The sequence below is a fragment of the Myotis daubentonii genome, chromosome 10, assembly GCF_963259705.1.
Source record: "Myotis daubentonii chromosome 10, mMyoDau2.1, whole genome shotgun sequence".
Classification (NCBI taxonomy): Eukaryota; Metazoa; Chordata; class Mammalia; order Chiroptera; family Vespertilionidae; genus Myotis; species Myotis daubentonii.
The window spans coordinates 61795875-61899408 of NC_081849.1; the positions used below are offsets into that span (position 1 = coordinate 61795875).

The 103534-nt window shown below is 39.0% G+C and overlaps 1 protein-coding gene, 1 non-coding gene and 1 pseudogene across 6 annotated transcripts; 2 read left to right on the forward strand and 1 right to left on the reverse strand.

Moving 5' to 3' along the window:
- The first annotated feature begins 5404 nt into the window (after positions 1-5404).
- LOC132211657 (U6 spliceosomal RNA) lies at positions 5405-5511 on the forward strand. The gene has a single exon (XR_009447542.1). It is a non-coding gene; the product is annotated as a U6 spliceosomal RNA (small nuclear RNA).
- Positions 5512-32057: 26546 nt separating this feature from the next.
- On the reverse strand, positions 32058-97726 carry HYCC1 (hyccin PI4KA lipid kinase complex subunit 1). 5 transcript variants are annotated; one of them, XM_059712547.1, is made up of 12 exons: positions 97500-97722; positions 80792-80870; positions 68929-69030; positions 62817-62996; positions 61595-61675; positions 60770-60885; positions 60293-60388; positions 53585-53701; positions 49537-49624; positions 48863-49022; positions 37624-37919; positions 36648-36788 (listed from the first exon to the last, which is right to left on the reverse strand). In XM_059712547.1, exons 2-11 carry the CDS (start codon positions 80840-80842, stop codon positions 37651-37653), a joined length of 1260 nt encoding a protein of 419 aa, XP_059568530.1. In that variant the 5' UTR covers positions 80843-80870; positions 97500-97722; the 3' UTR covers positions 36648-36788; positions 37624-37650. The 5 variants fall into 5 exon arrangements, with proteins under 5 accessions (XP_059568527.1, XP_059568529.1, XP_059568528.1 ...); XM_059712544.1 differs by lacking the exon at positions 37624-37919 and having other exon boundaries at positions 32058-36788; positions 97500-97724; XM_059712548.1 differs by lacking the exon at positions 36648-36788 and having other exon boundaries at positions 37623-37919; positions 97500-97723.
- A 4902-nt stretch (positions 97727-102628) lies between these two features.
- Positions 102629-103174, forward strand: LOC132211508 (large ribosomal subunit protein eL24-like; annotated as a pseudogene).
- The last annotated feature ends 360 nt before the right edge of the window (positions 103175-103534 follow it).

The window sequence follows — 103534 nt, forward strand, 5'->3', positions numbered from 1 at the left end:
TTACACAGCAATGCTCATGGAAACGCTGAACCTGCAGCCAAAACATAGGAATGATGATGATGACTAAAGAGGAGAGTTAATATCCATGTTTAACAAGTAGCCCCTGGGACCACACTGCCCACAGGAATTATTTAGTGCATCACCAGGACCTCCCTGACAGGTGGGCACCATCACTACTATGCCATCCCTGAGAAGGACCCAGCCCACGGAGAGCGTAGGCACCTCGCCAGCATCAGCAGGCGTTGCCTGGCTCCACGTCCGGAGCTGTCTCCCTCTTAAGCGTCCAGAGTGTCCTGTGCCTCTGGATCCTTTCCAAGGGTCAGCAAAACAAACAAACAAAAAACCCCACTATTGCAATAGAGAAAAGCCTAAAGTTTCTCTCATACTGAATGCTTTTCCCAATTGCAGGCATTGATGATGAAATCTCACATTTTCCAAATACGATCATTTCCTTTGTGTCAGGGAGACAAGAGTCCCTGGTGGACTTATTTTTCTTTCTTTTGAACTAAATACTTGAGTATCATAATATAATGCGAATTGTATAAATCTTAAAATCGCTAATCTGTTCTCAGTTGTTCATACAATTAAGAGCTGAAAGTGCAAGCCAAATACCCCAATAAAGATGATCCACCCACTTAAAAATACTGATAAGGTCAGGCAATCTCCATATGAAAGTACAGGTTTCTAACTCAGCTATTTGGGATTAAGAACACAGTTTCTGCCCTAGCCAGTTTGTCTCAGTGGATAGAGTGTCAGTCCTCTTACTGAAGGGTCCCAGGTTTGATTCCAGTCAAGGGCATGTACCTTGGTTGCAGGCTCATATTCCCTGCATGTGCAGGAGGCAACCAACCAATGTGTCTCTGTCACATCAATGTTTCCCCCCCTCTCCCTTCCACTCTCTAAAATTTCTTATGCATCCGTATTATATCAGAGAAATAAGGTTCCCAGGTTAGCCCATGATTTTATAACCTCTTAAATTAGACCTACAAAACTTGCATTTTCCTTCCCGATATTCCAAAGCTCCTGTGGACTAAGGGGCTCTGGTCTCCACGGAGAAATCAGAAACGTATCACCCAAACCTATGCTCCCACGAGTGTGGCCGCAGAGGTGGGAAGGTGAAGCTCCGAGCCCCCAGAGGGAAGGGGCTTGCTGAAGCCTGGTGCCTGGAGCAGTGGTGAGGCATGCCGGGGCAGTACGCAGGATGCCTGCTGAATGAGTGAGGAAGACATCCTTGGTTCTTGATCCACTCCTTCCACCATCACCACATTTCCCACTCCACCCATTTCTTTTTTTTTTTTTAATTGATTTCAGAGAGGAATGGAGGGGAGAGAGAGAGAGAGAGAGAGAGAGAGAGAGAGAGAGAGAGAGATCAATGATGAGAGAGGATCATTGATTGGCTGCCTCCAGCACACCCCCTACTGGAGATTGAGCCTGTAACCCAGGCATGTGCCCTTGACCAGAATCAAACCTGGGACCCTTTAGTTCACAGGCCAATGCTCTATCCACTGAGTCAAGCCAGCTAGGGCCAAAGTTTTAGGTTTTTTTAAGAATCCATCAGTGGCTTCCCAAGGGTCCATTTCACCTAAGATAAAATCCAAATAAATTTTATGTCAGTGCCCTGCCCAAACACCCTCAGCTCATTCCTACCCCCATCTGCTTCTTTATTGGACAAGTCCTGTGTGCATCAATGGCTTCCTCTCCCGGGCACCAGGGTCTCTGCCAGAGGGCCTCTCTCCAGCCACAGGGACATAAGGGCAGGCTGAACGTGCACAGAGGTCAATGTCCCTATGAACAACCTTCGACTGATGAGTGACAAGACTCGGTGGAGAAACACCCCAGTTTCCTTGGCGCCTGGTGAGAGAATTCGGAGGTATGCCCAACAGAGTCTCTGAGAGGGCCCCTGGGGGCTGCACCCACCATCAGTAGTAACACATACATCAATGCACCTTTTTTTACAAAAAAAAAATTAATGTGTTTTTTCTCCAGTTGAGATTATGCTCAGACACAGCACTGGAAAGAAGACACAGAACACTGATATAAAGGAGAGAAAAAACAAAAGCCGTCTCTGAGTTTGAATTACCTTGAATGTCCACAGCCTCCTGTTGCCTTTCTAGGAAGGCCCCCCAGCCTGTTGCTGGGATTTTACAGCCAGCTGGGGAACTCGCTGGTAAACCCTGGACAGAAACAGGAACTCTACAAGAAGGGAAACCAAGTTCCATCCAAAAACGAAACCACCACCGATCACAGGAGATGCCCATGTCAACACCTGGCCCACGGACAGGGGAGCAAATATATTGATGATCTGGTCCAGCCGCCGGACCGCCTCCCTTGGCCCTGTACGTGAGAGGAAGGAAACATTGCGAGCCACTGGATTGCCATCCTTCCTCCTGGGAAAAAATGCCGTGCATTTGCTGGCTTAGTGACCCATGCACTGGGTGAACAATGGCGGAAACAAGAAAGGTTCCTTTCAGTCTAACTATAGATTAATCAGTCAGAGGATTTTTCAACCTGGAAAAGGCCTTAGGATCAGTTGTGGGAACCTGAACAATTAAAAATGGGTAAACTGAGGATTGGAGACACTAGGTTTGGTGGAGCTAATTACTTCAACTCCTGTCTCAGCACTCTTTCCTATCACACCGTGCTGTCTTAACAACTACAATAATATCAATAGACATTATTATGACCAGCATGTTGACAGAATGGAGATAAAGGACAGAATTGGCTGAATACTTACTCTGCCAGGCACAGAGTTCTAAGCCTCCTACATGTATTTGTCCCACTTAATCCTCACAACTCTCAGAAGTTGATGGTATCTCCCTTTTACAGGTTAGGAAATTGAGGCACAAAGAGATGAAGTTATTTGCTTAAGGTCACAGAGACGGGAAAAGGAGAAGCTGAGATTTCAACCCAGGCAGTCTGACTCCAAAGCTTTTGCTCTTAACTCTTCTACCTTCATTGAAGAATATATGTACAAGATCATTTTTAAAATTATAATGAACCTCAAACCGGAATCTGTGCTGTATTTTAGACTTCTTTAAGATGAATTATCAGAGACTAGAAAGATTTTCTTTTCCCCAGAAACCGAGGATACTTTCAACGCCGCGTCACCCGGCTCTTACCACAGAGCCGTTTATTTTGGATGGTGTTATTTAAGCCACACGACAGCCAAAGAAGTGCAATTTAAAAGAAAGCATGATTATAAGGGGCTTTGTAAGAAGTATATTTTAATAGACTCCCCCACAATAGCTTCCTTTATCTTGGCTCTCAGCGCTCACGAACATTTTCTAGCGGAGGGGACCAACTGCACAAACGCAGGGTGGGCCACGAGCTCCCGCTTTAAGTTGGCAATTTGAACACATCGCAGCGTGAAAGATCCAAGTTTCATAAACGAAGGAAAAAGAAAGAAGATGCCAGATTCTTCCATTTAGCTCCATTACTGAAAAAAATTCTGCCTCTCACTGTCACATAAGTGAAGATCCACCGTCACATTTGGGGTTGAATTTGGGGGTGGGGGATGTGGAAGCGTACCACTGGCCAGAATTTGAAAATGCTGTTAGTGCACTGCTTTTCTAGCTCTAAAATGGCCAAGCAACTTCTGTGATGTATTTTGAGGGGCTTGGTTCCTCAAAGTACCATTTATTTATCCCTTTGATAACAACAATATCATCCCTTTCTTAAGTGCTTCCTGTGAGCAAATATAGTGCCAGGCGCTTTACCAACCCCAAGCTGGGCTGGCGGAAGCGGGAAGGGAGTGGTCATTATTCCTCCCACTGTAGAGATGAGGAAAGTGAAGTCTGGACAAGTTAAGTGACTCGCAGCTGGTACGAGCCATAGCTGGTTTTAGCTGGATTCAAATCTAGGCCTGTTGGACTCCAAGTGCCCTCTCTTCTTTGCTGCCTCGCTCAGAGACCTGATTGGCTGGCTCATCAACCGTGTTCCCTGAGCCAGGCCTACTTCTTGGACCCGAGGACCCGCGATGCCCAGGGCGGCACAGCTCACCAGCCAGCTGGCCTCTGTTGTCGGCTGTGAGGCTCACCATCCAGCCCCGCTGGATGGCGATGGTCAGCACTGCCGGCCCGGTTTGCCAGAGTGCCAGGGTACTTCCTCGGCCCATGTGGTACATACAGTTACTTATCTGACAGCCCGAGGGCGGGCGAGCTAAACGAACACAAAAACCTTTGAGAGAAAGAGGTTCAATGTAGGTTTGGAGCCCGGCGTTATTGTGTTGATTCTAAGCGTTTTCTTCTCCCCACCCCGTCGGCACCAGATCCGATGCTAATTTGCACTTTGCAGACAGAGACTTTGCTGTTCTATTGACTTCATGTCTGTGGAATTTGGGCTCTGATTCACAAATTAGGGGTGAGGAGAACAGTGGCAAAGACTAGCCAGATCCGAAACCAGCGAGCAGGGCGGTGCAGAGCTGACTCACTGACGGGCACTCAGGCCTCACCTCCGACATCCACTCTGGTGGAGCCAGGGGGATGTGGGGACACTCACAGCGAACCAGAAGCAGCCGTGCCAGGTCTGCGTCGTCTCCCCTCAGTAGGAGAATACCAGCATCAGCACAACACAGCCAGCGGCTACGGAGGCATTCAGAGTGAAGAGCGAGGCATGAGCAACTGCGGATGGAAACACTATTTACTCTTGGTTTTCAGATTCAGGTTGCAGCCACCTCATTGTTTGATGCAGAGTAACTGCATTGACCCAAATTGCTGTGCCAACCGTGGTCTTGCTTCTATCAGCAACTGCAGGCTTGAGCAGGAGGCACAGACCAGGCTCATGGGCTCACTGGAGGCAAAGCCTTTGCAACGAAAACAGGAAAAAAAACTGGGCTTTGCAAGTAAACGAAAACAGACTTTGAGAGAAAGACGACACAAAAAGCAGGATACCAGAAAAGTGAAAGGACTTAAAATTTCCTACTGCTATATCACACGCTTCTCGAGTTGATTTGTGATTGAAGTTATCAATACGGCCTAAGAACCAATACTCCAGAGTCTAAGTCAATTATCCTTCTGAAGAGTGTGGCTCCAGAGAATGCCTTTCCAAGCCTTCTCGGTGGACAGAGAACAATCAGGTTGACTAGTCATCAGAAGAGAAGGGAAAACATGGGAAATTTTACATTCTCACTGGAGAAAGGAGGGTTTCAAAGATAGTAGAGCCAAGAGCTAAAGGGAGATCTACATTTGAACAAATAAGTCTCCAGATATTAATCCCTAGTCTAGACAGATTACTTGGTACAAAGATATCTCGGACACCTAGAAATTGCCTTTAAGAAAAATGACACGAGAGTATCTTGTACATAGGTAATACCAGAATTCTTTTAAAATAAGGAATTTGATATTAAAAATCTGCGATGGGAAAGAACCTACACACTACATTAAAATATTTAAAATGTAGTACCAGAGTGCTCGCTTCAGCAGCACATACACTAAAATTGGAACAATACAGAGAAGATTAGCATGGCCCCTGTGCAAGGATGACACGCAAATTCGTGAAGTGTTCCATATTTTAAAAAAATAAAAATAAAAATAAGAAATAAAAATAAAATGTAGTACCAGAGAGTGACACGAAGATGAATAAGTCTATTTCCAGTTTTTAAAAGCTGTACTCTGTTGCTCTTATGTTCAGATCTGTGTTTCATTTCACTAAATAAACCAAAAGAGCAAGTGAGATCATAATTCACCACATTGTTGTATATGCCATAGATAAGAGTATTATCTCTATTTCTTGGTTTCCTGTCAATCTAATCACCAATTAAAACCCCAGATATTAGTAAAAATCCAGCCACCACAAGGCCAAACCCTGCTGGTAGGAGAACACAGTGTCCATATGATTCTGTCAGGGACACAGACATGGCAAAGTGCCACGTCCAGTCTTCCTGCAAGGCGGCAGAAGCAAAGCGTGTGTTAGTCACTGACCTAAAAAAGCGGAACAAGAGAAACCAAGATGGCGGCGTAGGTTAACGCAGGAGATCGCTGCCTCAAACAACCACTTCAGAGATATAACTAAAGGACAGAACGGACATCATCCAAAACCACAGGAAGGCTGGCTAAGTGGAAATTCTACAACTAGGAGGAAAGAGAATATCATACCCAGACTCAGAGGAGGCGCAGTGCTGAAGTGAAATACTCAGGTGCGGAGTGCGCGCGCAAGCGGGCTGGCGGAGGAGGGCGCAGTTGTTGTTTTCAATCGGGAGGGAGTTTCAGACTCTGAGCTCCAGATCCGAGCGAGTCTCTGGGGAGCAAGACTCAAACGGGAGAAGCGGGACTGTCTGGCTTCGGTTGGAACTCGAAGGCAGCTTTCTCTCCGAGGTTTGCAGCCATTGCTGGGACTCTGAGAGGCAGAGCCCCTGGGGAAGGAACTGAGAGCAGCCATAACTGCTCGCTCCGGCCAGCCCTGTAGATCCCCTGGGACCCGCCCCGCCCAAGCCCTGCGCAGAACCATTTGCTGGATAGCCTCAGGCAAACGCTAGATTAGCACCGCCTTAGAGATCCAGCACAGAAGCCCTCCCACTGCAGACCCAGCAGACTCTCATAGCCAGTTAGCCTGGAGGTCAACTCACCCCCGGTATTGCCGACATCAATCAAGGCTTAAAGGCAACAAGACTGTGCACAAAGACCACTAGGGGGTGCACCAAGAAAGCATAAAAAATGCGGAGACAAAGAAACAGGACAAAACTGTCAATGGAGGATATTGAGTTCAGAACCACACTTTTAAGGTCTCTTAAGAACTGTCTAGAAGCTGCCGATAAACTTAGTAAGGCCCTCGAAAAGACTGGTGAGACCGCCGATAAATGTTGTGAGATCCTCAAGAAATCTAATGAGACCCTCGATGTTATATTGGGGAACCAACTAGAAATTAAGCATACACGGACTGAAATAACGAATATTATACAGACTCCCGACAGCAGACCAGAGGAGCGCAAGAATCAAGTCAATGATTTGAAATGCGAGGAAGCAAAAAACACCCAACCGAAAAAGCAAAATGAAAAAAGAATCCAAAAATGCGAGGATAGTGTAAGGAGCCTCTGGGACAGCTTCAAGCGTACCAACATCAGAATTATAGGGGTGCCAGAAGATGAGAGAGACCAAGATATTGAAAACCTATTTGAAGAAATAATGACAGAAAACTTCCCCCACCTGGTGAAAGAAATGGACTTACAGGTCCAAGAAGCGCGGAGAACCCCAAACAAAAGGAATCCAAAGAGGACCACACCAAGACACATCATAATTAAAATGCCAAGAGCAAAGACAAAGAGAGAATCTTAAAAGCAGCAAGAGAAAGAAACCCACTTACCTACAAGGGAATACCCATACGACTGTCAGCTGATTTCTCAACAGAAACTTTGCAGGCCAGAAGGGAATGGCAAGAAATATTCAAAGTGATGAATACCAAGAACCTACAACCACGATTACTTTATCCAGCAAAGCTATCATTCAGAATTGAAGGTCAGATAAAGAGCTTCACAGATAAGGAAAAGCTAAAGAAGTTCATCACCACCAAACCAGAATTATATGAAATACTGAAAGGTATCCTTTAAGAAGAGGAAGAGGAAGAAAAAGGTAAAGATACAAATTATGAACAACAAATATGCATCTATCAACAAGTGAATCTAAGAATCAAGTGAATAAATAATCTGATGAACAGAATGAACTGGTGATTATAATAGAATCAGGGACATAGAAAGGGAATGGACTGACTATTCTTGGGGGGGAAAGGGGTGTGGTAGATTCGGGAAGAGACTGGACAAAAATCGTGCACCTATGGATGAGGACAGTGGGTGGGGAGTGAGGGCGGAGGGTGGGGCGGGAACTGAGAGGAGGGGAGTTATGGGGGGGGGGGGAAAGAGGAACAAATGTAATAATCTGAACAATAAAGATTAAAAAATATATAAAAAAAAAAAAAGGCGGAACAAAGTTAAAAACCAGAAAGATGCATTTCACCCAAAGGACATGTAATGGGCAGGACTTAAAGCCAGAACACCAAAATTATACTTTCCTGTAGTGCAGCTGTAACATTTTTAAATATAATATAATGTACTTATACTTTTAAAAGCTGGACAGAATATATTTAAAATCTTGTAAGCATCAAAGAGCCAATAAGCCCGTGAGAAAATGTCAGATGGATACGTGTGAGAACACGAGAACCCCACGAAGTCAGCCCAAGTTACCTGGGATACCTGCTGATTCAGAAGAAACAGCGATGAAACAAAACTGCAGTTTGGTGGCCTCAGAAAGTCAGACACTAGAAGTCCATGCCCACCAAAAATGGGGGCAGAGATAGAGCAGTTTCCGCTTTAAGCTGAGATCCCATATAAGTCCACCCGCCTGGTACGTAAGGGTAAACTTCAGGTGAGCCACCCTCACCTGGACTTGTAGTCCAGCTTTCCCTCAGCTAGATGGGCCAGGAAATCTCAAGCTTTGAACTTGGATTAAACTGGTCCCAATGGCCAGTGCCCACTATGCATGCATCTGGTAGAAGAAGCCAGTTGAGATCCCCTCTAAAGGAAAACACTATAGTCTTAGGCTTCAAAGTACTCCTACAATGATTTGAAAATACAATCCCCAGCACCCAAAGATAACCAGTCACACAAGGAAATGAAGCACCATGCGTAAGCGCTATAATAAATAACAGACAATAGAACAGACCTGTGAGGTGTCAGATATTTCGATGATCAGCCACGGGCTGCAAAACAATAGTGCTTACTAGATTTAAGGAAACAAATGCCAAGTCTGACCATCTGAGCAGGGAATTGATGTAGGAAGTTTAAAAGAGAATTAAATAAAAATTCTAGGACTGAAAAATAAAGCAATAGAAGTCAAAATTTAAAATTCCATTGATAAGTTCAATAGAGATTATAACTGAAGAAATATCAGTTACCTATAGATATGTCTAAAAAAAAAACCCCACAACAAAACACAGAAAAACAAGTTGAGAGAAAAGATGGTAAGGAAGATGAAAAGGAAGAAAAAATATATATGATGAGCCAGAAAATAGAAAACACAAAATAATATGGTAGGTTTAGCTTAAATATCTCATTAACTATCATTACATATAAATGAACTAAATGTTCCTATTAAAGTATAAATATTGACAAGCTGGATTTAAAAATACAACTAATATTTGGTCCTAAGAGACACATTAAAATAAAAGAATAAGAAAGGTTGAAAGTAAAAGGAAGGAATGATAAACTATGAAAATACTAACCAGAAAGAACCTGTGTCACTGGTATCAAATGGCAAAAAAAAAGCATCCCTTGAAATAAAGAGGGTCATTTCATAATGATAAAGGCTCAATTCATCAGAAAGATATAAAAATTCCTACTTTGTATATACCTAATAAGTGAAAATATATGACTCAAAATGTGTAGAATTAAAAGAAGAAATGAACAATCATTGGGGGAGATTTTAATGTACCACCTCCCTCTTAGTAATTGAACAAGCAAAAAATATTAATATATATTAAATTTATATACAGGGTATACCAAAAAATGTATAAATACACTTTAAATAATTATAAAAGCAGTGTTTATTAAACTCCATTTCATTTTCAAAATTGAGCTATCAGCTGTTAAAGTGTATACACATTTTTTGAGACAGCCTGTATTTATATATATTTTACATATTATATGTATATATATGTGTGTGTGTGTGTGTGTGTATGTGTGTATTCCAACTAAATGTTACACATTTTTTAAAAAAGTGTAGCAAACAACTTCAAAATACACATACTTTTAAGTCACAGGAAACATTTGTAGAAATTGACCAGATAATGGATCACAGAGCAAATCTTAATTTCAAAATATTGAGCCATAATGGTTTTGGTTCATGTTGACCTCTGACTTCAAGGCAATTAAGCTAGAAGTCAATTAGAAAAAATTCAGAAATCCCTTATATGTTTGTAAATTAAGGAATACATTTCTAAACAATTCAGAGGTCAAACTGTCAATCATAATGGAAATGATAAAACGTATTTAGCAAAGCATATCAACACTTGTCAGATACAGCTAAAGTACTGCTTAAAGAGAAATTTATAGTCTTAAATATGTATTTTAGAAAAGAAAGTCCAAATCCATAAAGATAGGAGCTGAGTGTCTATATGGAGAAGTTAGAAAAGGAACAGCAAATTAAACCCAAAGGAAACAGAAGAAAAGCAATAATAACAGTAAGAGCAGAAATAAATGAACTAGAAAAATGAAGGTGCAATAGAAAGGATTAATAAAGCCAAAATCTGGCTCTTTGGGAAAACTAATAAAATCAATGGTGGCATATTATACAATGAAATACTGTACAGCAACAGAAAGTATGAAACCAGAGCTGCAACAACAGGGGAATTACCAACACAATGTTGAGTAAAAGAAGCAAGATGATAGAATATGGAAGTTTGGACTTCATTTCTAGAAAGCTCATACCAAACTTGGACTCAGTGAAACTAAATTATATCATTCAGGGATGCTACCCCACTGGCAGCACTGTAAAGAAAAGCAAGGATGTGGATGCCGTAAGAGTGAGGCTCATGGCTCCTCGTCTTTGCTGAGGAAGGGTGTGATGGAGAAAGGGGTCCATGAGGGACTTCCTGGGTGCTGGCTACATCCTAGCTTCTGACTTGAGTGGTGGTTGCATGGTATTCACTTAGAATTGTTTGTTACAATTGTTTCTTATACATATTTGTTGTATGCACTTTTTTCCTATTTGTGCTATAATTGGTAATTCAAAAACACTTCTAACAAAAATACACACACATTTTTGCATCAGTTATTTTGAGGCATTCTAATTGCCTATTACACTTCTCCTAACGATCCAAAATACATCACTTTCATTTTGATTCATCTTACCCATATGGAGAAGGCACAGCTTACACAAATCAAAAATCTTGGGCTCATGAGGTAGATCAAAGTTGCTCCTAAAACACATATATACAAATGATAAATGTTATTAAATAGCAGAAGTAAGTATATATAAAAAGCAAAATTTACCAGATAACTCAAGAGAAAGTACAATCCCTTTAAGAGGCTTTCTGGAACCCAAAAGGCAGAATAAGACACAGAGGAAGACATCAAAGTTGGACATACCATCTCCTGACCCAGGAGCACTACCCAGCCTCCTACCCCAGAGCTGGAAGACCAGTGTCGTGGGTCTTTCACACCTAGAGAGGTCACCAACCCTGTGACCCCTCTCCAGGGGCACCCCGTCCTTTACCATCTCAGCAATGCCTGAGGCATCAGGGGTTTGCAGCCTGCATCACACCCTAGTACTGGACAATTCGTCCAGTGGCAGGCACTGCACTGGAGAGCAGGGTGTCTGGCTGGCATCATAGCCTGATCTGGGCCAGTACCCCTGGCTCTCAGTTGGTATTAAGAACTTATTGGGAGCTGGCCTCTCACATCAGGAATTCCCTGGAATGTTTCCCAATCTTCCATCTGGACTAGCCAGGGCAGAGGGTCTCGCCAGCGGTATATTACCCCCTTCCCGCCCCCAAGTCCCCAGCTGATCTCACTTCAAAGTCACTCACTACCTTTTAGGCTACATCTGCTTCCCCGACTGCAATTTTTATAATAATAACTTTCCCATTATCCTGACTTCTCTCCTGAAATCTTTCTCACTGTTGTGCTGACCTGACGGCCTTGTTTCCTGTGTCACTAAAGAGATATGAAAGCAGTGGGAGAGGATTTTTTTTGAGTTCCCATCACAGCACCTGCCTACCTGCCCACACCTATGCTCGGCCTTCCTTCCTGTTCTTATGGGTGCCTGTCCACACTCCCTGCAAAGCCAACTCCTCACCATCTCTCTTTCCCTTCCCCTAGGACATCGACCCTTTTGAAAAAGAAAAAAAGAAAAAGTAATGTATCCTTATTAAAGTTAAATCAAAAGGAAATGTTTCATATAAAACATTGGAGGAATTATTTAAAAAATACTTATCCTAAGGTTAACTCTATTTTTGGAGACAGAATAGTCACCTGGTTTCTATCAGCGATAGGACAGCTTCAAGGGGTCATTGAAGGGAGATAGGCCACAGGTGCAGCCCCAATAAGACACTTGAGTCAGGGAGCCTGGTGGTCCTTTTTGACACAGAAGAGCAGGGGGCTCTTGGACCTGTCCCAAGCCAGTCCTGCAGCTAATCCTCCATGTAGTGATCAGTGTCATAACCAGTTACATCCCAGAGGATACTCAGAAATGGAGCAGCTAGCCATGATATATTTGAGCACAATGCCAGCCATCACACCAAATGCTAAGGCATTGGGCAAACGGGCCGTTGGGGTGGGGAGGGACTTCTGGACACTCAAAGACCTTCTGAGACCAGGCCATGCAGTTCTGTGCCTTCCAAGAACATGTGACTATGGCTCCCAGTGATGTTTAGGCAGCTATTACTGGTTTGGGAATTCATTTCACTACAATGAGTGTGCGGCATCTTTCTAAAGGAAAGTCTACTCTTGGATCAAAGGTTAGGGAAGGGGACACAATCAGAGGAAACTCTAGTTATGGCTATTACCTGCCATGATCAATAATTAGCTTTCATTTAAAGAACCCAGATATTGAGAATATCCAATTATTTGGCCTCACACAGGTTGGGGAGAACGTAGAAATTAAAACAGTTGCTGAAAGCTTTTCATATTCTCATTCTTTATTAAGACCAATGACTCAGACTGAATTGGGGATATTTGTGACAGCCAGGCACATTTTTCTTGCATCAACGAGAGAACATGTCACTCACCTTGCATAGAGAGGATACTCCATCAACGGTGGCTAATCCTACAATGAGTACTGGTATATACTCTGTTCTGCTGCATAATGTCCAGCACAACCAGAACCATCTTTAAAAGTAAACTGTTTTTTAGCATGTATTACCAAACTTGAAAGTGAAACAAAAGATAGTTTTCATGGGTGGGTAAAGTTTCTATTTCATTGGGCTAAAGAGATCATGGGCAGGAAGACAAGAAAGCTAGTCCCTTTGGGCCACCATTTAGCTTCCTGTTAAACAGTCTCATGATAAATATAGTATGGGATGAGTTTTAGTTTCATTTAAAATCATTTCTGCTGGCTAGTTAAAAACAAACAAACAAAAAACAGAACAATTCCCTTCCAGAGAAAAAAGGGCATCTGTTTAGCCAATGGAAAGTCGCTACCATTTTGCCTTTTTCTGGTTAACAGAACATCAGTTTTGTTCAGAGTCAGTGCACCCACAGCCCAAGGGGATGAATCACATCTGACACCATTGCCCAGACTTCCTGTGGCTGGAACTGGCCTCTGACCGTTCTAACCACTGAGGTATAAGCAAAAGTCTCCTGAGGCTTCTGGGAAAGATTCTGCTTTCTGAGAAAAGAGGCAAGTGGGAGAGGACAGCACTTGGCTGTGGCCCACCCACCCCCTTGCCTTTGACTGTGGCCGTGATGCCCAGAGCCAGAGCAGCTGCCTCACACTCATGAATTGACAGCTTCAGAGGCCAATTAGCTGAGGGGGACAAGGCAGATGGGCAGAATTAGCCAGGGTCTTGATGGCATCCCTGGGCTGCTGAACCAACCCTGACTTGACGCCTTCTGGACTTCTTGTTTGGTAAGTAATGGATGTTTAAAGTTCAGCCCTTGTCTTTTACTTGCAGCCAGAAACATTTCCAAGGTATGACTGCTCATATACCCACTATGTGAATTTGCCTATTGCTAATATTTAACACATTAGCTCTATGTCTATATTTCTATATGTATATTTTCAATCTGTGTAGGAAATAAGTTGTAGACATCATAATACTTTACCCCTTCAGTACATAGCTCATAAAATAAGCATGTTTTCCCCCATGATCACAATGGCATTATCCCTCATAAAAATATCACTCTTTCACCCTGCTAGTATGGCTCAGTGGTCATTTGACCTATGAATCAGGAGGTCACCGTTTGATTCCCAGTCAGAGCTGGGGTTTCAGGCTCGATCCCCAGAGGGGGTGTGCAGGAAGCAGCCAACCAATGTTTTTTTTCTCAACATTGATGTTTTCATCTCCCTCTCCCTTCCTCTTTGAAATCAATAAAAAATATATTAAAAAATATTACTCATTCTCTGACATCTGAGAGCTAGTCCTTATTCAGTTTCCCCTATTATCTCCCAAATGTCCTTTTGTGGTTGGAGAAAACTTCCATTTAAATGGTGCAAATGGGATTTGGGATTTTGTTTCACTTTTTCTTCTTCATTTAATAAGAAAAAAAAAGTATCCATCATTTCCTCTTCTTATAATAACAAAATGTCATTCGCCAGCCCATTATGGCTTCAGAGCCCAGGACAGCCCCTCAGAAGATTATATGAATAGAGCTGCAGAGTTAAGATTGTACCAAATCACCAAGGAGCCTCAGCCACACATTTCAGAAAGCATTGTAAGAATCCCCCCAGGGAACTTCCTGGGGACCGAGCTCCTGGTGTAGGAATGCTCTTCTCAATTAGATGGGGAGGCAAAGGGCTGAGAACACTTCGTGTGGCCTAAAGCTTCTCTAGTTTGGGAGCCTAACCATATCCCTTCCCCCCAAAAAAGGCTCTATATATCCCACTCCGCAATTTACATGTAACAGTCTGAAAAGAAAAAAAAATAGAAGATGACACCTTTTACCCACAGTTGTGGTCATGATAACACTAACGATGTATTTGAAATTGCCAACACTCTTTATAAATGTACCTGGGAAAAAATGAAGATGCACCTACACTCTGGAAGAAAGAGACAGGAAAACAAAGCTCATTGTTTTATGACATTCAAATTAGTGACATCAATTGAAATTTTTGTTAAACCTTGTTATGTAAAAGGACAACTGTTGATTGCCTTTGATTTTTTGAAAACCTCCTGTTTAATTTAATAAAAACCACGCAGCTCAGAGGAGCCGTGCAATGCCAGGCTGCTGATGTGGGCGCAGTAGCAGTGTGCCCCTCGCCAAGCAGAGCTGCTTAATGTCTGGCCAGAGACTCACCTAAAGGACCCTTCTCTCTCCTCATTCGCCAGGCACTTGCGGTTCCTCTCTGCTTTTTCTCATTTCCAAAAATTGCGGTGTCATTTAATTCTCCCACCATTACTACCTGCTAGGAGAAAAATATTTCAAGTAATAAAAAATGCAATTATACTACTGTAGTATGGCCATAAACTGGAGGGACGCAGAGTGTGTTAACTTACTTCCCATTGGACTCCTCTAAACACATTAACATTTTATTTATTTCAACTGCAGAACGTTAATTGTGTCGCCTATTATTAGGGCTTTAGTGCATTTGAATGAAGTCCTAGCAATTGCTGTTGACAGACAGAGGCCTAGCATTAATGCTCAAAGCCCATTATTTGGGGGAAACATTCACCAGCTCTAATCAGAGACACACATTTTTCACACAAAAATTGGCTCAAGATATGTTTTGACTAAATTATCTGTGTTGCCCTACCTGGTTTGGCTCAGTGGATAAAGCTCAGCCTGCGGGCGGAAGGGTCCCAGGTTTGATTCCGGTCAAGGGCATGTACCTTGGTTGCGGGCACATCCCCAGTAGGGAATGTGCAGGAGGCAGCTGATTGATGTTTCTCATCGATGTTTCTAACTCTCTATCCCTCTCCCTTCCTCTCTGTAAAAAATCAATAAAATATATTAAAAAAATAAAAATAAAAAATAAATTATCTGTGTTGCTGTTCAACCCAGGAACAATGGTGTAAGTCATTTGTCCTTCTTTAACGTGTTACTTTTCCCACTTTAATTGTTCTAAAGGGCAGATGTGTTACGCTTGGTATAACGCATGCCCATCATAAATAAAAGCTTCGTCATGCTTTCACAAACATATATCCCCGAGAAGCAGCGAATGCTCGCTTCTGCTAGTGGCTATGAAATGTCTCAAACTGGAACATTGTGCTTACCGAACGCAGACAGCGGGGAGGGCTGGGTCTCCCACTGCACTTGGGCCGTGCAGATGGATGAATCACAGAGCAGTGCAGCCACCATGGGCCACTTTGTGCAAACGTGCTGGAGGTGCAATGTTGCCTGTGGGCTGGAGAGAGAGGGACCAGCGTTTTCTGCCACCCATGACCGGACGTTGCCACACTGGGAGAAGTAGACACATCACCTCTCTTGTCTCAGCTGGACAAGGATGAGAGATGCCCAAAACATCCCAGGGTGGGTGGGTGGGAGGAATCAAACAAAGACCTTAAATGCATATATGCAGAGCCTATGAACACAGACCATAGGGTAGTGAAAGCCTGGGGTGGAGGGTGGGGAGCAGGGGCAGGGGACAGGAGTAGGCCAGAAGGGGTCAATGGGGGAAAAGGGGGACATATATAATACTTTCAACAATAAAGATTTTTTTTTAAAAAATGGTCTTCTCTGGGCCTAAAAAAAAAAAAAAAAAAATCCGTCTCAAAAACGTAGGCCATGTGTCGAAAGACTTCTAAGGTTCTTAGAGAAGAGAGTTTTATTTTGAGCTTTGCAATATGTCAGAAATCACCGAGGCAAACAAGCGCTGGCCCTCTTCAGAGTTAGGAGGCAACAGGTCCCCAGGTTGTCTTCATACTCACTGCGTCCCCGTAGGGCCCTGGCTCCCAGGCCTGCCCAGGGCAGGGCTGCCCGGCATCCTCCTCTTCCTCCCTGCAGGCTTTGAAGCACTGATGCTCATCCTCGCTGCCTCGCTGCCTTAGGAACCCAGCTGCCCAGCCCCTGAGCAGATGACTCCCTACTGAAGGTTACGGCCAAGCACAAGTTCAGAGCTGGGCCTCTTAGGTTGATTGGCCTCCTCTCCAGGAGCAAGGCAGCCTGCCCAAAAGGATTCATCCTCTATGGAAATTTCAGGAATCAGTATTTTCCCTATTGAGTGGAGGAGGGCGGGGTTGAGGACATTCCCAGTCCTTTAGTTCATGACATAAACATAACGGATAACATTTAGTGGCAGCTGTGGCCCAGCACAACCTGTATGTGTGTGTTTTTCTGTCACAAAACCTTAGAGCTTTGAGTGAAAAATCCTCGAGGCCCTGATCTGCTCAGTGATGACCTAAAACATTTCTTACAAACCGGCACAGAATCTTGAGACAGCTTCGGTGCTTAGTCCATACTTCCTGTTGCAGTTCCTGGTGACACAGCTAAGATAAAAGGTTTTCATTTGGTAAATGTTCTACCAAAGTAAGCCAGAAAGCCATCCTCAAAGCATTCCACTCGACACATCCCAGATACATCATGTAAGTTTAGCTGCAAATGCTTCAGCCTAAAATAGATGGCTTTGTTTGCAGAAATGTGTTTGGTACCACACATTTGTCACAGCTCCTCATCCACCTGGAGATGCTGCCGTCCTGAAACAGGGAGCCCGGCAGAGTCCTGCAGGCTGGGAGGGTGCAACGTCACCCCAGGAGGGCAGGGCTCACATCGGCTATATTCCCACTTATCTCAGGCCCCAGGCACAGGGCTGGGCACAGAGCAGGCAGGCAAGACATAAGCCCATTGGCTGTATGTGTAAGTGTGAAAATAGAGCAATAGCAGGGGGCCCTGAGCTTGGGGCTCAAAGAATGACAAGGACATGTCCTCCACCTTCGAAGCACACACGTGTGACACCACGTGGAGAGAAAAGGGTGCAGGTGCTGTTTTTTTTCAAAAGGAAAATATTCACAAAGTATATGGAAATATTAACACAACTTTGAGACTGCAGGTGGCTTCCCTAACCAGGATTTGGCAGAAGTCAAAAAAGCGAATTTAGTGCTCAAGGCAGAAACTCAATGGTACTTGAGAACGGGAAAAGAATGTTACAGTTCTTCCTCCAACAGTACACACACACAGTCACACACATACATACACACAGAGATTACATTGTATTAGAGATGTACATAAACACATAAATATACTGTATAGACATAGCAAATGCATACATATATACATAAGTATATGTACATATAGTTAAACACACCTTCTGTGATATATCACAGGTGCTTTGGTCATGAATAGAGAAATAATGAAATAATTCCCAATCTTTGGACAGAAGTGGGGGTGGAAAGAAAACTTTATTTGGCTTAAGACAATCAGTTTCCTAAAAAGCACTTTACATCAACTGTAAAAACGACTTCAAAATTTACCACTTTATCTTTCCATACCTGTAAGGAACAAAACTGACAGATACAAATATTCAGTATTCAAAGAAAAGGAATCATTTGTCACTGGCCTCTGGGAAGCCAGCCCATCTATCTCTCTTTTAAAAGAGGTTTCTCGTTGTTATTCTAAGCAGGAGGAACTGGTAACTGGGAAACTGTTGCAAGGCTTGAACATGATGGTAGCTGGGTTCTTCCCTCACTGCGCATCTCCTGATAGAATTCTGTACTTGACTGAGTAGCCCCGCGGCAACTGAAACCTTAAGCAAGCAGGCTCAGAGTGCCACAAGGAGGCAGCGACGGCGAGCCAGCTCACACAGAAGGTCTCTCCAAGGCATGCATGTTCTAGTTTAGACCAGTTGTGGGCTGGATGCACTCCTCCCACAGATACTGGTGGACAGTGTTCTTCCAAGCACAGGAAATGCTCACCCCTATCTGTGCCCAAGCCCAGACTCGCTCAAATAGCCTGGGTTCAGATCCACACTCTACTCACCAGACATGTGGCGGCAGTCAGGTTCTCATTGATTTCTTCCAGCCTCAGTCTCTCACCTCTAAAATGGGGACAATCCCAGCACTTACCTCACAGAGTGGTTATGAAGTTTAAACCATGATAATGCAGGAAGGTGCTTAGAAGAGAGTCAGGAGCAGAGTTAGTGCTCAAAAGAGCATAGCTATTATCATTTATGGTTAGCGGTATTTGCATATTTCATTATTATCATCATTATTATTATTATCATTATTATATTCAAGGATTTGGCCTGACTTGAGGTAAAAGTTTGAAACAACCATTATCATGAGGGAGAAGGCAGTGAGCAAAATGTGGGAAAGATAAAATTACACCCACAAACACACTCTTCCCTTTCCCTCCATGCCAGACTCTTGCCCTGAAAGCTTTGGGATTAATGTAGGCATTCCCCTGGGATTAAGCTAACAAACTGAGTCCCTCTGAATATGATCCACAGAAATGAGCAAAGCCATCAGAGGGACACAGAGGACAAGGAAAAAAATTTAGTTTTACTCCTTTTAAATTAATTCTTAAATAATTAATGCATAAATAGATTATCCTCGTAAAAATTAATACAAATAAAGACAAACTTTCCCTCGACCATTCTTGCCAATTCTAGAGCCCTCCCCGGAGGTATGGACTGCTACCATGGTGCAATGCATCCTCCAGACCTTGTCCATAGGAAATATACACTGTTCATTTTGGTTCAACAGTGTCTGGAGATGTTTCCCTGTTAGTATATGTAGATAGTTCTCCCTCATTCATTCTTTTTTTTTTGTTTTTCAAATATATTTTATTGATTTTTTTACAGAGAGGAAGGGAGTGGGATAGAGAGTTAGAAACATCGATGAGAGAGAAACATCGATCAGCTGCCTCCTGCACACCCCCTACTGGGGATGTGCCCGCAACCAAGGTACATGCCCTTGACCGGAATCGAACCTGGGACCCTTGAATCCGTAGGCCGATGCTCTATCCACTGAGCCACACCGGTTAGGGCGAGTTCTCCCTCATTCATTCTTTTCCACGTGTATCTATTCCTACTAACTGAATGGATTGCTTTAATAGGTCTGACGAGAGTCCCTCTCTTGACGCTCTGTTGGGTCCAGAAGCAGTGACTTTGTGGGGAAACGTTGCTGGCTTGAGAGTCTGCAGATGTGTGCTTTGGTCCCAGCCCTTCTAATTAGAAGTGAGATCTTGAGATAATCATGAAGGCACTCAACTCCAGTTCCCCTCTCGAGTTAATGAGAGAATTGGGTTACATGGTTTCTAAGCTCCGATGCAGCTACAGTAACCAGTGTTCAGCTATTGGAACAGGGAAAGCCGTGAGTGGGCAGGAGCTGATGACTCCTCAGGAGGCTCTTCCCGTGAATAAGTATCTGCTTCCCACAAAGGTAGGTCCGTTCATGACCTATAGTCTGGCTCATTCTTTTAATGCGTGTATAGTATTTAATAGGAAGTGGACTTTATTTAAGTCAAGATTTATTTATTAGTCGCAGGTACACAAATTTGTCTGGTAGAAGTTAGTTGAAAATAACTGCCACTGGGCTGTTTATTGGGGATGGAGGTAGGGTGTTAGCAGATTTGGGGAAGTGAGAGCTAAAAGAGGGGGATCTGAGTGCTCTAAAACGGTTCATTTCATCATTTGTTCAACACTTCCTGAATGACCACTCTGTCTACTGGTGAGGATATTAAAGAACCAAGGCCATTAGTCTGTGTACTTCCACTGACTTAGCCATTGCCCGTTCTCCACCCAAAGGGTGTCGGCATGATGGTGAGACCTGTTGCTCCCCATCCATCACCACGCTACCTGTGGAGGAGAGTCCAGCACGCCTTTTTAAAAACGCTTCCCTTCAACCCCACCACTCATGCTGTATTCAGTGGGGGGGGGGGGGGGGGGTGGCGGCTGACAATAACCACTTTCTCTTATCAGTATTTCTGAAATATATTTTTAAAATTGTTACTGACACCAAAAAGAAATATTCTTTCAACAGAAAACTGGGACCTATTACGGTGTCAATGAGCAGTGATAAAATCTGGAGTGTGCAGGGAGGTTAAAGGCGAAGGTCGCAGTGATGGATGGGAGGAGACCCAGCAAGTCCCACCTACCTTCTCCCCTTTACCTTCTGAACTACAGTGGGTTGTAAAGACTTGGGGAGTCTGTAGCATGACTGCCCTACACCCCCTGGCGCTAAGCCCTTGGGGAAGCTAAGTTCTACTCCTTTGCCCCACATTCTGTTGGACCACTTCACATCCCCAACCATGTTCCCACTATTCCCCAGATACAGTCCCAGCGCTCTAAGGTTTAGGGGCTCTCAAACTCATTTCTCACTTTACTCCCAGGATCAGCCTTGTCTGTGCAGTTAGAGTTACAAGCACAGAACCTCCCAGCCCCATCCGACTCTCTAGTCAACTAAGGAAGTCCCTTAGCCTCCAGCCCTTAGCCTCCTTGCCTGCTCGCATTAACAGTGACAGTCAAGCGGGCGCTGGAATCAGCCCTAGGTTTCTTTTATAGAATGCTAAACGCAAGTCCACCGAGGGCCAAGCAAATCTCCCGGCCCCATCGCCTGCCACCTGCCTCCAGCCTCTCCACACTCATCACAACTTTAGCGCCTGCTGGGATCAGGCTAGTGGTCTTCAGCAGAACTGTAAGGTAGTCCCATTGCTTGTTGTTTTGTTTGCTGGTTGGTTTGCAGCCCCCTTTTCCTACAATGACTTCCTCCTGTGCCCTCCCACTGCCCCTGGATGCCAAGGATCCTGATTCCAGGGCTCCTCAGTGTAGGAGAGCCCTCCCAGCTCACCATCCTCAGTGTCCCTTCCAGGATCCTTGTGAACGGTCTGAACCACAAAGACGATGATGGGATAAACGCGCGCATCCTCATCTCCGGCCCTGGGAAGAGCGGCCTGCTCTGTACCTTTCCAAGGAGTGATGCTAAGAGGGTCCCTGGAGGCAACAATGCTGTTAAATCTTTGTCTTTAATGGTATATTCAAACTCTACTGGGTGAAAGGAGTTGAAGTTTTTTCTGAAGCAGCTCATACCTCCCCACATTGGCCTGCTAATAATGGAAATTCATTATTCTGTGAGTTTCCCGAATGCCCCTTTTCATCCTCAAAACTTGAGGGCTGCGAACAGAGAATAAAATTGCCACATGTCTACACTCAGCAAGACAGGGCAGACTACAAGCTATCAATTAACAATTATGTAAGCTGAAGAATAAGCTGGCATGTTCTTGACAATTTCCCTTTTAAGTGAAAATATTTGAATTATCAAAAACTTTCATTTTAGCTAGAGTTAAAAATGCATGTGCATACTGTGTTTAATAAAGTAATTTCTTTAGAATTATAATTCATTTCCGCTGTATTTAGGAACATTCTGGACACAGAATGGTGGAAAGATAAATATGTAAAATTGAATAAAAGGTCTAATATTCCTTCTTCCCTTTCATTCATTTGTATCCCTTTCTACACCAAGTTCTGTTAAACTTAGTTCTACTTGAGGCATTTATGTGCAAATGTTATCTTGCAGAAAACATCAGCAGAGATACAGGCAGAAATGTAAAAGCTATGTAAGTAGTAAAAGGAGACCTAACAAGCACTAAAGCTGTTGGGTGGGCCATCCCCCGAGGAGCCCAGACCCCTGAATCCCTCAGGATGTGTCCCACCTCAGGGGACCAGCCTTCCCTACCCTACCCTTTTCTCCCGGTGAGCTGCACTTTTCTCCTAACTTCTATGAGATGTTAGGCATTCTTATCATTTTTCCCCTCGCATAAACCTTATTCTGCCCCCGATAGGGAGGCAAACAACCCTGAACATTTTTAAAAGCATCACTTCCACATTACAAGTCATCATATTTCACCTATCGACATCCATTCATTGCTTCTTAGCTAGTTATCATCATTTAATTTTCCACCACTTAGATAGATCCCTTGTGTACAGTACTATTTCTCTAAGCAACCACATGCAGGAAATGGTGTAGGGCAAAGATAGCACCAAACCTCAGCAGGGCAAAGAGGCTGTTTTTATTATTGTGGTTTCCTTATATTGTACACACTGTGATATCCAGCTAGCTGAGCTCTGTGGCTAATATCGTATTTGAAATGAAAATGATTCCACGTTCTTCAAAATCTGCATTCTCAAAAGCTGTCTTCTTGAATTTCTATATGTTAAAAACAATCTTCTAGAAATTAAGGTCGTTTTTAAATCGGCTTTGCAAATTCCAGCAAGAGACTGAGTCCATATCGCTCGAGGGTCTACTCTGTCGAGCTCCCTTGTTTCCCCCTAGCCAAAAAGATAAGCCATTTAAAAACATTGTATAATTACTTTTTAAAAATAAGTTTTAAGTATTCAACATACAGCTAGCCAGGCTCCCTGGGAGTTATGGTGCAGAGAGAGCAAGGGATAAAGGGACACATGGCAAGAACTGGACGAGGAAAATTAATAAACTGAATAGGACTCTAAAGCAATGGAACAAAGCGAACATTATTGGGCGGACTGCAATTCTGGTTGAGCTATTTCTGAAGTAATCCTGAATTAATTTGTTCAGTTTGACCCCTGCAGAGCTGGTTGAAGGGCACGCAGTTCACAGTTGCATGAATTCCTTTCATATGGCAATTAAGCAGCAAGGCTAAAGCGGCTGCTGCCTAGCAAAACGAAGAGCCCAGGAGGAGACCTGGGCTCTGATCCTAGTTTAGCTGCAGACTACTGACTTAATGAAGTCTCTGAAAGTGTCTGCACCTTAGTTTTGCCTTTTGTTCAATTCTCTTTGGTTATTGCATGGACCTTTTTTGGGGAGAGTGGGGGTGTTATGGATCTTAAAAAGGTCCACTGAGCCTTCCCTGGCAGAGCGAAGCAAGGCCTGGTTCTGTGCCCATCTCCCACCCTAAGCTTCTCTGTCATCGATTTTTTTCCAAAGAGGAGTCTTCTCTGACATCTGGGAGTCTAGAGTGCAAACCCACCCCTTGTTAGCTCTGAACGCTGGGCAAATGACTTACCTTCTCTAAGCCACTTGCACTCAACAGATACTGAGTTACTACTATATGCCAAGCAGTTTTCTAGGGGGTGAACAAGACAGAGCCCACACTTCCCAAGCTCCCAATCTTATGAAGTGAGAAACAATGAGCAGGAGGATGAAGAGGCATTTGGTATACCGACAGGTAACCCTAAGGGCTGGGAGGAAGGTAAAGCAGGTGGCAGAAAGAGTGAAGGGAGGCTGTTTTAGATGGAGCCTCAGGAACGGACTCTCTGGGTGTGAGGCTGGGTCAGAGACTAAAGGAAGCAAGGGACTGAGCCATACCTGCGGGGAGAACAGTGACTGCAGATGGGAACAGCTCACCTGCACAGAGAATGGCCAGGAGCCAGCGTGGCTGGAGCGAGGTCAGTGTGAGGCAGAGCAGGAGATGAGGTCAGGGAGGTCCGAGGGGCCCGTGCCTGGGTGCCTGTGGGCCTTGTGGGCCTTTAGATTCCATTCAGGGACAGGAAGTAGTTGGGGAATTTTAACAGAGAAGTGATGTCATGTTATAAAGCTCAGGCTGATTTATGGAGAATGGACTATCTGGGGGTCACCATGGAAGCAGAAAGGAAGTTATAGTAATGACTGTGGCAAGGGATGCTGGTAGTTCACTAATCTATACCATGAGGATAATGTTAACAACAACTGCTTAGCGCTGGTGTGAGAATTAAATGAGATCATGTAAGTAAGTGGCTTACCATAGTGCCCAATACATAGCAATAACTCAACGGGAGCATTACTATTGCTATCATGGACTGTTTGGGGGCAAGTCTTCTACCCCAACTGGTAGCACCTTTTCTGAGCTTTGGCACTCCCCTTGCTCAAGGGACTCCAAATACTCATTACTCCTAAAGCAGTCCGACATCCAATATGTGTTTGGTCACAGATGTTCCAAAGGTTTTCTCAACACTATTTTTGCTGATTGTGGTAGTAAGCCCTGCCATGGATGACAGTAGAGAGGCAGCACGGTGGAGAGCGACTGGTTCAGCAGCCCTTCCGGGGGCATCTGGTCATGGGGGGCAGGGTGGATTTCTGAGTGTCACAATGACAGGGGTCAGTGCTGGTGCTTAGTGGGTGAGAGGTCCAGGGATACTAAATGGGACAGCCCCACACAATCGCTTCCAACTCAAACTGCTCCTGCTGTCCCTCTGGGAAACAGGTAGGTGGCAGGAGAGTCTGCCTCCATGCAGGTGTACACGGCCCACCTCCAGGGAAGTTGTGCAGTGGGGCAGGGAGACCTGGAGATGCTGGTGTAGAGGAAAGAGCATTGGATAGAGGGTCAGGTCTCAGTCTCAACTCTAACAATACAAGTCATGTGACTTTAGATATTTCATTCATCCAGCTTCCTATCCATAAAAATGGGAGCCCGGCTGGTGGGGCTCAGTGGTTGAGTGCCAACCCATGCACCAAGAGGTCGCCAGTTCCATTCCCAGTCAGGGCACATGCCCATGTTTCTGGCTCAATCCCCAGCAGGGGGCGTGCAGGAGGCAGCCAATAGATGTTCCTATCTCATCGATGTTTCTGTCTCTCTATCCCTCTCCCTTCCTCTCTCTTAAAATCAATAAAAACATTTTATAAATGTTTTTAAAAAACAGGAGAATTTTCCTTAAATACCTTTGGAAGGTTAGGGAAATTCACTGAGATAATTCCCGAGTGGGCATTTATTAAAATATAAGTAATCACAAGGCCAAACCGCCTGTTTCTCTGTACACACAAGTCGCTAATGGGATAGAAAAGCTAGTCTCTGCCCTAGAGAAATTATAATTCAATCATCATTAACAAAGAGCTGCAAGCTCCCATTAGAGAAGAAAGTAGGAAGTGTGCTTTCAAAATCACAGGCCTCGCTTCCGCAAGCCCAACATTTTATATTTAATTAAAGTTTGCAAATGCCAATTATTTTTCCCCAAATTAAGCATATTTTCCCAAGTATATTCATATTGTACTAAAACATATTAAATAAAAGACACTCAAAATGCTATTTGGGCTTTTAAAAACAAAATTACAAGGAAAATTGTTTATGACACACAACTTCTTTTTAAAATAGAAAAGGAAACAATCCAAGGGCAACAGATTAAGCTTTTTCTGTTTTGCCTTGTTTTTGTTTCAATTATGAGTATCTCCTTTATGGCAAAATAGTGTTGTTGGGAGAAATTCTGATCTGCTAGAATAAAATTAAACTAATCTCTTATAAAAAAATATTTTTTTTAGTCAGTAAATAGCCACTTTGATGCATTCATTCATTATTCATTAATTCACTAACAGATCATAATTATCTACCACAGGCCAGTTTTGCACAAACTTTCAAATTTTATTCTAAAGAGCACTCCTAGTCCAAATAAACGACAGAACAGGAATAGGAGGTAGAGGAGCAACAAACACTAAAAGTTAAACTTTGTGTAATTCTTTGAAAGGGATGGCTTTCTTTAGTTAGTAAAATAAGTTATTAATAACAAAAATAATTGTGTTTAAATATACTGAGGTTAAAATTTTAGCAAATTAAGTATACTAACTAAGATTAATTACTTTGGCAGACACTGATTACCCTATATTCACCCCTTCTTTGCTACTAACACTAAATTATTCAGGCAGCATCAGAAATCTATCTCAGCATTAGTTGAATTTTGCCTCCATTTCCAGAATAAAAATCTTTTTTTTTTCTTCAATAACTTTATTCTTTAAAAATATATAAATAAATAAGACAGTTCCATTTCTTAGTATGACATTCAAGACGACGACATTTCTATCACCTAAACTACTAGAATGCCTCAATCTCCTGTTCCTTCACCTTTCAATCTAGTGGCAAAACTAAAACAGAATTGAAATTAAGTTGGACTGCGACATAATCGCCAGGCGTAGACACATGAAGTAACAGCCGAGGAATGCGGGGCCCGGAAAAGTGACAGGTGACTACTGCATCTTGCACTCGGGCAGGTCCTTTTCTGAGAAGGCCTGACAAGCACCTGACTGAGGATCCACATTCTCCCCTCCAGCAGCTGGCTCTTCTGGGCAAAGGCCTAAACCTGAGTTATCAAAATAGCGAACTGGATGGGGTACTGGAAAGGACTTCGACCGGCTGTCAAAAAACCGAGATTTTGGTGATTCCTTTGGCACAGGATCTTGTAAACAGAATAAAAATCTTAATTTGTCAAACCCAGTCACTCTACCTGTATACAATGATTGCTATGAAGGTGGTGCTAAGAGCCAGTTTTAGCCAATGAGATGTCAATAGACATCTGCTAGGTAGGCTTCCAATATAGCTCTTAATTCACTGTGTTAAAAAGACAGGCTCTGATTAGGGATGTAAATTTTAATTCCTAGAGCAACCATTAAAAAAAATAACACAAAGAGGCATAGCTAAAATGCCAACAGATAAATTAAAATGGAATACTAAGAAAAAAAAATTTAAATAAAACATTGGGAACAGAAGAACAAAAAACAGAGGGTACAAATGAGGAGATGATGAAATGATAAACCGAAATTCAACTGAATCAATAATTACATCTGGTTGATGTTCTAAACACATCATTTAAAAGGCTACAGAAGACATACTTGAAACAAAAAGATACAAATAGGTTTGAAAGAAGTGGAATTTTTTAAATGCTATGAATTCTAAAACAATGTTTAAGCAACACAGATGAAGGCAGAAAAAAGGAAAACAAATAAAAACAGGGAACTAGCATGATCATGAGCATATTTCTTAGCAAAAGCATTATGAAGTAATCAAGCTCCCTATCTGATTGCATAAGATATACTAAAAAGAGAAACTCTAACGATACTGAAATGATATGTCCCAAGCTATACAGCAACAAAAAACATGAACTAGAAAGTGCCAGAAATGCAAAAAGAAATGGGACTATAAATATAATTTAAAATCTTAACAATCCATTATCAGAATATGGCAAAACATACACACAGACACTTTTTTTCTTAAAAGTTGAATAAAATAAACAATGTAGTAATAACTCCATTAAAAACTTAACAGTAAGGAAGAAAATATATATTCTTTTCAAGTTATCATGAATTTTTCACAAAAAGTAACCATATTTGGGGAAACAATGATGTGACTGGGAGATGCACTAAGGCAGAAATTCTACACGCAGTGCACACGGACCACAACAAAGTTATATATGACAGAACTTAAAAGTGTCCAAATAGACGTATATTTCTATATGCTTTCCAAATGCTTAGCTAAATTACAAAATAACACAACATGCAAATACATTATGTCAACATTTATGGGATACTACAAGGTCAAGCTTGCAAGCAGGCTTTCTAAGGATAGTGTCTTACGCCTGCTATTAACTCTTTTCTGCAGGCCTTCTCTCTAGGATTTTGGCTCGGGGGTCCTAGTTGCCTAAAAGTTTTCCAATGACTTCAGAGTTTTGAAAAAGTTTATCCAATGTTGAAAGGAGGAGGAGCTACACAGTATCTTCTATGCTGCCACCCATTTCCCGGATTGGATTAGTAGTCTATCTAGTAAAACAGATCTTTATTCACCATCATGTGTTAGGTATCATACTAACTTCCACAGTGCAAGGGGTTCAGTGAGGGAGACAAATATGTGAAAAGATAACCCCAGTACAATGTGATGAGGATTATATTAGAGCACTTAACAAGTGTGAACCAAGTGTTACACTTGGTTCAAGAAGCTTTAGGAAAAAATCTTTGAGATCATCAGTAGAAGCCCAAGTCACAAAAGACATACCAATATGCTGTATCTGTAATACTGACCTATAATCTTTGAAAAGGGAGAGATAAACAGAGCTGAAACCATCAGTGTTGATATGGCTTAGATAAAACTGTAGTCCACCTATCAGCATGATTTAGTTGCTTATTCCAGAAAATTTTTGCCCAGGAAAGATAAAATTGTAAGCAAAACAAACAGAAACCATCTCTAATTTTTTGTTTGCATAAGGAAATTCCCATAGGATGAAGACAATAATCTGCTTACCTGAGCAAACTGCCAGCTTCTGAAACAGGTTATCAAGACTCTTGAAGACCCTTGCTTGCGGTTTCCACCCATCCTAAACCAGTGGTCGGCAAACTGCGGCCCCTTGAGTGTGGCTCTTCCACAAAATACCACGTGCGGGCGCGCACGAACAGTGTGATTGAAACTTCGTGGCCACACCCAAAGGGCCAAAGAGCCGCATGTGGCTCATGAGTCGCAGTTTGCCGACCACTGTCCTAAACCATTTCATTAACGTTGCCAAAGCCAGTCAGTTCCCCGTTTTCACAGACGTGCCTTAAAGCATTTGGGCACAGATCCCAAAACTCTACAAATATCCAATTTCCAGGTTCTAAGATACAGCTAAGTTATCAAAGTGGTGCTCTCTTACTGGTTTTAGTGCTTAGTTTTACTTTATTAACAGATTGTCCGATGATCTGTGGGAGAGTTCAACAATGACGTGTTGTTGTTTTTTTTTTTTAAGGATTGCTCATTTAATTGGTGTGTACTATACAGAAGATCATTTTTCTGTCAGGCCAATTCACCTTTCACTAACAGATCTATGTTGCTGTTAATCAATGTTAATTGGCTTTATGGTAGGGAGGCCGCATTTGGAATACAAGATCTCTTCAAAAATTTGTCCTTTTTAAAACAACCTAAGTGTCCATGAGTGGATGAATGAATAAAGAAAGTGTGGGCTGTTATTCAGTCTTAAAATGGGATATTCAGCCTTAAAAAAGGAAATCTTGCCATTTGTGGCAACATGGGTGGACCCTGAGGACATTATACTAAGTAATGTAAGTTAGAGGCAGGCGTGGGAGTGGGCAAAATGGGTAAGAAGGTTAGAAGGAACAAAATTCCAGTTATAAAATAAATACGTTATCTTAAAAGTCTCAACACAAGAGAAAAAAAACCTTTTTATCTCTGTATAATGATATTAAGTAGACTTATTGTGATCATTTCACAATATATACATTGAATCATTATGTTGTACACCTGGAACTAATATAACCTTACATGTCAAGTATACCCACATAATTTAAAAAGGAGGTAAAATCCTTTGTAACTACACACCACCACCAGAGACACGAAGATTCATTGTCATCTACTCAGCTAAGTTTATATAAGAGTCAACCGAGGAACTCGTTAGAAATACAGGTTTCCATGCTTTACTCAAAGTGATTCTGATTCAGGGGGATTAGCAGAAGGCCCAGGAATCTACTTTTAAAAGCACCAGTTTTTCCTTAATTCAGGTTGTCTTTAGATCACACTTAAGATATATATATATCCATATTAAATGTTCCACATAGTTCTTAGGAAAATGGGGTTATATTCTTTCTATATATTGTTCGAGGATATGCTTTTTTTCAGGAAATATGTTATATAATCTTTTTGAATAATCACAAATCCATATTGTTTTTAATGGCTACATTATATTCCACTATATGCATGTCCCATATGTTATGTAGTCCCCTATTAATGATCATTTAGTTTTTTTGTGTGTTTTTTGTTTGGTTGGTTTTTTTGCTACTACAAGCAATACTGCAATGAATACCGTTACACATTTTGTGCTAACATTTCTGTCAAATATAGAGAGTGGAATAACCATAGAAGAGTAGAATTACTAGATCAGATGGTATGTGCACTTTATTTTTTTTTAAATATATTTTTTGATTTTTTACAGAGAGGAAAGGAGAGAGATAGAGAGTCAGAAACATCAATGAGAGAGAAACATCGACCAGCTGCCTCCTGCACACCTCCCACTGGGGATGTGCACGCAACCAAGGTACATGCCCTTGACCGGAATCGAACCTGGGACTCTTCAGTCCACAGGCTGACGCTCTATCCACTGAGCCAAACCGGTCTTGGCAGATGGTATGTGCACTTTAAAGTTTGATGGATCCTGCTGAATTGCTCACCAATTTAGTTGTACTGATTTACAGTGCTGCCAATAGTCTGAGACTAATGCTGTCAATGCCAGGATCAATCCTTTTCATATTTATCTAACTGAAGAGGTAAAATATAAGTAAAATCTTAATTTGCATTTTACCATGTTTTTAATATCAGAATAATCAGCATTCACCGTACCACTGAAACGAAATTATCTAAAATTCTATAAAATATACAATTTATTTTTGGAAAACTGTTATTTTTAACTTAAAACTTAAGTCTATCACTTATAAGATAAATGGGGTGGATTTCCAAATATATGTCCATTACATACTATTTGTTAGTTTTGCCAAGTGATAAAAAAGAAAAGTGAGCCATGACCGGTTTGGTTCAGTGGATAGAGCATTGGCCTGTGGACTGAAGGGTCCCAGGTTCGATTCTGGTCAGGGGCATGTACCTTGGTTTCGGGCACTTCCCCAGTGGGGAGTGTGCAGGAGGCAGCTGATCGATGTTTCTCTCTCGTCGATGTTTCTAACTCTCTATCCCTTTCCCTTCCTCTCTGTATAAAAATCAATAAAATATATTTTAAAAAAGGAAAGGGAGAGTCATCAGTCTCGTGTTCAAGCCCTAGCTCTGCCATTCAGCAGCTAGGTGACCTCGGCAAGTCGCTTGCTCTATTGAGAGCTTCAGTTTCCTCTTTTGTAAATGGAGATTATACTCATTTTATTGTTTCTGAAGGTTAAATGAGATTTTAATTACAAATATTACAAACACCACAATAACAATTGCAAGGAAAATTACCAAATGACTAGATTTGTATAAGTCTTCCTTAATAATTATAAAATAATTATGTTGGTATTACCAAAGACAGATTCTATTAGATGAGTCAACAATTAATTGGGATTAATAAAGTTACCAGGAGGGTGTATTTTCCACAAAGCTAACATACTGCTTACAAAATCACTGCTCTGGTTGTTCTGGTTCTCTACGAATACTGCTCCAAATATTTCCTAAATTATGTAGTTTCTTAGATTAAATGGAATTACCCAAATATGCAATCAACTACTCATCAAGATTTTTATTTCAAGTTTCTAAGAGGATCCTGTTTCTAAGCACACAGTATACAATTCAAGTAATGCCACAGAGATTTCCTAGAGCCAATAAATAAAATTCTAAAATTTTACTGTACTACATTGGACACTATATCCTTGATTCTTTCCCAAAACTAACACCAACCTAACTCATTCTTTCATTAAATGTCTCAATACCTAACATGCACCAAGTCCTATGCTAGGTACGTTGGGCATATAACCTGCACTCAAGAGATAAAGACTCGTATTCAAAATAAAAGGGCAAAGCATTACCTAAATGTGCTTGTGCCTTTGAAATGACAAATAACCAGCCAAAGGTAGGTGACCCATGAAACTCACCTTTTGGATGGACACTGATGGATATGTCACATTTCTCACCCCTCAGCCATGTAAAACATAAAGCAAGAAATGAGATGCCATTGCCTTATGACTTACTTCCAAAAAGCTCTCTCAATGGCTCAGCTTATCTAAGTCTTCCTCCTTTATTTTCTTCTTCCACATCATGATTTTTACTAAGTTTTATGACAATTTTCTTAATGAGTGAAATTATCTGGAAAAAATATTTTTTCAATTTTTATTTTAATAAAAGTCAACACTGCTGTATAAAGTATTGCCTATGAAGACCATTTACACAAATATACACAACTTCAAAAAACTAAACTCCAGTTTATTTCCATAGTGTTAAAAAGTTCGAGAACACATAAAAATATCCAAAATCAGTTTATTCTTTAGGAATGTAAACTCTGGGAATACAATTAGAAACAGGTATACTTAGTATAAAAATATTAGTATCACTACATAATTAGAAGTAAAGGTAAGAGGTACACAATAAACTTCATTTAAGAGAAAATAACTGTGTGTGAAACAGGATCTTGAATTTACTAGTAGAAACTTCATAGACACAAGTAGATACTCTAGAACTCTACTATAAAAAAACCACAAAAACATCTTCCAAATGTTCACTGCTAATCTCTTTAGATATGCACAAGGTACAAAGTATAGAAGACAACACATTTATGTTCTCTGATGAAGAATATAACAATACTAAACATAAATCTGAATAACTCAAAGTATTGAGTAAAATTTTACTAAGCAACAAATCTAAAAGTATAAATTCATGCTAATTAAAGGATTAGAGAGGTTTTTTTTTCCATCCAAAGATTGGGTAAACACTATTATACATTAATTTCTATCTACAATGCTTAGTTTAAGTGTCCATCAAATTATTCCTACTTTTTAAGACTTTTAAGAAAATATTTTTCAGTTACATTATTTAACATACATATTTCCTTGAAGTGCATCCCTGTAATAAACTATACATTTATTGTGCCTATAGACTCAAATTTTAACAAACCTCTTTAAATATTTATTTAAAATTGTCTGAGGGTACATTTTTTCCATAATTTAAATTTAAAGATTTTAACACTTTTATTCTTCCAAAATGGGCAAAATCCTTAAAACTGAAATTCTTTTTACCTATTTTCATTTAAAAAGTATTTTTCCTTTAATTCAATTTTTTGTTTTTAAATGAGTAATGTTTGCTAAGAAGTTACATCACAATTGAAAAGGGCAATAAAGTATTGCTTTTTCAAAATGAACTTTGTCATTATTTAAGGACTGAGAATTTCTACTCTGCAAGTCTACAGAGGTCCTTAAAAAGTTCACTAGTGGTGTTCAAAGGACTCCAGGTGCTCACTTGCCCTGGGTCCTCAGGGAAAGTCTTCATTGTTTCTCTCCCCACTTAGATTCCAAAAGGCAAATGCTGGGAACTCAGTTTCAATAGAAGACCACAGGTATCTGGGTATTTGAAGAGTGAGAGGTTTAAAATGTGGAATGGAGCTACAATTTCTGCTCAGATCCTCTGAGCGATGGGGGTGTAAGGCTCCAATCTTGTGCAGAATTCTTCTCATGATTAAAAAATATATATTATTCTAGATATGTAGGAATGATGTGACCAAATGGTCATATCAGCATCTTCATGAGAAAATGACCTACAAAAGCCACCCAACTTTCAAATTTGGAAAGATGAGTGGGAAGAGGATAGTAGGGATAATTACAATCATTATCATAGTATTATCCAATATTTATAATAGCTATAAAAATTTTTAGTGTATAATCATTATTTAAAATAGTACCAAAGGTACTGTGAAAGAATTTTACTGTTAATATATACTCCAGAAAACTAACTGGTGGAAATTACTTGGAGCAAAAATTCAGGACCACCCCACTGAGTAAGACTTCAGAGTTTTCAAAAGAATGTACACGTGTAGATTTGTTGTGCATTGTATAAAAGTGTGGTACTCCTCTGACACTTAAAATTACAGACATCTACAGCTGATTCCATTTGTGGTTAGTAAGAAAAATATAAAATGTTACATTTTTATTGTAAAATAAATAAGAATCATTAAAATGTAGAATGAGAGGACTTTAAAAGTCCTGTCATTGACACTATTAAACAATTAATTTACCATTAAAACAATGATTATAATGAGCTAGTATCTAACATATTTGATCTAGGGTTGTGAGACCACTGAGACCTCTAAATGTTAGATAAGTGATTTGTTTGCACTTGATATCCTCCTCTCAAACTTTATCGTATATAAAAATCACTCGAGGCTCTCGCTAAAATGCAGATTATGATTCAGTAGATCTGGGATGACCTGAAATGCTGCATTTTTAACAAGATGCCAGGTGATGTCAATGCTACTATGCTTATAGTCCTCAGACCACATGAGTGGCAATGATCTAGAATAATACCAAAATGAATTTTCATTATAACAGTTGAACATTAAAATCTCATCTCTCATTTTGCCAACTAATGTCTCCACAAACTTCATCTGCAATATTTCCTAAACATTTTAACTTGCTTAAACTGCTGATCTTTTAAATTAGTTCTTAAGATTATTAATACTGTTAGTAGCTATGCCTAGGGGAAATTCTTTGTTAAAGAATTACAAAAAGACAGCAGGAAATTCACAGTGACATTTTAAATTGTACATAGGATTCCTATTAAATTAATACTACAGCAACTTCCACTGTCCGGTTGCCTTACTTTTTTTTTTTTTTTTTAACTACAAGTTATACCAATAGATTACAACAATCAAATTATGCTAAAAACCATATTCTATTCAGAGTTAATAAATGAAAATGAGTTCATGCCTTTTGAATAATTAGATTTAAAATGATAGCCAAAGCAGTTATGGTCAGAACTGCATTTATATCATAAATGTGTTAGCACTCAGTACACACATTTTTCACATATTTGAGCTCTGCATAAGCAGGTATAAGAAAAAGACTAGTATTTTCTCTGTGTGACCACAGCGAGGGACCATGAATAAGGAGACCACTGTGTACTAACAGTGAAAGAGAACAAGCGGATAGCTCTCTAGGCCTTCTTTCCCAGTCAGCTTACTCTCAGCCTTAGCCTTGCTTTCTCTCTTACTCTGAATTATTACTTATTCTTGATTCATAGGCACCCTCAACCATAGCTGAAATGACCATCACTAGCAAACACGAAACGTTTATTTCCATTTAGAAGTCACACAGCTCTCTACAGCCACACACAAGTTTGCTTAACTTCCATTCTATTGCATTTTTTATATTTGTTTTTTCATTGAGGGTAACTACATTGATTATTCTTTATATTATAACAAAAACATTAAAAATAGGCCTGTTCATAAAATAAAAAACACATGTAATTTTATTCATATTTTGTAACTTTAAGAATACAAACATAAATAACCCTAAATTAGTTAATAAATATCCTATCTTAATTTTTTCATATTTTACAGATAAAAATTTACCTAATTTCCTTCATTTGCAGACAAACAATATGGCTGACACTGGCATCTTGAGAGCTGTGTTGCAAGATTTATACAATTTCCAGGCTGCCTTCAATGATGTATGCTTTGAATTATAGGAATCCAAACTAACTAGGATTTTCGAAGTCAAGCGGCATGGTAAGTCAGCCTTATGGCCTATCTTAGAAACTGAAAGGGGTTTGTACCTGCTCAGCCCAGATCAACACTTCAAAACAATACATCTGCTAGCAACATGATTTTTGACATACAAACGTTCCCAAGATAACAATAGAAATTCCTCTGTCCATCCACTGGAATCATATAATAGTCTGTGTACTAAGCCACCAAGCACTTTCCAGTGCTTTATATAAATTCTTCTTCTAATCTTAAAGATGGTCTGGTTACAAACATTCTTATCAGGCACTTTTCACATCATTTTTGTTTTTTCACATGCTCGTTTTTCCAAACTGACTTGCTGACTTCCAAACAGCCAGATGTAGAATTCCCGGAGTTGTACCTCTGTTCCATCCTTTAAAAAAAGTTCCCATACATGGAGGTTTCCTTTTATTCTGAAGGCCAAACTTACATCTACCAAAATAGGAGTTATTAGGGGGAAAAAACAACTCACATCCTCACATGAGACGTAACCAATCTGATCAGACCACCTGCCAAAATGTATTGTCACAGTGACAATCTTAGGGCAACAGAAACAAACAGGAGAAAAAAATAAACACAGCCAAGAAATAACAAAACCATATTTCAACTTTACTGCAACCTAGACATTATTCCCTTCATAAAGCCTTCAGAACTTAAGACATCAGGGCTCTGTCAGGAGCAGGGATGAAAGACCCTGGCACTTTCATAAAGAAGCAAAGCCATAATTCCAGACTCGGTCACATGAGAAAACTCTTACAAATTAATCTGTGGACAATGTAATGCTAATACTAGGAGGTCTCTGCTGACCTGACTGGTGCTTCAATGGAAGTTCAGTCCTTTCAGAAACATAAATAAGCTTTTCTTCTTGGAGACTACAAGCGGAAAACCTGTTGGCATCTGTCCCTGTCCCACAGCCAACAACAGCTGATGGGTTATGTGGGGCTGTGACACCACTGACTTGCTCAAAGGATTTACTAAATACAGTCGCAGCAGTCTTAGCCAAACCATGGCTGTTAGGTTTAGGCAGGGACTGGCTGGTTGTTAACGTAAGTCTCTTCAAAGAGAGAAGCTCAAGATTCTCACTTTGGGCTCTCTGAGTTTGTTTTCGAGCAAAGTGATCTTTGCATGACTCCCCTGTGGTTTCTTTTTCTTTTCCTCCAGTTTTGTTTCCTCCTGACCGTCTCTGAGTCTTTCCTACACTTGTCTTGTTACTAGAATTGTGACTATTGTTTAATAAGCCTGACTGGCTGGTACTAGATGCAGCCCTGGAATAAAATCCCTCGTCAACTTCAGATATATCCATCAGTTCTTCTTGATCTGTTAATTCTGTATTTCCTAAACAAAGAAATAACAAAGATTAATTAACATCAAGTATTTTCAATAATTCTTTTTTCATGATTAATACCAAATCAATTACTTTAAATAATTAAACTTTAGCATAATTAGGTAAAGCAAAAGATTATAGACTAAAATCAAAGAATAAATCAAAACATTCTATAAAATGCCAAAAATAGTTCATTGTAATTAAATAACACTAATTTAGAGTATATTAAACAAAGAGCATGCCATAAACCACACCCCACTGTGTTTTTAGAAAGAATTTTCTTACTATCCATGCAAAGAATCAGAAACAATTAGGAAAAATACCACACAGTAAAGCTAGGGGCAAGCTCTCCTACAGTAACAAAGCAGTAGAAAAATCAAAGTTCTTACCAAAGAACTTAAAAAAAAAATTTATTAAAATATTTTCAAAAAAACGTTCAAGATTGTATATTATATTGTAGATTATTTTATAAAGATAAAACTATAGACTATAAGTATCACAAGCTCAAACTTGTTAAAATTATATATATATATATATATATATATATATATATATATATATATATATTAACCTTCATATCAATGATGGCAAAAATACAATGAACTAAATAACTTCGATCTCAAAACATAAGCAGAAAATTATTTTGGAAGCAATTTTCTGCCTCAGTTTTCATAACAATTTAACTCAGAGAATATATAGGTATAACCATTCCAAAGAGCATTAAGAGTCATTGAGAAATTATGGTGCATAATTCATGCATTTTGATTATTAGATGACATGCAAAATTGTTGTGACTGTACAACTGTTGCTTAAAACATGCAGCAGTGGCCCTTTTCCATGAGATACCTTGGAGTGCAGCTATAAAGTGCTGTGCTAAAACTGCACTCTGCCAGGTGAGTTTATTCCATCCTCCATCAGTTTTCTTACAGATTTTTGCCTCCTGATCTCTGGCAAGCCTTTGCTTTCAGTTCTAGGATCTGTGGCTGTTTCCTGCACACCCTGTATATGCTGAGCATCAATCTCTCCTAGTGTTCTGCCTTTTTCCCCATTCCCGGTTCTCTCTCCGGCCACATTTGTGACACTAATCTCAGGAATGACAAGGATGCCCAATTCAGTAGTATCATTATTGTTGTCAGGTTGCTCTAGAATTGAAGATGATAAGACAAAATGATGGCTGAAAACAAAACAAAATAAAAATGCAAAACAAGAAAAACAAAAGATCCAAAACAAAAACTGGACAACTGAATGTTACAAATCAAGTCAAATATTTGCACTGCAGAAATTTCCATAATTTACAATACTGATGGCACTGGAGACAATAAGTTCATATTGTTTTAAATGACAATGAAGAAACTCACAAAGCATCAATACATGTTCTGCATTTTTTCACACACATATTTGACATGGACTATGAAACAGAAATTTTTTATAAATCAAACGGGATTTCTATTGTTTTAAGATAATAGTGTGACCACTTGAACCTATTTATAAAGCCTTAGGCAAATATTCAAGGATATACAGCCAAAACTCTAGCTTTTGTCAACAAAAGAAACCAAGCCACTTAGGAATTCCTTTTTGTACACTTAAAATTCCATTTTTTATTAGATTACATTAAAGCTGACTTCATAAATCACAATATTGGAAAAATGCTCATTCACTTATGATATCATGGTTAATAACACTACAGGTATAGTTTTTGTCTCACATACCAATCATCTTTTATATTAGTAAATATTAATGCAGCTGTGATATAACATTCCACAAATTTAGGCCATCTTGTAACAGTTCATTACTAAGCTGGAAAAAAGTAAAAATGGATTTGGAAAAACAAATTGTGTGTTGGTCCTTTATTCTTGAAAATGGCCATTGCAATCAAAACAAAGAAATGAACCTCCTAACTAGTTTATACTTGTAGACATTTTATTCTTTTTGTCTTAAATCACAAAGGCATGATTTTATTTAAAGTAGTCAAGGAAATGCCTCTAAGAAATAGAAAAAAAGTAGCCTATGTCTACCATGGGCCAGTAATGAAAATTAAAGTTCAAAACAACATAAAACTATGTAAAACATTTTATACTCTTTTTTTTAAAAAATATATTTTATTGATTTTTTACAGAGAGGAAGGGAGAGAGATAGAGAGTTAGAAACATCGATGAGAAAGAAACATCGATCAGCTGCCTCCTGCACATCTCCTACTGGGGATGTGCCCGCAACCCAGGTACATGCCCTTGACCGGAATCGAACCTGAGACCTTTCAGTCCGCAGGCCGACGCTCTATCCACTGAGCCAAACCGGTTTCGGCCATTTTATACTCTTAAAAAAAAATGCAGACCACAAATCTGCTTGAGAGACATTACGTATTACTTTCAAATGCTTTTTATGATAAGATCATAATGTTTCCACTGATGGTGCTAAAGCATGTGAAACAGTAACAGGTAGTAAAAAAATGGAGGCCAGAGCCACATATTCCTAACCTTTGGATCCTGACCTTTATGGCACGTTGGTATCAGCTGGGCATCTTGAAGAACTACCGATGTCTGGCTCTCACATGAGACATTCTTATTTAATTAGTATAAGCTATGATCTGGGCACTGGGATTTTTAAAAGCTCCCAGGTAACTAATGTGCAGGAAAGTTTGGAAACCACCGTTCTATTCTGATCTTTCACATTTTGAAAACTTAAAAGTTATAGATGCCCTGGGTAGCCCATACCCAGCACGATATGCACTTCTGGAGTGCCTCAAACCTTCATGTTGCCCTGGGCTGGCTAGCCAGTGTGCTGGTATAATTTCCCATTACCTAGTGCCTCAGAAAAATTTGACTGAAGGTTCTCTAAGTGAAATTTTTATTTCCTGAACAGACCAAAGCATGTTAGTAAGGTAGCATCACACTGCAGCTTCTGGGTGTCCCTACAACACAGGTTTAATGAGAAGAGAAAGTTCCAACCAAGCCTATCCCCCATTACTAACAGCTGTGTTCAAGTCAGGGCAAGTAAAATCTTAGTGAGGTGAATGCCAGAGGCCCCTACAACTGAGAGTAAAATCACAACGACACTGTTGGGAGACAACCAAGACTTATCTATTTACAATGTAGAAGCAGTTTCACAGATATATTAAAGGGACCATCAATCCAAAATATCATAAACTATGGAAATTATCCAGACATAACAAAGCCAATACATATTAACACAACAAAATTTTTAAAAATAAGCATAGGTGGCCTAACAGAATAGAAAATACTACTATTTGCATCAAATGGCACTAAATCATTTTTTGAGAGTGTTCACACAATATTATTCAATTATATTCTCAAAACAATGTGTTCTAGTGAGCCTCTGAAGTAGGCAATTTACTTCAAACTCCGATTTGCAGACAAGAAAACTGAAGTTCAGAAAGAGCCACAAAACTATTCGGTGGGGAGCTAAACAGCAAAATCTTTTGACCTCAAATACTATAAATTCTAACTCTTTAATTCATTAAAATCAAATCAAGTTAAATGTTCTCTGACATCCTTCAATTAAGTTTAACTTATTTGCTAGATTCCTAGTCATTTCATAGAAAGCAACTGTGGTGAAAATTTAGAATTCTGCAAGCAAAACTATAAAATGACAAGAATAATATAAAGCAGCACTAGGCAACTGGATTGCTAATCGCATTTCCTGTGATAGTGGTGAAGGCCTGCAGCCCAAGAAGCATAATATTAAAAATTTTTAAACATGAAATTAGGTGGCAAGTAGAAAACATAAAACATGATTTTTCTCAAGCACAAATCTTTAATTAATATATGCATATTATCTGGTAAAAATGGAAAAATTTTAACTGCTTAGTAAATTCATAAAAAGAAAAACAGAAAACTATAAAGAGCCAGAAACAACAGAAATATAATTCTCAGGAACATTACAGAAAAAGATAATTATGCAATTCCAATAAACATTTGTTACATGATATTGCTCTCCATTATTTTTCCAAGATCTTCTACAAAGCTTTGTGACCCATTCTCCCTACACACACCTTCTTACTGCTCTCATTGTTCCCTAAGCCTGGAATGCTCCTCGTTTGACCATCCCATCAATATTCCCCATATTTCATATACCCTTCTCCCTACTTCTTAGCACTTTATCACTCTCTAACCTATAATTATTTATCTTGTCTACTAGATGTAAGTTCTATGAGGGCAAGGATTTTTGCCTGGTCAGTGCTGTATATACTCAGCACCTGGGAAAGTAGTTTGCATATAGTAGGTGCCCAATAAATATTTGTTTGATGGACTGAAAAAATTTCCTGTTATAAGGTAACAATATTAGAATAAAACATGCAGAACACATGAGAAAAGTAGGCTAGGAATGTGTTACTTAAATTTGGAAAAGGAAAAATAATATACAGCTGATATTAGTAAGAATTTTTTAGCTGACAGAGAAAGGCAAAGGCTCTTTGCTTTGGAAAAGTGAAGTCGCCATCTCTAAATGTAAGTTTAGTAAAATACACAGATAATAGGGGGGCAAGGGCATGTGCCGGGGGGTGGGAGGTGGTGATGGCCAGGGAGATGTCAATGGGGAGAAAGGAGACATATGTAATACTATATGTAAATCTTTAAACAAAAACAAAACAAACAAAAAACCTGGAGGGGAAATAAGATTTTTAAAAATCTGTAGTTCATTTATTATGTCATCCATAGGATAACATACATACCTAAAAAGAGGCAGTTAATCCTTTCTTTAAGAAAATTATAGATATGTTTTAAGGGAATATAAATGCATATGAAAACAGAATCTGTTTAAAAACCCAGAACTTAAAAATCTATGCAAAAGGTATCATGATTGTTCTATAACTATAAAAGCAATACTTACATTTGACTTCAAATAATTCGAAAAGTTCAAAAAAGGTCCAAAGAGAAACTTCTCAGAGAATATTTTATTTGTATACTCTCTATAAATAGGTAACCTTCTCTCCATATACAGAAATGAGGAGAGTTAAAGAATACTTTTAGTGGACATTTCCAAATTGGATCTCAAAGGCACTCAAATAATTTCTCCCTACAAAATTTCTTCTGGCTTTGAGGGGGGGAAAGGTGAAACAGATTGCAAACATTATTAAAACTGATCACGAAAAGCTGTGATTTCTCCCCTGTGTAATGTTATAATCCCAAATATCAACTTCATTATATAACTCATGAAACTCTTTATCCCAACTTTAGCTTTTATATTTTAAAGGCTGCCCTATTTACTAAAAGTAATCATTTAAATTAAGGAACAATATATTTCTTCATAGAATTCACACAGCTTTGTACTCACACTGCTTTATGAATCTAAAGTAATTTGGTTATAACCAAAGGCACTTACAAAATTTATCAGCAAAAACAATAAAATAAGCTGAAGCTTAAAAAAATTAATCCCCAACTTAACTGTCTACATCGTACAATTTTGACATTAATTATTAAAAGTATTTTAGAGTAAGCCCCAAAGAAATTCATATACATTTATTTATAATTTATAGGATATAAATATTTAAAATGCCATAAAATATCTAAACAACTTCATAACCCTTAGTCCAATCAGTTTAAGTTTATAATTTATCTTATTCAATGGAATAAAACGCTATTTATATTCATTAAGTTATTCATTGCAGTGTTATCTATAATAGCAAAAAATTAGAAACAAATCATTTAACAAATTAAGGGAATAGTTAAGTAAATGATGGAATATCAACTCTATGTGGTATTATGTAGCCATTAAAATAATTGGAGCTATTAGGAGGACTTGGGAAAATTTTTTGTTAACTAAGCAAAAGCAAATTTTTTAAAAATAATATTTTTAAATTTTAAAAGAGCACAATTATGAAAAATATATACACATATGAAAAAAATTAAAAGTATAACTCTTTAAATACTGGAATTATAAGTGAATACCCTTCTACCCAGTTTACTATCATGTTGTTATACTGTTTTTCAATACAATGAGAAAAGAAGGAATAAATTGCTCAGTCTATATTACAAATTTATCATTCATTCACTTATTCATGCATTCAACTACTATTATTGAGCACCTACTATGTGCCAAACATTGTTTTAGCCTCTGGGGACACAATGGTCAACCAGATAAAGACACTGCCTTCACAGAGTTTACACGGTAGAGTGGGAATTAAGTAAACAAGACTATTTTAGATAATGGAAGTAGCATAGCAATAAAGAAAATGAGAATAATGGGAGAGTAAGCAGAGTGCTAGGGGAGAAAGTCTACTTTAGATGGGTGACCTGGGAAACTCTCTTTAAGGGATATTTGAGTTGATATCTGAATGATGATATACAAAACAATATGAAGTGTGCAATCTGGCACTTTTTCATCATTTAAATTTCAGCTCAAATATCCCAAATGGCTAATAAAATGCCCCTAAGGCAGAAATGGCTTAGTATGTTGAAGGGTTAGAAGGAAGGGTGACAGTAGTCTACAAATGAGGTCAAAGCAGTGGTAGGTAAGACATATCACTAGGGCTACCTGTGACATAGTACAGAGCTTAGATATCTTTCAGATTACAAAGGGCAGACATCTACAGGTACACAGATAAACTATTTGGATACTTTATTGGCATTTTTTAAACAGCAGAAGTCACATTTGTGTAACGCAAAATAATGAGGATGAAGTGTGTCTTAGCTTAGAAAGAACAACACCATAACAATTCACAGCCTGGGCCAGTAATTTGCAAGGCATGTTAAAGGAAAGTGAATCTGCCATAGAAACACAGAATTAAGTCCTGGCAGTTAAAGGACTACACTATGAGCAAGTACACAAAGACTAAGAAATCTGGCTCTTGAAGCCAAAGGTAGACTTTCCAAATACGAAAGGAGCAGTACACAGAAAAATGCCATCTAAATGATTTGTTTGTAGACACATTGGTTAGGAGCTATACCAGTTTCCTTAATAAAGAAGAGTCAAGTCTTTTTTTTTTTTTTTTTTTTTTTTATTCATCTTAGAGAAAGGAAGGAAGTGGGATGGGGGAGAGAGAGAGAGAGACATTGATGTGATAGAAAAACATCTATCAATTGCCTCCCGCACATGCCCCGACCAGGGATAGAACCCACAACCTGGGTATATGCCCTGAACCAGAATCAAACCTGCAACCTTTTGGTGTATGGGACGACGTTCCAACCAACTGAGTCACACAGGCCAGTGCAAGAGTCAAGTCTTTAGTTTTTGTTGCATATATAGTAAATGATACAATTCTCCTTCCTGAGGTAGATTCAGTCACTCTCAATAATTTTTGTCATCTTTATTAAGTCTCAAGTTTTAAAAAAAAAATCCCTTCAAGAATTGCAACATGGATGCTGCTGGACCAGGTGAATTCTTCGTGATGATTAAAGATCCTCATAACCAGACAGATCAAAAACAGGTAAGCAACATCTATTGTAAAACTATCTATAAAAGCTTATTTCATCTTCTGTGTGCAGTGTGCAACAAATGCTCCTAAAAGGGGGGTTGGGAGGATGGTGTAGTGCTCAATAATAAGAAACAATAAATAACTTCATTAATCATGGCAAGAATTACATATGACCTCTTTAGTAAAAAATATAAATCAATAATTTACAAACGAGTGTGTTTGCCTAAAACCAATATCTATAAAATATTTCACTTATCTGTATAGACAATTATTTTACTTTTACCTAGACATAGCCTAAAAGTTTTTTTGTTTTCTTCTAAAGTTGGCTAAGCCAGAATTCTTTCCTCTTTAAACCTAATGTTCATATGAGGAAACTGTACCACCATGATATTTAGCTCTTTGGTCAATAGGTCCCTTTTCTTTTAGTCATCTAATAGTTCCTAATATTTTATTTTGTCCTTCATGAGTATAAAGTTCCATATCAAGAATGCCAGTTAAAATTCATGCAATGCTATCTTTGGCCATAAGGAAATGCTTATTTTTGGTCTAAATGTTTTATCATCTATATTGGGAAAGGAAAATTTGTTCCTCAAATAGCATTTTAGCATCTGACAATAATGGGGCTTCTCAAAATTATACTAAAATATTTAAACCTTTTTTAAAACTGCTAGTTTTCCTAAATTTTATTAATAAGTATAGACAACTTTTAAGTTAAAAACATAAGCTTCATACATTTCTAATTGCAGATGTAAAATTCCAATCGCCAATTCTTTAAAGTTTGCTACTTAGTGGTTTAAAATGATCATTTCTACATTTTTCAAAATGCTTTTATAACTATTAGCAACTTTGTTTCCACTAAATGATTTTCTCATAAAGTCATAAAATCATATTTACAAAATAAATGTAGTTTCTATAGTCCTGAAGTACAGTATTCCATTATCTCACATTTATGTTACCATTAAATCAGGATTTTTTAGAATGTTATTTTAATACTTGTTTTCTCGATTAATCCCCACTTATCATGAAAATAGGAGAGATTCACCTTGTATATCTCATTTATGCAAACAGGTAGGTATCAATAATAAAAAGAAATAATAAACCAGATCCTTTCCATTTTTTAAAAAAGAAAAAGTGAAACATTTACAATGGTATATTATTCAGCCATAAAAAAAAGAAAGAAATCCTATATGACAACATAGATATACCTTGAGGGAATTATGCCAAGTGAAATAAGGTGTCAGACACAGAAAGATAACTCCCATATGATCTTACTTAGATGTGAAATCTAAACAAAGAAAAAACCAAATTCATAGATACAGTGAACAGATTGGTGGTTGGGGAGCACCGGGGGGTATGGGTGAAAGTGGTCCACTGGTCAATAGGTTATATATATATCCATCCTATATAATAAAAGGGTAATATGCAAATTGACCCTAACAGCGGAATGACCAGTCGCTATGACGCACACTAACCACCAGGGGGCAGATGCTCAATGCAGGAGCTGCCCCCTGGTGGTCAGTGTGCTCCCACAGGGGGAGCTCCGCTCAGCCACAAGCAGGCTCCTGGGCTGCCAGAGGGATGTCTGACTGCCAGCTTAGGCCCAGTCCTCCAGGGAGCAGGACTAAGCAGGCAGGTGGACATCCTCCAAGGGGTCCCAGACTGTGAGAGGGTGCAGGCCAGGCTGAGTTCACGAATTTTCGTGCACTGGGTCTCTAGTCTATATATAAAGAAAGTCCTAGGGATGTAATGCACATGTACAACATGGCATCTATATTAATAAAACTGTATTTTATATTTGAAAGTTGCTACAAGAGTAGATCTGAAAATTCTCATCACAAGAAAAAAACATTTGTAACTATGTGCGGCAATGGATGTTCACTCGGTATGTTGTGGTGACCATTTTGCATATATACAAATATTGAATCGTGTTGTGAACCTGGAACTAATATAATTTTACATATCAATTATATCTCAATTAAAAAAATAAATAAAAGAAAAAAAGATTAAAAAGGGGTAAGAAACTCAAGGAAAGGGGATTAAAGGAGTCAACTGCTTTCTTCTTTCCCAGCAGTAACAAAGAAAGAGGCAAGGAGAAAAAGAAAAAGACTCTTCCTTAAAGTTTATACTTCTCCTCCCTTCTTCTTCCCCAATCCTAATCTCGTAGGTTTACAGTTGGATATTCCATGTCCCTACTGTGTGATACAGTTCAGAGTCTGGGAAGATATCCCTCTTCCTGGGAGGTTTGGTGTGGTAAGGGAGTAGTATGGATATAAGTGAAATAGGAAATGCATTAGAGTTCCATCAAATAAACTCTAAATGTGTTTTCACACAGTCATAAACTAAACCTACAGTCTGTAGTACTCTGCTTCAGAAACATTAAGGGATGAAAAGCATTGTTTCTGCAAAAAATAATGTATAAATAAATCAAATGTGATTGTAATTCATATATGTAATTTATATATGAATGTAATATAATAAATATAATTTATACATACATAAATTTAAGTATCCATTTATAACTTGAGAATTATTTATATATGTAAGAACTAGAGCAAAGATATTTTATCTTCCCCATAAGAAGCCAGTGTCAGGTAAAGAGCCCAGAATAATAAGGTGTTCAAGCAGGAATCAGGACTACAAAAATGGAAAACAGAAAAGTTTTTAATTCAGCAAAACAAGGTAACAATGAAAAATATTGCTGTAAAAAGGAAAGCCAAGGCTACACTAAAAAACAAGAGAATGCAACCTACCTGTAGAGATAAATAAGGACCTTAGACTAGGAATACTTTAGAGTCCACTGGAAAACGGGAACTCACACTACAGAAGTGGAAAACAAGACAGAGCTATATTCTGTATCTGCTCCATTCACCTGACTTCTTTTTATAGTTCATTCTCTTACTAAATCCTCATCTGTGACTTTTTTGTTACCATAAACAGGAGTGTTAGAGTTGTGAAGGTTGAATAAGTATAAGGGAATAGATGATAAGGAAGGTTATTTTAATGAAGCTGTAGCCCTAAGTGCCAACTACCCAAGTGGAGGCCAAAATGTAATCTGGAAAATATGTAAGTACCTAATAGATACAATATACCTCAAACACTCTTTTCTCTTGTTTTGGTAATTTATTCTTTTAAAATTATTTCTGGAAAAATGCCTTCTATTTTATTGCACGGTGCACATCTTTTTCTGTTAAATGCATGCATGGACACATTCATGCACCTTCTCTTTCTCTCATACACACACACACACACACAAATACAATTGAGCTTAACTATTTTACATTTTTAACTGAAGGACCCATATTTTTCTTCCTAATTCCCAATATGCCCACTTAAATAGCAAGAAAGGAAAGTAAACAAAGGAATTAAAATTCATTCTTACATTTCCTAAAGTGGTATTTTGGGAGCCATTATGTCCACAATGACCCATATGACCTGGTTCATTGCCTCTGTGCCTGTATTCACCTATTTATGCCCAAACAGAACACTGATCTCTAAGGTACTACCATATCTAATTAAATGACTTTATACCTATAATCTAGTTCCATTCAATAACATAATTTTCACTGAAGAAACTGAAGTATCTGCTTGTTTTAAATAGTAACGATTTGCCTTGCTAATGGCAAACATTACCATCATTTTAATGCTTTCCTAAAGGACTTCAAGAACTGTCACTCTACTTTTAAAGAGAAAAAGATTCATAGTGATCATTGATTAAGCTGGAAATTTTCATCATTATTCTTTATTTGACATACTATCTCCTAGTTTCCCTGAGAAAGAACAATGACAACTTTTCTTATCATCAACTTTCTATTTCACCATAAATAATCTCATTCTTCTCACATTTGCATTTCTCTAGAGAGACCCTAGAGACAAATATAACTAAATATACCAAAAGGAGCTAACATTTTCATCAATTTATAGGAAGAAGAAAATAGAGAACTGATTTTGCTTTACTCCTAATCAATGTTTTGCTTAGGGCAAAGAAGTGCTTTTTGCTTCCCACTCTATTATTACCTTCTGAGAAAGGTGACACTGATATTTACACAGATATTTGCCACTACAATAACTTCTAGGTAGAAGGGAAGTTATAAAAAGGATAAGAAATTAAATAAGAAATAATTAATTATAAGAGAAGAGAAATAGAAAGCATTGAGAAGGCCATGGTGAATAAAATGAACTTCCAATAGAATTTTCAAATAATAAAACGAAACGGTCAAGGAGGAATATTAAACAGACAATCTTTGAAGAAAATTAACTTCCAGAAAACAGAAATGTCTAGAGTTGCATCAATACTATGGCATCCTTTACAGGAAATCCAGAAGAAAATGTTAGTCGTTCTACTTCAATATGCAAGTGTAACTGCTAGAAAGTTGAGAAATCAGAAACATTAAGAAATATTTGCAAGTAATTGTGAATAGAAACTCAAAATGTATGAATAATTTTTAAATGTATTTTTCTACTTTTCTCTCTATGGAAATATAATTTTAAAACCAATAACAATATTTAAATAAATTTTCATTCATGAATGTAACAAAAGGGGCTCTATTTTCCTTATTGCCTGTCACTCATGGACAATAAATTAGAAATTAAAAGTGACCCAATAACTCTTTCTTCCATGCCACTATGATACTGTTTACTAAAGCCAGGAGTTACAGTACAGAGAAAAATGTGATAGACTCAACAATCCTCTAATGTGTAGAGTTTTTTATTTCTTACCATGTCTTTTCCACCGATGACCTCTTATTGACATGCTGGTTACTGCATTTCTTGATATTCTAGAGGAAGTTGGTGTGATTTCAACTTGAATACACCTTGTACCCTCCTTACTAGATTTCATGGCACCATGAGGCAACGAAGCTTTTATTGCATTAGCAACCTAAGAAGGAAACATATAGTTTAAGATTGGTATTAAAAAATAAAAATGTATTATTACACCTTAGATAAAACAAGATGTTAAATTTTAACACGTTTTTAAAAAGAATACTTTCGCCAAGGTATTTCCTATAAGAAAATATATAAATCCTCTGGAATAAAGAGTAAGAGCTCAGAAGAAAACTTATAGTTAAATATGATATGTAAGTGATGAAATTTCAAAAGATTAAATTATATTTCCAAATACCTAATGCTAACTAATAAGTGTAGTTCTAGCATGTTAAAGAGAATATTCTTATAAATTAAAAAAGACTATTTATCAGGTATCCAAGAAGTTAGCCAAATGAAATGGTCAAATTTTATTATATGTGTACCTTTTCAAATAAAAAATTTTCCTAGTATAACAGAAGCATGAATCACTGAGTATTAATGACATATGAATGGCTACTCTTCAATTTATAGTTCTAATTTGAGAATTTTTAAATTTAAAAAATTGCATAAATAAATGAGGCACTTACCAGCAATGGCTCTGGATATAATTCTAACTGGGCTCTGTAAATAATATCATCCAATGCTTTTTCAGCTAGATCCCATTCTCCATTATAACTATAAAATTAAATAAATAAAATATAATTATTTTAAATTAATTCTATATACTTGAACAAAATATAATGAGAAACTATCTTTACTGAGGAAAATAACTGGTCAGATTAGTACATTGCTTAGCATTATACTCTCCTTAAATACATATTTTTAAATCTTTGAATTCCTTTCAATTGTATCTGAAAACCAATTAATAGAAAAGAATATTTTATAGATGTACTTTTCTTCTCTAAAGATATTTCCATTGGGAGAAACTAAGATGGCGGCATAGGGAAACTCCGAGATTGCTGCCTCCTACAACAACTTCGAAACACAATAAAGGGACAGAACAGACATTGTCCAGAACTTACAGGAGGGCTGGCGGAGTGGAAATTCTACAACTAGAAGGAAAGAGAAAAGCACATTGAGGGTCAGGAGCTGTGGAAGTAAAGTGCAAAGGTACGGAGGCTCGAGCGCATGCGCGGAAAGGGGCTGGTACCTGAGGACGCGCTGTCTTTTTGAATCGGGAGGGAGTCACAAGCTCCCAACTGCTCTGAACTCCGGTTCCAGGAAGTCTCTGGGGACCCAGGACTCGTTCGGGGAGAGACTGGACTGTCTGGCAGAGGGCAGAACTCGGAACTCGGGGGCGGCTTTCCCTCAGAGGTGCTTGCAGCAATTATCGGGACACTGAGACTCGGGCGGCCCCTTAGGGCAGGGCTGAGAATCCGCCATAGTTCCTTGCTCCGCCCTTTGATTCCCTGAGACCCCGCCCCACCCAGGCTGCGGCAGAGGCTTTTGCATATGAATGCCCTGGCCCTTTGCAACCTGAAAATTAACTAACAAACTGCAGCTGGGCCACAGACCCAGAACTTCCAAGAGAAGGCCCAAGGCCCCACAGCAGCTTGCATTGCTTCACAGCTGGGCCTCGTCAGGGCACCTCCAAACTCCAAAAAAGGAAGGGGAATCTGCAGTTCTCTTCATAGCTCCTGCTGGGTAACCTCCAAGAGCCAGTGTACCCAGTGGTCAGAGGGGAACCATCCGGATTACAATGCCTCAGATCCATAAGGGACACACGAGGGGGCAGACTCAGTGAGCACCAAAGCCCCACTGAAGCAAGTCTTGCCCCAGAAGGGTGTCTTCAGCACAGAAGTTCTCCCACTGCAGACACAGCCGATTCTCACTGCCAATTGGCCTGGAGGTCAACTCCTCCCAGTGATCCTACAACAATCAAGGCATAACTACAACAAGACTGTGCACAAAACCCACAAGGGGGTGCACCAAGAGTGTCCACCTCAGGTAACGGGGGAGGCTGAGCCACTGGGCCCTACAGGACACCTAGCACACAAAACCACTCTACCAACACAGGGAAGCATAAAAAAATGCGGTGACAAAGAAACAGGTCACAAAGGACAGACATGGAGGAAAGCAAACAACTGGATATAGAGTTCAAGGCCATGTTTATAAGGTTTTTCAAGAATTTCATGGAAACCACCGATAAATTTAGTGAGACCCTCAAGAAATCTAGTGAGACCCTCGAGGATATGAAAAAGGACCAACTAGAAATTAAGCATACACTGACTGAAATAAAGAATAATATACAGAGATCCAACAGCAGACAAGAGGATCCCAAGAATCAAGTCAAAGATTTGAAATACAAAGAAACAAAAAATACCCAACCGAAAAAGAAAAAAGAAAAAAGATTCCAAAAATATGAAGATAGTGTAAGGAGCCTCTGGGGCAACTTCAAGCGTACCAACATCAGAATTATAGGGATACCAGAAGAAGAGAGAGGGCAAGATATTGAAAACCTATTTGAAGAAATAATGACAGAAAACTTCCCCTACCTGGTGAAAGAAATAGACTTACAAGTCCAGGAAGCGCAGAGAACCCCAAACAAAAGGAACCCAAAGAGGACCACACCAAGACACATCATAATTAAAATGCCAAGAGCAAAAGACAAAGAGAGAATCTTAAAAGCAGCAAGAGAAAGAAACTCTGTTACCTACAAGGGAGTACCCATACGACTGTCAGCTGATTTCTCAACAGAAACCATGCAGGCCAGAAGAGAGTGGCAAGAAATATTCAAAGTGATGAATAGCAAGAACCTACAACCAAGATTACTTTATCCAGCAAAGCTATCATTCAGAATAGAAGGTCAGATAAAGAGCTTCACAGATAAGAAAAAGCTAAAGGAGTTCATTACCACAAACCAGCAGTATATGAAATGCTGAAAGGTATTCTTTAAGAAGAGGAAGAAGAAAAAGGAACTCTTACCATTTGCCACAGCATGGATGGAACTGGAGAGCAGATAAATACCACATGATCTCACTCATTTGTGGAATATAATGAACAACATAAACTGATGAACAAGGACTGATCCAGAGACGGAGAGGCATTGATTGGACTGTTGGGCCTTGGAGGGAAGGTAGGGGAGGGTGGGGGTAAGGGGGAAAGATCAACCAAAGGACTTATATGCAAGCATATAGGCCTAACCAATGGACACAGACAACGGGGGTGGGGGGGGGGGTGGGGGGTGAGGGCATGAGTGGGGGGGGGTGGTAGGGGGTAACGTAGGGATAAGGACACATATGTAATATCTTTTTTTTTTCATATGTAATATCTTAAGCAATAAAAAATATATTTTAAAAAAAAGATATTTCCATTTGTGAAACAGATATAAAAATAAGCCAGGCAACCTCAAAGCATTTTACACTTTCAAAGCAAATCAGAACATAGTAAATTATATACCTTAGACTAATGTTCAGAACACTTTATGGTTAAATTATTCTGTTAACTCCCACGGTTTTTAAAAATATTTTTAATCCTCACCCGAGGATATTTTTTCCATTGATTTTCAGAGAGAGTGGAAGACAGAGGGGAAGACAGAGAGAAACATCAATGTGAGAGAAACACATCGATTGGTTGCCTCCTGCATGCACCCTGACCAGGGCCTGGACCGGGGAGGAGCCTGCAACCAAGGTACATGCCCTTGACCGTAATCAAACCTGGGACCCTTCGGTCCCCAGTCCAAAGCTCTTATCCACTGAGTCAAACCGTGGCTAGGGCTCCCATGGTTTTTAATGAGAATCTACAACTACTGTGGCTTGCAATATCCTATGTAGTTACTTCTTTGTATTTTGGTAGTCATGTAGAAGTGTACGTGATGTATGTTGCAAATATTAGCAATATATCAGGAAACAAGTGTGTGTGAGTATAATGGGACAATATTAAAGGTCTAACCCAGGGGTTAACTTTTTCTTAAAGGACTAGATAATGAATATTTTTGGCTTGTGGCCCATACAGTCTCTACTCAATTCTGTCACTATAGCACAAAAGCAGCCATAGATAACACACACACACACAAATTTTTTTGAAGCAGGCAGCAGTCCAGATTTGGCCCAAAGATCATAAATTCTGCCTCATTCATGAGGTTTATAATCTACTTCTACTAGGGAAAGTTAAAGTACCAACTGAATATAATAAAAAATATAGTAAGATATGTGTAATAAGAGAATTACCAAGTAAAAGATAAGGTTCAAAGAAAAATACTAATATATAAGGCATTAAGGCTGAGCATCAATATTAGAAACTAATGATATATTATTTGTGATCAAAGAGGCTTTAAAATGTTTTTTAAGAGTTAAAATTTCTAGAATGGAAAAAGATATTCATTGGGGGGAAAAAGCTATTTGAAAATTACAGCAAAAAGAGTAATGAAAAAAGGAACTGTGCATATATTTAGGTGTTGCTAATTTTCATTCTGTTCTTAAATTTAAAAAAATGAAGTGTTTTAGTTGGATGCAAATTCTTCAGAACATTAAAAGACATTTGAAATACAACTATTATCAAGATCTTGATTGATATTCTTTCACAAATATATGCCAATTATTTATCTATTGAGATAAGTATATAATAACAATAAAACAACAACCTATAATTTTCCAAAAAGATAAAATGTTTACTTTGTATATGAAATAAACTTACAAAGCAAAATAAATCCCTGTTAACATCTGCACCATGAATTCTGAAGAAACTGGTATCCTGCTACTTACACCTTTGTATTTTCTTACATGTTGTCTGGGATATCCACAAACACAGATTCTAGAAAGACCAAAATAAAAATATTTGTAAAATTGGTAAAATTTTAGGTAATTTATTTTTTAACATTTACAAGCCAACAGTATACTGGGTATGCTCACTTCTCTAAACAAAAGAATCTTTCCAAACAGAATATTGGTCTATAACATTTTCCTAAGCCAATTAGATTGGGGGGAAAATGCATAAAGCTAGAGGGGTGTTAATATGTAGTAAGTGAACCATATTCTCAGAGTTGATTTACTAATTTTGATCAATTATTAATAATTTTTAGTCACTGTAAAACCTAGTACATGGACTCAGCACTATATATATATATATATATATATATATATATATATATATATATATATGTATATATATATATATATATATATATGAGAGAAATATGCTAATTAACCAGGACACCGTAAAAGGTCGACTGGACAGGAGGAGGTTGCGCGTCAGGGGCGGGGTGGCAGGGGCCTCCGCACCTGCGCTGGGGGAGGGCCTGATCAGCAATGGCTGTGGCTGCTTCAAGGGCCGGAGAGGGAGTGGGCAGCACCGTGTAATTTCAAATCGCGCGCTGGGCTCCTAGTTTATCATAAAAAAATTCTTTTATTTTAATATATTTTTATTGATATCAGGGAGGACGGGAGAAGGAGAGAGAGACAGAAACATCAATGACGAGAGAGAATCATTGATTGCCTGCTACACGCCCCCGACTGGGGATCCAGCCCACAACTCGGGCATGTGCCCTGACCAGGAATCAAACCATGGCCTCCTGGTTCATAGGTGACACTCAACCACTGAGCCACGCCATCTGGGCACTGACAAAATTCTTGACACAAACTGCAGGCTTAAAAAAAATACTCTAAAATGACATTCAAACAACATACAGTACATACCTTAATAAACTAAAGATAGATTGTTACAAACCATAAGAGAAATAAAATAAGCAAATAGTTACATATTCTTTGAATGCCTAAATATGACAACAAAGGTAGATTCCTAGAGAAAGATCAATATATTTTTACCAAAAATTGTTAAAGGAATAAAAGTAGGTATTTATTTATTTATTTTGGTTCTTTACTTTTTTTTTTATCTTTAATTTCTTTATTGGTTAAGGTATTATATATGTGTCCTCATCCCCCCATTAACTGCTGCCCCTCCCCCCCGGAAGTATTTATTATAGTGAAGAATATTTAAGGTGTACTAAAGTTAAGGAGTACTTATTGTAATGAATAGAAAGCCACCTAAAGTCCAATACAGCGGACCAATAATAAATCATTCAGACAATACTATGAAACAATTAAACATGACGTGTGGTTTTTTTTGGCATGCGTGTATTTTTTTAGTGAAAGCAGTTTTATTACAGAAAAGCTCCCTGCTACAGGGAGGGGACCCAAGCAGGTTGCCCTGATGTTTTGAAAGTCTACTTAAATAACAGGAAAAAATTGTACAAAACCATGCATGTATCCTAATCTGTATAAAAAGATCATATACTAAGTCTTAGAGTTATCTCTGGGCTGTGGTATTATAGATGTACTTTCTTTCCTTTTTTTTTTTTTTTTTAAATCCTCACCCAAGGATGCGTTAGTTTTTTTAAATTGATTTTTTTTTTTGAGAGAGAGAGAGAGAGAGAGAAACATCAATGTGAGAGAAAAAGAGCAGATGCCTCCACTGCACCGCAACCAGGGATCAAACCCAAAACCTTTTTGGTATATAGTATGATACTCCAACCAACTGAGCCACCCAACCAGGGTAATGTACTTTCTTTTTGATTTATTGTAGAGGCCTGGTGCACAAAAATTAATGCACTTGGGGGGGGGGGTTGTCCCTCAGCCTGGCCTGTGCCCTCTCAGTCTGGGATCCCTCAGGGGATGTCCATCTGCCGGCTTAGGCCCGCTCCCCAGGAGATTGGGCCTAAGCTGGCAGTCAGACATCCCTCTCAGTCCTGGAGCCCTCAAGGGATGTCCAACTGGGCGGGCCTAAACTGGCAATTGGACATCCTTAGTGCTGCCGCTGAGACAGGAGAGGCTCCCGCCACTGCCACTGTGCCCGCCAACCATGAGCCCAGCTTCTGGCTGAGCATGCTCCCCCTGTGGAAGCGCACTGACTACCAGGGGCAGCTCCTGCATTGAGCGTCTGCCCCATGGTGGTCAGTGCACATCATTAGCAACCGGTCATTTTACAGTTCAGTCTATTTACATATTAGCCTTTTATTATATAGAATGTATTTTCTAAATTTTCTATAATCAGCATGCACTGATTTTTTTTAAAAAATTAAGTTTTCATTTTCTTTTTTTTATTGATTTTTGAGAGGAAGGGGGAGGGAGAGAAAGAGAGACATCAATGATGAGAGAGAATCATTGATCAGCTGCCTCCTGCAAGCCCCCTACTAGAGATCAAGCTTGCAACCTAGGCATGTGCCCTTGACTGGAATTGAACTCAGGACCCTTCAGTCCGCAGGCTGATGCTCTATCCACTAAGCCAAACCAGCGAGGGCTTTATTTTCAATAAAACAGAAAAGAACTGTTTTCTCATAATGTGCTGTGGTTGATATAATACAACCATTACTTAATATAGTACCAATCAATAAATTGTAATGACTTACTCCCTTCCCCAATGCAATTACTACCTGGAACTTAATATTTCCTCCACTCCAGGAATCTAAACTTTTACTTAAATATGCTCAAGTATACCACAGACCATTTCAAAAATATACTCACGAGGGTATCATTAATTCAAAGCAACTTTAAAGAGTAAGTATACATTCATTTGATATTGAGAGGAACTTAAAATTCTTTAGAACCATGGGTAAAAGGGAGCAGCGATACTTATGGACTGAATGTTTGTGTTCCCCTCAAATTCATGTTGAAGCCCTAATCCCCCAATATGGTAATATTTGGAGATAGGGCCCTTGGGAGTAACTAGGTTTAGATAAAGTTATGGAAGTGAGGCACCCACCATAGGATTAGTGCCCTTAGCAGAAGAGGAAGAAAGACCAGAGGTCTCTTCCATGTGAAGGCACAGTGAGAAGGCAGTAGCCTGCAAGCCAGCAAGATGGCCTTCGCCAGGAACCAAATCTACTGGCACCTTGACCTTTAATCTGCCAGACTCCACAACTGTGAGAAATAAATGTCTATAAATGCCACTCAGTCTATAATATTTTGTTTCAGCGGCCTGAGATGACTAAGACAGAAACTGAAAAAATTTAGCTGGACATGAAATAAAACCAACTTAAATGTTGTTAGTATTTTGTTTCAGCAGCCTGAGATGACTAAGACAGAAACTGAAAAAATTTAGCTGGACATGAAATAAAACCAACTTAAATGTTGTTTGCTGTTACAAAAACTTACATCCAAACTAAAATAGACTCCTCTAACTCTTATTATCTAAAAAAACAAACTTAGAACCATCTTACTTTTTATACCTTACACTTTTATGGTACATGTGGAAGTAAATAACAGAGAAGCAATATATGAAAGATAGAATTTTTTCAATTTATTTATTCATTCAGTAAATACTTATCAAGGTTTGTATTGTGTCATACACTAGGGATATAGATGAAATCTGTAGCACCCACAGGGAGTCACAATTTAACCATGGAGACTGTGTAGTAAACAAATATTTCAATGAGTAAGTTACAGAAATAAAAGGAGAGAGTGGCCGAAACCGGTTTGGCTCAGTGGATAGAGCGTCGGCCTGCGGACTGAAAGGTCCCAGGTTCGATTCCGGTCAAGGGCATGTACCTGGGTTGCGGGCATATCCCCAGTAGGAGATGTGCAGGAGGCAGCTGATCGATGTTTCTCTCTCATCGATGTTTCTAACTCTCTATCTCTCTCCCTTCCTCTCTGTAAAAAAAATCAATAAAAATATATTTAAAAAAAAAAAAAAGGAGAGAGTGGAAAACTCTAGTGGAAGAAGTAGAAAGTCAGAGGTTTCCCAGAAAGCTATTCCTTTGGTCTACCATAATTTATTTAACCAATCTAGTGGCTCATATTAACTTATTTAACTTTTTTTTTTCTTTTTTAATCCTCACCCAAAGACTACCATAATTTATTTAACCAACCTAGAGTCTTGAAGAAAAAAGGATGAAATAGCATGACATCAAGTAAACTGGGGAAATTTTAGTAGGATAGAATGCTAGGACGCTAGAAAATAACAGAAAAGCTAAATAGGGGTCAGATCACAGAGTATCTTATACCCTGCTAGGCTTTATCATGTAGGCAATGAGAAGCAACTAAAGGTCTTGTTTTAAGCAAGGAAGTGACATGATCAGCTTGGTCTTTCAATTATATCACATAGGTTGTATTGGAAGAGTTCACTGAAACAGGAGAAGAGAGTGTCAAAATATCCCACAAGTGAGATAAAGTGAGCCAAACTAAAGGAGTAAGTGTGGCGTCACATCTGAGAAGTAAAATTGAATAGGAGTATATGATTATTTCTACACTAGTGTGGATAGCAGTCTGGATGGTAGTGTCATTAAATGAACTTGGACAAAAAAGACATACTGTTTTAGAAGATGCTAAGTTTCGGATATATGGTATAGATGTCTTTATCTATATCTGTAGCTGCATTCCTGAGCCCTACTATCTAAGACACTGCTCCAGAGTAGAAGCTGGGCTTTGTAGTCTGTTTTAAGGTCTAAAGGTGAAAGTTGCTGCATCAAGTCATTCCTTAAACTAGTTTTTCTGAAGTGTTGGTCCTTATTCTCATTTTAGTCCATAACAAAGTTTTACTAGACCATAGTGAAATGAGAAACAAAGAAAGCTAAACATCCCGTTTTTAATTTATAAATTATTGTCCTTCCCTTCCACTCTCCCTGCTTTTTGATATTAAAATAGTCTCAGTTTTGTAAAATAATGTTGACGGTAGATATTTATAATATCACTTGGAAAGATAAAAAGTTGGCAACACTATGTAGATATTCTACCCACTCCATCTTTGTTAAAAATTTTACAGATCTTGTAAAATTCAGAAGTCTGGGCACCTGTGACTTTAAAGGATTTAAAACAAGAAACATATTAGAAAAACTCAGTAAGTAAGAAAGATGGCACATTGGTATCATTTTTCAACGTCTAGGAAATATAATTATGCTAATTTAGGAATCATCTGACTCTCCAATTCTCTTATCTTCTCTTACAAGCCTCTTGCTTTATTACCAACCTTCTCCCTCTGGTCCTGTACAGTTTTATATCTTATTCAGTATCAATTTCTGATTTTCTGTTTGGTTCGTTTTGATTTGATTTCTAAGTATTGCTCTATGCACCCTCCCTTTTATTAATTTTCAAAGTTACATTTTCTAAATAAGTCCCCCAAATTTAAATTATTCTACAAGTTTCTTAATTCTCTATTATCTCTATTTACTTGAATTACCAAAGGCATTTTGTATATCTTTTTGTTTTGGTTTGTTGTTTATTTGTTTTTTAAAGGTAACATGTTCATCACAGCACAGCAAATTTAGAAAAGGACAGAAAATCATATAGGAAAACATTAAAATAAACCATAATTCTACCAATCAGAAATAACTATTATATTTTAAATCAATGCTAGAATCATAGCATATACAATATATCAGTAAATACCTTTTAAAATCACAATTTTAAAATGTTTGCATAGTATACCAAGGACTACCATAATTTATTTAAACAACCTAGTGGCTCAATTTTTTTTAAACAAGGAATGCTTAAAAACTGTATCTCTTACTTATTTCTTGGTACCAAATTAGAGCACAACAGAAATAAAAAAATAATTTTCTTAAAACAAACAAAACAGAAACAACCACATGCCAAATACTGAAAGATTATAATAGCTCCATCCTTTTAATTATATAATATATTTTTTTTCTGGTGAAATATTGCATTGAATTGCTATTCAACATTAGCTTCTTTGTTGTATTTTTTGTGACTATAATAACTTTCCATGTGTTGGCTAGGCTGAACTTCATATTAACTTATTTTTCCCATTTTTAATCCTCACCCAAGGATATTTTTCCATTGATTTTCAGAGAGAGTGGAAGAGAGAGGGAAAGACAAATAGAAACTTTGATGTGAGAGAGGCACATCGATTGGTTGCCTCCTACACATACCCCAACCAGGGCCCAGGCCAAGGAGAAGCCTGCAACTGAGATATGTTCCCTTGGCCGGAATCAAACCTGAGCCCCTTTGGTCCGCAGGCTGACGCTCTATCTACTGAGCCAAACCAGCTAGGGTATCTTATTTAACATTTTAAATACCCCTAACTGGTGTGGCTCAGTTGGTTGGAGCGTCATCTGTACACCAAAATGTGGTGGGTTCAATTCCCTGTCAGGGCACATACCAAGGTTGCCAGTTTGATCCCTGGTTGGGGCGCATGTGGGAGGCAACTGATTAATGTTCAATTCCTTCATGGCACATACCGAGGTTGCAGCTTTGATCCCTGGTTGAGAGGCAACTGATCAATGTTTCTTTCTCACATTGATGTTTCTCTTTCTCTCTCTCCCCTACCTTCTCTCTCAAATCAATAAAAAAAGTTTTAAACAAATAATAAAACAAAAATAACTTAGATATATAACAAACTAGCAACCCTAGATTCATATATTTCAATATTAAAAACATTTAAATTTTAATTTACCTTGAACAAATCTGACACAATGATTGAAGAGAAACACTGGGCATATAGGTTAAGGCAGCATTGTAACACAACAAAAGGAATGTCAACACTTCAAACCTAAAGATAAACCAAAAGAATATTTACAAATCTTTAAAATTTTAAGTCAACCATAATTAAATTAAGCAGGCATTGGGGAGAGGTATGTTACAGAATAAACCTATACAAAATAATCACAACAATAATAATACAGAATTCCAAAAAGAAAAAAGAAGACTTCCCAAGTAACAGTCACATGAAAATTATCTTAAAATTCGATGTTTCCAATGACATCTAAAGCAAAGTATAAGTGGCAAATCGGGACTATGTTTTTTCTCTTGTACAATGACTCTATTTTTAAAAAATTGTTATACACAACTCATTAAACATTATTTATAAGCCTACTGAAATAATGTTTTTAATCAGTGCAGTAGTAGTGTAGGTTATGTCTCTACAGCATACCTATTCTGTGCTGTCAGCATCTCCCTTTGGGGGTGAGGTCCACTGTATACAACTTTTGACAAACCATGCTGGGATAGTGCACTCTCAGTCAGAGCCATGGACCCAATGCTGGAAGGCTAAAAAAAGGACATTTGAATAAAGAAGAAATAAAAACCCTTCTGTTAAAAATGTGATACTTAGAATACATATACCACTAAGAATAATTGCCATGAAATCAAAAATCTTAAAAATATTCACACTGTCTACTAAATTTTCTGCTTAAAGAATAACTAACAACTGCCCTAACCAATTTGGCTCAGTGGATAGAGCATCAGCCTGAGGACTCAAGGGTCCCAGGTTTGATTCCGGTCAAGGGCATGTGCCTTGGTTGCGGGCACATCCCCAGCGGGGAGTGTGCAGGAGGCAGCTGATCGATGTTTCTAACTCTCTATCCCTCTCCCTTCCTCTCTGTAAAAAATCAATAAAATATTTTTTTTTTTTTTAAAAAAAAGAATAACTAACAACCAAACTACAAATAGAAATAATAGTTATTCAAAAATTCTGCCATGAGAATACATAATTGCTACCAAAAAATAGACTAGTCTTATCCATTGGAAGAAGAGAAAAATATTTCAAAATGAATACTTTAGATTTCTTAAGAATCAGATTTTAGAGTTTAATGATTTTGAGTTCTTATTTCAAATTTGAAAACAGCAAATACTTTAGTGTTTTATACTTACAGTACTAATAAATTGATCAAAAATTTTGTCTCAATAACCAGACCCCAATTTATAGCAACTTCAAATCTTAGCAATAATAAGCATACTTTGATAAAATGTCACTTACTTCATGATATACAGATGGCTTCGATAAAGATGGAATCGTAAAACTCAATACTTTACTATGTCCCTGTTTGTCAACTATTTCCTACAAAAGTAAAAGAAAGTATATTAAAATATTTATGTTTCGCACATAAATTTAAAAGTTAAATTTAAATTGTTATTCTAAAGTATGACTTGGAAAGAATTTTAAAGTCAACTGAAATCTTAAATTATGATAATCCATCATAAATTATTCAGAAATACTTGGAGTTAACCTTCCACTTTTGAAATATAGTAATATAATACTCTGGTTTCTCTTCAGATCGCATAAATCTTTCTCCTTTTAAAATATAAGTAACATAAAAAAAATTATATATAAGTAACATAATTTTAAGGATGGCTAACATATAAATATAGTTTTAATAGTCATTAATTTTTTTCATGTAAAAAGTTACATTTTCTAAATCAATTGACGCAGTTATGAAATATGTCAAAAAAAAGTTCTTACTTTTTTTTCCATTTTAAAAAGTAGAAACCTTAAGTATCTAGAATGTCATACTAATTAATATAAAAACACTACTAGTAATTCAAACTGTATGTTAAATCAATGTTATAAACTCTGGAAACAGTCCAAATTTTACAGAACTATTAGTGGTAGATGTTAGACTAAATTTTTTCTCCTAAGCTTTTTGTGAAGGTCACAATTTATAGACAATGGGTTTTAAGTTTAAAAACTTTTAAATTCAATAATGATATTTTCAGATATCTCTACAAAAGAAATGGTCTTATTTTCAGTCTTCAGTCAATCCCAAAAGAGTTATTTACATAACTAGAGGCCCGGTGCACAATATTCATGCACAGGTAGGGTCCCTAGGCCTGGTGGTCAGCGTACGTCATAGCAAGCGATTGAACTCCTGATGGAACTCCCGCAGGGACACTTTGCATATTAGCCTTTTATATACACACACACACATACATATATATGTATATACATACATACATACATACATATATACGTGTGTGTGTGTGTGTGTGTGTGTGTGTATTTATTTATTTATTATATGTATGCCCATATAGACCTCAACCTCATAAAGTTATGTTTGGAAGAATGAGCTGAATCATTTGTTGTACAAAAAAACAAATATTAGCTTTACAAACATGAAAAGTAGTTGCTATTTGCTTTTGCTGAAAATGTTATGCATTTGCTTTTGCCAAAAAACATTTTGTTAACCACATTAAATACAAACCAAATTGTAAACCCCTAGAAGAAGAGCTTCAATGCATCCACTGCTGTGCACATTTCTGCTGGCTGAGACGGCAAGGTAGCACCAAATCAGTTCTGGAAGAAACTGCAGTGTAAATCGAAGTAACTGCTCCTCTCCACTGCGATAGAATTCAAAGAGCTGGTGACAGACAGGTTCTAGCAACTGGAAGAGGGCAAAATGTTAATTCAAAGATTGGATTGTATTTGAAAGACACTGATATATAAAATATAAAAGTTTTTCCTTGATTGTAACTGCTGAAATATATAAAAGTGTTTCCCATTTTTTGGGGGGAGGGAGGAGAACTACTCATTGCTAAACTATTTAGTAAAACTTTGAACTCTAGTGGAAGGCTAAAGCAAAGCAAGTGTATATAGAAGTACTTCATAAACTTTAAAATATTTTATAACTAAGGTAGCATTGTTAGTAAAACCATATCTTTTTAATTTCTTAAAATACCTAGGATGTAAATAGTTTCTCCTTAATATCTTTAATGCCCTTTCTTTCTAATTAAAAATAAAAATGCCAATATATAAATAATTGGCTACAGGGTTGGAGAAATTCAAGTGGGAATCCTACGTAGTTACTGTTATCTCCTGAGTTTAGAATTAGGCAGCATTTGTCAATGACTGGTGTGTGAAATGGCTGAATAATTACAGAGCCCTTAGATCTACATCCCTATTGAAACCATGGTTAATTGCCACCGGATAATCTAAACATTGTGGTCATTTTGTTTTAAACATGATTTGGAAATTATCTATATAATCTTTCCTCTCCCACCACAACCTCTGTATAATAGACATTTTTAAAAACAGAAAGTCAAGATAAGAGACCCTTGTAGGTATTATTATAAAGCATATTCAGTGATCACACAGAGTCATAAACAAATATTTGAAGAGATTCAGAGTAGTCATTTTTCACACCATCAGGCTATAAATATAAGTCAAGTTACTAAACAGATTTTCTACTACCAATAATTATAATGAACAGAAACTAATTTATAATGGATGTTTATATATATACTAGAGCAGTGATGGCGAACCTTTTGAGCTCGGTGTGTCAGCATTTTGAAAAACCCTAACTTAACTCTAGTGCCATGTCACATATAGAAATTTTTTGATATTTGCAACCATAGTAAAACAAAGACTTATATTTTTGATATTTATTTTATATATTTAAATGCCATTTAACAAAGAAAAATCAACCAAAAAATGAGTTCGCGTGTCACCTCTGACACGCATGTCATAGGTTCGCCATCACTGTACTAGAGGCTCAGTGCACAAATTTGTGCACCAGTGGGGTCCTTTGGCCTGGCCTGTGGGATTGGGCCAAAACCGGCTCTCAGATATCCACCAAGGGGTCCTGGATTGTGAGAGGGCACAGGCCAGGCTGAAGGACCACCAGTGCACGATCAGGGCAGGGAGAGACACAGGAATTTGGCCAGCTGGGGAGGGACCGCGGGAGGGCTCCAGGGCATGTCCAGCCCATTTCGCTCAGTCCCGATCAGCCGGACCCCAGCAGCAAGCTAACCTACCAGTCAGAGCATCAGTGCTCTGGTGGTCAATGCACATCATAGCAACTGGTCGACCGGTTGACTGTCTGCCCCCGGTGGTCAGTGCACATCATAGAGAGCAGTTGAGCAGCCTTAGCATATCATTAGCATATTATGCTTTGATTGGTTGAACAGCCGACCGGTTGACCGGACACTTAGCATATTAGGCTTTTATTACATAGGATTAATTTCAGAGAAGAAAGGGACAGGGAGAGAAAAATAGAAACACCAATGATGAGAGAGAATCATTGATTGGCTGCCTCCTGCACGACCCTTACTGGAGATCGAGCTCCCAACCTGGGCATGTGCCGTGACCAGGAATCAAAAAACCATGTGTGACCTCCTGATTCATAGGTTGATGCTCAACCACTAAGCCAGGTCAGCTGGGCTATGTTGTCTTTTAAGAATATGGATTACAACATGGGAGAACATATTTGCCAATGTTATATCCAACAAGGTTTTAATCTCCAAAATTTGTAGGGAACTCATACAACTTAACAAAAGGAAGATAAACAATCCAATAAAAAAAATGAACAAAGGATCTAAATAGACACTTTTTTAAAAGAGGACATACAGAAGGCCAAGAGACATATAAAAACATGCTCAAAGTCACTAATCATCTGAGAGATGCAAATCAAAACAACAATGAGGTACCATCTCACACCTGTCAGAATGGCTATTATCAACAAATCAACAAACGACAAGTGCTGGCAAGGATGTGGAGAAAAAGGAATCCACTGCACTGCTAGTGGGAATGTAGACTGGTGCAGCCACTGTGGAAAACAGTATAGAGTTTCCTCAAAAAATTAAAAATGGAACTCCCATTTGACCCAGTAATCTCACTTCTAGAAATATATCCCAAGAAATATAAACACCAATCAGAAAGGATATATGCACCCCTATGTTCACAGCAGCACAATTTACAATAGCTAAGATTTGGAAATAGCCTAAGTGCCCATCAGCAGATGAGTGGATGAAAAAACTGTGGTACATCTACACAATGGAATACTACACTGCTGTAAAAAAGAAGGAACTCTTACCATTTGCAATAGCATGGATGCACCTGGGCAGCATTATGGTAAGCGAAATAAGCCAGTCGGAAAAACATAAATATCACATGATCACATTCATTTGTGGGATATAATGAACAACATAAATTGATGAACAAAAATAGATTCAGACCATCCAACCTCAGAGGGAAGGCAGGGTGGGGGGGAGGAAGGATAAGAGAGCAACCAAAGGACTTGTATGCATGCATATAAGCATAACCCATGGTCACAGACTGTAGGGGGATGAGGGCATATCCTGAGGGGTGAGAACAGCTGGTGAGAGGTCAATGGGGGGAAAAGGAGACATACGTAATACTTTCAACAATAAAGAATTTTTAAAAAAGAATACAGATTACACACTACCTTTACCACATTAATCAGGCAAAAACCATAAAACAAAATTATATGCAAAACCTCCTAAATCACTGCTTCTAAATGTGTGGTCCATGGACTGAAAACCATCAACAAACTGTTACCAGTCCCCAACAATATAAATACAGAAACTAAAAGGAAGAAACTTTTATAGCAACTTGATATTGCTCCAACATCTAAGTGGGTGATCAGCAGACTTATTCAGAGTATAGATTAGTTAGGGTTTATCAAATCTGTGTGGGACCTCACATGTGATGTGAGTTGCATGTTCACCATGACCATTAGGTATACATATTCTGTGGCATATTAGAAAACTTTTAAAATCTGGTCTTTCATCACAGTTTGAGAAATAGTGCTATGAACGATTAGAGCTGTTTTCACTGTTAATTTGAATAAAAGAAATGCTATGAACCTGCCGGGAGCCGGTCCATCCTTGCTGTTTCAAGGGACCTGGCATATATGGCATATGGTTCTTAATATGTTTGCTCACCTTCTTGGCGCTGTTTTAACCAAGGTCACCTCTCCGAGAAAGGTTGAATCCCCAGGTAGGGATTTTCCCCTGAAGTTAGGGAGGGAATAAAACCCCTTAACTAAGTGCCAGGCGGGTAATTAATCACTTTAACTACAAACAATCATGCTTAAGCTGCATAATCTTTACTCCCTGGAATGGAGATAAGAAACGCCCTAACCTTTGTAATAGAGATTGATAGGATTGAATCAACTGGTATAAATACAGATGCAACAAGACAACAACAGACAGAATTCAGAAGACAGAACCTACGTGGAACCTGGAGATGGAGGAGCTTCCATGGAGAGAACATGGCAAGGGATCCTGGACTGAACCTGACTGCAGAGGTTGGCAAGAGAGCCTGACTAGAACCTGGTGACCGAACCTGGCTGGAGATCTCAGACAGAACCTGGCTGAAGAACCTAGCGAGGGAACATGGCTACAGAACCTCTCTGGAGATCCGAAGCAGAACCTCTCTGGAGATCGAGACCAGAACTTGGCTGGAGATCCTGGCTAGGCTGCTGATCAACTGAACACTGTCTCCGTGTCCTTCCTTCTTCGCCGACTCCGTCTACGCCTTTGGGAACCCCTGGCGTAACCCAGCATGAACCAAACTGGCCTATCAGAAATTTACCTTACAAACTCTATCCAAAGTAGCCTGGTTAAAACACAGTTCATCAGAAAAATAATTTTTAAGTCTTTTAAAAATATTAAGCACAAAATGATAAATAAGATTTAACTTGCTTAAAAAATTATAAAGCACATAGCTATACTTACTCTACTTAGTGAAATAATTCTCAATTAAATATGGAAAACTTTAAAACAGCTTTTACCCAAACATTAAAAACTAAAACTCTTCAAGGAAACAACTTACACATACTATATAAATTAAGAAGCTTTGGGGAGGAGGGAGGGGCAAGCAAAATATGATTATTCTATTCAGTTATTCCAGTTAACATTTTTGTCACTATACTCCCTATTCTTTCCTACAGCACTTAAAATTCATGATGTACTTTATAGCACACTCAGCAGAAGCTGAGTTATTCCAGATCCCCTCCAAAAGAGGTGAACTACTCAAATAACTAAAGACTCTAGTTTTGATAGTTTCATCCCAAAGGCACATAGGTCTATATAGGACTGAACTCCAAAGTATAAGTTATTTTAGCACTGAGTAATAATAATATTCATGGTATGCAGGGGTGGGCAAACTTTTTGAACCCACAATGGGTTCTTAAATTGGACCGGAGGGCCGGAACAAAAGCATGGATGGAGTGTTTGTGTGAACTAATATAAATTCAAAGTAAACATCATTACATAAAAGGGTACGGTCTTTTATTTCAATAGTTTTATTCATTTCAAACGGGCCGGATCCGGCCCGCGGGCCGTAGTTTGCCCAAGGCTGTAATTAGAACCTATCATGTCTTCTACCAAAATCAAGTACAAAAGAATCACATGCCTCATATTCCTCCCCTCTATTCCCCCTCTTTCCATTCTAACTGGCATAGCTCAGGTTCTCAACAGCTCCCTCCTTGGCTATTTTCATAGCTTCCTACTCTCTTGTTTTCAATTTTTCCATTCTCCAAATCCTCCACATAGCCACTTTCTTAAAGGAATAATCTAATCAAGTCATCCCTTCAGTGCAAAAGAAGTCTATACTGTTTATGACAGATTTCAAGATCCACAATGGCTACAACCCAATCTCTTTCCAGCTTCAGTTCCTACCAGTCTTATCCTCTCTTAACTACTGCATTAGCCTATGTATTTGCTTTTTTTCTAACTGCCATGCCTTTTTATTGTCTACACTATTTCTAACCCTTTTCTATTTCTACTATGAATGGTGGGATTTATAAGCATCAGAATCTGGAATATAGATCATTTTGTCACCTTCGAACTAAATTTGCTACCAAGAAAGAAAGAAAAGGAGATGGAAGCAAGAGAAAAGAAAGAAGGACTGGGGAAAACACCAGCCGGTGCTTGCCTTTCCTTAAATGCCTTACATTTTTTCAGGCCTCTGTAAACTATCCCTACAGCTCGGAATGGTCTTTTATCTTGCACACCTAGCAAATTCAAGCATATCCAACTAGCATCAGTTAAGAATTGCCTTGGAAGTATGTGTTTACTTACTTTCTACTCCTTCCTCTTTTGAGAGGAATGCTATTCATCTTTGAAAGATGCTACTTATCTTTGATTTTCTATTGCCTAGCATTGCAGCTGGCTCATAGTGAACACAAATATTTGCCAAAGGAGTAGATGAATGTAGTGACCCAGACTTTTCTAGGCTACCTCAAGCAAGATAGAGAGAGAGATAAGGAGGAACATGTTCAGAAATGGCTTTTGGATTTTGGTAATAATTTTATTTCTTGGCCTGGGGGTGGGTACACTGGAGTTCATTTTATTATAAATGTTTTTTCACTCTTTCATTTTTGAACATAAAGTACTCTTCTCTTACCCCTTCTACCCCATTTCTCAAAGGCAATAATGTACACTATAGTTGTTTAAACACATATGTTTCTCACTCTTTTATATATGTTATATTTCAAAATAAAAATTTAAAAATCAATCAACTGTACTAGTACAATCAATAGTTCTAATACAACAAAGTGTAAGAGTACTTACCTCACTTTGTGGCTCCTGGATAACTTTATAAAGAGATGAAACTAAAGAACTCTTATCTTTCAAATTTGTGGCATAATTTGGTAAAGATGCTTCTGGTAGTGTCTAAACAAAATAAAAAATACATTTTATTTTTATGAAATGTCCAGAATAGGCAAATCCATAGACAGAATGTAGACCAGTTGTTTTCAGAGATTGGGGGAGGGGAGAGTTGAGAGTGACTAACAGGCATAGAGCTTCTTTTTAGGGCAATGGACATGTCCTAGAATTAGATGCTAGTGTTAGTTGCACAGCATTATAAATATACTAAAAATCGCATTTTTACCTTAAGACAAAAAAAAAAGTTATGTGAATTATTTCTCAACAAAATAATTGCAAAAATAAAACAAAAAATATCTTTAGTCCTCTTACCATCAACGGGGACGTAAACTAACATCAACACTTCATCTTTAATCACCGTGTATGGTAAAAAATGAGAATACAAACCATGTGTAAAGCCAGAGATACGTTTTTCTGTAGCATTATATAAGTTAAAAATCTCATTAGCCATATTGATCCTGCTTTTTAATAAACATTGTATTAATAAACATTGTTGTATAAGGATTGAATGTTTCAAACCTGAAAGCTATAGATCATTATCAAAGTAACTCTCCTGGGTTACATATCGTGACTGTTAAATTAGGTAAGGCTGTTCTCCTTTATAAAATTGGGGAGAAATTTTAGACTTCTCAGAACTGCAAAAAAAGGTAGCCACACTACCAGCAAAACAGTTTTCCTAATGACATTTAAAATATAGACAACTAATCACAGCTTTCCAGCATCACCCATTCAGAAAGCACACCATGACCATAGAGGAATGAGAAAAGATAAAACTCCAGGAGTAAGTCAAACAGTTTGGGATAAAAGTAGTAGGAAAACCTAAAAAGCAAAAACAGAACACATCATAACAAAGGATAAAAACCTATCCTCCTAGAAAATACCCCTTCCTTAACAACATGTCTGTCTCCCAAGTCATTACTTCCTTCAAGCAATCAACAAAAATCCAGCAGTAGATATAATCTATATATCTATATATATAAAAGGGTAAGTGAGTGACTGACCAACCAACCATCCGTCCGACCATCCAACTGACCGGACAGTACATATGACACACATCTTCTTCTATATATATAAAAGGCTAAGTGACCAACCACACGTCGGTCCATCTGCCCAACCAACCGGCCGGTACATATGACGCGCACTGGCAATCCTATCTAATAAAAGAGAAACATGGCAATTGGCGTACGACCGCTACCCTTCCCATTGGCTAATCAGGGCAATATGCAAATTAACTGCCAGCCAAGATGGTGGCCGGCAGCCAGGCAGCTTGAAACTAACATGAGGCTTGCTTGCTTCAGTGACAGAGGACTCCAACGTTCCCCGCCTGCCGCTGCAGGCCTCTGAGCTGCAAGCAACTATGTAACAAACATAGAAGCTAAACAAAACCCCAGAAACCTGCTGGGCTTCAGCCAGCAGGATCGCAACATTGTAAGCAAAGGCCAGAAACCTACTTTCAGCAGCAGAGGCCTAAGAGCTGGAGCCAAGCCTCAAAGCTAAAGCTGGCCCAGAATTAAAAAAAAAAAAAAAAAAAAAGGAGCGGTTGGGAGCTTCAGTCACCCCCAGCCTGAAAACAGCCCTCAGCTCCTCACCCAGACTAGCCAGGCACCCCAGTGGGGACCCCCACCCTGAAGGGTGTGTGACCAGCTGCAAACAGCTATCATCCCCTCACCCAGGCTGGCCAGGCACCCCAGTGGGGACCCCCACCCTGATCCAGGACACCCTTCAGGGCAAACTAGCTGGCCCCCACCCGTGCACCAGGCCTCTACCCTATATAGTAAAAGGGTAATATGCCTCCCAGCACCGGGATCAGCGGAGCCGCAAGGCCTCCCAGCACCGGGATCAGCGTGACAGGGGGCAGCGCCCAAACACCCTGATCGCCCTGTGGCTCTGTGTATGACAGGGTGTGGCGCCCCAACCCCCTGATGGGCCCTGCTCTGTGCGTGACAGGGGGCTGCGCCCCAACCCCCTGATTGGCCCTGCTCTGTGCATGACAGGGTACAGAGCCCCAACCCCCTTGATAGGCCCTGCTCTGTGAGTGACAGGGGGAAATGCCCCAAACCCCTGATTGGCCCTGCTCTGTGCATGATGGGGTGGTGCTGCAACCTCCCCATTGACCCTGCCTTGAGTGTGACAGGGGATGGTGCCCCAACCTCCCAATCGGCCCTACCCTGAGCGTGACTGAGGGTGGAATCACAACCTCCCGATCGCCCTGCTCTGTGTATGACAGGGGGCAGCGCCCCAACTCCCCAATCGGCCCTGCTCTGAGCCCAACCAGGGGCTGCACCTAGGGATTGGGCCTGCCCTCTGCCACCCGGGAGCAGTCCTAAGCCAGCAGGTCATTATCTCCCGAGGGGTCCCAGACTGTGAGAGGGCACAGGCTGGGCTGAGGGACTGCCGGGGTCCAACCCCAGCAGGTCCAGGGGCCCCCAAAGGTGTGGACGGAGTCGGCGAAGAAGGAATGACACGGAGACAACGTTCAGTTGATCAGTAACCTAGCCAGGATCTCCAGCCAGGATCTCCCGCCAAGTTCTGGTCTCGATCTCCAGAGAGGTTCTGTGTCCATGTTCTCTTGCTAGGTTCTCCAGCCATGTTCAGTCACCAGGTTCTAGTCAGGCTCTCTTGCCAACCTCTGCAGTCAGGTTCAGTCCAGGATCCCTTGCCATGTTCTCTCCAGCAAAGCTCCTCCATCTCCAGGTTCCGCGTAGGTTATGTCTTCTGAATTCTGTCTGTTGTTGTCTTGTTGCATCTGTATTTATACCAGTTGATTCAATCCTATCAATCTCTATTACAAAGGTTAGGGCGTTTCTTATCTCCATTCCAGGGAGTAAAGATTATGTAGCTTAAGCATGATTGTTCATAGTTAAAGTGATTAATTACCCGCCTGGCACTTAGTTGAGGGGTTTTATTCCCTCCCTAACTTCAGGGGAAAATCCCTACCTGGGGATTCAACTTTTCTCAGAGAGGTGACCTTGGTTAAAACACAGCGCCAAGAAGGTGAGCAAACATATTAAGAACCATATGCCATATATGCCAGGTCCCTTGAAACAGCAAGGATGGACCGGCTCCTGGCAAATTCCCCCTTTTTTATTTTTTAAAAACAAGCATTAAAAAGAAAAACCTCAAATGCTCTCTTATATCCATTTTAAGAGTAGGATTGGCGCTTTCCGCTATTACCTGAGTCCTGATCTATCATCCCAGGGAGAGCTTGCCAATCCTGCACTTTCCCAGGGTAGAAAGGCTGCAGTGGGGTTAAGGATAAGGCTCCCTGGGCCTACCTTCTCCCATGCCATTACATTTACCTTTCCTTCCTCAGAAAAGCATGGACATACTTCTTGTATAAAACGTTCTGTCTGACTGGGAGTAACCTTAATTCCTCTGCTAGCAAGCATATATGTTAAAAGATCAATACAGAGTCTTTTTTCTTTAGACTCAGTATGGCACATCTTCTCAATCTAAGTTCTGTACTATCCACCTTCTTACCCTAATTATCCTCTATAGGGGGGTCTGTAGCACCCTGGTGGAGTCCTATCCGTCCTGAGTGTGGGGGTTCTCAATGCGGGGGGGCTTACCTAGGGGAATCCTGTTCCAGGGGTTCCCAAAGGTGTGGACGGAGTAGGCGAAGACTATCCACCCTTTTCCTATGGTGGAGTCCTATCCGTCCCGAGTGCGGGGCGCTTACCTAGGGGTCCCTGTTCGGGCGCCAGATGCCGGGGTCCAACCCCAGCAGGTCCAGGGGTCCCCAAAGGTGTGGACGGAGTCGGCGAAGAAGGAATGACACGGAGACAGCGTTCAGTTGATCAGCAGCCTAGCCAGGATCTCTAGCCTGGATCTCCAGCCAAGTTCTGGTCTGGATCTCCAGAGAGGTTCTGCTTCGGATTTCCAGCGAGGTTCTGTAGCCATGTTCCCTCGCTAGGTTCTCCAGCCAGGTTCTGTCCAGGCTCTCCAGTCAGGTTCAGTGTCCAGGTTCCAGTCAGGTTCTCCTGCCAATCTCTGTAGTCAGGTTCAGTCCAGGATCCCTTGCCATGTTCTCCCGCTAGGCTCTGTCTCTAGGCTCCGAGGCCAGTCCCTCTCCAGGATCCTCTGGCATGCTCTCTCCAGCGAAGTTCTTCTGTTGCCAGGTCCCTTGAAACAGCAAGGATGGACCGGCTCCCGGCAAGGGACCCCCTTCCTCCCCCTCGAGTGCTCAAATTTTTGTGCACCAGGCCTCTAGTCTACACTAATAAAAGAGAAAGATGCAAATGACTGTACCTTCGTGATACTCACCAGCCAATCAGGAGTGAGTATGCAAATTAATCCAACAAAGATGGCGGGTTACTTTGCATACGCAGGTGTGAGCAGCCGGGGCAGGGCAGGACGCAGGTGCTCTGCCCCTCCCCAGCTGCTCCGGGCCTCTGGGCAGTGTGGGAAGGCGGAAAGGCAGCTCCAGGCCAGAATGAAGGCAGAAAGGTGGCTCCAGGCCAGAGCGAAAGTGGTACCAGCAGCCAGGGGGAGGAAGGCCCATTTTGCGCGTATCTTCATGCATCGGGCCTCTAGTTTAAAAATAAATGACTTGTGCATGCGTGATATTTGTCCCCGTCTGACACTGGCCTCCCATTTAAATTAATTCAAAGACAGTTTCCCATGATGCCAGCATTTGTGATGACTATTAATAAATCACAAGGACAAACTCTAGACAGATTAGGAATATTCTACCTGAACCTGTTTTCAGACATGGTCAGTTATACATTGCTTTCTCTCAAGTTCAAAGATTGTGTAACATTAAAATAAAAGTTGGAAATACTTCATCACAAGAGAAATTAGTCAAGCACTCTGGAAGTGTTTTTAATCTTAATGTGGTATACAGGGAGATAATAGAATAAGTTTAATCAATTTATCAGTCATTGTTTTTATCAATGTTTTTATATCATGTTTTTGTTATTTTTATATCATGTTTTTGTTGTTTTTATATCATGTCTTTGTTGTTATATCATGTTGTAATTGTTTATTATTCAATTTATATATTATTTTCATATACATTTTACTAATTTTCTTTCATCTCTGAAACTTCTATTATAGAGAAAGGGCGAATAGTGATATTAAAATATTTCTTCTAATTAATTTCCTTTCAATGTGCACAAATCCGTGCACTGAGCCACTAGTGTCTCAATATATTGCTAACAGTCATTCCAAGATACACTATTTTTTTACACGTCCCATATCCTAGTATTTCATGATTTAAAGTGGGTTATGGTTGCCCAGCCGGTGTAGCTCAGTGATTGAGCATTGACCCATGAACCAGGAGGTGATGGCCCGATTCTGGGTCAGGGCATATGCCCGGGTTGCAGGCTCCATTCCCAGTGTGGGACATGCAGGAGGCAGCCAATCAATGATTCTCTCTCATCGTTGATGTTTCTATCTCTCTCTCCTTCTCCCTTCCCCTCTGAAATCAATATATTTGAAAATAAATAAACAAACAAATAAATAAAGTGGGTTATGGTTAGTGTACATAGCTGTATGTATGCATAAATACACATAGAAAATTAAACAGCATAATTTTTATAATAAGGATATCTGATTCATTTTCACTCTACTGTGAGCTCCTTGAGGATAAGAACTATCTTATTGCCTCTCTATCTACAGCACTCAGCACAAAGCCTGGTACTCAAACTTTTGCTGAAGGAATTTATTATAGATGAACTGAATAAGAAATGAATACGGTCACTATTTACACACCAGCAGATTCTTTATAATTAGGTCACATCTCACTTCAGGTTATATAAGTAAATAGATTGTTTTAAAATTTAATAAAATAGTTTTGTTCAGCAGAGTGGTAAGTAAATGTGAACTATCTGGGAACCTTTCACCATTCTCAGGTGTTGGTGGAGGGGAGGAGTTTTACTGCAACTGTTTACATAAAGAGGAGATTAAGGCATTCTTCAATATTTCAAAAGCATGTAACAAAAGATCTCCAGACAACATTTCATTTCCCTTATTTGATCAAGAGTAACCTAATATTGGAGGAATTTATATAAAAGGAAATAATAGTCAAATAAATAGCATATTTCTAATCCCCTGGATGGAAATGAACCTGAATTATATATGCAAAATACATTATTTTATATATGCATACATATGTATGTCTAGCTATAAAATTTTAAATTGAGGGAATTGAAATATAAATCATAAGAAATTAGTGAAAAATAAAGATTATATTATATATACTATTTAAACTAAAAATGGATCATTCATTTAAAATGTGAACTATCATTTTTAGTTTATGTGCCAATTAAGCCTCATGAGGTAAAATATTTTCTGTGAAACAGCCAAAGACAAAACAAACAAACAAAAACAGCTCTTTTTGGAAAAGCCAAGCTCTAGAAAATACCCTGGACCAAACTACTACTGGTAAAAATGACAGGACAGGTCTCTTAAAAATTAATGCCATGAACTATTGCATTTTATCACAATTCTATTATTATTTCATTTTGTGAATATAGGAGAAGTTAATTTTGTTTATACAAGGGGAGAAAATATAATTGCTGTATTTATGAACAGTGCTTTGAAAAACTTAAGATCTAAAAGACCCTAATGATTTAAATAGTGTTACAGCAAATCTTTATATTTTTCTGCACTATATCAGTTCAAAGGTACTGGCCTTCTTTTTCCTCCCCAATAACTGTTTTTTAATTCTTTTTTATATATATTTTTTTATTGATTTCAGAGAGGAAGGGAGAGGGAGAGAGAGGTAGAAATATCAATGATGAAAGAGAATCATTGATTGGCTGCCTCCTGCATGCCTTCTACTGGGGATGGAGCCCGCAACCCAGGCATGTGCCCTTGACTGGAATCGAACCCGGGACCCTTCAATCTGCAGGCAGCTCCATCCCCACTGATTTTTAGAGAGAGGGAAAGACAGAGAGAAATATCGATGTAAGAGAAACACATGGATTGGTTGCCTCCTGCACGCACCTGACCAGGGCCCAGGCCAAGGAGGAGTTTGCAAACAAGGTACGAGCCCTTGACCGGAATCGAACTCGGGACCCTTGGGTCCACAGGCCAACACTCTATCCACTGAGCCAAACCAACTAGGGCGGTACTGGCCTTCTTAAATACCAGTTAAGCTTTCACACTTTTCAGAAGGCAGAACTGGAGACAAAAAAGCAATTATTGGAAATTATGTTGGAAAATTAGTCTTGGTAAAATTTGAAAACAGATGCTTCATAAGAAAGAATCATTTGGCAGATGGTTTTTTTTTTAAATGTAAGGATGTGATATGGGTTAGGTGGAGGAGAATTAATGAAGATGGACAGATGGGTGGAGAACCAATAAATAAAGCAACTCTGTTCAAAAACGTTACACATAAGACTGGATTTTGAGTTACACTGAGATTCCAGTGATTACCAGAAAATTGAAAAAAATAGGAGTCTGGAAATCTGCTAGATAAATCTATATAAAGCATCAAGAATAATGATACAATCTGAAAGATAATATGGTACAAGTAAAACTTTGAAAAGCTAGAGGTTGAAATTCATGAAATCTTAAAGTAATGAAGTCCCAATCTAATTATTTTGTTGGTATATAAAGTGTACCGAAAAGGAGAGCCCAAAGCCAGAGTATACACTGAATGGTTCTTCCAAAGGGGAAAAAAAATCACACAGAGCAAACTGAGTTGTCTTTGTACATCTGAGAGAATGCTGAGTGAGGTTATGGAGTTGGGAGTTCAGACTGTGACCATGGAACAGTGTAGAAAGTGCTAAAATCATCTTCACAGACTTCCCAGACTTAAAATTTTCTGATGAGAATAGTGAGACCCAAAGAAGTTATATGATTGGCCCAATATCATAAAACCACCCAGCAGAAGAATTATAATTAGATCAAAGTGCTTCTGACTTCTCAGACCAATATACTTTGTACCACTTTACCCATCATGATGACTTTGGCCATATTAGCACATGGTTATTAAATTAAACAACCAACCCCCAGCCGGCATGGCTCAGTGGTTGAGTGTCAACCTATGAACCAGGAAGTCATGATTTGATAGTCCTGGTCAGGGCACATGCCCGGGTTGCAGGCTTGATCCCCAGTGTGGAGTGTGCAAGAGGCAGCCAATGATTCTCTCTCATCATTCATGTTTCTCTCTCTTCCTCTCTGAAGTCAATAAAAATATTTCTTAAATTAAAAAACCCAGCAGAGGCCTTTTCTAAAAGTATATACTTATCTATCTATAAATATAAAAGCCTAATATGCAAAGTGTCCCCTCAGGAGTTCGACTGACCTGGAGTTTGATCGCTTGCTATGATGTGCACTGACCACCAGGGGGTGTTGTGGAATGAAGGAAGGCCCCGGCCGGCAGCCGCTAGGGACCCTACCCAGGCACAAATTTTGTGCACTGGGCCTCTAGTCCTCCTATCTAATAACAGACAAACATGGTGATTGACCGAACTTTCGCTATGCCTCCCATTGGCTAATCAGCAAGATATGCAAATTAACCACCAACAAAGATGGCGGTTAATTTGCATACGTAGGCACAATGCGGAGCGAAGACTGAAGGTGGCTCCGGCCCGGAGCAGCAAAGACTGAAGGCGGCTCTGCCAGAGTGAAGGCCTGGGTCCCAGGTGCCGGAGGAAAACCAGTGCCGGAGGAAAACCAGTGCCGGCACCCAGGGGAAGGGAAGGCCTATTGCACAAATCTTTTCGTGCAACAGGCCTCTAGTATTTATATAAGTATATATCACTCAAAAATCTAATCTCATGTGTAATGTTTTAAACAGAGTTTTTTTATTTATTGGTTCTCCATCCATCTGTCCATCTTCATTAATTCTCTTCCACCCAACCTATATCACACATCCTTACATTTTTAAAAAACCATCTGCCAAACAATACTTTAGTATGAAGCATGTCTTCAAATTTTGCCAAATTTTAAACAAAAATGTAATTAACATCACAAATCATTTCCAAAGACAAGATACTCTAATTTTAAAAGTACTTAAGAGGTTTGTTCTAAAGCACTTTTTTGTGTTCTACTACCTCTAGTACACTACTGATTTTGCCTGATAACCTTAATTTCTTTATCCAACATAAAGAAAACCGAATTAAACACACATTAACATAATTCAAAATAATATTCAAATAATTTTCAGGAATCCATAGCAAATTAACCAAGGAATAGGAAATAATCTCATTAACTGGCTATAATACAGACTAGGCAATAATTTAAAACATTTGTTATACCAAATTGACTGAAAATTGGGTAATTTTAATCTTGCAGGATTAGGGGAAATTAAATTAAATTACTTTTTATTTCATGGGGCCCAGGATTTCACTCCTCTCCTTCCCCTGAGTTAAATTTATAAAAATTCTAATAAAATATCACTACCCACATAATACAGGGTCGGGCAAAAGAAAGTATAAAGTTGTATGTGGAACAGAGTTTATTCTTGTATTATTATTTATTAATTATTGTATTATTTTCCATACAAACAACTGTAAAAACTACTTTTACTCTGTATATGTTATATTAACAAAATATTACTTAGTTTATTTATGTCCTAGATCATGGTATTAGAAAATAAGACCTGTGTGCTTGGTGTACTCATTGCTACTGGGGTGCCATTGCTTCTTTCGTGAAAAAAACTAGGAAATATATGTATACACATATGCATATACATACATATCTAAATATATCATATACATATTTAGATCCATGAATTCATACTGATTCTCCTAATTTCAATACAACACCTTAGGGTCCTAGGGTTCTTTCTTGCCTTTCCCCATTCCATGTTTCTAATTTCTTTCTCAGACACAGAGAAATCTAACTCCCATTATCCTCCATATTACTTATTTGCTCAAAGTAACCAACCTACCAATGTAACCACTCTGGTTGACTCTTCTACATGCCATCTCTATAACCCTCCCTCCAAAAAACCCATTTCCTCAAACACTCGGCACATTACTGCCCTTACTGCTATACTGCCCTCTTACCCTCCTCACTGCTACACTTCCCAGGGTATCTATATAGTCAAGGCTGAAGGGAAGGGGAATAACAAATAGAGGTGAAGGGAAGGGACTCAGTCATTATTTTAAATTATATGCCTTAATAGTTGACTCCTCTCCTATACTCCATCTTTCAACATGATATCTTTCCATAACTCCCTTATTAAAGAATGGCTAATTGGCTATATTTGCTTTTGCAAATTTGACTTCACCATTAAACATAAGAATGCTCTAGAAGTGGTACTCAATTGTTAAACTTGACAATTTCCATCAAACTGCAAAAAAATAAAAATCATGATATAATGAACCATATTGAAACCTCTTGAAGCAGAAAAAAAGCTTAAAAACACCTTGAACACTTAATTCACAAAGACAACATATGCATCAAAAAAGCACATAAAATTTAGTCAATCTATTACAATATGTAAAATTTATACAGTGCACTTTTATAATATTCTAATTTATTTTATAACTACTTAGGGGTTCCATAGAAGGATAGTCAATTCTTGACTATGAAAGGTGAAAAAATAAAAATCTGCTCAGCCATTCATTCATCAGGATGAGGTAACAACGACTGATAAGGCCAGCTGCAAATTTAATAGGAAATATTGTTTCTCTCAAGGACACACGGTAGCCGAAAAGTATCATAACAAACTCCTTTTTTGAGTGACTATTATGTTGTTACTCACTGAGAAATCTTATTGTCTAAAATCAGAAATATCAAAAAAATTGCTGTTTAAACATTAATCAGTAAGAATGAAACATCCCACTTTTGCCTGGAGGAGCTACTTCACCTTGACACAGAGAAGCAGGCTCAATTTCCGACTTAGGTACAAAGGTTCAGAGGAGGGGTTTTTGAACACAACATTCCATATAAATGTTAACTTTGTAGTTTCCAAGACAACAGGACCCTGTGTCTATTTCAAAGTTGAGACCAGATATTGACCCTATTTACACATAGCCTTGCGTTGTTTTAAGTCTGTCAGAATACAGCTTCATTTAAATTTCATCTGAACTCCACCCTTCCTCTAAATCCTACAACAATTTTATCTTTTCCTTTGGCGAAATGCCTGCCTGGTACCTGTTATATAATCTCCCTCACTGAAACAAGCCAAGAAGTCTGACTTTGTCAGACTATATGTTTGTCCCTGAAGGTCTTGGGGTGGTAGGGCTGAATAAAAAAAGTGACAGTCGCAGCCCAAACTTTTCATTCCTGTTGTTCATGATCATGAAGCTCACATAATTATGTGTAACAATGAGACCCAGAAGACAAGGACAAGGTAATTAACTGGTTAAAGCAACACAATTTTAGCTATCATAGACACAAATCATGAAACAAGAAAACAGGCTTTATTTTCATCAACTAACCAAAAGTTATACACCCCTATATCATCACTGAGTTAGCCAACTAGCGAAAGATCTACTGGTAGAAAATTGGGTGAATATCCTCTCATTTTTCCTCACTGTTGATCATGCCCACTCCCATTTAATGTGCTGGGAGTTTGACGGTGGTTGAAGAGAGTGACATCAACATCCAGACACTAACCATTCGTTGCAGTGTTGCCATCAAAGGAAAAAAACAAACTGTTTGAACCACTTTTAAGAAAAAAGGAATTGATCTAGAAAAGATTACTATGTGTAAATAATTTCCTATCAAGATTTGTTGGGACATACTTCTGCTTCCACAAATATTTAGCTTTTCAGTCATTAAAAAAAAAAAAAAAAGCCACTAGAATTTAAACCCCAGACAGAAGTTCTTTGGTATATAATTATTACATTAAAACAAATTTTACCTTAAACTCTGACAACCATTCCTCCACAACCCCTTTCTCTGAAGTGAACATCTTTCCACATCTGTTCTAAATCTTCAATCTGAAAATTAACATAGAAAATTGTTAAAATTTTAAGTACATTTTCTTTATAGTCAGATTATTATAGATAGAAATGAACCTATAAAATTTAGTTATTTCCTATTAGTAAAAGTAAAGCAATTTCAAACAGAAATTACTGGGTTCATCTCAAAACCAATGTGCACAAACAAGCATTAAAATGCAAGAATTTTGACAAAAGTATAAGTGTCATAATATGATGATATTGGCTCTGCAATTTTCTTTCAGCTTTCATGAATGCCAGCTGCAAAACATACTGAACATTTTTTCCTAGTTTCAAGTGAATAATTTCAAATAGATGATGCATCGCAAGAAAATTGCAGAAAGTATTTTAAAACTGTGTATTTTCAAAAAGACATGCATTCAAAATTGACTTTATAGAAGGCATTAAAGTAATTGAATTTGCTTTATATTTCAGTTATTTATAAGGATAACAGTCTATCTAGGCAAGCTACTTGGTTCCCTTAAAGCTTAATATTAATAAAACAAAAGTAAAAGTGGTAATATCCAAGATAATCACTGTATTCAACACTAGTTATTCAGAAGATTGGAATTACTTAAGTATAAAAAGAAAAAAAAGGAAGCTTAGGAAATGAAAAACAAATTTATCTCCAGCAAAACTTGTCAGAGTACAATGTAGGTATCTTCACCCACCCATCTATATGAGAGTAGACTTAGAAACTGTTTCTTGAGGAAAAATCTTAGCTCTACCTAAATTTCCTAACCTCCTAATTCAGGTACAAAACCTGCATTAGGCTTCTTAATTTTCATCAGCATTATCAAGTAGTAGAAACTGAGACAGAATTGCCAGAAACTGAATCCTAATTCTATTAGGGGACCCTTCAGTCTGCAGGCCGACACTCTATCCACTCAGCCAAACTGGATAGGGCAGAAGAAAATATTTGTAAAACTAATTTTCATTGGGCTTATCAATGTTTGGTTATTTGGTATGAGTACTTAAGGATTTTATTAATTCTGTATTTCTCTCTGTGTCTGGTGACTCTCCTTTTGTCTTGTCATATGTCCTGAAGAGCTTGGCCTTATGACCAGTGAGAATACTTTCTCTCTGGCTTCCACTTGCTTGTGTGCCTCCTGCTCTCTGTCCAGCCACGCTAAGCTCTCAGGGGAATTTTCTATGTATATCCATTTCCTCCCAGAGATGATAAAAACAGGGCCCCTCATTCTTGTTTTCCATTAGTTGGAGAATATATATGCATATGGCAGGCAGCCAAGTAGGATGTGGATTTGACCTTAGGAAATCTAAACACCCAATTCAAAAGGGAGGAAACATGATTCCCCATATTTTGGAATGGCTGTTTCTAACTCTGGGAGTCAACTTTAACTTGAGAGGGTTGCATCTTTTTGCACTCTCCTTTGGGGATGTCTCCTGCATCCAGAATATTGGTTTGAGTAGCTATTAAGATCCTACTCGTCAATAGACAAATCCTTTGAATTGGAAAACTTTCTAAATGAAAAAGAAAGGAAACCATTTTCAGAGAGTTCTCATATTGTTATACTGGCTAGTCATTAAGATTCCTTTAATAAGATGGAGGGAGAGAAATCAAAATAAACTCAGACACCTTCCTATTTGCCTTCAGACATTTGCAGATTAGAGAAAGCAAGACCAGCAGGCATGGCTCAGTGGCTGAGCATTGACCTATGAACCAAGAGGTCAAGGTTCGATTCCTGGTCAGGGCATATGCCGGTTTTGGGGCTTGATATAGTGTGGGGTGTGCAGGAGACAGCCAACCAATGATTCCTTCTCATCATTGATGTTTCTATTTCTCTCTCCCTCTCTACTGCTTCTGAAATTAATATATACATATTTACAGAAAGAAAGGGGGGAGGGAGGAAAGGAGAGAAGGGAGGAAGGGAGATGGGATATTGGAAATATAACCATTCTGCACTTATGAAGAGAAAAAAACAAAAGGCAAAATCTTATTAAAAGACAATTTATACATTTTTATGTCCTAAGAACTGAGCTTGGTAACTGTCAGGTTGGAAGCTCCAACGTATGGCCAGACAGAAATGTGGGCTAAACTCCATTTATGGCTACGGTCCTACCAAACTGCTGCCAGCTCTCAAGGAAATTATAACCCAAAATTACAATGATTATTATGAGTAATGTTCCAAATAGATTAGATCATTTAAAAGCAAGGGCTTCCAAATCAAATAAACAAAATGAGATACCTATATTTTAATATTGATAGAGGTAAAACAAGGAGAAATTTATAGGACTCCTTGACATGAGAATTCCATGAACTATGGGAACAAAAACCCATTGGTGAAGCCCTAACTCAGGCTACAATTAGGTTAAAAGAATATAGTAATGTAAGGATTGATACAATTATGAAAACTGGAAGGTTTAAACAGGCTTTATGTTAAAAAGAGTTATGTCAACTTTATCTGAATGTTTTATGGAAAAGGATGTCTGGCAGGAAACAATTCATCTACCCAAAACCTGTTGATTAAGTTCTAATGGAGGCTATAGTTAAGATTTAATGGTTGATGGAGTTAAGATAAAAAATTAGAGGCAAGTTGTTATGTTTTGCACAGGCTTCATGTAAAGTAATTGCAACTCCTTTATCTGATTGTATTGTGGAAATAGACATTATCTCTCACCAGGAAACATTCCCCTGCCTGCCTGGGACATGAAGGCTGTCAGTTCTTTCTTTTGGCTATCAGAGGGAATGATCTGGAAGGTAATGACCTTTGCAGCCTCTTGAGTCCATGCAATTGTTTAATACTGCCAGAAATATTTACCATTTATTCCAGCTGAAATTTGACAAGCTATTTGAAAAGATTTAATAACTATTTTTTAATCAGAAATTTGGCAAAATTGGAAGCTGAAGATTAAAGAGTGTGATAGGATTTTTTTAGAAATCATCCTCTCGCCGAAACCGGTTTGGCTCAGTGGATAGAGCGTCGGCTTGCGGACTGAAAGGTCCCAGGTTCGATTCCGGTCAAGGGCATGTACCTGGGTTGCGGGCACACCCCCAGTGGGAGATGTGCAGGAGGCAGCTGATCGATGTTTCTCTCTCATCGATGTTTCTAACTCTCTCTATCTCTCTCCCTTCCTCTCTGTAAAAAATCAATAAAATATATTAAAAAAAAAAAAAAAAAAAAGAAATCATCCTCTCTCCCCACCCCTCACACTCCACAGGTTTAGCTTAGTTGGTTGAGCTTTGTCCCATATACCAGGAGTTTGCATGTCAGGGCACATGCCCAGGTTTCGAGCTATCCCCAGTGTGGGGCAAACAGGAGGCAGTGATCAATGTTTTTCTTTCATCCATGTTCCTATCTCTCTCTCTTCTCCCTTCTTCTCTCTGAAATAAATTAAAAACAAAACATATTTTAAAAAATACATCCTCCCCTATGCTAAATAAAACAACACAAAAACGATGTACCCAGAGGGAAAAAAGCTAATTAGGGATGAAGTGGCTTGGGAGGAAGGTCAAGCAGAGCAATTGTCCTTATCTTACAAAGGACACTGTGAAACCAGAGATGCAGCTTTAGAAGCAGTTCACAGCCCACCTATCTTTATCATCCTCAATTCCTAAGCCCAAAGAGGGGAAAAAAGAAAGCCGTGTGTGTGTGTGTGTGTGTGTGTGTGTGTGTGTGTGTGTGTGTTAAGTACAAACATCTATAGAAGCACCTTGCTCAATATCTAGATATGGCTAGACATCTAGAAATCTTCTCTACTGCCTGTATTCTGAACTCAGAAACTGGGATTATAGTCTTCTCCAATCATTAACTTTCATTTTTCTTATTGCCATCGAAATGCCTTTTATTAAATACCTGATTTGCTTCCACCATAGGACTAATTTTGGGAGCCCACCTGCATCACCACTTCCTGAAATGCATAACTGTTTAACTGATCTGACCTATACTTAGACAGACTGGTTTAATGAGATATGGAACAAACTCTATCGACCCAACTTCTGGAATGTGATACTTCTCTCAGGAAGCTTCAGAGGAGGGAACTGTTGGGGTTCAGAACAAGTCACCCCAAGATGTGTCTCTGTGGTATTCAGATTATTCTGAGCTAAAGACAACCGAGACCCTATGGGCTCATAAGAAACATCTGTCCCCCTCAACTCCTTTAACCAACTAGAAGAATTTTAGTTAGGGGTATTACCCATAATAAGAGATAATCAGAGACCACGTGTCTTGACCTATCTACCTGGCAGAGCAAACTACTAATTATTGAGCATCTCCTCTTCTTCTTGTCCTGTAATGACCTAACGCAGTACCTCATTGTTAGCTCAAAATGCCCTATATACACACCTCATTTTAACTTTCTGTCCCTGAACCTCTCCTCTATGTGGGGTCTCTGACTCTCTCCTACTCACATTCCGCCCACATTCAAGAAAAAAGGGATAAGGAGGAGAGAGAATGCCTTCCACCTAAGGAGACTTCCTTCCCTGAGCTCTTGATAACTTCCATATATAGCTCATTGGCCAGAGTTCAGTATTAATGGCCACACACAGCATTATAGGAGGCTAAGCAAAATAAACTTTAACAGAGTGACACATAGCTAAAAATTTGGGTTCTGCTCCTGAGAAAGAAGTGAAAAACAAATAGTTGTGAACAATTAACAGTCTGTTCTACAAATGTCTTTTGTTATCTGATAGGGGCTAGTTTATGTTACTATTATAAATGAGCTCTTCTCTTTTTTTTTTAAACTTTATGTTTTGTTCTTTGTAATTATAATTGCTAATTACAAGTATTTAGGAAAGCCATCCTTTTCCTATGTATTCTGAGTATTTCTACCAATCTTAGTGAATTAGTTATTCAGACTTCTAGTAATTCTTGTCTATTATCTTGAATGTTCAAGATAGACAATCAAGTTAATTATAAATAACTGCTCTGACAGTTAAATTTTTTATTCTACTTCAATATTAATCTCCAATTAATCTTACATATAAGAATTTTGTCATTTGATTGTCATGACATATTTTACATTTCAAACATTTTAAACTTACATGTTTGGCTCAGTGGATAGAGCGTCAGCCTGCCCACTGAAGGGTCCCAGGTTCGATTCCGGTCAAGGGCACATGCCCAGGTTGCGGGCTCGATCCCCAGTTGGGGGGCCTGCAAGAGGCAGCCAATCAATGATTCTCTCTCATCATTGATGTTTCTCTCTCTCTCTCCCTCTCCCTTCCTCTCTGAAATTAATAAAAAAAATATTTTAAAAAAGAAAGAAATCAAGGCACATACAGAGGTAAAATATAAGATCACTCTCCTAGTTACAGAAATATCAGAATCCCCAACTCCTGGATCCTTCCAACTAAACATCATATTGTTATTGTAGATTATAATCAGGAAAAATAAAAGGATAAACCTCTGTATTAATTCACTAACTGAGGTAAATGCAAATACATTAAATAATTTAGGCAGTGCTTCCTGAGTTGGTAAGAAAACTATTCAGAAAGATATTAACAGTGGTACTAAAGCTATTAAAAAAAAAAAAAAAAAAAAGACGTTCCCCATGAAAATGTAACTATTCAAGAAAGTTAAAGAAGTTTCTTTCTTTTAAGCTTAATCAAAGGACTTTTCAGGGCCTTTATATGTCAAATCTGTGTTATAAGTCTCCAAGAAAGGTGTTTAGAATGAAGTATTTTCCCAAGAGCATTTGACCATGGAATCCTTTATTGTTCAGACACATCTGGCATCATTAGGAATAAAGTCTGGAAAACACTTAGTGTGAGTCAAATGTCTCATACATAGCAATGATGGATGTCCATGGATAATATTATGATAATGACTAATATTCCTCAAGCACTTATGTGTCTGGCACCATGTTAAGTGCTTTATGGGAATTTTCATTTAATCCTCACAGTCTTCACAAGTGGTGAATTAATATAATCTCTACTTCACAAAAGAAGCAGGCAGAGGAGGAAGAGAAGGAAGAGGCAGAGGATGAGGAAGAGGAAGAGGAAGAGGAGGAGGAGGAGGAGGAGGAGGAGGAGGAGGAGGAGGAGGAGGAGGAAGGGAGGAAGGGAGGGAGGGGGGAGGGAGGGGGTGGGGGGGAGGGAGGGGGTGGGGGGGAGGGAGGGGGTGGGGGGGAGGGAGGGAGGGAGGGAGGGAGGGAGGAAGGAAGGAAGGAAGGAAGGAAGGAAGGAAGGAAGGAAGGAAGGAAGGAAGGAAGGAGCAGCTGCTGCTAGCCTAAACAAATAACCTGTCCAAGGTCACATACTAGTAAGTGGTTGAGTTAGGGTTAGACCCCAAGCAGTCTAACTCCAGAGTCCCCATTCTCAATCACCATTCAACAATCCAATACTCCTTTATTCTTTTTTTTCTCCCTAATATTTTCATTCCAAATTAAAAACTAGAATATTTTCATTCCAAAATAAATTGGTAGGGAAAAATAAATTACATGGATGATTCACTTTGGTAGCCAAGTTGAAAATTATAGGGTCATAGAAAAATCATGGTAGGGTACTGGAGTCAGTCTTTATTTCACAGTTAGACCCAGCTCTGGCACCTGTTAGTGTGTGACTTTCAGAAAATTCTTGGTTTCAGTATTTTTTTTCAATGACTGGAATGAAGAAAAAGAAAAGAGATGAAAAAGTGTATCACTGATATTTACTATAATGACCTCAGAAGTGTTAATAAGGATGCTCCCAACTGTGAAAAGTAGTTATCAACATCTTCATTACAGGAATGTCTTAGGGATTAAAAACAATACAAATATTAAACAAAGAACTTATATGCATCTATGCATAGCCCCTGGATAAACATTGGTCGGGGAAGGCCTGAGGAGGGGGCAGCAGCAGGATGGAGAGTGTCAAAGGGTGAAGGGAAGGAGGAGGATATGCAATACTTTAAACAATAAAGTTTTTTAAAAGGTAAAAAATAGCCCTAGCTGGTTTGGTTCAGTGGATAAAACATCGGCCTGTGGACTATAGGGTCCTGGGTTTGATTCCGGTCAAGGGTACATGCCCGGGTTGCTCGATCTCCAGTCGGGGTCGTGCAGGAGGCAAACTATCAATGATTCTCTCTCATCATTGATGTTTCTATCTCTCTCTCCCTCTTCCTTCCTCTCTGAAATCAATAAAATATATTAAAGATAATAATAAAAATGCTCTCTTTAAAAAAAAGGTAAAAAATAATAATACAAAGAAAGCACTGGCACACCATAGACATAAATAATGATAGCTCTCATCATCACTAACAAAATATTTATCAATTTGACAATTGAGAATAAATTTCAGGATCTTACACTTCCTGAAAAGGGATGGAGGGAGAATGAGAGGAAGGCTTTATTAGATTCTAATGCCCTCCAGTTACTGCCATCCTTATTTATGCTTCACTGATTAACTTTCTGATTTAGTAACCTAATCTACTGTCACTGCCTCCAATGTATTTCACCCCCTTTACAGTATATATTGGTTCTCATCATATATTCTCCATGGTCTTATAAATAAATCTATTGGTTCTTCCTCAATACTCATTCTTTCTCTTTAACCTTGTCACAAGTGTCTTCCTTTCTGAAACTCTAGAAGACATCACTGACTTCAGGATTCTGATTCTATCACCCATGTAATCATCCTTCTGATTTTCTGTACTTCTCTAGTAGTCTAGTTGATTTGCACAGTTCTAACTTCCCTACTTAGTGGATGCTTTCCCCCAACTCATTTTTAAAGTATTTTCACCTTCTTCCCTATTCAACGTCTGGAATGAAGTCATTCCTCTATCAGGACCCACTTGAAGTTTCATAATTTTCCCAAAAAGTCTCTCCCTCTTTTAAACTACTAAAATGTTTACGTTTTAGGGGCTATGTTGTCACTCTGTCCACCACTGTAATATCTATGGGTTAACAAATGAGCAGGAAACTTGAAATTTAGGGGGGAAGAGGGTGTATATGTGCCTAGCAAGTTTAAAGAGGCCAAATGGGCAACTTGTTATGCTCCACATGGGCAGAGGAGGGGAGTGTAGTATATGTATGTTAATTAGAACCAGTACCCTAACTCAATTAATTAAATGTTATTGACATTGAAAGGGGCAAAAAAAAACAGAGGGGCTCAAAAAGATAAAAATAGAGTTCATATTGCTTGCCCAATTATAGCACTTTTAAGGCTTACATTATTCTCTAAATTTTCAAGTCTATAAATCACTCTATAACCTGAAATAATTTTCATAGTACACTTTAAGAACTCAAATACAATGTTTTCATTAAGTCTTGTGCAAAGAACTAAATGAATCTTTATGCATTTACATGAGAAAGCAGCTAATGTTCATCAGCTAATCAAGAGACTTTGTTCAAGATACACAGACCAAACAAATATCACTTAACATTTACTACTACAAGGCTACACTGATACAAGCCTCAACAACGGCAAATATTTAAACTACAGTAGGAAAGTACTGTTTCCAAAACTCCTTGATCTTACATCACATTCTTTACAAGGTACAAACGAAATTCAGAAATACAAATTGTTTTTGAACACCAATAAATTAAAATGTGAATTATATAAAGTGCATTATATTGCCCAACCAGCGTGGCTCAGAAGTTAAACAATGACCTATGAACCAGGAGGTCACGGTTTGATTCCCGGTCAGCGTACATGCCCATGTTGCAGGCTCGATCCCCAGTGAAAACGTGCAGGAGGCAGACAATCAATGAGTCTCTCTCATCATTGATGTTTCTCTCTCTCTCTCTCTCTCCTCTCTGAAATCAATAAAAATATATTTTTAAAAAATAAAGTGCATTATGTAAATATTATCTCATTCCCATTCCAAAATCTTCTACTTAAAGAAAATGCAAAACTATTTTCTCAACATGCTAAAAAAAATTGTCAAAGATAATGCACAACTTTGAAACCCTAAAATTATTCTTATTTAAATGAGAAACAAGCTAAAGATGTTTACTATTCACTACCATAATTTAACATTATCATAGATGTTCTGATAATTATAATTTTTTTAAAAAGGAATAAGTATTAGATATTGGCAAGAAGACAAAACTAAAATGTCCAATGCTATAACTGCCTTATTATAAAAATATGAAAAACTATTAGAATTAAAAGCTCATAAAATGACCATTTAGAAAACAGTATACACAAATCACCAACTTTTCTATGTCCACACCTAGAAGATGTAATCCTCTTGGAAACACAATGAAAAAAGATTACATTCACAATAGCAAAGTAAGTTTTAAAATATCAAAATTTAACTTTGAAGACAGGCAGAATCAAATGAAGAAAACTATAAAACACTGAGTCATTAAAAATGACTTGGAAAAATTATAATTATATTGTAAAGATATCACAATTACCTCCAAAATATTAATTTAGAAATTCCAATGGGGCTCTTTTAGAATCTTAATAAAATGTTTTCAGTTAAAGGTAATCTGGAAAAATAAATATATGAAAAATGCCAAATATCTTTTGAAAAAGATAATAGGAATTCACACAACCATATAATAAGATATATTAAAAGTTCTAATAATTAGGACTTTTTGAAATTACTGGTTCAAAAAATAAAGATCCCAATGAAGCAGAATAAAAGGCCTAGAAAAAATCATATAGATATATATAAACATAATTTGTTCTATAATAAAGATGACATTTAAAACCTCTGAGGAAGGATATGAAGAAAAAGGAATCCTTGTACACTGTTGGTGAGAATGCAGATTGGTGTAGCCACTATGAAAACAGTATGGAAGTTCCTCAAAAAATTAAAAATGGAACTGTCTTATGACTCAGTAATTCCACTTCTAGGGATTTATTCAAATAACCCAAAACACTAATTTGAAAAAATATATGCACCCCCATGTTCATTGCAGCATTATTTACAATAGCCAAGATTTGGAAGCAGCCCAAGTGTCCATCAGTAGATGAGTAGATAAAAAAAGCTGTGGTACATTTCCACAATGGAATATTGCTTGTCTGTAAAAGAGAAGGAAATCTTATCTTTTGCAACAGCATGGATGGACCTGGAGAACATTATGCTAAGTGAAATAAGCCAGTCAGAGAAAGATAAGTATCATATGATTTCACTCATATGTGGAATCTAATGAACAAAATTAACTAACAAGCAAAATAGTGACAGACGCATATATACGGAGAGCAGGCTGACAGCTGTTGGGGATGAGGTGGGGGGGCTAAATGGCAGGGGAGGGAGGATTGAGCCAAAAAGAAAAAAAAAATGGAGAAAAAACTCATGGACATGGACAACAGTGTGGTGATTGCTGGGGAAGAGGTGGTTATGAGGGTGAAGGAAGGTAAAGGAGGGTATAGGGCAATAAATGGTGATGGACGGAGACTTGACTTGGGGTGGTGAACATACAATACAATGTACAGATTATGTGTTGTAAAATTGTGCACCTGAAACCTGTATAATTCTGTTAACCAGTGTCACCCCAATAAAATCGATAAAAAGGGGGAAAACTGACTTTAAGAAACAATCATTGTGAAGCTAAAGAAAAAAAAATTAAAAATAAATCCTTTGAGGAAAGATAATTGTTCAATAAAAAGTATTAAAATGATGGACTTGCCACTCTACATTAAAATACATCCAAAATAGACTAAAGATGTGCCCTAACCGGTTTGGTTCAGTGGATAGAGTGTCGGCCTGTGGACTCAAGGGTCCCAGGTTCAATTCCGGTCAAGAGCATGTACCTTGGTTGCGGGCACATCCCCAGTGGGGGATGTGCAGGAGGCAGCTGATCGATGTTCCTCTCATCAATGTTTCAAATACTCTATCCCTCTCCTTTTCCCTTCCTCTCTATAAGAAATCAATAAAATATATATTTTTTAAAAAGATGTAAATGTTTTTTAAAACTGTGAAAGTAATATAAGGAAATAGAGGTGAATAGTTATATACTCTGGAAATTCGAGAAGGCTTTCCTAAGCAGGCAGATACCAAAAGAAAATTTGATAGATTTAACTATACTAAAAATGTTTTAAAATCTGTGTAAAAAACCCTGGCCGGTGTGGTTGAGTTGGTTGGAGCAATATCCTGTATACCAAAAGGTCTCATGTTCGATTCCCAGTTAGGGCACATACCTAGGTTTAGGGTTTGATCCCAGGTTGGGTGCATGGAAAAGTCAACAGGTTGATGTTTCTCTCTTCCTATCCCTTCCTCTCTCTCTCTCTCTCTAAAATCAATAAAAACATATCCTTGGGTGAGGATTTTAAAAATCTGTTTAAAAAGAAAAACCTACACCAAAAACAAAATTAGGATGCAGATGACAAACTGGAGAAATTATTTGCAATGTAATTTGACAAAGGTATAATAGTTTCACATACAAAGAGCTCTCATAACTAAATTTTTTTAAATCTCCAATATCTTAATAAACAAAGGACACTAATGGATAATTCACAAAAGAAATAAAAATATTTAGTGTCACTAATAAAGAAATAAATTTGATATAAGATACAACTTTTCATATTAAATGGCAGTTTTTCATTGCTAGTGCTGAATATGAAGAGGTTGCTGGCTTTCTCAAAACAATAAATGTGAATAGTAATTAAACCTTTCTGGAAGGCAATCTATTAATACCTATTTAAAATAATTTAAATATGCATAACTTTTGACTTCAGAATTTATCCTAAGGAAATAGAAATATAATGATTAAACTGTCAAGAACCTAACTGCTACATTATTCACTCACATTTATTGAGAAAAGCTTAAATTTTCAACAATTGAAATGGTGGTTAAATAAATGATGATAAATCCATTTGCTGAATATTATCCACACATTTAAAATAATGTTATATGTTATAAACAAATAATATGTTATTGACTTGGGTAAGCATTCATTCTATTAAGTGAAAATAAGACGAGAAAAAACTCATACCAAAAAATGAAACTATATATGATATGGTTTCTTAAAAAAAAAAGTAAATACCTATTAAAAAGGCCAATAAGACCAAAGTGATAATAATGATTATCCCTGGATGGAGGCATTATAAATGTTACTTATAATTTATGCTTTCCTGAATTTTACAATATTACTACAATTGTTATGTATTACATTAGTAACTAAGAAAATACAGAATGTTTACAATACTGCTGTGACTATAGCTACAATGGTATCCAAAATCAGGGCAACATTGATATTCCCACTCTATTTAGGCTGCACAAAAATCAGGGATGCCAAGCCTGAATCACAGTGAAAGAAATGTTGAGAACTCTAGAAAACAATAAAAAGTTTTTCACTCCACCTTTATGATCAAGTACAATGTGAAAAAAATATTTAGATATTAGCCATTCTGCTTTTAGCCCCATGCCAAATGTAAGAATCAAGAGTAAGGAACAACCCCTGGACCTCAAAACCAATAGGGCTCAGCTTTTACCTACATTCAAATTGTGAGCCAGAAACTTTTTTCTAAAAAGTGAATGGGGGGAATATAGGTATTATCTTTCTCAGTATAGAAAGCATGGGCCTTCGACACTTTCTAATCACAACTCTTCTCAGTCTCATTTGGGAGACAGAGAAATTTATTTTCTCCCCCAATGTATTTTAAAGGCATATATCCTAACGGCAAGCAAGCAGGATTTCTTCTGAGCAAAGATGTTGTAAACAGGAGATTTTCAAATGTTAAATGTTCTCTTTCCTCAGTGCAAATATGCAGCCTAACTCTGCGAGGGCCAAAAAGACTCTGGCTCTCAACAATAAGCAATAATCAAACTGTTAATTCCATCTGCTCCCCTCCAAAAAATGACAAAACATTACATGGTGGTGCCAGGGTCTCAAGCTCCATTTAAGGGGTTTTCTGAAGGGCATCCATTTTCACAATATCAACATGCTAATTTTTTTTTAGTACTTCGGAAACCAATCCTGATACTATATGATGACAACTTTGATGCTGATAACAAATAAATATACTATCTTTAACATCTTTGTTAGAGATGTTGTTTCCAGAATTATCTTCCTTTCTTATTGGTCAAAGTACTAAATTCCAACCACTTCTATTGTCTCAGGGCCTTAGTTCCAATAAACATCTATCTAATCTTTCCTGAATATCTTATTTCTTGCTTTCCTTAAGAATGTAAAGAAACAAGCATAACATTTCTTCAACCTGAATCCCTTTGTAGTGGTTTCAACATGCCTGCACAGTGGAATTACCCAGGGAACTTTAAAATACCTATGCAGCTAATCTATTGTAACAGAAAGTAGAGCAATAGCTTACAGGGATGAAAGGAAAGGGAGGAGAGAAAACTTTTGGAGGTGATGAATCTGTTCATTATTTTGATTGTGGTGATGGTTTTGTGACTGTAAACATATGTCAAATAAACTACACACTTCAAATGTGTAGCTTATTAAATGCTAATTATACTTCAATAAAGCTGTTGAAATAAATACTGATGTCTGGGTCCCACCCACAAATTGATATGGGGGCTCCCCCTGGAAACTAAAATTCTTAAAAACTCTCCAGATGATTGTAAATGTGCAGCTAAGATTAAGATCCACTGCTCTATATCGATCTTTATCTCCTCTCTCCATTCTTTCAGTTTTCTTGAAATGCCTCATTCAAGCATGTTTACTTTATCATCATCACCCATTCTTTCTCAATTTTCTGAAGACTGGTTTCTGAATCACCACTCAGCTAAAACTGTACTTGTTAAAGTCACCTATGGACTCCTGACAAATACACTGGTTCCTGGAGTCCTCTCCTTACTTGATACTTCTTCACAGCATTCAAAACTGTCCATCCATTCCTCCTCTATGTGAAAATCTCTCCACCCTTAGCATCTCTCCTGAAGGCCCTCCCACCTTTCTCTGACTCCACCTTTCTCTCTATCTCTTTCACACTATTCTTCTACCAACTTCTCCTCTTTATCAGTCAGTTCTCTGCTGCTTTTATCATGCTAAAGGCTTTCCCTGACTTATTTCAACATAACTAAATCAATACAGCTTCAAATTAACCCCCAATTTTCCCTCTAATCCTGATTTCCTTTACAAATTCCACATCCATAGAGCCAAACACCTACATCTTCACCTGAATGCTCCATAGCTTGGTCAAATTCAAGAAACAATGCCCTGGTCCAGCCTTCTACCACCCTCACTAGTGTCATCTTCCACCACTTCCCTAACCCCTGCATTCAATGTCAATGTTATTGACTTTAGATTTGTCATTGAGAATGACCTCTCTAATCTATCATGGTTTCTCATGCCTCCTTGCCTTCTCACTTTCTATATTCTCCTCTTGGAAAGTGATTCGCTGCACTTGGCAAAATTATATTATACTTCAAAACTCTACTGCAGCGGTTCTCAACCTGTGGGTCGCGACCCCTTTGGGGGTCGAACGACCCTTTCACAGAGGTCGCCAAAGACCATCGGAAAACACATATATAATTATATATTGTTTTTGTGATTAATCACTATGCTTTAATTATGTTCAATTTATAACAATGAAAATACATCCTGCGTATCAGATATTTACATTACGATTCATAACAGTAGCAAAAATACAGTTATGAAGTAGCAACGAAAATAATTTTATGGTTGGGGGTCACCACAACATGAGGAACTGTATTAAAGGGTCGCGGCATTAGGAAGGTTGAGAACCACTGTTCTACTGTGTGCTCCTGACTCTACCTACACCAAGCGTTAACCATCTCCTACTCTGCTCCCTTACTACACTAGGCATATCACTTACCACATGGTTGTATGATTGTTATTTTACTTACTTGTCTTGTAAATTAGTAAATTCTTTGATGACAATAGCTATGACATTCATTTCTGTATCCCTAGTACCTAACAGCTTGGGTCAGTATAAAATACATTTGTTTGACATAATTTCAATTATTTACAAAATATAAACCTGATACCCTAAACATGATCTTCATACTAACATTATTTAAAGATTTCTTAATATTCATTATAAAATAAATATCAGGCAACAGGATCCTGAATAAAACAGTCAAATATCTTGACCATAAGATATTTTTAAACTCTGTCAAAATGACACCACTCTAAAAAAATGCAACCAACAGCAGACTTCAGAAAAGATAAATACAACAAAGAAAGGAAGTAGGAATAACATACTAATCTAGCCAATGCTTTATGTGGATGTCCATACCCAGGTACCGTTAAGGCTGATACTTAAGAGGGTTTATAATCCCTCTCTGGTAATAATCAGTGTAAATCAAAAAAGAATAAGCCAAATCCAGAATTTGTTTTCTAACCATGTGATGGTTTTCTCCCTTACTATTTTGTTTACGTGAATTATCTGAATAACCAAAGGTTTTCCTTTTTTCTTTCTGGCTTTTCCCTGCACTTTAAAAATGTGGTGCTTTGGACTAATACGGATCTTGCAAACCTTAAAATGTTATTAACCTAAAGGGGGGAAAAATGCTTCTAAGTTGGGGGAGCTTGAGGGGGCAGAGTTTGGATGTTAAGACAATATTCTTAAGGAAAACAAGCCTCCCAGGAATATAACATTGACTCAAGGTGAAAAGAGATCCTTATGACTTTATGTAGATGAGATTTTAAAAGCTGAAAATCTCCAACTGTAAAGGGTTACATGAGCCAAAGAGGTGGGCATACCAGCTCCAAAAACTACGTGTGACTCAAAGGACAAATAATTTGCGAAAGGACTGCGTGGGCCCTGCTGCCTGCAGTCGGGGCTCTGAGATAAGTAGCAGCTGCCAGGCCAGCGGCACCAACTCCCCTACCTGCAGCGGGAGCGGAGCGGCTGGGCTGCCGGGCGGGGGACAGCGTGTGTATCAGGCACCGATTCTGTGCCGCCGCCGCCGCCGCTAGGGTTGCAACGTTCAACCATTCGGAAACGTCTACACTCGGAGTGTACAATGCACACATGTGCACACTGAAGGGCGGACACCCAGCTCGGCCGAGGCGTGCAAACTTGCGGTCTCTCCATGCCACAATGTTCAGACAACACCCAGGCGATCCTCGAGAATGTTAAAAGCGGCCTCGGGGAAGTCATAACTCAAAGAAAAAAGGAGGCAAAGGCTGAAGAGGTCTCCCGAGTAATAACCAAGGAAGGAGTCGTGGCTGCTTTCTGAACCCCTACGTCCTGCGGGGGAACCACAGACCCCAGCGGACGCTTTCAAAGAACGAGGGGCCGGAGGTGGGGGGGAGGACGGGGGGATCGACGGGACCACGTTGGCCGCTAGACTGGACCGAAAGCGGTAGCCTCGCTGGACTGGGAGGAAAGGATGGGAGAGGTCAGGCCGGAGCATCAGCCGCGAGCGGGGGGTGAGGGGCTCCCGGCCCAGGTCGACTCCGCAGAGGGGCGGCCGGCCCCCTCCACCCCCCCACCCCCCCGCCCGAGGCAGCGGCACCCGGGTCACCCCCGCAGTCTGGACCGCTCCTCGCCGGGAAGGCTCGAGTCCGCGCGCTCAAGGCTGCCGCCGCCCGGGCAGCAGCAGGAGGGGGAGCCCAACTTCGGGGCGAGCAGCCGCCGACCGCAGCCCCTCACCCGGGCCCGCCGCTCGCGGCCCGCGACGCCCCCCGCGCCCAGCAGGGTCCCGCGACGCCTCGCGCGGGAGCCGTTACCTCCAACGAAGCCGCCGCCCAAGAGACAAAGTCCCCGTCCCCTCCCCGCCGCCGCCTCGCCCGGCTCCTCCCTGACAAAAAAGTTATCGGTCGTCGGCCGCCTTGGGGGCCCGCCGTGGGTCGTTCGACCGGACTCACCAGAGCGGCTCCCAGACCTCCACTCCCAGAACTTCACTCGTCTGGCTCGAAGCGACAGCGAAGGCGTCGGCTCTTCCTTTTCCCGGGCAGTAGCAGCACCTGCCCCCCTTCTTCCTAGCAAAACGGGTCCCGACGAGCCATCTTCCCCCTCTGCTCACTGACTGACAACCCAGCTCCGAGAGCTGCCACTGCCGCCAGCTACTCTGACGGGCAAGACTAGGGACCCGTCCCCAGGCAACCAACCACCACCGCCCCACTCCAGTTCGGCCTATGGCCGTCTCCAGGGGCGGGACCAGAACAACTTCTTCACCAATGAGGATCTTCCTCTGCTAGGTCTGGGGCGGAGCCGTGAGGTGGGAGGGAGAGCTACTTCGGTGGGCGTGGTCTCCGCAGTGGGCGTGGTCGGAGCGCCCAAGTGGAGATGATTGACTGTCAGATTTGCGACAAAGAGTGATCCGTGAAGGTCTCTAGACGCTGAGCCGTTAGGATTTATGGCCCGCTCAGAAGAAAGCAAGCCTTTCGGAGTGACGTTAACCATAACCACAGAAGAGAAACTAACTGATATTTTAATTTCTTGATCAGAAGGACTTACTTCCCAGTAATTGGAGACACAAGAATTTATCAAAATTTTACTAAATTCTAAGCCAAAAAAAAAAAGTACGTTTTTATAAAATGGTAATAAAAACTTATCCCACTTAGCCTGGAAAAAGTCAAATACAATTTCCCAATTTTCTTTCCATGGACTCCTCCTCCCACCCCCGACCCCTCCATCTTCCTACTTGCCTACTCTTCTAGACACACATTATTTTGTGTAACGATTGGCACCTGAGCACATCTGAGCCAGCTCCTACATACATTCCCTCTTTTTTTGACCTTGTCAACTCCTCCTACCACATCCCTCTCAAATCCAATCAGAATTAATTAGAAGAAAAATGGACCTTCAACCTGGAAGACAGGAAGTCATTCTAGGTTTTTACTAGAAAGAGGAAAGACTTCTAAAGCAACAAGTAAGCTTTCCAAATATGCCACACACAAATAAGAAAACATATTACTTGATATCAAAAGGGCATTAAGCAAACAATTTTAGGTAATCATTTGGGCGGATCTATAGAACAATCAGAAAGGATCTCCCTTCCAAGAGCATAGCCATGATTGTTAGCAAATAATAACAAAATGCAGTGATAAGAGCAACAGAGCTAGGTTCAAAGAGCAAGGAGAACACACAGGAAGAAATTATTGTGTTTAAGAAAGGGAACTTCACAAGGAAGGTGATGTTTGAATAGGATCTTAAAAGATAGATAGGAGTTTACCAGGGAATAAAGTCAAAGGGCATTTCAGGAAGAGAACTGCATGTTCAGAGGCATGGAGTTGTGAAAGGGCACTGGTTGGTTAGGGAACATTGAAAAATGCGTAGGCTGAAAAGTGAGTCGCAGCCAAAAATTAAGCTAGAGCGAAAGGTTGAGATGATAGTAAAAGGCCTCATGAGCTACACTAAGGTATTTAGATGAGCATTGTCCAACAGAGCTTTCTGCAAAGATGGAAATGTTCTATATTTGATAGCTGTTATCCACATGTGATTATCAAATACTTGAAATATGGTTTAGCTGAAGAGCTCAATTTTTATTTGAATTCTAATAACTCCCATATTGGACAGCTCGGATTTAGCCTTCATTCTACAATGGCAATGAGGGACCAACAGAATCTTTTAATCATGTGGACAACACAATCAGGTTTCCTTTAGAGGATGAAAAGCCTAAAGCCAGTTTAGAGAGTATCTGTTCTCTTTAAGGGGAATCTTGACAGATCAGGCCAGGGTATTGGTGGAAGATTGGGATGATAATTTAGATCAGCTGGGCCACAGTCTAGCCAGGGCAAGTGTTTACCCAAAGGATAGGGACAGGAAGATCTAGTGAGTATGTTATACGCTGACATCTTAAAGAACACAAGTAATCAAAACCAGAGAAACTGAATTCTGCTCTCAAGTCATGGCAGAACAGGGAGTAGGAGGGTGAGGGGCCAAAAAGAAAAAGAAATCCAAATCGTCAGTTAGCTCATGAAACAGGGAGAGAGCAAGAGTGAACAGAGGAGTATACACACACACACACACACACACACACACACACACACAATCGGTTTTACTGGCCATTATCCATGTGAGCCACCATGTGTTGGCCTGATTTAAAGAGCCAGAGTCTCCAGTGTCAGGAAGGCCCATTAGGACTAGGGCAAAACTCCAGGAGAGATGAAGGCCTGGACCACACCTGCGGAAGTAAGGATAGGAGGGAGAGGCAAATGTTTATTGACTTTGTGCACAGTACAAGGCATTCAGCTTGACCAGAATGCAAAGGAATGCTAGAAGCTTACAGTATACATAGCTGGATAGCAGGTGAAAAGTTAAGCGAAGATTAATCATTCGGCACAACAATGAAAGAGATGACACAAAGCAGAACATGACTGATTAATTATTCAGAGGATTTCCTAGGCGATAACCGCTGTGTGAGTTCAGAAGAGGGAGCAAGTCCAGCAGTCAGGGAAAGCTTCATAAGAAGGTAATACTGATCTGAGTCTTGAGAAATGAACAGGAATTTGAATGGGGGGGCTGGGGGGATGTGTGAGGAAGAACCTCTTGGAATGCCTAGAAACGGAACAAAAAGGAGAAGCACAAGCAATGGACAGAGGGCATGGAAGGCTATTTGGGCTGGCCAGAGCCTGGCAAGCTAGGTTGGAGATAGAAAATTGAGTGCCTTCAATGCAAATTCAAATGTTCAGATTCTGTCCTTTTGCCTAGTGGCTTCCTGCCTGCTTCTTCGAATTACTTAGGATGCCTTCTAAAAATATAAATGCCCAAACCAAAACACACCAAATAAATCAGAAAATTGGGGTGTAGAGCTTGGATGTAGGGTTTATTTTAAAAGCTTCCCAGTTGATTTTAACCTATACCCAGGGTTGAGAACATAGAAATGGCAGCATAACATTACTAATGCCAACTCGGGACCGTGCATAGGATGGATTGAGTAGAGGGAGAACTGGAGGCTGCCTAGTATATTTACATATCTGTTTCCTTTCTGCAAGAAGACAGGAAGCAGTTGACTGCCTGACTTCACTTCCTGTTTTGCAGTGGTAAGATGATACAGAAGGCATCTTAAGTTGTCTTTCCTCTAGAGTAAAACCCAAACACGAATTTACATTTGTAATCCACTCTCCTTTTTATCACAATTTGTGCATATAAAAATAATTTTCAACAATAACAGTCTGCAGTTAACTGTTACATACAACTATTAATATTTTAGCAACAAACCACCAGAAAGATGCCTGAGAACATTCTGTTTTAAAAGATAAATGCTTTTAACCTACTTTATTAAAGTCAGCATATTCCAGACCTTCCATGGTTGCTAGCCTCTGATAACCATAGGCACAATTCTACATTAAATATTGAAATGCATTTACCCTATTGCCAAAATGTTTATTAAAATGTCAGTTTAAAAAAAAATAAAGTAAAAAATAAACAAACAAAAAAGAATAAAATGTCCGTTGAACATTATAAAGCATAAACATCTTCCCTATGATATTAAATTTCTGGAACTTTAAGGAAATTTTAGCTCAAACATACTTCTATTAAAATCAGCCAGAAAATCGCTAGGTAACATGACTATTTTTTTTTTCAGCTTTATTGAGATATAAGTGACATAAAACATTGTGTAAGTTTAGGGTGTACAATGTGATAATTTTATTTATATATGTATATGTATATGTGTGTGTGTGTGTGTATGTGTGTGTGTGTGTGAATATAGTGAAATAACTCATAAGGTTAGTTAACACATCCACATCCATCACCTCATATAATCACCATTCTTCTTTCTTTCTGTGTATGTGTGTGTGTGGTGAGAACATCTAAGATCTACTCTCTCACCTTTCGAGTATATGATACAGTATTGTTCATTATAATCACCATGCTGTACATTACATCCACAGAACTTATCTTATAACTAGAAATGTGTACCCTTTGACCGTAACCTCCCTGTTTCACCCAACCTCTAGTCTTTGACAACCACCAATCTATGCTTTGTTTCTGTGTAACATGACTATTTTAAGTGAAAGAGTCAGGAGAATTTTGACAAAACATGAAAAATATATTACTTTAATGGTCAGTATAGTTTTTTAAAAATCAAGAGAAAAGAATGTGACTAAGAAGGCGTTCTGTCTTGCTGTGCCAGATTTCCCTTCTTGGAGAACCTCTCCAGCCAGATCCCCCCTAGCTGAGGCAGCAGCCTATATGGTCTATGCCAGCCGTGGGCAAACTACGGCCCGCGTTTGAAATGAATAAAACTAAAAAAAAAAAAAAAAAAAAAAAGACCGTACCCTTTTATGTAACGATGTTTACTTTGAATTTATATTACTTCACACAAACACTCCATCCATGCTTTTGTTCCGGCCCTCCGGTCCAGTTTAAGAACCCATTGTGGCCCTCGAGTCAAAAAGTTTGCCCACCCCTGGTAATGCCCTTCATAGAACAGATAACCAGGCCTAAAAGGTGACCTGATGTGAACACCAACTAAACAGGGATGATGGGGACTACCTACCTCCATTCTCTTTCAAGAATATGAACTGGAAATGGAAAAAAAAGTCAGTCACTGGGTGGCAGTAAGGAACGAGGAAGAAGCCCTGAGAAGCCCTAAGAGGGGCAAGTTATGAGTAAACTGAAGACATTCGGCAGAGAAAAGACATATAAAGTGGAGGCTGAAGTCATTGGTAACAAAGTAGGAGAAGCAGAGACAGTACAATGAGTCACTGTCACAAAGATGGGGATGGATGAAGTCCTGCTGTCCAGGGGACAATGAGACAGCTCATTTCCTACAGCTGCACCAGTGTTTGTGTTCAACAAATGTGAGAGCCAACGGCAGCTCTTCCCGAAATCCTGTAAGATTCCCCTCTGCCTCACCTAAGATATTCTAAGTGAATTGCTGTACCTTTCACCTTGTATAAACCAATAGGTGGACTTCCAGAATCACAGACCAAGCGAAAGAAGCTGGAAACCAAAGAAGTGTGTGACCTGTTTGCTGCCCCTTCTCTCTGGGTGAGAAGTTAACACATAGGAAAAAATTTTGGACCAACTCTCCTGCTCTCCAGCGGCCACAGCCATGAAGGTCGAGCTGTGCAGCTTCAGTGAGTATAAGATCTAGCCCGGACACGGGCGGCGCTGTGCCAGGACCGACAGGAAGGTTTTCCAGTTTCTTAATGCAAAATGCGAGTCGGCATTCCTTTCCAAGAGGAATCCTCGGCAGATAAATTGGACTGTCCTCTCCAGAAGAAAACACAAAAAGGGACAGTTGGAAGAAATTCAAAAGAAAAGAACCCGCCGTGCAGTCAAATTCCAGAGGGCCATCACTGGTGCATCTCTTGCTGATATAATGGCCAAGAGGAACCAGAAGGCTGGAGTTAGGAAAGCTCAGTGAGAGCAAGCTATCAGAGCTGCCAAGGAAGCAAAAAAGGCTAAGCAAGCATATTCTAAAAAGACAGCAATGGCTGCTGCTAAGGCTCCTCCCGCAAAGGCAGCACCTAAGCAAAAGATTGTGAAGCCTGTGAAGGTTTCTGCTCCCCGTGTTGGTGGAAAACGCTAAGTTGGCAGATGAGATTCTTAAATAAAGACCTGACTATAACTAAAAAAAAATTAGAAATATTCAAGGTGATACACAATGAAGTGCGGCACTGAATACAACTGAAATACTTTGCTTCTGATGCATACCAATGATCAGAAATGGGAGAGATCATGTTTCCACTTGGCCTATGGACTTGGGGATGGGTGTGCAAACCTGAAAAAGAGTGATAAACCAAACCAAGACAGCAAAGGAAAAACTGCCAACTTTTCATGTTCTCCTTTAGCCTGTATTTCAGAAGTTCTTCCATGGGCTGAGCTATTATTATTACTATTCTGGGAGCCAAAGATGACAAAGCACAGTTCCACTTGGAGGTGGTGGTGTCCCTGTTTATTACCGTTATCTTTATATTTTTTCTGTGTTTTCTGTTATCTGAGCCCC

Bases quoted from the DNA above. Each gene is read 5' to 3' on its own strand.
- HYCC1 (XM_059712544.1), bottom strand. From the start codon at position 80,842: ATGTTCACTTCAGAGAAAGGGGTTGTGGAGGAATGGTTGTCAGAGTTT. The intron at 62,997-68,928 runs GTAAGTACTCTT...GCCCTCTTCCAG, and splicing joins TCCAGGAGCCACAAAGTGAG to TTGCTAGAACCTGTCTGTCA. The intron at 36,789-48,862 runs GTAAGAAATAAA...TTCTTTGTTTAG, and splicing joins TCATCGGTGGAAAAGACATG to GAAATACAGAATTAACAGAT.